The sequence below is a fragment of the Gouania willdenowi genome, chromosome 21 (assembly GCF_900634775.1).
Source record: "Gouania willdenowi chromosome 21, fGouWil2.1, whole genome shotgun sequence".
Lineage (NCBI taxonomy): Eukaryota > Metazoa > Chordata > Actinopteri > Blenniiformes > Gobiesocidae > Gouania > Gouania willdenowi.
In genome coordinates, this window is record NC_041064.1 from 13180305 (window position 1) to 13324483 (window position 144179).

The window sequence follows — 144179 nt, forward strand, 5'->3', positions numbered from 1 at the left end:
AAATAATTATGGAAAGTGACCACATATTTTGTCCCAAACACCTGCATTTTTCATGTGCCCTTCCAAAATCAGCATCACTTAACTGCTTTAATTGTAATTGTCCCCATCAATGCTACAGTCAGTGTCAGCTGTGTCTTTTAATTCTCTAATCACTGTTCGGCAGGAACGCTATCGCCATCTCCATGCAGCTTCTCACTCAATACAGACATCCCAAAACACACACAGATTGGTTTTTTGTCAAATGTTTTATTGAGTGTAGACATCTGGGCTACTGTAAAACATGCATTATCTGCAGAAGGGGGAGAGGAGCAGGTGGCATTGTCCCTGCTGTCAGCTGTGTCAGTGCTGGCACCCGTGATGGAGATTAATGAAGTATCTGGAGAGTAATATGCTCCTTCAAATGCTGCTACATTTTTGGAGAGGGGGCCGATCCTGATCTTAAATAGCAAAGCTGTCAGAGTTTACTGAACCTGTGTTTTGGCACATGAGGTGGTTGAGGGTGTGTATCAGCTCAACAAAAACATACTGATATGGTCAGTTATGTAAGCAAAACACATTGTCATTTTTTCTTTGGTGCGTTTGGAGCGCTAAATTTGAAGAAAATGATGTCACCATCTTCGACGATGTAGTTTCTTCCCTGTTGTCTGTATTTTCCAGCTGCCTGTGAAAACACACACCCACACACACACACCCACACAAATTTATTGTGTGTTAACAATTGCTTGTAAAAAAAAAAAAAGGAAAAAAAGGCTTGAGTAAAATAAATTGAGGCAACATCGTGAAGTTTATTTTGTAGCCAATGATAATAAAAATCTGCTTAATTTGATTCACACATTTGCTAATGTGCACACGCACATTGGGGTAACTTTTTAAATTCACGGGGTGCCTGAATTCCCACTGAGTGATTAATCCTCTCCTGTGCCCATTTGAGTTTCATGCTCGTACTTATAAAATGTTAAGCGGTCTTTGATTATAGTTTCATGAAACTTCTCAAAGAAGTTCTAGCATTTCTTCTGTACACAGTGTTTGTTCTCCCCTCCGTACAAACTCAAAATAATTGACTTGAAGTGCTAATACAGACAGGTTTATACATTCTGGTTCTGCACAGTGCACAATTAATTAGAAGAATCAATGTCCCTTTAAAGGCTCAGGAGACCATTTAATCCAAGCTCAATACCAGCAGAAACACTGGATGGAGAAGGAGACAGGGGGGTGGGGGGGGTGGGGTGGGGGAATAAATCAATGGCTATTTGTGATTCCCGAGTATGTATTAAACCAGACACATCTAACTGGGTCATTTGCACTTGAAAGCAGCCATCTGGAGCAGCAAGCTTGGCTTAAGCAGATATGATTACTAATAATGTGATATCCCCATACACAGGCCCTATTCAGGCAGCCTATTCCCACAACTGGCATCAAATAGTACGGACCCTAATGCCACAGTCAGAAATGCTCCGTGTTCTTCTGAGGCTCAAAAAAGGGATTAGGGTGAGAGCAGTAAGGACCTGACACTCAGATCTCAACTGGGGATAACAATGGCAAAACCCCGAGAGACCAACACGTTTCACACTCTGTATCTGATGGAGGGTGTCACTGCATTAAAATCAAATATTTAAAAAGCCTTGAATAGTAAGCAGATTTTAACATTTTTACTGCTTCCTTTTCCAGACTACTCAGTTTACCATTATTAAATTAGTTACATTTGCATGTGTGTGGCAGCAGTTGATAGTGGAATTCTCAATTTAAATGACATTTCAATAAGAAAATCCTTAATTTCAGGAAGAAAAAAAAGTCTAAATAATAATAATAATAAAAAACTGGGAATGGAAACACCTGAATTCTGAAAAAACGCTCAAATATCACTCAGAAGTTTTCACGCTTTCATGAGGAGGTATTTAAGGCATTTTGATCTTGAAATGAGTCACAAAAGCACTATGGAAACACTTTTTTTTTGCAAATACACGTCACAGAACGTGACGTACCAGGTCACATGACCAATGCTCACTGAGAAACTAACGCACACCGCTGGTAAGTGTGGACAGAAGAGGAGACAGACATTTCATAGTATCATACTTATAACGCTCTGTATTCCTTTGTTGTTTATAAGGTTTGGAGCGTCGGTCTTTCTGCAGCAAAGTCTTGCGGGATGAGATTTCCTCCCCAAAACAATGTTAATTAGAAGCACGTTCAACGAAATATTGCTTTTATTTTTGCAAAAATCTGTAATGCAAAATGCAACTATTGATATTTTAAGCATCAAACTGTGTTGAATCATTTATAATAACATTTCTTCTCTTTTGCTGATAATCAGAAATAAAAAAACACAATGCCAAACATAGAGTTTGGTTAGGAAAAAAAAAGCATTTTGCTGCAGTTGGCGACCAGTTATTGTCGTTACAAATTCACCATGAAATCTGTTACTACTTTTCCCAGATGTGTGTATGTGCACAAACCACAGTGTACTTAAGAGGTCAAATGCTGGCCCTTTAAAAAAACAAGATGTAAGTCACAATTTCTGTGCTCTCCGCCCATGAAACAGAGCTGATTTGAGGGATTTCACACTTTATTTAACTTGCCATGTTGTATCACTGTCACATGAGCACAGTGACTTGGGGATTGGGAAACTGTGAGCACTTGGCTAACAGCGCACTCTACAGATCTGATAAATGCTTGGTGGGTGAAGAAGTGCTTCCTCTGTGCGACTGTGCTGAGCCGCCAGCAAAAAACTGCCATCAGCCAGTTAAGACACATTGTGATAAAGATATGCACAGCTGGAGCAGAATGGCAGTGTTTAGAGCCAAAATCAGTTGGCTTGTCAGGAGTGCTGCTGAAGTGTGTGCAGTAATTTCTTCCCCTGAGTAAAAGGTGAAGAGCAGTTTTCAGTAGGAGCTGGTGACTGTCAGCTCCACTGATCACAAGAGACTTCCCCTCATCTCCTCTGGCTCCCTGACTGCTCACCTTGACAGCGTTCTCACTGCCTTCTTCTTTAAAATCCTGGAATTTCATTACTTCCGCCATAATGAAGCCCTTCTCAAAGTCTGTGTGGATCTTCCCTGCAGCCTGTGGAGCCTTAGTTCCTTTCTGTCACGGGGAAGCAAAAGAGAGGACAAATGAATTGTTTTGGAGAAGATGGATTACAGCGTGCGAGCGACATGGTGTTTGATAGAGCGATAGTGTTGCGATCACTCTGGGGGTGTTTTTCAGTCTGGGGTGTTCTTGCTTAACTCCTGATTTCTGGATAGCTTTCCACTTGGCTGTGCCCTTCTAGGGCAGCCTGGACACAGATAAGGACCCAGCACTGCTATCGCTGTCTTCTGATTCCCATTCCCTGTTGCTATTGATTTCAGTCCAGGCAATTTTGTCTCATTGTGGGTCGTTGCTCTGCTCTCTGCTCATGACAGCAAGAAGACCCAGTGTTGCAGTAAGAGGCCAGCTCTATGTGAAGATCACTGACTATTGTGTCATTCAGATTCAAGTGAAACACAGAGATAAGTTTGACTTTGCTACAGCGGGAACTAAAATTCTGAGTATTTGTTTAAAAACGTATTATAATTATATAAATTATAAAATGAAAACCTTTGTAATTCACCTTTTGAGTTGCCCACTTGCACAATTCAATTTGTTTCAAACAATAGTCATCTCGAAGCGCTATCAAAATAGCAGGGGTGACAAGTACAAATACTGCGTTACTGTACCTCAGTAGTTTTTTCTGGTATCTGTACTTTTTATTTTTACTTCTTACTTTTTTTAAACATTTATCTGTACTTTCTACTCCTCACATTTTAAAAATGAGCTTGTTACTTTGAAGACGACTTCACGATGTAAATAGAGCTTTTTTCTGTTAGGCAGGTCCCTTAGTCTTGAAAAATGTTAAACTCAAAGGTGCGCTAACTTTAATTGAGCATTTAAAAAAAAATTCTCAACACATTTTATTTACAAATTATACTTATCATAAGAAAATTCACCAGGTGTCCATAAAGGGTAACAAATTTAATTTGTTTCCATGCACCAGTATTCTACAAGTTCTTGAAAAGATAAGACATGGAATTTTCTGGTTTAAAAACCCTGTCTTATTATTGAAAGTTTGTTTTACTTTTATACTCAAGTACATTTAGTAGCATGTACTTTTTTACTTTTACTCAAGTCAGAGAGCAACTTCGATACTTTTACCAGAGTCATTTTTGATTCAAGTATCTATACTTTTACTTGAATACTGGAGACTAGTACTTTTGCCACCTCTGCAAAATAGCAACCTGCAATCCTAAAAGTGTATTACTTCCCTCCCCTCAGGTAGGGATTGGGGAACAATGAAATGTGCAATTTATATGCGGTGAAATAATACTGGTGTATATGACAAATGACCTAAATAAGTGACGTGGGTGCCGTGTATCATTATGACTCCTGCCTGTCGCCTTGCTCGCTCGCTCGCTCCATGCACAGGAACTGTTGAGCACTTTTAATTATGTATATAATCAGGTTGGGGTCAACATATTTCATGCCAAAAGAATGATGTGTATTTAATGACTCTAATACATTACCATATATTCACAATCTCACTGACAGAGTGCTTGTGAGTTTAACTGCCATTAATCAGCATCAAGGTTTGTCTATCTGCAAGAAAATAGATTACGGGCAGGTTTTTTTTTTTTTTTTTTTCATATGGTGCACTACAAGAGATCCACATTGTCATAGTTAAGAGCTATGCAGAACAGGCTGATAGATAATGGTCACCTCGAGGCTGCCTAATAAAGCATGTTAAAGGACTCAGGAGCGTAGCATTACTGAGTGTAGTTTTTACAATGCAAGATGTATTGGCCTAATATAGTTACTCAGTGATGCTTACCTGACTAAAAACCCCTCACACACAATCAAGGCTGGCTGTAATCAGTTAGGTCGAGAAGGACAAGCGTGCTTTTGAGGATGCCTTTGAAGTGCTTTAAGACTTTGCGGTAAATAGCTAGGACACCAGTCACGCCGAGAGCAGCGTGTGTGCACCAAAACATGGTGATGTCATCTCCCTAAAATGTAAGGTGTTTATTTATTTATTTTTACAAATAACTGTTTTTTTAATGGATGTAGGAATGGACTGAGTGGCATTTCAGAGTCAAAGCTCTTTTTCCCACTATTTTTCATGAACATAACTTCAATTCTTCATACAGATCCTTTATTGGAAACTGTGGTGTGTCAATTTTAAGCTAAATTTTCAGTATTTCAGTAAAACTTTGATTATTGTTGGTATTAAAGCCAGTTTTAGCAAAAATAAATGTCAAGAATTTTACTTGATGTGTTAATGAATATAAACACGCCACCCCCTCCCCATAAGACAATGGGTCTACACTCAACAATATTATTTGCACTACTTGTATTTATGTTCATATTCATCCTTATATTTATTATTATTATACGGCTCCTGGTTTGTTTTTGGGTTGTTTTTTTCTTGCACCATCAAAGTAAAATTCCATTGCATTGTCAAAAAACTCTCCTTGGCAATAAAAATGATTCTGTATCGACGAATGTACATTGTAAAATAGAAAAAAGATACAATAGGCTCTGATAAGAGCAAAGGAAAAAAAAAACTATTTACCAACTTAAACAGCATCTGCATTCAGGTTTAAAACTGACACCTACGCATCTTCTCTCATTATAGCATCGAAATTAAATAAATTAAAGGCAGCCTATCTTAGGTATTGGAGTGAAGTGAGTTTGAAACAGTGAATAGTGTCACATCAATGGAAGAAAACTTAAATGATTGGTTTAGTGACAATTTCTTTGAATAGAGGTCTTTGAGGAAAATTGCATCGCTTTTATAAACAAGCCTCAATTTTAAATGTTATGTTTATAAGACGGAAAAATTCAACCAAGGAAAAAAAAAAGATTTTTGAAATTGCGATGCTTTGAAATATTTGATACAATGACTGAATGGATGTAATTTCATAGTGCAGAACGCTATCAAGTCTTTAGCTATAATATCTTTATATATATATACACTGGCTTCGGTTTGCGGACAAACACACAAACAGTAAAATGCAAATCTACATCTGTATTGATATCAATCCTACTGCACAAAGCAGTTGGCGGCCTGGGCTCAGTATACGGAGACACACAGGGAGGAGGAGCACCCAGCAAGGTCCACAAACACAGCAGTGAAAAGCAACATCAATTTTGGCACAGACAACCTCCGTCACACAGATTAGGCAGGCACAATGCAGCGGCTCCTTATCTCCAGTGGCAGGAGGAGGGCAGGCAGATCTGCACAGGATGGAAACATTCTCATGGACGTAATGGGTAAAATCAATTGTTGCCCTCCTCAATCAATGTGGCCCCCACTTTCACTGTTCAGCAGCTCACGAGTAATTGAAGTTATCCTCGGCCTGTAATGACGAGCTAAAGCACAACCATGACAAAGTTTAAAGTGTGGGATATCAGTGAGGCTGCCAGCAGCCTGGAACATACTGGAGCTATTGGTGCATGCACACACACACACTGCACCATCGTGCGCGCTCATACGTGCACATCAGTCAGCATGGCTCCTACCCGAATGGTCCATGCGCGGACCTCATTTGGTCCAGCAGTGAAGAAGTACTCCAGCTGCAGGACTGCATAACCCGCCTTGATGATCCGGCACAAGGAACTGGTGAGAGAGAAATGTCATTCTGGGCCTTAAAATTTGTGACTATTCTTCAATGACGCCTTCACTTCAGTGGCAAGGCCGCTTTCACTCCAGAATAAACTCATTAAGGGAATAAGATGGGTCACTTCATTTCGCATAAGACATTCAACTCTCCAATGGTTTCTTTGATTAATTAGAGAGCTTGTAGACTCATTTAACATTTTAAGGACATTTCAAACCGGTGCTGCCAGGAAAAAAAAAAGTCTGCTGTCACAATTTTTCTTTCCATAGAGGTTTTTCAGATGAGAACAATAAACTCAAAATGCCCAAGTTATAATTATACCTACAGATGACAGATGACAGTTAAAAACTTCATTTAGAGGAAAACCCTTTGACTAAGTTGTTCAGGAAGAAGAGGGATCCTTTGCTTTATAATGGTAATTACTCTGCCATTTATTATTCTATCAGCACATGCAATTAAAGGAGTGCATGGAGGACACAGCTGATAATACAGTGCAGGGAGACTGAATGCTAATTAACCTCTGCGTCTCGTGCTCCGCGCAGTACTTCTGCCTTTCCTCCTCACTGCAGTCCTGTAGCTGACTCTCCAGGCCGCCACTAAAGGGGAGGACCAAGGCTCCCGGGTCATGAGTGTCCACCCACTCCTTGATTTTGACCAACCTAAAGAGAAATTGCAGCTGAAAAAACTCTGCATTGACTCATGTAACTTGGAAGTATGCAGTATGTAATTATTTTTTACATTTATGGAATTGCTAATCATGTGTTTGAGGGAAACTTTATTTTTGATTCCTCTCTGTCAAACGTGGCAACAGCAACTCATAGAATTCCTGTATATACTTTCTTGAAGAACTTTTAAACTTTGACCAACACAATATTTAATCACCTACATCAGACATAGCCACTGGTGATTCTAGAATCAAATGTGTCCGTCCGTCTAACCATCTAAATTATGACAACAAAAAACACAAAATTACAGAAAAGCATACAAAACCACAACAAAATACACAAAAATTACTCCAAAAACACACAAAATCGCAACACAATTAAACAAAATGAAATGAAAACACAGAAAACATGAAAAATACACAAAATGAACCCAAAACACAAAACAATAACAAAGGCACACAAAATGAGAGCAAAATATTCAAAATAACAAAATAAGACAAACCCTTTGTTCTTTACTGTGTTTTGCTCTGACTAGTTATTATTCTAAATGATGACATTAATGTTGATAATGTTATTTTGTGACTTTTGTTGACTTCAGAGGCATATATATTTAGCGAGTGGTGGCCTAGTGGTTAAGGAAGCGTGTTCTAATCTCACCCGGGCCAACACTGTGGGATGTTGAGGAAGTCTCTTAACCCCCAACTGCTCCCCGGGCGCCACACTGTGGATGCCCACTGCTCCTCAGGGAAGGGTTAAATGCAGAGAACAAATTTCATATGTGTAAACATATATAACAATAAATAAAGGCGAAAGCCCCTGATTTTAATTTATAATCTAATGACAATATGAATCTGTCCACCTTTTAACCCTTTATGAGCAAAGGATAACCAAATGACAAAATCATCTCTTTAAAAAGTTTCAAACTAGTTATTGCCCATAATTAGTGCTGTTAATTTCTTTGTAAAATAATTATGTTAAAAATGTGCATCAATGGATGAACACTTGTCACAGTGCCATTTCAGGGGCACAACAAGAGTAACGTGAGAGTACTATTCAAGAAATGAAAATCTACAGTTACACATCTTTTCTATTAGATGAATTTGAATAGGTTTTGCTCTTTATTTTAACTATGTTTCTAATGCAAACTTATTTAAAGACTACTGACTCCTGTCAGTAATAAAGTAAAAGCTTCAAAACAGCCAAGTGAAAATAAATGTACCACAAATGTTACAACTTGTTAAAATCCGACAAACATTACCTATAATGGGTATAATGTTTGTCAGATTGTACTGAGAAAGTTTTAAATCACCTGCTGGGAGTCCAAATAAACATTTACCGTAAAAACCAGGAGGTGGTAGAACAACTACATAAAGTGCTTCCTTACTTATGAAGGCCTTTGTCACCTCTTAACTGCCTGATTTCCCCCCTTTTGTCTCCTAACGTCTTCCTGTCCAGCGGGACACCTGACATTGCAGGACAAAGATATCCTCTCACTTAATGGTAACTCTTGGGCAAAACAATACGAGGGGGTTAGGGCAATTATGAGATTAGCTCTACAAGCTCTGCGGCTGGGATTGGACAGAACTCAAAGAACAGCATCACACAAATCCATTTTCACACGGCAACTCTTGGGCTAGATTGATTCTAAGGGGTCCCTGTCATTATCTGTAATCCTAGTTTCCTGTTTAAAGCCTGTAAGAATCAAAGACTGGGAGGAAACCGACCACCTCAATACCACATCTATTCCAATAATAATGTCACAGTTTTATCACCTGCACCATCATATCGCTGCTACCAAATGATTATCAATATACAATACATGACCGGAAAGCAAACACAAAAAAAGCATTTTTTGATGCAATTGAATGTTTCTCACAAGTGGGAAAAACACACACAAGGTGAAAAGCATATCAAATGCTAGTTTGTCTCTCTTTTCAGATGCACATCTAATTGCAGCCGTAACCAAACATTTACCTTTCTGTTTGTATGCAGAAACAACATCTGACTCGAAAAGGGTGGAAACCAAAGTCTCACCAATAAAACACATTTAGTCAAAGCCCAAATCCTGAAAACATAGGAGATGGAGGGCACACCAAGAGTTGAAAAAAAAAAAAAAATCCAATCTGAGATAATAACAGCTGTAGTTTGTCACATTTAGCAGCACAGCTGTCTATTTGGTGGCACGTTATTTGCATTCCTCAGGTATTGCGTTCTCTACAGGAGCCTGAATAATGATTCACAAATCACTCTCTCCACACCAGTCAAGGGCTGTGATCCTTTGAATAGACCATTGTACCTGAGACTGTAATTGGTGAAGACTTGACAGAGCTGAGCCAAGCCAGCCAAGTAACAAAGAGGCTCTTGGTGGAAGGCTGAGGGATGATTTTAATAATGTGAAGCCGAGACGGAGAGCGTGAGCTGCAAATGAGCGCGGGGGTCTCTGGGTCCTTGCACTGAGTGACACAGGACCAGACAAACACCTTGGCATGAAACATGAAACACCCCCTTCCCTCAACTCCAGAAACAAAGCACTGTCAATTAAGAGCTTTGATGCTCAGTCAACACGACTCCCAAAACTCATTCTGTCACCCTCATCGCTGTCTGCTTCTGCCACTTTCCAATTTGTATTTATGCCTTTTCCAATTATTTGTGCCGAATTGTATGTGGATGTGTAAATTTGAAAAAATGTTTATGTAAAGCATGATTCTGATTTTTCTTGTTCAGTTTCCTACTATTCAGTAAAAAGCTATATCTGTAGATCATTTGTGTTGCACTCAGTTCTTTCAATGCTTGAAGCTTACACACTAATTTCTTGACTTTACTCCTATAACAGACACTGCAAAACTATTATGTGCATGGTATGGCGACACTTTGCCATCACAACTAGATTCAGAAATTTAAGCTCCAGTTGCTCTTTGGGTCCCTCACTGCCCCCATGGATTAATCCAGTTTCCAAGGGTGACCATAACAACTTTTTGCCTTGAATGTCCACTTTTGTACAAACAGAAAAACTACTTTTTTTTCCACAAAGAAACCAATATAAATCACGTTTATTTCATAATTTTTCGTGAGATGGCTCACTATGGGATGCACTCCCAACTGCAGCCCTCAGAAGCATTTTTTCAATCTGCCAATCCTGATTGGCTGGTGAAACACCAGCTGTTGTCTCAAGCCCAGGGCTGCCCTCGACGCCTCCGGAGGTCCGATGCACGTTGGTCCTCCTTGTGGATGTTCACACTCCAGTGGATGGCCAGTCTCCACGGTATTCGAGCTTCCAGAGGCCAGCACCCCAACTGTCGTATTGAGCCTAACGCTGTCCTTGACGTCCTTCGATGTACGTTGGCTCGCTTCTCGGCTAGAACACCTGCTAGCTGCCAAGTGGTAGCATTGAGCTATCCACCTGTTCTCCCTGCCTGCATCAGTGCAGAAATGAAGGCTAAGACCCTTCTCACCGACAGGCCGGAAGGCTCTGAGGCTTGCCTCTGCCAATGCGGAAATAAAATCTCCAGCAAGGACACACACCAGGTCTGCTCGAGTAGTCTGGGGCTGGAACATGCCCGGCTCACTGTTGACGTCCCAGGCTTATGTGCGGCGTTCAACACCAAAAGCCTCCGCAGGATGCTGGCGAGTCAGACGAGTCTGTCCGAGCAGGACCCCTTCCATCCTCCTCACGACGTCACCGCCGCAGAAAGAGAAGAGGTGGGCATCCTCATGGACACCACGGCAGCACTGTCCCAGCTGGGGCTCCCAGCTCAACCTGGCTGGAGATCTGGAGGAGGATGTCCTTGTGCTGGACTGCGTAGAGGATGACGGAGACTCCTCTGACCTCCTTATATCGGGAAAGAATGAGGAAGATGACACTTTCATCACTCCGGCCCGGGATGAGCTGCTTGCCGCCTCTGTGGCCTCTCCCCGTCTTCCCATAGCTGCTGGTTGAGGTGGCGGGCCCGCCCCTTCAGCAGCAGGACATCGGTTGCCGGTGCCTCATCCCTCGACTGCGAGGCAATGGAGAGCTTCGGACTACTCTGGATGCCCTTGGTAGAGCCACTCGTCGTGGCACACCTGCTTCCACGGCAGCCTGCGGTGTCTACCCAGAGGCCAACGTTGCTGACTAGAGCAGACCTACTCCAGTCGGACCTGTCTGGTAGAGCTTACATAGCCTACCAAGCTGAGCTGTGTGAGGATTTTGGACAGACTCAGGACCCAGCAAAGTGGGAAGAGATATCGGTCGTTACCGATGTGTGTCTCCGTGCCCAGCGCTGCGCGGTCCAGGCCACGGGGAAAGTGATGGGCACTGTGGTTATCCAGGAGCGAGCGATATTCCCCTATCGTGGATTTACGTGCTCTAAACGGATATCTCAGGAAATTTTACATTTGATATCAATATTTGTTCAGCGCTTTGAGATGACTTTGTTGTATTTTGTTTTCTATATAAACAAAAGTTGAATTGAATTGAATATCAACCTAACCACTAGGAACGTGTGTATCATAGTATATCATGCTTTTCCTGCAGTCTGTGCCTTCTCCTTGCCCTCCTCTCTCTTTTCTGTTTCAGGTGTCGTGATACTGGAGCTGGCAGTTTCTGGTCGATGGATCTTGGCTCACTGGATCTCGATGGATCTATCCCTCCATCCTGTTCTGATCGTCCTTATGTTCACTAAACACCAACCAGTCAAGGCAGATGTCTGCCACCTCTGAAACTGGTTCTGCCGAAGATTTCTTTTTGTTATATAAACAAAAAACGGGATTTTTTTCTTCCCACTGTCACTAAATGCTTGTTCATGTGGATCTTCTTTTTTACTATGAATTTTATATTTTTAAGTGCTTTAAGATGACTGTTGTTTTCTGCGCTGTATAAATAAATTTGAATTGAATTGAATTGTGGCGATAGCCCTGCTGAGATGGCGGGTATCCTGTTTGTCACCTATCCAATTTAAGTTTCGTGATAAACGCGGAAAGGAGCATGTTGTCCCCTGCACAGGAAATAGTTTTCCTGGGACTATCCCTGCACTCTGTGCCTTATACCGCGCACCTCTCGGCAGAGCGGGTGAAAAAGTTCAGGGCGAATCTGTTCAGTTCAGATTATGTCTTTGATTACTCGGGGCGATGGCTTCGGCCATGATCCACCTCGGACACCTCCACATGACGGAATTCCAGTAGTGGGTGGCCTCACATGGGCTGAGTCCTGTGCGTCATAGTGTATGTATGGAAAGTGTTGGTAAGTGCGCCACTGGCGGGCCTCGGGTTTCCTGATGCACGGTGTACCCATGGGCTCTGTTACGTCCAGGAATGTGGTCTCCACAGATGCCGGGCTGTGGTGGGGTTCATGAGGGCCAGTCTGTGAGAGGCTGCTGAAATGCGGACCTCCGGCGCTCTCACATAAATTATTTGGAGCTTGCAGCGGTGTTTCTCTCGCTGAGGCGCTTCCTTCTATCTCTCATGGGACATCATGTCCTGGTGAGGACGGAAAATCCCGGGGGTACTGAACAATGGGGCGACCTGTTGTCCAGGGGCGCGCGGGTATTTGGGGAATGGATGTTACATGCGGAGGTGGTGCAACAGTTGTGGGCCCGTTACAAACTGGCTGGGGTGGACCAGTTCGACGTGGGGGAAAAACGCACAGCACGGATGCTCCCTTCGGCATAGACACACTAGCACACAGTAAGCCGCAGGTGGTGCTTTACGCATTCCCCCTGTTGGTCCTGATACCCTCCACTCTGTCTAGGGTGAGGGAGCACGGCCATGCTCTGATTCTGGTGGCTCCACATTGGCCCGCCATGCAATGGTTGGCGGAGATTTACTAGTTGCTGTGTGCTCGTCCCTGGCAGCACTCGCTGTGCAGGGACCTGCTGTCGCAGGCGGGGGGCTAGGTTTTCCACCCGCACCCAGAGCCCCTGGTGCTATGGGCTTGGCCCCTGAGTGGCTTAATCTGTCAGTCAGCCATGGGACACTCACTGAGTGTGATTTTGACTATACAGAATGCTCGAGCCCCCTCAACTAGGTCGCTTTATGGTTGCAAGTGGAGGGTTTTTGAGGGATGGGGCCTCCAGAGGAGACACGTCCCCTTTCAGTGCCCGGTGGGATTTGGCGGCGATCACCGCCTGTCATGTAGGCTTTGGGGAAAAACCGGTGAGCCAACACCCACTGCGGTGCGCACTTACACGGACATGACAAGGAGCCTCAGGAGGAGTGATCAGCTGTTCGTCTCCTGGGCTAATATCCATAAGGGGAAGCCTGTTACTAAGCAACGCCTGTCGCACTGGGTTGTGGAGGCTATTACTTTGACTTATACGAGTCAGGGTCTGCGGCCACCTGAGGGACTACGCGCACACTCTTGGGGTGTGCAGCGGCGAGTTGGACTTTGCTATTCATGTTTGCTCGCATTTACATGCTGGATGTCTCTGCTCCGTGCGTGGGATGGGTGGTTTTACTGTCCTAAAGGGTACAGATCTCTGTAGCATGTCTGCAATACGGAGCTACCACATCCCACGAAATATGAAATAAAACTTTAGGTTATTTACATAACCCCAGTTCTATGAGTATTATGAGTGAGATGTCTCACCAGAGAACCCTTCTTGCTTGGGCGAGTGAGAAGAGGTGCTTATTTTGAATGAGGTGCGCCTGTCCGCCTCCTCCTCTTATAGGAGATGGGAGTGTCCCTGGCGGACGGACATGTTTCACCAGCCAATCAGGATTGGCAGATTGAGAAAAATGTTTCTGAGGGCTGCAGATGGGAGTGCATCCCATAGTGAGACATCTCACTCATAGAACCGGGGTTATGTAAACAACCTAAAGTTATAAAGAACATTAATTGAGCAATATCATACAAGAGGGCATGCTGAAATATCAGCACTGGTGTAATTTGGTTGTGTAGCCTTGTGCCGTAGATACTCGGCCTGCTACTTGAAGGCGCATCTTTGAATGGGTGACTTTGGTTAAAGAGAGCAAATTTTTTTGCTATAGCAAATTTATGTTAAGAGGAGGCATACTACAAATACATTATTAAAATGTAGTTATAACACTTTTACCAGTTACTGCTTTTATATAATACTAGTTTATGGAAAGACCGAGGTGCAACAGATTTTTCTTTTATAACCTCCACCAAGGAAGTAATATTTTTACCTGTTTGTTTATTTGTTTGTTTGTCTGTTGGCAGGATTACGTCAAAGATAGCTCTTAGGCCACTGGTCTGCAACTTGCGGCTCTGGAGCCTCATGTGGCTTTTTGACTCTTTTACAATGGCTCCCTATAGCTTTAAAAAAACTATCGAAATAAATATATATATATTTTATTACAGAGGCTATTAAGGATTAATGACAAATAAAATCAAGATATAACAATTTCTTAACCTAAAATAAATCACGTTGTGCAATGACTCGGCCACCTTCCTACTTCACCTCCTGCAACATCTACAGACCATCAACTTTCCTGCACCTGTGGCTAACCTTAAGTTTTAAATCCTTGGTAAGATAATTAAACTAACAAAAACACTATTCTAGAAGAAAATAAAGATTTTAATTGTGTGGAGACAGATTAATTTAACCGCCAATGTGCCGGTTAAATATGCATGCTTTATGTATGGCAAGAAATTAGCAATAAGCATGTGTTGATCAGATGATCATGCGTTATCAAATTCAAGTAATTTTTGCAGCCTTTCAAATACATAAACTAAAAAAAAAAATTCTCTATTTAACATTGTGTTCATGTGAACAATGATACTGTTTTATTTCTTGATGTCAATTTATTGTATTTTATTTTAAACTGTTTTTAGGTTTCCATTTACATGATCAATATAAATCAAATAAAAAATTATTCTATATAATTTTAACTGTATAGAATTTAATACACTGTATTGTCTTCATTGAGAAGGTATTTTGCCGGCTCCAGGAGAACTTTAATCCAGGTGAGATAAGACAAAAACGGCTCCTTGTAGAGTAAAGGTTGCAGACCCCTGCCTTGGGCCGAGGGAGATTACAATACATTTTGGCGGTGCCCTGGATCAATATACTGATTCTGCATTGTTATAAAGAATCCTCTTACATTGGCAAAAAATCAAAAATTAATATCTCAAAGAAATTTGACTCATCTTGGTTCCTCAATTACCCCAGATTGCTAATTTCATTGAGATTTTTCCTCCACAAAAATGGAGGTGCCCATGCATTTGGACCTACTTAATCGTTATTAATGGGGATAGACATTTCTTCGAAGCCTTTAAGGTGTGAATGATCATGATACCAGGTTCAGGATCACTGATCCAGATAACTGCCAATATCTGGCAAAGAGGAGATGTTGTGCTTGGTGGAGGTTTGCAATCTCAGAGTGCTCTTGTTTGGCATGAATTTGATTAACTCATTCGCAGCTTTAATGCATCATCCACTGTTCAATAAACAATTATTAACTCTTACTTTAAGATTATGGCAGATATTTGTACTTACTACATTATTATCCAGCATGACTGTACTGGTGATTTCTGGACCACAATTTTATGTATGCATAACTCAATATAAACAAACAACTGAAAATAAACAAAAAGCCAACACAGGCGGTTGAATGTACAGAACTATATGAATACAATTCCCATATCTTGTGAATAATTTTTTTCTGACAAAACTTACTGACAAAAGTTGTGCATGTGTGTGAGTATGTGTGTCCTGTCAGTCTCCTATTGTGTCTCAGCACTGAGTGTCATCCCTTACCGCACGGTTAATAGAAAGATTCAGCACTTTCTGCTACTGATATCCTTCTCTGAACAAATGACGCCTGAAATTTTTATTCTTTTTATAATGGAGTTCCAATGGCCTTTGCTGCAAATCAAGTGGAAATTTTTGCATACCAAGTGGGAAAAAATTAAATGTTAACCACGTTTTAATGTGATTAAGGGTGACAAGAACATTATTTCTGCTAATCATTCACCAGCTTGAAGGCTCAAGCTAGAGAACAGGCCATGTTTATGCCCTTCTTCCTAATTGTAATTCAAAAATTGCATCACAGTTTCCACATATAAACTTAACACAATCTCAACACACTAATAATATAATTAAAATAAATAAAAAAGAAATTGATAAAAAAAAATATATATATATATATATATATATTTCTGGTCATATTACTAAAAGACAGTTGTACTGGTTGTTCAAAGCTTCAGATTTGATGCATGTTGTGCTTAAACTACATCTAATTTAAAGCACAGTATATAGCAAAATGACAAGACAGAGAAAAAAAAAAAGACAATTGAACCTGCCACAACAGAGAGCCTCTGAAAAGAGATGTCCCACAGGGGGCCGCCCAATGGAGCGATTCTATTTGTCTTTTTGTGTGGGGATCCTATGGGGGGATAATTCCAGTGTTCCAGCTTGCCTGAGGCTTCTCTGGACTTTGTCAAAGCTTTGATCTGCTTAAACGGCTCAGGAGGAGAAGACAATGGAAGTCTCCAAAGTACAGGGACATCTACCTGAGAAACTGACCTGAGCGGCTCTCTAACAAAGACTTTACATACAGTCTGGCCTCATTATGAGTGCTTCAGCAGTTAAGGCTCGAAAAAGTGAGCCAGCATCTCCAATTCGAGGGCTCCATTCAGGTGCAATTTAATGCTGACAAAGTCTGCAAAAACAAATCCTGCTCTGTGGGAACCAGCATGTACTGTATATCTGGTCATATCAACTCAGTGTGTTCCTAGCAATGTGAACATGTAGCAATTGCAGAGAATGCCAGCCCATCATTAAAGGGTACCTGAAGTCAATTCTAATTATCAAAAGATCATATATAATACTAGGGGTTAAGTCCAGTTACTTTCTTTTAAAGGGGACATATCATGCTAAATTCACTTTTTTAGCCCTTTAATGCATTTTGTCGTATATTTAGAGTGCTTAGAAGTACAGAAAAGTTCAAATTAGTCTCTTCAGGTGCTCCGTAGATATCTTTATATTCTGTTTTGGTCATATTTTTTCAATCTGTTTCAATTTTTCTATTCTCTATTACGTTTTTTTGAACAATAACGTCACAGTATTTGCAGCGGAACTGCCAAATTAGTACATCGACTCCAGGCCCAACACTTCGAGCAATCCGCCATTTTTATTTCTCGCTTTTATTTTGTAGTCCAAGCTGAAAGATGCCGAAGTTACGAGAGGATAAGTCAAAATGTTCAGTTGTTGGATGTAGTAACCAACACGCTTCATTACACCGTCTCCCAGCATCAGAACCTTTTCGAAGTGCCTGGTTGAGTTTTATTTTTCACGGAAATGTACCCACATCTGTGGGTAAGGTTTATTTATTTTTTTTATTCAGTTCATTTTATTCAAAGGTCATTTTTGTGTGCGCGCAGCACTTCAAGGATGACTGCTTCAGCAACCTCCGCCAGTATAAAGAAGGATTTGCCGAAAGACTTTGTCTGATTGAGGGTTCAATTCCTTCTATCTTTGGAGACGACGAACAGAGCACTTCGGTAAGCTGTAAATAACGCTATAAAGTGTGATGACAAGACGTCCCTGTCATTGTTTTGTTAGCATTAACATTTGAACCGTCTTCATATGTTAGCACTGTGTGCTCGTTTTAGATCCTTGATGATATGGCCTACGTGATTTAATTTAAGTCTAAAGTTTTCATTAGTCATTTCATTTTGCTGTTTTTGTCTCCGAAAAGACTGTATTAAAATGCATTTCGTGAAGTTAGCTTGGCGCTAGCGTTAGCTCGGCGCTAGCGTAAGCTCGGCGCTAGCGTAAGCTCGGCGCTAGCGTAAGCTCGGCGCTAGCGTAAGCTCACTTGTTAGGGTTCTGCAGGTTCATCATCTTCATTTTCATCTCGCTCCGCTGGGTCCGACTCTGGCTCGAACATGTAAGGCTGGATGGACAAGTCTTCCGTTGTTGACATTTTGTAAATAACGTGTGAATAAACATTTTCTGCACCGCTAAATAATCGTATCTCTTCTATCAAACTACAAAAATGGCCGAACAGGGTGGAGTTGAACGGAGTGTCACCTCTGCAACCTGGAGAGGGGGCGGGGTATAAAGTGTCTCATTTGCATTTAAAGAGACCGCACCAAAACAAGTTGCTCTCAGAAGCACATCAGAAAAGGGGTAGAAAAGGGGTCTGTGGAGCTATAATAATGAGGAATTCAGACCCAAGCATTGCAGTTCCGCTTTACATAGACCACAACTGTATGATTTATATGTAAAAAAAGGAAGGACTTAAATGCATGATATGTCTCCTTTAAAGTCCACGTCAAGTAGCCAGTAAGAGAAAAAAAATGGTCAGGTCTCCTGACTTTTTACTCACGTCAGACACCGGTAGTGCCATTGCATTAGCGCTGATGATTGCCACTTCTCTAGCGAATTTACCTCTGCAAAATTGCATCAGTGTCCCTCCAGACTCATCCCCATAAAGCCAACTCTCTCCTACTCACTCACGTCGCAAAACGCAATTTCTGTCTCATCATGTATTTAATAAATACTGCAACTGACTGTCAGCTGTGACTGCTCAGATTCACAATCCAGACATCCTTGTATTGTGCATAGTAATAAATAAAACAATATTAAAAGAAAATGTGGAAAAAAGCACCACAAAAATGTAAATAAAGAAAATCAGAGCAATAAGTGAAAGGAGCCAATGGGAACACTGGAAGACAAACATGGCTTTTCCCCATGGATTGTATTTTAAGGTACAAAAATATTTTGGATGTGTGTTTTCTTTTGATGAATGTGCACCTATTTTGTTTATTGGTAATATTAAGCACAGTTTGTTCTATAAATAACTAGTACAGGTATGTTTCAATGCACCCAGGTTACAGAGATGAACAGGAGAAGATGATAAGATGCTGTAGGACCCTTATTTTTCCTTCTTCTTTGAAGGAAAACAGAAGTAAGAAGCATTAGCTCATGGTGGGTTTTGAGACCAGGAAGCCAGGTATGCTGTTACAAACTTTTCATTCTCCCAGTGGTGAGCCAAGAGAGCAGACACTACTGTGCTCACTGTGATAATGGCTTTATGACACATGAGCCTCAGAAATGGGAGATCTGACACACAAACATGCACGCATGCACACTCACTACCATAAATAAACATCTTTCAGTCTTCAAAGCTGTCATCAGTTGAGTAACCGGAACATGGTGCCTGCACAATGGGAGCAGCTTTAATTAAGAGCATCATCTCACGTCGTATCTCAAACAAACCTTGAGGGTGTGCTAGTAACAAGCTTTTCATAAAAAACAACCCTTTCTTCGATAAATGCACCTATTAAATCTTGCAACTTTAAATGTTTGCACATGATAGGTTAAATAAAAAGAAAACAACCATTGGTTCCAGTTTTCTTTTAAAGATAGTTGTCAAAGCTGCAACCTTGTTTAGGCCTATTTGGGGGGAGTTGGGTGTAGAGAAAGAAAAAAAAACATCAGAAATTCAAACAAGGAGAGGGGCATTCTACATCGCCCAAAATAATTCTCTATATGAGGTATCCATGCTGTCATTCATGGCAGTTTACTGGGTGAGCGAAAATAAAGGGGCTGGGGATAGAGTGGAGGGAGTCATCAAGATGTGACAATTGTGACAAGAGCCGGCAAAGTGTAGCTCCGAAGAACACCACATGGAATTCTCCATCTCTTCTTTTTTCCAGGATGACAGCTTAATGTCTACCACATGCAATATTTATTCTCCTCGTGTGTCAGACTGTCTAGCTGTCCCAGGGAGTACAAAGAATGTCACTTATTAGAATAAAAGCAGTACGAAGGTAATCAAGGACATATGCAACATCAGCCAATCATGCCTCCTTCCAATACAACATCTTTTTAAGTCTGCCTTGTTCATAACAGCTCAACAATAATCCAAATAACAAGCGTTCTGAAGCTGTATGTGGCAACAATGAATTCATTTATTTGTCTCATTAGAGATAAGAGGCTGCAGGACACTCACCGTGCATGTGTTTGGTCTCAGCCATATCAGAAAGATCATAAAAAGTCCAGCACAATATTTTTGAAATGCATCATTACACGGATGTAAAACACAGACATTTCTTTTAATGTCTGTAAAATGCCAAAGGAGAGACTTTAAAGAAGGACAATTCTCAGCATGGCTTTGGAAGAAAGAAAGCAGATTTTTCTGCGGTGCAAAGGTGGGAGACTCTTTCATTCTGTATTAGGTTTGAACCCCATGAAGTGAAAATCTGAGCTAGATTTCAGAAAGCAAACCAACTTTTTACACAGAAATTTAAGATATAAAAAAAGGCCAGTTAGTTTCAAGTTCAGCCTTTAGTCTCATTAGTTTCAACAACGGTGCCGTGCTTTAGCCACAGAGCACATCAAAGACAATGGAGTGACATGCAACATGTCAACAGTGTCCTTTCATTACCTGAACTGGGGACAGTCAATAATTGGGTTAACTGAGGCGACAAGACTCTACATCTGTTTCAGTTTTACGATACAGCCTCTCCTGTTTTCTCTTGTTGAAAGCTGGCTGAAGGTCTCCATTAGGACTGAATGTGGGCCATGCAGAACACATCTTATAAGGGGAAAGTGTTCCTCAGGGTCCAACACGTCACAAGTTAGGAGCAGACAACTATGAGCCAAATCAAAAGGAACATGTGATCGTATGTCTCCCACGTGTTTTGAAAAGTGAACTCATTTCCCCAGAAACCAGTTCCTTCAATCTCGGAAGGAGCCAGTGGTTTTGCATTCAAAGTTTTAGTTGTGTTTATAGGATTTATGGTTTTGAGTAACTAAAGTGGGTTTGCAGACTGCTTTCATGGACATGCTTTCAGTGAATTATAATGGTCCCCATCACTATCAATTTCATTGAATCCAAGCATGGGAGCAGAAATGTCTGGCTCTGAAAAATAACGAGACCAAGAAGAAATTGCAAATGTAACTATTTACTTTCAATTTCATAATCAGATAAGTGGTAAATAGATAGAAGTCAACACTTTGGTGAAAGGGTTTCTGATATTATTTGGTCGGAGTGACACATCAAGAGGCGATGCAACTGTCGGGGCAGGTGCTTTGCTCCTCCTACAGGCAGACAAAAGAATCGGACACAGTCTAAAAAAAATCCAGAGTTTTTCCCCCAGTCTGCACCAACTAATTAAAAGCAACCTGGTGTCAAGATTTTAACGTCATGTGCCATTTTTCTCCTCAATATTCCTACTCATAAGTGTGACTGTGTGTTAAGTAGCAGCAATATAAAACTTAGTCAAGTAAAATCCATTTATCGTGACATTTCATCTAATTGTGTAAAACATGACTATACAAATATTTTGGATGTAATCCTAACTTGATTGGACTGGAGGAGGTCGTGATCTGAAATGATGAACCACAACACTGAACAAAAATACGATCTAATATCAACACCATATTAGCCTGAAAGGATGTTTAGAGGCAAATGTGAGCGTTGGGGAGGAAAAGGATGTAATACATAATACTACCATTAGCAGGTATGCATGCTGGCCCAACTAGCCTAAAAAATATTACCTCTTTTTTAGGAAAGAGTGTTTCTCTCTGTTTGGTGCCAGTCTGACGCTACATCGGTTGGTTTACTGGGAACTTAACTGTATTATCTGCTATCTCAGGCCACACTGACAGGGAACATGATGGACTAAAACTGAAAGCTAGTTAGGCTCCAAATGTAGCAACTAAATCCTTCTCAGTAAATTAAAAACTTGGTGCCTTTTTGGTGGATATAAAAATCCAACTCATTCTCACCATTAAAGATAAAGAGCATTAAGACAGATTAGTGCACACTGAGAAACAAATACTTCAACATGAAAAATGGTGATGAAATAAGTTTCGAAAGAGAGCTGCAACAATACTATACAGACTCACGAGAGCTGTGCATGTGCCTATACAATTCACACACACAGGCACACACGATTATTAAAAGCTCCAAGCAACGGTACCCTGCAGTTCTTCCACTCACTGGGAAAACCTGCACAGCAGAGGCACTCAACGACAGGTCACACTTGCTGGTTTCCTTAAAGGTCAACTCATCTACTTAAGAGGCACCAATTTACTTTAATGCACATTGTCCAAAAGAAGAAAAATAGGAAGAAAAAGCATGAAGAAAAAGAAATGACAAGGTTGGATATCAGAGTATATAGCTGGAACAAACTCTTCTGGGTTTTTATCAATCACAAATGACAGCCTTTTAGATACCCGAGAAATATTAAATAAATATTTGATACCAAAGAAATTAAAAGCAATAAAGGTCAAAAAACAACAAGGCTATAATCTAGTTTAAAGCACAATATTTTGGGTTAAATGTAAAACAAAGAAGATTCCAAAAGTCATATAATCAACACTGAAGACCTTCCCTAACAAACAAACTCCAGTCTGTAGAACAGTAGAGAAACAGCTTACTAATGACGAGGAAAGTGGAGACAGCCTCTTGATAGACTCTTGTAGATGCCATTCCCTATCACGCAATGCCTCTCAGTCATAAACACATGACAAATGCAGCCTTAATCATTTTTTACGAGCGCGGATGTGCAGGGGGCAGTCCATGGCTGGAGGGGAGAGGGGAGCGGTGAGCAGCAGGCAGCCAGCTCTGCACAGAGGAGAGGGGTGTGTGGTAAAGTCTTCTCTGGAACATCACTCGGCCTGTGAGCCTTTGATCTCTACACCGCAATTACACCAGCATCCAAATGAGCATGGAGTCGCCTCTGAAACAGACTTCAAACATGCACATGTACGCATTCTCATACACAAACACATACACCGTATAGGATTGGAGCCATGTGCTCCTCTCCACAGTAAATGATGTACTGTCTCCAGCAGTGAACCTGGGATGAAAGGAGGCCTTGCTCCTCGTCTGATCCCTCCATTAATGATGGCTTGCTAAAGCTAATGCTGTGGATTCTTGTCTAAACAAGAGCAGTTAGGTATGCGACTCCCAAACTCCAAACAGGGTAATCTTAGTTAACAATGAAATATGTTCCGGAGGCTAACAATGTGGAACTAAACTCTCATCACCTCATGGGTGGTAAGAGAGGGTGTAATAGCATCCTTACAGGCATCTCCGTAACCTTCCAATCCTGGTATGAATTTTAAATGCTAACGCTAATGTATTTGGTAGCATGACACAAATATTACAGTAAACAGGGAGTACTGAACTCTGAAAAAGGCCTGAATGTGTGTCTAGCGAGGCACACATAAATAATGGCTTATTTGCCTTATTCAGCGACTCGCCTTCCTATGCTCAACACATTAACGCTGAGATTGCAATTTGTCCTGCTGTTTGCTTTGAATAGTCCTTAACCGTATCATCATCTCAACTGTGGTGGAAAAACACGGAAGCATGGCGACAGCCAAATGGCAGTCTGGCGTCTCTGCAGCAGACTAGCTACCATTAAGGTTGAGAGCAGCATTTATTGTACAATTAGGGCCAGCTCAATCTACCTGTAATCATCTCCATACAGGTGTGAGCTCTTCTCTGGACAAGGGAAGTGACTCATCACTTGTCAAACATCAACACTTTGATGTCGGCATTGTTCACTGAGAAGCCCCCAGGAAACCTCAGCACTACCTTTGCCTGTTTAAAACACAGCGAGATTTATGGACAGACAAACACACGCAGACACACACGCACACAAAATGACAGATGTTCCTAATGCCATGAATCATTTGATTTATGAGCCATCTTGCTCCACCCTACGTCTGACTGTCATACTTTCAGTCAGTGACATTTTAACAAACAAGTTTCCTTCAAATACAGTGCCGCCAAGTGAAGCAGGAAAAACAAATACCATAGGTAACAAACATCACATTGTGCAATCCTTTTTTTTTAATTCATTATTATAATTTTTTTTTACAATAATAAGTACAAATAAAGAGAATAATAATAAATTATTTTGTTTTATTGTTATCAATAATAAAATGATGTTCAATATTAGCTTTTTGTTGATATTGTCCATCACTAAATTTTCAATTTCCAATACTTGCCGATGCCAATCAATACACAGATTCCCTTACGCAAACCTAATTTTAGGTCACATAATATAAATCTCTATAGAAATGACAGGATAAGCCTACTTTTAATGTGATGTCCCACTTGGTTTATTTAACATAAAAAGTAATGAAAAAGTGCCATATATGGTTTTAATGTTGTCTAAACAACAAAATCTGTTTTTCAATATTGGTGGAAAAACCAATATCAACTGATTTCACAATTTATGACTAATATCGCCCGATAAAATCTGTGGGCCCATTATATCACCCATCTATAATAATAATAATGTTCTACTACTTCAGAAAAAAGCATTATGGGAAGAAACCATTGTAATTAACACCCGCTATGTTATAGTGGTAAGCTAAATACAGTATGTAGCCAAAGCTAACTGTTAAAAGTGTGATAGCCAAAATGAGCATTTTTTTTTAAAACAATAATCACTATAAACAAAATGTGTGAATTTAGTGTTAAACACAACGACATGTAGATTATAATTAAATGCCACTGTAATGATTAAAATACACGTATATCATTAAATTCTTAAGGTATATTAAAAACAGAATAATTTTTTTAACAAGAAACAAAACATTCCGTTTAATCAAAGCCATACAAAGTCTTTGTTTCAAGAAAAGTGACAACATAACTGGGTGTCTTCTGTCTACACGTAGTAAAAATCTTTATCTCCCATGTTAGCTGTGAATGCTAATAATTTTTAAAGTCACTGTAAAGTATTTTCAAGAGGAAAATCAGCCCCGACTGTGGCCATTTATGAATATCACAATAAAAATGTGCACGAGACAACAGAGCACATGTAGCTCCGTACTGTAGTGCTGTATCTGCTAATGTAATTAGACAAGTATATTAGCTTGTAGTGAGAAACAAACATCATTGTACATCATGCAAAGCTCCAGCTGTCATTTTAAACCGTGGGAATTTTACGGTGGTAAAGAGGCGCTTGTAAAAGATGAGCAACAACATGTCAGAACAAAACCAAATATTAGAAGCAAAACAGTTTTACATAATATTTAAGAAGTCTCTCCGTGATTTATTAAGGGCCTGCAGATGATGCCTCAGATGCTTGTTTTTTAAACATTTCAAGCCTTCTCTTTGATATTGTATGGAAATGAGAATTTTTTTAAGCAAAATAAGGACCATATGTTGGTATGTGCTTAATGAAGTACAGAGTCTGGAGGCTGGTTGGGGTTTGCAGTGAATGTTGTGTCAGAGCCTATTTAGTGCCACCTCCAGGCAGATCCTCTCTCAAAGATATGACTGTCCCTGTCAGCAGGAGACTGCAGTCTAGCTCACCCGGTTTTTTGTAGCTGCACAATTAGACAAAGTTGAATGTAAAGTAAAAAGGAGGGTTTTTGTTGGTGAATCTACTCTAGTCACTCTTTCAAAGTGCTTACCATTTGTTCTTTCTCCTGACGTAGTCTTTCTCTGAGAGATTAACGAGGTATATCATTGGTTTGGATGTCAAAAACAAGTATTTGTTTAGCACGTCAATCTGGGGAAAAAAGACAGACAAAACAAGCCATGAGAATTTACAACTTTTCAAAGGAACCTTTGAGAACAACAGACTAAAGTCAAATCATATCAGGGTCTGGTCTATGGAAGCTTTAAAGAGCAACTATTAAGTGTCTAAATCAAAATAAGTACGGACAGATGTCATTGGGTTTCACAAAATTAAAGTAAAAATTTTGTGAAACCCACAAATGAAGTAGAAATCTGATGGGCATAGGAGACATGTTGCTCGAAAACAAAAGAACAGCAGGAAAAATTTTAGGTCAGATGAAAAGATTAGGGAGATAAATGACACTAATAACGACAAGGACTTACCTCCTTGTCATTCCAGTCTTGATAGTAGCGGACGTGTTTCCTTTCATCCACTACCCAGCTCTTTATTTTGCACATAATGTCCTGTTTTAAAGTTAAAATAAAATGAACAAGAAGCCATTAAAGAAGATGAAAAAGAGTATAAACCCAGCAGGATATGAGGTAATTATTTCCTAAACTCATGGCATCCTGATGCTATGTTGAACAATGGCTTTAGCTCACATTTAAGCAGGAGTGGCCTGGCTTTGACAGGGATGACACGTACAAGACCCTCTCTCCGCCTTTAAATCATGACAAAATGCCTTCTGGGGCGATTCTCTCTGAGTCCCAGCTCCATACATCTATATTCCATTGGGAACTTTTGATAAAAAAGATGGAAAGATGAGACAAAATTGGAAAGAGGGGAGAACTAATTGGAATTTGGTTAGAAAGGTGTAAATTATTGGTTCTTCCTCAGGCACTTTGCGGAATGTACTATACTGATTCAGCACTAGTGTGGTACGAGCCAATTATTCACTGTTTCTTCAGGAGAAAATATTGAGCATTTCCAGTTATGCATGCCATATTCATTACTGAGGTACTTGTGGGTTGAGACCACAGGCATGACTGGGTCTTGACAGGATCTGGAAGCGGAAAAGGGTGGGAAGATGGGAGGGAGGCGGTTATAAAATTTGTAATAAAGAAATTGAGCCTATTATTGTTGATCCAGCCCCGCAGAAATTAGCAGAACACATTCTTTTTGTTCCTGTCAACTTGACCTCCCCCTTCATATAAAAACTCCCCCACCCCCTGCAACACTCCCCAACCTCCGTTTCCCTCCCCAAACCCTTGCAGCACTTCACAATCACACTCTCTTCTGAAAGAACTGAGGAAAAAAAATCCTGCCAGAGCCTCAATTACACAATGGCAGAAAAAGCTCCACACACTGACCCCCATCCAGCTGCATTCACTCTCTGCACATCTCTCTCCACAGGAATTCTAAAGGCCTTTTAGTCAGGCAGCCAGAGTGCAGCCAGCGGGAGAGGGCGCAGGAAGAGCTGCATACACTCCGCCCGCGCCGGCCCAAGTCTTCACAGAGAGATTAATCATCTGTGAAATGGAAACAGCAAACGGCCAGTGACACAGGCTGAACCCGCTCCAGGTTTCCCTCATCAGCTCGCAGCCATCGTGCGGCGCTCCTCTAACAGGCAGGTGTTAATAAAAGGCATATAGGTCCCACAGGGGTCAAACACATACGCTTGCCACCATGAAGCTCCACTGGTGGGCCGGTTTCTTATTATTGCTTTGTAAGAATGGGGATTTGGAGGATTCATATGGACAAGAGCAATGAAACATTGTTCTTGTAAACATGGCACTGACAAAACAGAGCCAATAATGCATAAAATATGAGGTCTACACTGCTGGATGCACATGAATCACTTCAATAATTGAGTGACTTTTTCTTTTTGACAGCACATTTTACGATTATAAAACACATAGAATATATATATTTTTGAAGAACATTTTTTCTAGTTAACAATGCCCATAATTTCTGTGTGTTTAATTGTGCCAATATTTTCAGTTTGAATAGCATTAAAAGAAGCAAGAGGCTCTCAAAGCACTTAATTTGACCATCTCCGCATTACTCCTTAAATGCATGAACAAGGTTCACTGAAGCATTACATTTTACTTCATGGTATTTATGTTTTATGTTATTATTGGTTATAGTAACATTTCTGTTTTATTTTTTTTAAACCACCAGAGCAAGTGTAGCTGTCCGTAATCTCTTTTCACTGGTCCATAAATTTTAATCAAGGATAGATTAATGAGAGAAGTATAGAAAGATTTATACGAGAGTGTGACTTATATAGTTTCACTAAAGTGAGTTACAACAATACAATAAAGTGACATTTTTAAAGAAGGACAAAAAGGACAATAATTTTGCTAAAGAATAAATACCGTATATGAACCTAATTGCATATGTATGAATTACAAAATAAAGTATAGTATGCTCATTATGCACAGACATCTAGTAAATACAAGCGTCTGTGTGTGTGTGCTTACACACAACTGAGCATGTCAAACGTTCCCCTCAGCCTGTGAGACAATCACACAGTTCCTCCCCTCTAAAAGCTTAGTGCAGCCTTTGATAACCACCATTCTTTGCCATCTAAAGAGGTCTTCTATAGATTCTCACTTGGCGGCGCGTGCACAACCTTTGACGAGAAATGTAGATCATTTTTATTCATTGCCTAAAATTGTTAGCAATTATGTGCGTAAGCGGCCACCTGCCTAGCCTGAATGGCTCCTGTCTGTGGGGCTACAGGGGTGTTGGGAAGTGCTGGTGGCAGTAAGGAGAAGGAAAGGGGGGGGTCGTCTGAGGGGAATCAACCAGTGAGTGGGCCTCTGCAGCAGGTGAAATAGCCCCTCTCGTTAGTGTAATGAGTGGTCAGACCCTCAGTGTGCTGGGGCCTGAAATTGGGCCTGCCGCTCCCAGTAACAGTCCTGATCTCCTCACTGGCCTACCCCGTCTCTGCTCCATAATGGAAGGGCATCGTGTGACATTTGCAACAATTTCTTTTTTTTGCTGAAGTCCACTGCTCGGCCTCATTACCGTAACAACATCCTACTGGATGTGTGTGCATGCACTAACGTTTTGATCCCACAATCAGGATGTACAAACTTTTAAATCACCTGATTCCTCATTGTGTCCACCATGTCTGAGAGCCGAGCTTCCTCTGTCATGGACTATTCTAAACATTTACTGTATTTATAGACAGGCATGGGCATATGTGTCAACCATTGTGTAGCCTCACATAATTTCCAGCGCTGCTGTCGGAGTGTACGCTTAAGCAGCTGCCATGATTTGAGTATTACTTTAGATGAAAAGAGCTGTGTGGAAACACTTTCATTAGCCCTGTGCTGCGACCCAGGGTCAGCAGCTGAATAAGTAACTCTCTATTAATGATTTCTACAGCAGAAAACCTCTGACCCCTGATCACTTTCAATCTGAGAAAAGAAAAAACGGAGCAGGGGGAGGGGTGAGACCTATTGGAGGGAGATTAAAAAACATACTTTTTTTTCATGACCATGTGTGGGAGGCTTATTATTTGTCCCTTGCTGTGAGGGAGAGCATTGGCCTGCTGGGACATTGACTCACATATTCTGGTTTGAGTTTCTTGTCACCGCCTCTAATGGCCATCTTCTCCAGCTTGTCAACGATAGGACAGATCATCTCCTCATCCTTCAGCCGTAGCTCCTCGTGAATGATCTCCATATCTCTCACAGGGTCTACTGTCCCCTCAACATGGATGATATCCTCATCCTCGAAAGCACCTGCAGTGACAGGACACAAACACACATGAGGAAGGCATGAGTAAACCAGATATTATCAGTACTGTTGTATTTTGAGAACACTACCGAATCAGAGAAACAAAATCGATGGCATTGATGTTTTGAAATGTGAAACAAGGATCATAGTAAGCACGGGAAAATCATTAGCTTTTCCAGAAAATATGGGACAAAATAAACATCCCCATGAAATAGGCACAGTGGGGCTACCACTGAAAGTCATAACAAACACAATCAAATATTCAGGAAAACATTTAATCTTTTCTTTTACCATTTGCATTCGTCAGAACTGCAAAAAAACCAAAACAAAAAACAGTTTAGAGTGTCAAGGAAAGTTTCACCAAAATTGGCTTTAAGTGCAATAAAACAGGCTTGTCTGTCAATCGGCACCCAGCAAAAGGCATCAGCGTGTGAATTTTCTACCTCTCTGCTTTAAAACTACCATCCAGACAGATTTAAGAGAAAATGTCAACATTTGTAAAGGAAAGAAGACAGCCATCCGCTAATTATTTGCATCTTAGCTGAGGCCGTGCTGCTGATTAGGTAATGAGGCACTGAAGCAGAGCGTTTAGCTACCAGCGGCTCTCTCGGGACTCCTGATTTCTTCAGCACAGCCCAGGGGTGGGAGAGGGGTGGAGGGGGCAGCAGAATTGTACATCTGTCAGGAAGGTGGCAGCCTTTAATAATAGTAGTGGAAAATGTAGTGGACTCTCCTCTGCAATGTTATTCCAATACATTCATTGATTCACAAATCACATGAGCACTACGCTTTATAAGAGCTTTGTTATAGCTTCACTCCTAAACCCAAAACAAACATTATACAGCAACAATTCAAAACCCTCAATTTCAGTTTTAAATGCACTCACACAACAAGGAGAGAACCTCAGGAATAGTCAAGTTAAAGCACTTACTGATGCACATTTTTGGAAGTCATAAATCAGTGGAGGACGTACACAGCAGCGTAAAGAGAATGCCATTTCAATCAATCACCCACGGAAGTGAGCGTCAGGCGACTGATGGCTTGGCCTTAAGCATCGAGGTGTTGAGGGACATGGTTTGGAATTCACAAGGTAGAATCAGCAAGCGTTGTCCACTATCCATATTCATGTGTTCACACCTGAGCGTGTGCAGCAGGAGTGATAGGTGAGATGCCCTGCCAAATACAAAACTCAGCAAGTTTCAACAGTGACACAGATGCATTGTGTAGTTGACTGTAGCTGGATTTCCATTACCCTTGGAAATGGGCAAAATCTACATAGCGCAATAAAAACTGATAATGGAAACAAGAATTTTGAAAAAAACACACTCAAATATCGCAAAAAAAGTTATGACGCTTTAATGAGGAGCTATTTCAGACATTTCAATACTCAAATGTGTCGCAAAAGCGCCATGGTAACTTTTTTTTTCCGCAAATATGCGTCACAATAGGTGACTTACATGGTCACATGACAACTTCTCTCCGAAAAAACATGACGCGGTACGTGTAAACAGAAGAGGAGACCGAGACATTTCTTAGCATTATACTTTAAAATTATTAGTGCCACAATAGACGTGAAACAACAAAGGAATGCGGAATGTTATAAGGAGGTTTTGAGCGTCCACCTCTCTGCAGTCTCGCGGGATGATATTTAACGGGAGTTTCAAGGCTCCTCCCCAAAACAACCTTCAATGGAAACACATTCAAAGCAAAATTATACTTTGTCGTCATTTAGAAATAACGCATTTATTTTGCAAAAATCTGTAATGAAAACCCTGCCAGTGCACAATGTGGTAAAGGGTCTCTCTGAGAAAAATCCAAATGTTGCTTTTTGATTAACCTAGCCTATTGCATTGCATTCATTGTGTTCAGCAACAGAAATGTTGGCTTTTAATGGTCATCTTCACTGTCAAACAGTACATTACTGTCACATGTTATCAGAGGACCAATGGGCAATTATTTTAATATATCATATTTCATAATATAAGTATTCCCTTCCTTCTACCGTCCAGTCATCCATCCATCCATCTATCTTCAAAGGTAAAAAAAAAAACTAAATTTTGACTTGATCAATTTAATTAACCAAAAAAATAATCAATCAGATTAATTTCTAAGAAGAAATATATCAGCGATTCTCAACTGGTGGGTCACGGACCTGTACTAGGTGGGTCGCGGACAGCTGGTCAAAAATAAATAATGTCTCTCATGTTGGACTTGTCTTTTATTTTGAAAGAAATGTTATGTTTTAAAAAAGATTATATATGTGTGTTTTCATGAGTTACTTTTTGAAAATCTAAAGTTGGTTGGTTGAATTTTTAAAAAAGAGTGGGACGCGATTTAATTACTGTGGCAAAGTGTAGGTCCCAGGGTGAGACCAGTTGAGAACCTCTGTATAATAGTGAACATGGGTTTTCAGTCTTAACAAAAATAAACAAAATGAATGTATAAAATATTAAAGTTGTGTACTTAATTAGTGTAACATCAATGATTTGATGTCTATACATGAGTCAAAAAGCTGTGAGCCAGGATGAAATAGTACTGTAACACATTTTGCACTTGAGGCCTCTTTGAGTATCTTCACATTTTTTTGCATGTTGACAACTGAACATCATCTTGATTTTCAAATATCTGGTTTTCTTTCCAATGTAATTCTTTTCATTTACCTCCCCTCTACATCATGATGATGAGAAATGATACACATTAGTACTTGTGCAAGTCAACAAAAGCTGCAGACTGCAGTGCAAGCTGTCATCGTGTGCATTGTCCTCATGGTAAAATGAACTTATTCAATTACTCTTTGCCTAATCAGGCTGTTTTGGTTCCTCTCCTCTTGCAGAGGTACTCCACAGTATAAACAGTTCACTTACGCCACACAGAAAGGGGCTAATCAGTGGAATTATTGTTTTGCTGCTCCAATTTACCAGCTCCCTGTTCAGCACTGATTGGAATGAAAATTTGCTATTGTGTCTACATGTACCCAGAAAACACAACGCATTGTAATCATTTTGTTAGCTGCAGGAATATACATACATTACGAGCAATTATGTTAAAGCATCCATATACCGAGTTTTAAATAGAAATGTTTGATTAAATCTTACAATATGAAGCACAGTTTAAAAAAAGCTTCAGATAGTCAATAAACCATCATATTCATGGTTGGTTTATTGATAAAGCATTTAAAAATCATTGTTATGCATTTTATGGAAAAAAAAACAAGAATAAATTTTGATCTCAAAGAGGCTTTCAAATAAAAGCAGCTGATCGCACACTATTTAGTCATCAACTGTCACTCTCCTCAACGCCACACATTTAAAAGCAATTTGCTTTAATTAATATCGCCTAATTTAACATTCACATCTACTTTACTGCTTTCCCATTGAAAGCTTAGAGCTGGACTACAAATGCATGAGGCAAAAAGAGGGGGAGAGATCTCTGATGGGGCAATCTTTGCTTTAACAACCGGGTTGGGGAAGGGCTTTGCAGAGACAGTTCTGTAGAAAACGCTGCTCCACACAAAGACGAGAAAAACACGTTCAAAAAGAAAGGTCACAAAGGCCCATGTCTGTCTTAAATTACTTTTTTACTGCTTCATTTTGAATGTAAAGATGCTGTTTAAAGGTGCCGCCTTAATGGCTGAACAAAGGGATTAGTTTGCACAGGGCGAGTGCTGTTCAATGGCTTGGTAAAACCTTCCAGAATTACAGAAGGTCTGCAGGCAGGTGTAAGTGTGACAAATGTTTCTTAAGAGTGTTCTCATAGAAGAAAAAACAACAACATAGCCAGCTAAAATAAGTATCAACCACAAAATGTTATATATCATTGTGACTCAAAATATCAGTTTTCTGATATCATTTCTTTGTCAGGTACCCAGACAAGGCATTTATCTGAGTCAAGTCAAGATCAATGCTGAATGAGCTGCTTCCTCTGATGTTGCTACCCGGGAGGATATGTGGTCAACATAATTCAGGTAAATTACAGTATTCATTGACTTCTCGCTTCCTGTGCATGTTTTCACCTGCAAGAAGGGTAAGAGCACATCTAAAGATACTGCATTCCTCGCTCCACTTTTAAAATGTCCATGCAAACTCCGTGCTGCAATTCTCTAGGTATTCAGAGCAGTAAAAGCCAATTTATGAGTCTGTCAGGACAAAGACGTTATAGGTGTTTTCAGAGCATATATAAAAAAAAAAAAAAAAAACAACCTTGCAATGTCCACATGGGAGCTGTGCGTATGTGCAAGAAATATCCTCTGGACATTCTATTCAGGATACATGAAATTGAAGGCAATTTCTGGTTCACTGTCCCCATAACAGAGTTTATGAAAGATCCAGCCTTTTCTGTGTATGTCACTCATGGCAATATTTGGGTGCAAATATTCCTCTTTAATCCACTGACAGTTGTCCAATTTCACTTAAGGCTGAGTTAAAAGGTGCATCTTTTCAACATTTTCGATATCCCTGACAAGTCATTAAAGTGGACATCTGAAGACTGATCAGTTTTACTGAACTGACAACAGAAAAGAACAGAATTAATCCTCCTGTTATTATCCTAACCCTAGTCTTTTCATTCATTGTGTTAAAATCATTGAGCAATAAAGGCATCTTGATTGAAAGGAACTGTCATATGCAGACGATTGTTGTCCCACATCATTCAGAGAACAAACCTTTTTTGATCCCTAACTGCTATAGTGCTGCTGATTGCACAGACACTAGCAATTTCCTAACCAACCGCCACCTGAACAATGATGTGTTCGGCTTTCAGGCCCTCTAGCCTTCGAAATGGGAATCATTTCACAGTTTGGAACGAAATCTCCATAGCAACTCCCTTCTTGAAGGGTTTAGAATCACCATCCAATAATTCTATGATCGTCAGGCCTCACCATTCCCAGAGAGTCTTTTCACAGCGGACAGCCAAAGGGGGGCATGAGGAGGAAGCAGGAAGAGTCCACAATCTATTTCAGGCAATTCATCCTGCAGGCCCATTAGAATTCATAATATTGCGACCTTCAATCACTGAGCATGTTATGTAGAGCCGCAGCGATCTCCAGTCAAGATGGATAGACATTTTTCTCTAATCATCTACGATGAGTGGAGGCTGACAAAAAAACTCTTCATTCTCGCTGAAGCAAAATACTTATTTAAATGCTATGACAGCACCTGACAAAGCCCCTCCAAAAACACACTACACAACAAAGATCCATCACAACTAAAAACATGGAGATTTTACAGTGGGAGTATTTGTTTAGCCCTGTGATCGATAGAAGATCAACAAATGGATAAAGATTATGTTTCGGCAGTGCCAGGTTTTTGCTTATTATGTTCATCTGCTCTTATACAGTATTTCTTTATAAAATGATTTTATTCAATGCCCCTTATTCACTTCCCTGTGTTCATAGCTTACCATCAAAATGACAATTGTATATTCCAAAATGTAGCTTTTGAAAACAGCCTGGTGTAGAGTAGCACAAAAATATACTAGGCTACTGAGTTTAAATATTGACAGTAGACCAATAAAAACATGGCTCAATTAAGATAAATATGTGTTCAATACTTCATATGTCCAACATGAGCACTGCTAATGTGAGGTATAACTTAACCGTACAAGTTACCTATTTAGTTAACATTGCTGGAATCTTGGTAACAAGAAGTCAAAATTGACGTAATCAAGGGCTGGGATGATGTGCTTATGTCCTGATTAGATTTTATCACAATACTTGGGTGCCAATTCAATATATATTGCTATTCTGATCAATTGTGATTATACCAGTATCCCAATTTAACTTTTAGAAACAACATATGAGCCATAGTTCCAAGAAACCATGCACATAAGTCATTCGGTCTGAAATTTACTTTAACTGCACATATATGTAGTGTTAACCTATATGACGACATATGCAGACATGGTAAAATAAGTAAATGCAATTTAAAAATAATGTGATTTTCAAAACATCCATTTTTAACATCACCAAAAATCACATGTAGGCAAACTAATATCTTCAGAAGATAAGGGCATATTCAAGACAACCAACTGAAGTTCAAACTTATTATCTGAATGGGAAAGAAAAGTGTTTTAAATGCTCTAAAAAATGCTAGGTTCGTTTGTGTCAGTCAAGTCACAGCATTTTAGACAATGCTGATGTTTAAAAAAAAATAAAAGTTTAAACAATTGTTCAAACGTGATGAGAGATTACTAACCAAAAAACGTCTGCTGCAATTTTCAGATTGTATTGTCTAAATTTGGTTCAAGTCTTTAGTCTTGTATAAAAGTTCCAGGCTGCTGGATGCATAACACTAACAGCTAATTATTTATTCAGACACTTCCTGGTACATACACTGTAATGACAGATGTGACTTTAGTTAATGGGTTTGGATTAAATGTGTAGAATTTTCATCTTTTCCATAGGGCCGTTAACATTACCGTGTTACCGCAAGTGATTAATAAGGACATCTTAACGCTTACAAAGAACCCCGCAGATTAATCATGTGACTAAGTTTGACCACAAATTCCTACTGTAGTCCTTCTGCGTGGATGTTTACATTCTTTGAGTGAAATGTTGAAAGGCAGGGCAAATGCAGCCAGCAAATTTCTATTCAAATTTTGCGGTAATTAATTGCGTTTTCCAGCAAAATCAAAAGTCTAAAGTACCACCTTTGGGCAAAGCATATGCTAACATTAGTAAAGACGCTAACAACAATGTGGAATGAAGCCACAGTCATCAAGCTACAGTGGCAGAGTGCTACAGACCCAGACCTGTCAACTAAAACACAATAACAAGGTGGAATAATGCAATTGCTGAATGGGTTGCCAGATACTGCAGGCCTATCAACATTGTTGAAGACGAGGGGCTTCAGGATAAAGCTAGCCACAGTTGACCCATTTTATAGAACACCTTAAAGCGAACTGTTGTCACAACAATTGACAAACTCTATGGAAATGAAAATCCAACAAAGGTGGAGCACCACTGACAGGAGACCAGCCTTAAGCCTTATTAATGTGACATTAAGATGGGTGAAATGTCATTACAACATACAAGTAAGCAGTTTAAAATCAGTTATTTTGTAATTGATGGTTGTCTGCTACTCAGCAAATAAAGGCATTGTGTTTTACAAATCAATACAAGGCGAGTTGTTAAAGTTTTAAAACTTTCTGTATTTCTTTATTCAAATACCATACATGTATTTATTTTATCCCAAAACAACATTAATTTCAATAGATAGATTATGTCTATAAATAGACTTTATTAAGCCCAAGGGAAATGTGCGATTAATCATGATTACCCACTGTAGACGTGATTGACTAATAATTTTTCTGTCAATTCACAGCACTTGTTTTCATGCTTTCATCCTTTAACTTCAGATCACTAGAATATTTTAAATAGCTTTCATAAAAACACTACAGGATTTTAGAGAAAAATATTACCCATTTAATTAAGACCAAACATATCAATTAAAGTAGTCATCACCACATTCAAATTTATGAATGTCGTGTATAAGTATATAGAGCAACTAGATTTAGATGCTTGGCAAGTTTGAAGAATTGTGACTTGTGAGATTCGAAGCAATAAGGAGAGATAAGGCTGACTTTTTGGCGAGCAGCCAATACTGGTGTCAGCAGGAAACCAGGTCAGCCATAAATTATCACACCCGGAATCGTCAATCCAGTTTACTTGTAGTGCCTGAAGGTAGAAAATCTTAGACTTGTCTCTTGCTTAGAATGACAAAATCTATGATACTATTGTTAACAAATCATTGACTCATTCAGTCTTCGTCAATATCATGGACAATATTAGATTTAACTATTTAATGTTGGGGTTATATTCTGAAGGTGCAAAAGTGTTGCCAATTTCTTCTTAAAGGGCTGACATCATCACAATCATACACTGTGTTAACTTAAATAGTAGACAAGAAGACACATGTCTCAAAATATGTCTGCCAATATTTCTTAAAAAGCCACTGCAACTTGTGGACGGGTTGTCATTCAAGACATTTTAACCATCCATGAATGATCTTCCATGTGAGAGTAACAAAAGCATCAAATTCTTCAACACAACAGCAATAAAAATGTGCAATATCATTGCAATATGTCAGCTGTGTTGCATATCAATAGGAAGCGAATATGGTAACCGTTTGGCGCTCCATGCCAAAAAGAGCATCGAGAGGCCTATGTGTTAATAAGGGATGGATGACAACACATACAATGGTCTTGTTTGTATGTGTTAATACTAGTTTTGTAGTACTTGAGACCGGTCTTTGTCTCGAGATCACATTTTGAAGGTCTTGGTCAGGCTCTGAATTTGACCCGCTATTCGTCAACGTCATTAATGTGATAATAAGGAGAAGCACATGCAAGTGTTCCTGATTAATTAATGCTGTAATTTGACCAAAAACATTTACCTTTAATGATTGTTCTGCCTCCTTGACACCTACAAAAGCTCAGACATTGGTCTATCTTATTTTTTAGTCAGATATATTGTATCTTTGAACGCTTACTTTAGGCCTCATTCAAGTGACAAATATACATCTTATTTTTTTAGATATTTCTAAATAATTGTTGGCTTTGAAATACATACAAGGATTTATTCACTGAATTTAGTTTATGTCTGTCAAATGTATTTAAAAGAAAACTGGAATACTTTTTACCTGTTCAAAATTGTCATGGTTTGTAAAATTGATTTTCATGGTCTTGGATTGTCTCCGTCTTGGTCTTGACTTTGTCTCAACACCCAGAAGTCTTGGTCTATTCTTAGTCTCTATGCAATCTAGTCTTGGTTTCGGATATTGTGGTCATGAACACACCAGTTAATACTCATATCATCAAATACAAATAGGAGATGCACGGGCCTTGTGCAAAGTAAGAAGTAAAAATGTCACATTGATTTAATTTCTTTATCACTTTTGCAATAAAGGACAAAAGAGAACAACCTAAACTTAACCAGGTGTTCAAGTGCCGTAGGCGAGAATATCAAAGGAAGAGAGAGGCCATGGCCAAAAATAACAGCTACTTTCCAGCTGGCTAGCTGCAACCACAAAAAATCCCTTCAGATTAGCAGTGCTATACTGCAGTATCTTAAGGCTACATTCTTACTGAGTGTCATGCAACCGTAAATAAGTCTTCATTAGGAGTGAACTAGAAGTGTCCTGTGGTGAACATCTAATTGCTGTAAACCAAACATCTGGGAATAAAGCCAGGTGAGCAGGCAGAATTGCTGGCGGGGGACAGAAGAGCAGATGAAGTAGAACATGCCTGCATTTTGTCTCAGACACTGAGGATGCAGCAGCTTTCCAGACACTGCAAAAAAACGGAGGACATTAAGCCTGTAGAACGTTTTGTTTTTAGCCTAGGAAACACCGATCATTTAACCGAATCAGCTTTCGGAAAGTTATCATATACTTTAATAGGTTTTAAATGGGAAAATCGAAAGCAAATCCTCTGTTTACACAGGCTACTCAAAGTCTTCAAGGAATAAAAAGTATTCATAACATGGAGACGAGGTGCTGAGAGAAAAACCCACTTCAACTTCTCCTTGGGAAAAGTAATCTGGGATGGAAAATACAAAGAATTCATCTGAAAGGGCATTGGCTGATAGATAAAGCTTAACCAGACTCCAGGCCCTAATTCAAGCAGAAACGGCTCAATGTTTTCAATTCCTTATATCTTGTAGCTTCTATAGAAACTCTAATTTCAAGACAAACACACACCACTCCAGACACACAGAAGAGTGTTTCCATATAATCTAAGCTATATAAAAGCATCAGCATTGTAGTCTGGTTACCATCAAATGGAATTACAATTACAAAACAACAGCAGCTACCTGTAATGGTTAACTGGTGAAACAAACCACATTGTTATCAAATACTTCACAAGAGAGAAAACAATGACATGCCTTGGTAGACAGCTTTTGACAGGAACATTGCAGCAGCTTTCGATTTCTATTTCCAATTGCTGTGAACATTTCTTTTCTTTGTGCTACCAGAACCATAAGGGTTGGTTTAGGTATGGATTCAAGGGATACGATTCATCACGCAGAAAGGCTGTGGGTTATTTTTTTTGGTTTTTTTTTTTACTAGAAAAAAAATCAGCTTGACAGAAATACACACAACACAGGTAAGTAGTACAAATATTTGGATCACATAGCATATTTTATATTTTGTTTTTTTTTTTTAAAAAAAAAGGTGTACATGTCATGAAAAAAAGCAGTTTTCTGTGTAAAAACATTTTCATTTAAACCAAATTTAAATAAAGTTCTCAGTCTCCCTGTGAAGGAGGATGGAGGAGGCACAGGAGAGAAAGATGATGAAGAATACGTCCCATCTTGATCAACACTGGTGGCGTCACCTGGCTGAGGCTGTGTCTGAACACCCCAAAACAGCTGATGACGCCACCTAATAACTATTTTAAGGTTTTCAAATGACTTACATCACCGGCATATCAAAACTAACTTCTAGGCATGCAGACTAACTTAGGCTTAGAAAGAGTATTTGGAAAATGTAATGCAAACATTGCAGTAATAGTTTAAAGATTAGCCTTTTCAGCCCTGACCTCCAGAGAAAACATCTTTGTAATCACTTTGAAATCAAAGGATCCGAAATAGATTCTGCAACTGTGCAAAATGTCTTTATTTAGCTCAGCAGCAAAGAAACCCTAAATGTCAAAAAAAAATCTAGTTATGTAGTGTATCTATAATCTTTCGTTTAAATATTCATCAGCGAAACATGAGAACATATTTGTATCTAATGAGGTATCTAATGAACATGTGAAACCTCATCTTAGTCATCTTTTAGCATTTCTCAAAGACAAGGACTCCCAAAGTAAACATTTAGAATCAGAATTACTTTAATAATCCCAGGGGGAATTTACTGAAAAGAAAACTGCAATAATTACATTCACAATCCTTCATTTGGTGTTAATCCCAGTCCTGAACGGCCACTAATCCAGAAGGTTTTAGATCCAACACAGCTGGAAAGCTTGTTAGCAGACTTTCTGCTGAGCAGTACGATGATCATTAGAAACAGGAGTTTTGGAGCAGGGATACATCAAAACTCTTATGGATTAGTGGACCTTGAGGAGCGTCTTTTGATGCTTCTAATACAGAGTTTAAAGCAAAAAACAAAAAAAATAATAATTGACAAAAAATTTTTTAGCCAAAATAATTCACATGTAATTTGTGTAATGATGATATGGACATTTTTGTTATTCCATCATAACAAGTCCGCTTTATAGGTCTGTTTTTAAGGAAAAATGTCAGTGCAAAAGCAGGAAATGTAATTCAAAAAAATGTATGTGAGACATGTGTGAGGGTTTTTTTTTTCACACATTTAAGTAGAAGTTATCAAAGGAAACCGGTGTATTTTGGCGTGACTTATTTCCACTAAAATGACAATTACATCTTCTTGTGAATTTTTTATTGAACAAATTTAATAAAAACAAACATTTACGTAAACAAACAAAAGTCCCATGTGTGGTGCATTAAAGGCACCGTATGTAGTTTGCACTATTACTGGTTTAACAAAGCCATTACAATTACGATCCAACTTTTGTTGCCAGAATCTTACCTGCCTGTGACACATATAGCTCCTAAGCAGTGATTACTCATGCAACCCACCTGCTGGGGTTTAGGTAGATATATTTGTATTATGTATGTAATGACTTTAATTCAAACAAATGTGTGGTGCTATTATTTTGTTTGTGAATTTTGTTATTTAAAAAAAAAGATTAAAAAAAAGATAGGGGCCAAATAGGCTGGATTTCACCTAAGAAACTGGCAACCCAAATGACAGACTCATTCTGCTCTCTGATTGGAAAATCTGCTTGAGAAATATAAAGCAATGTGGAAATCATGTCCATTGTATTTTTAATTAGGAATAAATCTCCACTTATTTTTTACTCCGTCATCGACACTTTCCACTTGTCCCCCTTCTTCCAAAAACAGCGAGTCCATGGTAGCATTGTAGCAAATGATGAAGAAGCAAACAAGGATGTTGGGTACTGAATATACAAAGCAACAAGTATAATCAAGATGACTAGCAATGTATGGAAATCCAGCAATGCATTAACAAGACCAAAGAGGAGTTATATCAGAGCTGTTATCTCTACCTCATCATAAAACTGGAATGCTAGATCAGATTTAGTATCTACCTTCCAATCACAGAGCTCAAAGAATCTGCTAAATGTTTGAGTCAAATAAGATCTCATATTAAAAGCTACTAGTAAGATCCACTCAAGAGGGCATTCAAACCATCCTGTTGAGAAGGTAGAAGTTGATAGGACACAATAACAAGAGCTAACAAGAGAAAAAGAGCTAGATCAAAAAGACCACGTGGGGTACCATCCAAAAACTTGTCCAAAATAGACAGAATCAGAAGACTTTTGTCGCTGCCCAACATGTCAGGAGGCGTAATGAGCAATCGGTAAAAGCTTTGTGAAGTGATTGGCTTTGGATACACAGATCATAATTACCTCTGCCAAGGAGGTAATATTTGTTTGTCTGTAAACAGGATTACATAAAAAGTACTTACCGATTTTGACAAAATTGTTTCCAATCAAAGATAGACCTTACTCTATGGAAGATACAGATCAATATACTGATTTTAGATCAGTTTTAAAAATCGAAAAAAAAAATCCCCTCTCTCATCACTGGCAAAATCTTGGTTTGTAATTGACCGATCTTTATGAAATTTGACTCAGTTATGTCAGGTTGGTTCCTCAGTCACCCCATTGAGTTTAACCGAGATAGGGTCGGCTTCGAATCGTGCAAAAGAGGATATTTGGGGGTTGGTGGAGGTTTGCACTTCGTCCTTTGTCTAACACTTTATTTGTCAAAGACTGGGACGATGTCCGAGACACAGTGAAAGAAAAAGGCAGAAGAGGGAGTTATTTAAATACTCTGTGAATTTACAGATGTAATGATTCAGGCAAACAACCTCAGTTTATCATTCAAAATGCAAAAAAAACATGATTTTAGCAAATGATAGAACTGACTCAAGCATTTAAAAATGAGATACCTAATGAAGATGGGAAAGTGTCTACTTTAATACTTATCTTCCAGCTTTAATTTACCATGGTTTTTAATATTTGTTACTAACGTTTATGCTGTCAGACACAATGAGAAGTGACATTAGAAATGATAATTTAATCCAAAGATGTGCTCTTTCCAAACTGCATGGATACCATTTCCTCAACATGCTTCTGTTCAAATGAGGTTTGAACTTGGCACAGAGAATTTCACACTCCTGTCCTGTGATATCCACTCAGGGAGCCTCATGCAGAATGTCAGGTTTAGTCTGAATTCATATTTCCTGACTCCTGTGTTGATCTTGGCTGCACACTAAACTTCAGAAACACTACAGTACTTATAGCTGTCCAAGGTCTTGAGACCTAACTAAATGTTGTTGATCAATTACAATATTTACTTACGTGCCATGTGGAAGATGCCGTCGCAGGAGCTGATGTGGGACAGGAAGGCGTTTCCCAGGCCTTGGCCAGCCTGAGCACCTTTTACCAGACCAGCAATGTCAACAACATTAAGGAATGCTGGGATTTTGCTGAAATCAAAAAAAAAAGAGGAATATCACAAAAAGAACGATTAAAAAGTAACTATATTTGAATGTAGATGACAAATGTTTAGCATGTGACTGACATAGTATATAAAATGCAGAGTCTAGGCAACCTGCTTAAAACAGAGTCTCTCACTGTGTGTGATATAACCAGGTCCTGGAGGTTCACGTTTCCTCCTTTTCTTTGACAGAACCAGAGTAGAGGCGCAATCTCACATCACAGCACAGATTAGACTCCAACATGTTTCCCCATACCTATAGATGGGGAAACATGGGGAGGGGGGAGGGAGCAATGGAGAACGCGGTTCTGAAGTGTGAATAATGCGTGAGTGATGAGACCCCATACCTGGCAGGTTTGTGGAATTGGCAGAGGAAATCATAGCGTTCATCTGGAATGGGCACTCTGCTTTCATTTGGGTCAATGGTGCAGAAGGGGAAATTTTCAGCTGTGGCCTGACTCTTTGTCAGCACGTTGAAAAAGGTTGACTTCCTGAAAATAAAAACAGCAGAGGGGTCAAAAGCATTCAAAGCTGCTGGTGTGTCAGGCCCATGCTACAAACAAATTCCAACAAACTTCAGATAAATTATGTAAGACTGACTCATTTTCCAAAAGACAAAGAGGATCTCTTTAATTTCTAACAGAATTGGAGTTTTTTTGGTCAGGGGTTGTTTTTTTGTCTCAATTTAAAAACAGAGAAATTTGAAGCATACATACATATTTCATTAGAAAAGGTAACTTGGTACAGTTTCACTTCCTGAAAGAATTGCAGCTTTTCAAAAGTCTAAAGCCAATGGTGAACGTCTCAGAGTAGTGATGGTTTGGCAAAGATAACATCTTTGTGTCCCAGCTCAGCAATGACTACAGATGTTAAAATCACCTGTGATTGCTAAAGGGTGTGTAATACTTCTTTAAATAAAGCTGGACTGATTTCCAACAGGTTTGAAGGTTGTTCCGAGGTGACCTTGTGTGATCACTGCAGGACAACACAGCAGCCACGCTTGGGTGTTTTTTTCTATTTTCACTTCAGAGACGAACATATTTGCATAGACGTATGTATACATACTGTATATTGCTTTTGTTGAATTTGTATATGTGAATGGTGAGTGGTTTTTGACTTTGTGCACTGTCCAAATAGCTGATACACTGGCAAACACACACCTTAACTTAAGCACTTTAACTGTAACTCTTATATTCATGCACTTTGTGTTGATGATTGACTGATTGTATTGTATTTACAGTGGTGTGAAAAAGTGTTTACACCCTTAATGATTTATTGCTTTTTTGCATGTTTTCCACAGGTAAATGTTTCAGATCAAACTAATTTAAACATTAGTAAAAGATAACACAAGTAAACATAAAATGCAGTTTTTAAGTGAAGGGTTTTATTAATGAAGGGAAAGAAACTAAAGCTACATGGCCCTCTGCAAAAAAGTGTTTGCCTCCCGGCTCCTGTTAAAACATGACTGTGGATGATCACACATGAGTTCAATTTCTGTAGCCACACCCAGGCCTGATTACTGCACACTTATTCTTTTGTTTGATGATCTGAAACATTTAAGTGTGTAAAACATGCATCAGAAAGGGGGGCAACACTTTTTAACACCACTGTATGTACTTTAAGCCTTGTGAGTAATGTTTGTTTTGTGACCTGTAAAGGGACAACATATGCAAACTAGCATTTTTGCTAACTCTGGCGTATGTACAATGTCATTTTTTTACATTTGTTCATTAATGTGCACTGTCCCTTTCAAATAAAAGTAATTAATATAATTATTTAATACTCTGATTGTGGCATGTATTGTATTAAATCAATTGTGTGTGCGCGAGTATGTGGCTTGACTAGGAATCAGGATGCATTGTGGGGAAAAAGGCAGGTTGATCTAACCAGCTCCAAGAAGATATTGGTCAATTAATCACTTTTACAATGTTTCATGGGCTAAAAGATATTTAATTATTTATCTTTGTTGTTCTGATGACAGCTTTCTTGGTATTTTACTTTGCCTGTTTGTTTACATGTTGCTTCCAGCACATGCCAATTTCACACCTTTTATGGCAACAAAGCATAAACAGACGTAATCATAACTTAATTCATTATTATTGAAAAATGCACCAACCATTATTTCATACTCATGCGTTGCATTGATAAGAATAAATGTTTCCCATCTATGAGCAGCTAAAAATGGAATTAAACATTCAGGTCATGCTCTGACTCCAGTGACGAAGGAGCTGAGATGTTGGATGAATCACTCTGTGAAGTCACAAAATGTGATGTATGGCCAGTTATGCCCAACTAACAGCTGGTTCATATCTGAAAATGGACCATTCATTAATAAATACCCTTAGATGGGTTGAGGACTGGTGCATTAACACAACCTCAGCCTATTTAACTTCTAGTGGCAGCAAATGCAAACGTTAAATGTTGGAGACCTAGATATTTGTAAAATGTCGTTTAAAACCTGATAAAATAGTGACAAACATGCATGTTTAGGATTCTTGATTCCTGAAACCAGAATGCATCCCCACATCAAGAATCCACATAAATACAGACTGATTTTTATCTTCATATCATTTACACAGAATTGATGCATACTAGGTGGAAAATTGATATCAGCTTAAGACTGAGCAAAACTTTCTGTCCTTCTCAGATCGTAGAAAACTTTGTGGATCTCTCTAAAAAAAAAGTGTTTAATAGATAGGCTGCTGCTAATCACCATACAAACTCAAGATGCACCATCTCTTTAAAACCAAAGGGAGTCACTGTTACTGAGGTGGACCAAGAGAGGAACTGGATAACACAGAAGTAGCAGCTTGAATTTGCTGTTGAATGCCTCAAAATGAAAAATCAAATAAGATTAGTTAAAACCACCGAACCAAATGTTCAATTTGAAAACAAAAAACTGAATGACAATACAGCAGACACGCAAAAACCATCATCTTATACACAGTGAAAAACATATTCAAAATGTGGACTCTACTTCATACTCAACACTGCCATTCAGGATGGAGGCTGAAATGCACCATTACTTGACAAAGTGAAAAAGGCTGCATGCATGTCTGGGTGGAGTAAAATGCACACAGTGCCGGGGGCGGGGGTGTCAGGTTTCCCAAAATACTGTCAAGAAAGTGCCCGAACCTTTGACACCTGTAACTTTAACAATTAAAATACTCGTAACACAAAAGTTGATAGAGAATACAACAATATCAGAAAGATGTTTAGACAAAAATCCCAAACTACAATACATCTCAAATGTGCACCTAACAACCATTTTTATGCTGGTTTTTAATGAGTTTCCAGTCTGTGATGTCACAGGTTTTCCACAATCTTAAAACAAATTGGCTGCAATAATCAGAAAAATGTACCCGGTAGCTTCTGCAACATCATCATTTGACTGGAGTCCAAGTCAGAATGGGTGTGAAAATTGGCAATATTGGAAAAACTAATGTGGGAGTTGTTCTGGTGACGTGTGCTTGATCTTCAGTCAGTAGTAAAAATAGACAGACCATGTGTTTGCAAACATCCAATGAAGACTATGGTATTTGTTAAACCAAATGTTAAAAGAAGAAATAAAAAACACTTACCCAACATTAGGTAACCCAACAACTCCTATTTTGAGTGATGTGCCAAATCTTCCAATCAGCGGTGGTGGCTTGGGTGCATCTTCTTTCTTTCCCTGTGTGGGAATGCATCCACAAAGAGCACTTGCCATTACACAACATCTAATACTTGCTAAAGTTTAAATGGATCTATTGCATTGAAGAAGAAGAGGAAGAAGTAAAGCACACCTTTTTTGGAGCCATTTCCCCCCACACTCAAGGTATACTGACTTTCCCTGCAGCAAACAAATATACAAATCACAGATTCATTGACAGAAAATGAGCTAAGCTAAGATCAAGTCCTCATAAGCAGACAGTTGACTGCACTTCATACAGCCCAACTCCCTGAGCTCAAAATAAACCATACACTGCTTAGTGGAGATGTAAGTTGACACTGCTAGTTGGTAAATTGACCCATACCTGCAAATTTAGCTGTCAATATATTTTATGCATGCTGATAATTACTCATTAAATTAACCCGTTTATTTGAATGTACAACAATGAAGATTTAGTTCTCGATAGAAACTGAACTCTGAAGCCTCACTTTAATCAATATCTGAGTCGTTGATAATCATTTATCTAAAAACTTGCTCATAGTTTTTTTTTTTTTTTACCTGTCTGAAAATTAAGAATAACAGTTTGTCTATTGTAATCACTAATTTCATTATAAGTCACATATTTTTTTTCTTTTTTACACTACATGACAACCTTACGACCTTGTAATTTCTTTTTTCAGACAATAACAGTATATAGACCCAACTTTATTTTTTAAAACTTATTTTTGCGACCGTGGCTCAGGTGGTGGGGTCGTCTCCTGTCTATGCCTCGAAGTGTCCTTGGGCAAGACACTAAACACTAAGTTGCTGCCAGTAGTCGACTAGCTTCTTGCATGGCAGCTCAGTCCCAATGGTGTGTGAATGGGTGAACAAGCCGATGTTGTAAAGCACTTTGAAACTACTTTAGTGTTGGGATGAAGCTCAATATAAATCAAGTCCATTTTTACCATAATTCATTCATCTTATAGTGTGAAAACTATTTTAGCATCCTCATGCAATCTGCAGGGTTATCCTTCCTATCTAATACTTTATTTCCTGAGCTTATACTGAGTAAAATTTGACTCACTCTTTAAACGTACATTCACAGCGACACATAAAATGAAGTAACTACAGAGAAGCAGGTATAAAATCCTCACAATTAGTTAAACATCTTCAAATAAAGTTCCCCCTGCAGAAACACAAATGAAAGCACACACTCGTCCCAGCAGCCTCTCTGGTTTAACATGCAGAAAATGAGGCCCTAATAATCTAGATTTGAAGCAAAGTGATGCCAGCTTTGTAAAAATGAATTCAAATGAATAGCTCTGAATTAATCATTTATCTTTTATTGACGGATGCACCCCCACTTAGACTCATCACAATAGATGCAGAACGTTTTGTTCGACCAAATAAATCATTCCCATTGTTTAAGGTACATTGATCAATCTAATGGCTTGTAATAGGCTCCTAATTGCCACAGAGAAGTGCTCATGAATAGAGTCCGGATTACAGATTCAACAGAGAATTTTCACTTGAATGACAAGCCAAGATCGAGTTCTCCATTGCTGTCCAAAAATACACACTGAATATAACTCATTATTTCAGGATAATGCAAAATAATCAATGTTTGAACAAAATAAAATCATGGCGAGACAATGTTTAACAGAGCACATGCACACATTTTGTGATTTAGGTGAACATTTTAGTTAGAAAAGCATTTGAAGTCAGCAGACGTGCTTTTAATAACAGAACGCATTTTAAGAAATCAATAACTCAAAATTCCCTAATGAAAAACACAAAAGACACGAGATCTTTATATTTTTCACAACAGAAAAATGTGTTCGACTTTATTACAGTATTATAAAATTGTCTCAATCTTCATCAAAGGCTGAATCTTTTTTGTGTGTGTGTGTGTGTTACAAAGAAATTAAATACAGATTAAGTGCTCGCATTCTGCATTACATTTCATTTGGTGCTAAATTAATTTATCTTCTTTCAACGTTGCTCGTGTCGAATAGAGATTTAATATTGTGAGCAGCTCGCGCTGTCAAATGGTCATAATTGCACTGATGAAAGCCTTTTTTTTCCTTTTTTGTTGGATGAGACTGATTTCTATTCACTCTCCCTAAGGTGGGATTTTACAGCTAAAAAAAAACCGAGGGCATTCAAACAAATTGCGCCTATGTTTCCCGGCAACATTCACACTATAATAATAGAGCATTATTTCTCCGTTTTGAACACTGTAATGCACATCTTTCGGTCAAGCCTTTCTCAGGAAAATTGCTTTAACTTTTATAGGGATGGTGATTCACATCCAGAGCAGGTCAATTTTACATTGTGCCATTTATCCATCAGCGCTTTGCTTTATTAAACTGTTGTGTTCATATTGAAGAAATACAGAAAAATGCTACATTCAACGGGAAAAATAATAAATGATCGTCTTTTCATTTGTCCACATAGTCTTTCAGTGATTAAACAAATGATACATTTTATTTCTCAGCTATACAAAGGCATCCTGTTAAATCTGTTTAATGGACACGACTGGCGGCCTTACAGCAGATTACTCAAACTTTAAGCTTCTATAAAACAGGCTGTCTGATCATTAAGGCTGTCGTTTGACTTAACCCTTCTCACGCACGCCCACCAATAAAATATACGGGGGCGCGCGTCTTGCACGCACAACAAGCTGTCACGTAAAAATAAAACATTAGCAATACAACAATTTGTCTCTAATGATGCCCTAATATATTGCAAAGTGTTTCCAATGCGTCGACAGGCCTAATTTTCTCACTCGGTCCCTAAGCCTGACCCGTCCATGATGTCAACATAATTAGCTAAACATGAAACACCTGCTGATCCTCACTGACTGTACCTGAACGCACCGCCAACAATCAACAACGCCGTCTCCATTCACGTAGTCACCCACACTGACATTTAAATCCACTATCTTCCACGAACGTGTTGGGCACAAATTTGAACAATGAAACTCATTAAAGTGAACCAAGAAAAAGGTGCGATTTTTTTTTTTTTTTTTTTTTTTTTCAAAGCGGTAAAATTAGTATAAAAAAAAAAATCTTACCCCTTGGAGATTTTGACGTGTGAGCGCTATTCTGCAATGGCATGACACATTGAGCATCAGTGTGAGAATACACATAAAATAAGTGAATGCGTTCACCCCCCCCACAAAAAAAATCCCTGCAAATCGTGTCTCGTGTGTGTGACATTCCGAACAGAGGTAGCACACAAACACATGATTGACGGCGGGGCTTCTGTCTGTAAGCAGCGCTCCCATTGGTCGACTTCAAAACCCGGGTCATGAACACAGCCGCGTGATTGGCTGCCACCCCTCGCCAGCTGTACTTCAAAGAAGACGCCAACTATACATCTAGGTAGTGTTGTGAGGCGCGAGCCAGGAGGAAACCGTGTGACACGAGTCCACACGCACGGTGAGGCTGGAGCACATTGAAGCCACTGCAGTAAAGCTCTCATCACAGAACACACCCTGGATATGGCTACGTCGATACTTGGGGTAAGTCCGATTTCAATTTCATACCTAACAGTTGAAACTAAAGTTGCTTGTTTGCCAACTTGTTTTTAAACTAAAGGGAATCTCTGCATGAATTTAGTTAGTTTTCTCTCAACTTGTAATGATTTTATTTTGCAGTAAAATGTTCATATATATATATATTTCCATATGATCAAAATATTATTATTATTATTTAGTTTATTATATTGTGCGGTTTTATTTATTTATTTATTTTAGCATTATTACCAATAGCCATTTTTTTTAAATTATTGCTCACAAATGCTCTACCTTTACCTGATTCCTGCAATTTTAGTATTGGGCTCTAAATATTTCAATTTTTATTAAATCCTTGTTATCAGTTGAATTACTATGAACACATCACCTTTCTAAAAACTTTCTATAATAAGTTTATACTAGTGGAATAAAATTCCATCTAGAGGTATTTGGTGTTTTAGTCCAAGTGTGACATTTCTTTTCTTGTGTGCACACTCACAACCATGTCTTATGTCCAACTTTGTTTGTTTGTTTTTTATTCAGGAAGAGCCACGGTTTGGGACAACACCTCTAGCTATGCTGGCTGCAACCTGCAACAAAATCGGTAACACCAGTCCTCTGACCACCCTACCAGACTCCAGCGCGTTCTCCAAAGGCGGATTTCACCCGTGGAAGAGATCCTCCTCCAGCTGTAACCTGGGCTCCAGTCTGCCGGGCTTCACGGTGGCAACAAGCCGAGGCTCCACCGGACTAACCCCGAACAACGGCACTGGAAACAGCGCCTTCTGCTTAGCCTCCACCTCTCCAACATCCTCCGCCTTTTCCACAGACTACAGCGGGCTGTTTACCAACTCTGCCAGCGTCAGCTCGCAGGATTCCGGACAGTCTGCCTTTATCTCCAAAGTCCACACGTCTGCTGAGACTTTATACCCGCGGGTGGGCATGGCGCATCCGTACGAGTCGTGGTACAAGTCGGGTTTCCACTCCACCATCTCCGGGGAGGTGGCCAACGGTGCGTCCTCGTGGTGGGACGTCCACACGAACCCCGGGTCGTGGCTCGACGTCCAGAACCCCGCTGGTTCGTTGCAGACGTCGCTCCACTCCGGGACCCCGCAGGCCATTCACTCCCAGCTGAGTGGCTACAACCCGGACTTCTCCTCTCTCACCCACTCGGCGTTCAGCTCCACCGGGATCAGCCCCTCTGCGTCCCACCTACTGTCCACCAGTCAGCACCTGTTAACGCAGGACGGCTTCAAAACTGTCATCCCCTCCTACACAGACGCTTCTGCAGCCAACGCCATGATTTCCGGGGGCAGCTCGGGGATTAGCAGCTCCTCCAGGTCCTCCCGGCGCTACTCCGGCAGAGCCACATGTGACTGTCCCAACTGTCAGGAGGCCGAGCGGCTGGGGCCCGCCGGGGCCAGCCTGCGGAGGAAGGGACTGCACAGCTGCCACATCCCGGGCTGCGGTAAGGTGTACGGGAAGACGTCCCATCTGAAGGCGCACCTGAGGTGGCACACCGGGGAGCGGCCTTTCGTCTGCAACTGGCTTTTCTGTGGCAAGCGCTTCACCCGCTCCGATGAGCTGCAGAGACACCTCCGCACTCACACCGGGGAGAAACGCTTCGCCTGCCCGGTGTGCAACAAGCGCTTCATGCGCAGTGACCATTTGAGCAAGCACATCAAAACGCACACGGCGGGCGGAGGAAGCAAAAAGGGCAGCGACAGTGACACCGACACCAGTAACCTGGAGACCCCCAGGTCCGAGTCCCCAGAACTTATTTTGGAGGGAGTGAACCCCAGAATCAGTGTAAAGGACCAGAGTCCCCACGACGAGCCCTGAGGCTTCTCCCCCCCCCCCCCCCCCCAAAAAAAAAACCCACTGAGCCTCTCAAAAGTCAAACTGCACAGCAAATGAAAAACGGGTCCTGACTGACAAAATTAAAGTATATAAATGCATATATTCTCCGAGCGTGTCGAAAAGACAGATTTCCAGCAGGCCTTCGGAAGAATCATGAACCATGGCAGAGAAAAAAAGCCAAACCTGTTGACTTTTAACGCGACAGTGTGTGTGAGTCGTTCTGCCATCTTTGTAAATGGACTTTAAAAAACAAAACAAACAAACAAAAACAAAAAAACCTACGTGTTTTATTTTTAATGTAAATGTTAGGCTCTGATTGTTTTATTCGTGTTGGTAATCCTGGAGATCAGGGAGTTTACTTTCGACGCACTTTGTGGATATGTATGTACACAGCTTTTTAAAAACTTTGGTTATCCGTTTTTATTTTCTTTGCTAAAAAGTATCTATATATATAAATGTTTACCTGTATAAGGTCACGCGTATAAGACTTTCATTTTAACGTAATTAAACATCTTAAAAAGGCATTGGATTTGTGAATGTTATAATTTGTTTTTATATTATTGTATTTTATGTAAGAATAATTTATTTATTTTATTTGGTATCTTATCTCAGAAATTAACAACACTTAGTATTTTTCCCCCTATGGAATAAATTAATGTTTAATGTCCCGGAAACGACATTTCATGCCCAAATGAAAATCTTGTTAAATGGTATTAATTATGACTTGGAGCACATCACAGCCCCATGTGTCTTGTATTTGCGATTAGGGATTCATGTCTTATCAAATATCTAATTAATCTCCGAGACATCTTTTGTTCAGTTTCACTTTATCGGGGGGGTTTCCAAGGGGCTGCGCTCACAAAGGTCCCCGAATATTTATTCTAATTGTCCAAATTAACTGCTTTCATTTGCATACCAATCGGAGGAGCCAGAATAAGGATGTGGCCTGTTTTTTTTTTTTTTTTTTTTTTTTCCTTCAGCAGATTCATACATGTGATGGGAACATTTTTTTTTTAAGACATGAAAAAAAGGGCCAAGAAGTCACATGCAAATGTTGCATTATAAAAGCACTGAACAGCGCAGTCAAATGGTGGCTGAGTTTTATTTGAATATCATTGGCCAGGCATTGAAAGGGTTCAAGGATGCTTTCTGGTTTCTTTGTGCTGAGCCAGTGCAGCGTCCGATTCTCAGAGAAAAAGCAGAGGAATAATTACAGCCCGGATTCAGAACCAGGGAAAACATCATGGAAGAGAGGAACCAAAAAAAAAAAAAAACTGATCCCGATTTATTCCCCACTTATTTTTGGAAGATGTTAAATTGGCCAGAAAGCAATCGAGGAAAAATTATTTCCACTTCCTTTTGTCAAACAGACGCATGAAAAGAGCGGACAGGATAACCATTGTAATCAAACGCAAAACACTTTAGATTTATATTCTTTTAAATAATACAACCAGAGCAACAAAAACAATATTTTGTAAAACGGAACACATGCTATTACATTTTGAAAATATAATATGGACCATGTACATTTAGTTTAATTTTTTTTTCAAAAAAATTTAAATAAATATTTTAATATTTACTTAACTTTTGTAATTGTTCAATTCAATTGTTAGTAACCGTTTTTATGGTGAGAAAAAACCCAACATAAATGTGGTTCATTTAAAGAAAATAACAGGGAAATACATTAATCTAATTTGTTAGACTGGATTTTTTTTTTGTTTTTATGGAGGAAAAACCCCCAACATAAATTTAGGTTTTATTTAAAATATATAATAAAATTTGTTGTAACCGTTTTGTATTTATGAAAAAAAACAAAACAAATATGGATTTCATTAAAATAAAAATGAAAAAACAAAACAACTTTATAATTTTTCCGTTTTTATTCTGAAATTGTTTTTACAGTCACGATGCATAGGGTGATATATTCCCCTCAAAAACAATGTTTTTGAGGGGAATATACACACAATGATAAAATCATACACACATCACTGTTGTTCAAATAACGATTACACTTCACAGGGAACTGATAAGCAAGGATATCTAATTTAATTCCAATCTCCAGCATGAACAGCTTCAGGGAGCGCTGAGCAGCTTCTAGTTATTTTCTGTCCATTGCTTCCCTCTGCTGGACAAACATGGGATCACTGCACAGATTTGTGTTCAAAAGGTATTTAAACACAGACTTAGTAGCACCTTTTTTCTCTGTCGTGACTTCTCCTCCTCTCTTCCCTTTCTCTACTTCTGCTCCTTCGTCCACTTTTGCTCCTCTCTCCATCTCTGCTGTGGTGTTCGTCTATTTTTTGTCCACTTCTGTATTTCTCACGGCTTCTACTCCTGTCTAAAGCAGACCTGGAGCTGCGGGGCCTGTGGCCGTCCCTGCTGTTGTGCCTCTGTCTCTTTGGGCTGTGATTGGGACTCCTGCTCCTCCCTCTCTTTGTCCGTGTTTGTCTGTAATCACCAGACTCCTCTTTAGGCCTCTGTGCGGCGTGAGGGCTGGCTGACCTGCGCCTGTGTGAAGAAGCCTTTTTCTGACTCTTGACTCGCTGCTCTCTCTCCGAACTGTTATCACGATGGGAATCTTTCTTCTTTTTGTTCTTTTTCTTTTGGCATTTGGACCTGCTCTGACTGTCCGAGTCTGAATCACTATCAGAGCTGCTGCTGCTGGAGGACGATTCACTTGAGCTCTCGCTACTTTCACGCTTTTTCTTGTGGTTCTTTTTGTTTTTCTTCTTTGCTTTTTTACTCTTCTTCTTTTTGTCTTTCTGCTTCTCTAAACGGTCTAGTTTTCTGGAAAAGAAAAAAATATTCAGTTAAGTTTGTACAAAAAATTCCACTACACTTCCTTTAAAATGTTTAGGAAGAAAGGGAAACATTATCAAAATGAACTAAAATACCATCATATAATGTATATTATTGTTTGTAAAAAGCACCAAAGTTTTTTTGTGATTAAATATGCATCATAATTTCTTTCTCAGTATCATAAATTGAAGGCAGTCTTTGTACTGAAAGGATTTATTATATTTTCCACATATATATATAAATACACATAGAACAATAAACAGCAAGCATGGCATCAGGTTTTAGTATACACAGGGGTTTACATTTGTTTTCTTCACTATACAAGAAAAGAAAAAAGTTGACATCCTTTAAATGCTGGTGTCTTTGTAAATCTAATCCATTTGTTCCATTTTCTATCAAAATCCTGATTTCTTTTAAGTTTTAAACAGTAAGAATTGTTTTATTACCTGAGAAGTTTCTGTTTTTGCTTCGTCGTCAATGACTTCAGAAATTCTACCTCGGGATCTTCTTCTTCTTCACTTGATACATAATTCTGTTTAAAGCACACAATATTGATTTATTTCCATCATGTAAAGTTTAAAATAAAACAAATTAACATCAAGAAATAACAACAAAACAGTATCGGGCATCTTAACATTTTTACACATCTCAGTTTACATGAACAAAAAAACGTAGGAATAACTATAAACTTATCTAATCCTACCCCTTTACTTTTTTCTAACTTAAATGTTAAAGTTTCAATTTACTAAGAATTTGAAAACTATAATGTGAATAAACAATCAATGCAATATAATACTCACATTAGAAACCATGCAATCATTGTTTTTTGTTTTTTACATTAATCATACCTCCTTTTCAAATAATGTACCATATCCCGCAACTTTTTTATTCCAAATATAAAGCAATTTAGAAAACGATCAAAACAACAAAGTATAAAAATGTACAGCAGCAGCCCAGGACGTACACGAGCTATAGTTTGTGTTCTCCGTCTCAAGGGTATAACATACACGTGTGTGATGACAGTGTGAGGCAGACAATTACCTGCGATAGATCGCAAACAGTAGAATTCCTCCCAAGGACACATCTTTTCAGGGCAAACCCACTGTTTCGCATCTCCGCCATTAACTCCGAGGGGTGCATTGACGGACCTGTTGGCACAAATCATAGCTTCAGAGTCCCATTGACGCCCGGGACCCAGAGCGTCCACTATCTCCACAGCGAGAATTTCACAGGCGGCTTTGTTAACAGAATGGGACATCAAATCAACTCACTCCACTTCTGGCTGAGCAAATCACACAATATCATTCTCTGCCAAAGCAGCAGTTAGAGGAATCAGAATACACAATAATTACACTTTTTTCCCTCCCTGCACCAGAGGGGGACCATTATGGCACTCCACCATCAACACTGCTGACTGGACTCTTCTGGGGTAAACATTATTACTTTAACACTCAACTCCCTGATGACATGAGTCAAAAATCAGCTCAAGGCTCAGGAAATAAACTGTCGGTGACCCAGCTGTGATATATGGAGAGAACAAAAAATTGGAAACTAATACTGAGCACCCTAAGGTTCTGGCTTATTTCCTGTAATGAATAACAGCCGCATAGTTAAATGCACATTTAGATACTCGTTTCCAATTAAAAAACTCAGATTACGTACATAAAATCAGCACATACAATAGAAATGCATTCAATAGGGGTGTCCCGATAAAATTTTTCCCCTTCTGATACAATATGAATAATACAGCCTTCTTGTGGGTCAATACCAACATTAATCTGATATCAGTGTGGATCATACATACTTTCATGACTTTTTTTTTCCTTATTCCATTTATTCCATATGGACATCACAATTACATTGGTGAGTGTTTAGTGCATGTGCTAATTTACACCACCTGTCCACAGGAGGCTTTTAAAAAGGTTAAAAGTAACACAAAAAACATGAAAGTTAGGAGGAAATGTGCACTGCACAAAACATTGCAAAAAAAAAGCAATATTCAAAGTTAAATACAGCAGTCAGTTCATTTTTTAGCATGGAATGTTGGAAAAGTGATATTACACCAAGGACAACAGTTATCAACTATAATGAGAAAATCTGACCCATTAATTATTAACCAATGGGTTACATACATTTTAACCTTAAACATACAAATATTCTACAATTGAATTAAATTAATAAAAAATACATCGATACATACACTATGTATAATATTGGAGCTGTTGGATGCAGCCTTGATATAATCAGATATTTTTGGTATTTGACCGATATCAGTATTTAATCAGGACACCCTTAACGCTTTAATTTATATACGCAAAATCCTCTTGTGTACCTGCTGCCTCCTCAGAAGCGACGGCGCTGGCATTGATGCCTGACAGTCCAAAGAGAGGACACTCTCTGTCCGTGTTCACGTGGCCCCATTTGTGACATTTGATGCATCTCACGTTGCGCACCTAGAATGTTTGAACAAAGAACTAGTCAATACTGAGAACGAGCGCTGTTCCTCATCATAGAGAACAGAAAACAACAGAAAGGGCACGGAACAAGGATTTATTTTTACTTGTTAGAAATGTGTGTGTGTGTGTGCTCCAATCTGTCAGCTTTTTTATATCTGTCTTTTCTTTTTAAAGAGTAAAGAAAACATTGCATTTTACTTTAAAAAAAAAGAGAAAAAAAGAAAAAAATCTCTCCAGTTTAGTTTATTCTCCTAGTTTTGATTCTCTCATGTTTACACACAAGGTTATCAATAATCGGGCTAGCTTGTTGCTTTCCACCAGTCACCCACCTGAATTCCAAATGGCTGATCTCTGATGTTCATGTCATCCTTGGCGTACCTACAGGGTAATTATGAAAAAGTTCAAAGAGGATTGGAATAACACTGGGAAACAAAAATGTACATAAGAAGAAAAAACAAACAAACAAACATTACTTTTCTCGAGGAGCCCCCTTCTGCCACTCAAATTTGCATTCTTCCTCTCCCTCCTGAAAAGTAAACAGATTTGAAAGACTTTGGGTTCATAAAAATATTGCTTTAGACTCATAAGAACAATAATTTAATGAATTGCATTTGTTTTCCAGGGTGACATTACAATGATTCTCGGCCTACAGCATACATCATTAAATTTAATAAGGCACACATTTAGCGCATACTTAGATCCCTAACAGAGGCAGTTTCAAAGGTTTTCAAACCAGGAAACATTAAGCTTTATACAAATTTCACAGTTATGTTTAATGCATGTTCTAGGTTGACGCACGCCAGGTGTTGGAGATAAACACTAATTTGAGTGTAAGGTTTGTAATTTTCTTTACCTCTTTCTTCTCCTCTTCATGACAGCAGGAAGTTACAAAAGGGAACAAAAGAAAGAGCATTAAAATATGATACTTAATTTCTTGAAGATTAATCATTCACACGTGTTCTTTGCCGAGTTTTATTTACCTTTGGACGCTCCAGGTGGGGCCTCGTACATGAAATTAAGGCCATTCTTGACACGATCATCTCCCATTAACACCCTACATATAAATAATAAAAAAAGGTTGCTTTTGTGTGTGTATGGATTCATCAATATATAATAATAAATACAAGATAATGTATTCAGCGGTTTGCTAATGTATTAATAAGATGTGATTTAATTTGATAAATGTTTCATGAATTAAATGAAAGTCTCTCATTTCTAACAAAACCAGCTCACAAACTTTAAATATGGGTATGAAAATTGACAAAATGATACCACTTTTTCCCAATGATAAAAAGCCTATTTGTTAGGTGATAATCAAACCTGTTGTTGTAGGTGTCCTGTTCCTTCAGATAAGCCTGCATGAGATCCTCTTGCTTCCTTTTGTCGAACGTTAGTTTCTGTTCTGCGATCCATACCTATGGAATAAAGTGAATAGTCACACTCAAACAAAGCAGCACATGAATCAGTTTAAGTCACAAAAAAGCAAGACATGCAACTTCATTTATTGAAACATTACCAGAAACAAGATGTTGGAACATTCTTTATAAAAATAAGAAATAGAAATGTAAATGTTAAGATGAATTATACAAACATGATATTGGTAAATAGACATTTGGAAATTAATTCTCATTATTAATTCACAAGTGGTTCGAAATCAGAGGCAGATAAACATGCACAATACTTGATACAAATTCCAAAAACAGACTGTAATAATAAATGTATTAAAAAGGAACAAGAAAAAGAAACACGCAGTGTGTACACTACATTGTCTATCATTTACTTAATTCAACAATGTAATATACAAAATGAGGCAAATAATGCCTTTATATCTTCCTAAAACAATGTTTTTTTTTCATCCCTTAACTCATCTGTTTATTCACTTTTTAGACATGATAAAATCTAAGCAACTAAATACTAAAAACCCAGTTAACATCTAAACATATTAGTGATCAGTTAGAGTAGATCTACAATGAGCTTTATTGTCAATAAGTGCTGTAATTTATATTTGTAGCTACGTACTGAGCTGGGCTAACAGATCATGAGCTATTAGGTTGCATGCTAGGCTCGTCAGAAATCATAGAATGAAGCTAACAATTCGCCCCTACCTTCTTTATATTTGACTTTGACGCAGGATGAAAATCCTTTTTACACATGAAGTTTGCGAATGACTTCCCCATGGTTGCTTACGGGTAAAGCTAACTGACTGAGTAACACAGCACAGCCGATAGAAGCCGTGTCTGCTAGCTTAGCTTAGCTTAGCTTTAACAGCAGGTAAACAACTCAGAGAGGAAGTTGCTTTCAGGTTGGTGTAATGGACATGCGCTGTGCTCACGAGCGGGAGAGAGAACTATAAACACACTTTCTTCTGTTGATTATTGTTTATTATTGGATTATTGGTTGTTATTTTGCTATTGAAAGAGACCATTATGTCTCAAAATAACTTCACTAATCAATCAATCTTAATTTGTATAGCGTCAATTCACAAGACACTTCACATAAAGCAGGTAAAAAACCTTATTGTTTGTTATCTAATAATAATAATAATATCTTATATAATAAATTATTATTTTTAAATATTAGAATATTTAATTAAAAGACTGTCATGTGGGGTGGAATTGCTAGCTAAAAAATTGAACCCTGCTCCTTTATCCGTGCTTGGGACTCTGAGAACCTATGATATCATCATCAGCAAAGGAACTTGCTTTATTCAAGAGAACCTGACATCATCAACAATTTATTAACATTGAGCTGTTCTGCCAAGCTGCATTTAAGAAATAATTTATTAACGGTATCATTGCATTCCAAACAAATCCACGGTTGCACACCCTTGAACCAAGCAGCAGCCATGTTGAAAGTCTCAGTTCTGTCTGATCCTGAACCGCAGAGATATTTGAGCCACAGACCGACAGACAGACAGACAGACAGACAGACAGACATAGATTCCTTGCTTTATAAATAGATTGAGTCAGCATCACATAAGGAAAAATAATAACAAAACATAAATTAGAGAAAATGTAAATGGTTTGATAATTTCACTTGAATAAATAAGCATTCCGAGCATCGGCTGCTGAATATATGTTGGATTATCAAGCTAAAAAAAAAAAAAGAAATAAAAAATACACAAAAAAGTGATATTCACGGAGTTCTATTTTCTAAAAAATATTGCAATTTTTGTTGTTGTCTATTGATAGGGTAGCTAGTTAAAATGGTCAAGTCAAGTCAAGCTTTTAATTTATTTATTTTTTTAAGTTAATTTTTAATCCAAGCACAACCTGTAACAGTAATTCTTTAGATGGGTAATTATTTTATTCTATTTATTGGGTATATGGAAAATGAATATACTTAATTTAGTTATGGATATGTAAAGTCAAATTCAAAATATAATATCTATCTATCTATCTATCTATAAAGCAAGGAATCTCTGTCTGTGCGTCTGTAGCTTTACTAATAAAGTGGGAGGGGCTTGCAATCTTCCAATTCTATTGTGTACTGTATATTGAATCTCCAGCTGTTCACACATTGACTGCAATATGATGTATGTTAAATAAAGTTTAAACTTGAACCGTCAGAAAAAAAAAAAGAATTATATTTGCACTAGGAATATATAGTGGAAGGATAATCATTGAGTCAGGCGCATTTACGTATCAATAGACACTTCCTAATAATAAAGGCTTTAGGTAGAAATGACGGTTACGAAGCGAACTTCACTCCGTGACGTCATGTGTCGTTTGTGTTTCCGTGTCGCGGGTCAACAACCAGTCCAGAAATGAAACTAACGAGAAACAACTACTGAGTGAATTAGGCAGCGCTGTTCGGTCACCACAGAGGTATTGGTAACATATAGTACTATTAATATTTCTATAGTTAGTCATTATTTAATTAGTATTGCTGTGTATACACTTTGGTTTTAGAGACCACCATGGCCTCCATGCAGCCACAGTCCTGTGACACATTCGTGGTTTGCCTCCATCAATCCACCAAATGGCTCAAAGCTGCCACTGAATAATTGTTGACAAAGTGCCTGATTTCATATGCAGTCGAGCCCACATTTTAAACGTAAATATTGTTGACGATCAGGTTCATTTAATCGTGGCATCCAAAATTGTGATCACAATTAAAATTTGATTAATTGTGCAGGCCTACTTAGAGGAAAACAATACAAAAGTGGCACATATTGTGCAGCTGCTTGTTAATACATGTGTCTTTGTGGCTTTTTTCAATTTATTTTGAAATAACATTATCAAGATTTATATCGTACATAGCCATTTTGGGAGAAAATTTGGTGATGTGAGTTTTGGTCCATGTCGCCCAGCCCTAACGTGATGTGATTCTGCTTCCAAAGGCTTGGACTGGAGAGGGCTGCTACAGCTGATAAAGCTGTGGAGGTGATCACTGAGCTGCTGGGGAAACACGGACAGGGAGGATCCTGCATGGAGGACGACAGTGGCTTCACATACCACAACAGCTTTCTCATTTCAGACAGGACGGAGGCATGGCTGCTGGAAACATCAGGGAAATACTGGGCTGCAGAGAGAATAGAAGGTAATCACAAAAATTGATCCACTGTTATATTGTGACATTCCAACATGTCAGATTACAGCAGTGATTCCCAACCCTTTTCAGGCCGTGACCCCATTTTGATATCATACATTTCTGGCGACCCCAGGACTATCTTTTTTCTTTCTAGAATTAGTTTTTGATCATGTTGGTAAAGTGTGTTACAAATAGAGAGTAGTCAGGATTAAAGCACAAAGTGACAAGATATTTTTATTCGAACTGGATTTATATTTGAGAAAGTTTAAGTATAGAATACAGTTATTGGATATTTATTGTGTGTGATGTGTTGATTTCAAAAAGAATAATAATTAAAAAAAAAAAAAATAGAATTATAATCAATAGATGTTTTTTTTCTTTTTACCAATTACGAGACATTCCAGGTGACCCCAAGGTTGAAAAACACTGGAAAAACTTGTTATAATGGGAGACAAAAAGGGGGACAATCAGAGTCCCATGAGTGTGAAATTATAGTCAAAGTTAATCTCTTATTTCTAATCATTTAAAAATAATAGACATAATACCATTTAAAACAAGAGCACTCAGAGTTAAGTGATCCAGAGTCAATATATTGATCCATATACCCTCCAAAATTTAATGGATTCATCAGTGGCGTAAGGTCGGTCTTGGATTAGTTACAATTTTGTAGTACTTTTGAAATAAAATTGCAAACAGACAAACAAACCAATAAATGCCTGTGAAAAACTATGTCATTAAATTTCAGTCCATTAACTATAAACTTAATCTGTCCAAAAATGAAGAAAAGAAAATGCCTTAAAGGACCATTTTAGTATAAAGATGCATCAAGAATTTAACTTAACACAACATTAAAGTTGTGATGCATCAGTCGTTTTAGTAATTGAACGTTTGCGGAACATTTTAAGCAGATTGTTCTTTGGACTTGATGAATCATTCATAAAAACAAGCAGTGTATAAAAGCACTTTCAATAATCGTCCAACAGAGGGCGCCACCTGTTTGTCAAATCAGCATTTTCAGCAGCCATTAGGATTTGCTGCTTTGGAATCAGTCTTCATGAAAAAGATTCCATATTCATTAATATTAACAATATTGATCCTTTCCTAGGTGGATATCGCAACATCTCTAACCAGTACGGCATAACAACCACGATTGACAAAGAGCATCCAGGAATGAGGGCGTACGCTCAGAGCAAAGGCTGGTGGGATGCAATAAAGTTCAACTTCGCCACCGTCTACTCTTTCACCACGACAGCCAGAATAGAAGCTTCTGGAAGCTGATACTGTGAGGGAAAGAGGCTGTTGGAAGCAAAAAAAGGTTAGTTAATAATAATAATAATGAGGGCTGAACAATTTTAGAAAATAGTGTAATTGCAATTTTTTCCCCCTCCTCAAATGTTCTCCTTGCAATTAATCCATCTGTATTCTGAGAAATAACATCAGACTCGGGGGCATGAGGCTCTGGGAAACTGGTTCTGCACGGTTTAATTTTGCAGTCCCTCCACTCACATAATGTTGGAGTTGCTGCTGTCCTCTGTAGGTCACATTAATGCTGAGGCAATGATGGAGATCCTGAGAGACAAGGACAGCGGCATCAACATGGAAGGCATGTTCATGACAACAGGAAGTATGGTGTCAGTGGTACCCACAGAACCCACCCTGCCAGGTGTCCATTATTTTACAGCAACTCCAGATCCTGAAAAGTGAGACTCAGACTTTCACAGTCTTTAAAAGTAGCATTCAGAATACATTAAACACTGGTAATATGTTACGAATAGACCTTTTTTTCTTCTTCTAAAAACAGGTCAGTGTTCAAACCCTTCATTTTTGTCCAAAATGCTCTGCCTCTCAAGGAGACGTCCTCCCCAAGCTACGGTTCAGACGACCCCGTGAAGAAGAAACCTCGCTTTCAGAGCAAACCTGACCGTAAACACCAGCTATTTGTCAAACACAAAGTAGTGGCGGCCATCATCGACTCCTATAAGGTCTGCATTTCTATCTGAAAACTTTCATTTGTTTATTTAAAGTTACCCACGCTCATTTTTTAAATGATAATCAAACAGATTTTGCTCCAATAAAAGTGGAAAAAAGGTTGAAATTGCTGCTTGAAAGTTTGTTTTCATTTCCACTGTAAATCCTCCATTTGTTGACATTTTCTTGCATTGCATTGTGGAATGGGAAGTCCTGTAAATTGATTCATTAAGTGCCTTTACTTCTTTCATTTTTTTTTGAGCAAATAATCTTAAATGTATTGATCAATGAGGCCTACACTACGTCTCTATCTGATTAAAGAGTGATTGTGGGGAGCAGCTTTAAGCTTCATTTTGACACTTTGTTTTTTGGTGTAGGACAGAGGACAGAAGATTACAGAAAACATGAGGAAGCTTGAGAAGAACACAATGGAAACAATGGAGGAATTTCTTTCACATGGTGTTATGGAGCAGGAATGTTTGGTGAACCAGTTCTCTACTTCAGTTCAGGAGGAAGTGGCCGTCTACAACACCCACTAAAGCAACCAGCACACAGGCAGAAACAGTAAACAAGCACTGAATGGTAGTGACCTTTGAGTTTGGTACAAACCTGTTTCTATGATTAACACTAGAAGATTATTTTAACAAAAGCGTCAAAGTCACACGTCCAACGTTGGAAAGACCTGAAGCAGAAATGTGTAAAATTCAAAAAGAGTTTTATTTCACACAAAAATCCAGTGTACAATGAGCAAAGTTGAATGTTGTATTCAAACAAATTCACTACATTTTTGTCTGCAAATTTTACACCTTGTAGCAATTTAAGCCTCGGGATTTAATATTGTGTGTAAGAAAATGACTTTTTCTGAAATAAAAACATTATAACCAGATTAGTGCCACTGGAACTACATCCTGCATTTTTTTTTTATGTTAACACCTTTTCAGTTAAAACAGTTTAAAAATAAATAAAAATAATAAATGGTATTTAATGGTATAAATGTTATTCTAATTAAATACCACTTTTTTTTTTAAAGTGCAAATGCTGCATAGCAAGTTAAGTAGGTTTAGCTTTGCCCTTTACTCCTTTATTGAAATGTTTGTACAACACTGTACTTCACTCACTTAAATTGTAATAAAACAAAGCGGAAAAAAACTTTTTAAAAAGCCTGAGAAAACAAACAAAGTTTGTTTAATCACCTGACATTTATATCCCTCTTAGTCCAAGAGATACTGGCACATGTTCAGATGTCATTACAAACTATGGATTGACAATGATTTCACTCTACTGGCATAAATGGACACACCATTTCCAAGTGACACTGTAACAAATCAACAGTTCCCACTTTATAATGCCCAGGGGCATTTTAGTGATTCTGAACACTTTAAACAACACAATCTGGTATGGCTTATTATTCCATGTCATTCCCCCTGTGTAGGGACGAATTTCATCCTTGGGAAGAAATAGTTTCAAGTGATGAAGTGGTAATGAAGGCAGCTGTCTTTGAAGTCGTATTCCTGCTTCAGGTGCTCTAACACCCCCCCCTTCTGTAAACGAATCCCGTACAGCACGGCCTCATCGCGGTCCTGAGAAAGACCCGCCTTCTGTAGCCAGTCCACCAATTCACATCCAAAAAAACAGTCCACAGCAGTAGTTATCTCACATCTGAAAGTACAAAGATACAACCAAAATGTCTATTTACCAACTACTATTGTAGACACAAGATTAAATGAGGAACCGACGTTTACACACAGCTAAACTGCTGTGTCATCACTTATAATCAAGATTCTAATTTTTGTGAGTGGCTGCCACAAGACTTTGCTTTGCATGCCTTTCCTTTAAAATGCAACGAGTCACACACAGCAAGAACCAAGACCAGCGAAGTTGGTCTTTATAGTTTGCGACCTTGCACAACTTTCCACTGTGCATACATAAACTAGCATATGGAAGTGTCCTTATGATAAAATTAGGGCAGGCTAATTTCTTTGTGCCAGAAAAGAATTCATTGAGACAGATCTGCTCCGACTGAACAAAGGCTGTTTACCTTTAACGACTACAAGGCTGGTTCTGTCAACAAAACCACACGACAAAAGACTCAACACATTGTGCTCACCCTCTTCTCTTCACAATGTCACGAACACATTGCTGTTTGTGGTAAATGCTGAACTGGATGCAGGTCAACCTGACGTCGTCGGGTAGATCCGTCTGTGACTGCTGATTTAGTTTCTTCCGACAGCACAGACTGTATAACCTAATAAACAAAGAAAGGAAAGAATAATAAAACAGTCTTCCATACAACATTGTCCTGATACCACTTTTTTTTTTTACTTACAATACAAAACCAATTTAACAGTCATACATACTTTTATTACTTGTTTATTACTTGTTTTAGTGATACAGAACAAGAGTCATCAACAGTAGGGAGGGGAAAAACAGGCATTTATTATCAACCAGTGGGTTACATCCATTTTAACCTTAAGCCAGGGTTTAAAGCAAAAAAAAAAAAAAAAATTTAATTTTTGTTTTTCTATCATAACAAGTCTGATTTATAGGTCTGTTTTTAAGGACAAATGTCAGCGCAAAAGGAGGAAATAAAATGTATGTGAGACGTGTGAGGTTTTTTTTCTTCATACATTTAAGTAGAAGCTATCAAAGGACACTGGTGTACTTTGATGTGGCTCATCTACACTGAAATGACAAACAATTACGTACATCTTCTTGTGAACTGAGACTCATTCTGTTCTCTGATTGGATAATCTGCTTGAGAAATATAAACATATATAATGTGGACATCATGTCCATTGTATTTTTAATTAAGAATAAATCTACTTTAAACTTTTGATTAGAAAATTATCTGGAGACACAGATAAAAGATGTATAGAGGCCTTCTCCCAAAAACCGCGAGTCCATGCTGACATGCTAGGTTAGCTCGAATAAACTGTTTATTAAAATTAGACCCACTCCACTCCAGACCCCATCTCTCAGATCAACTTGTGTGCGTCAATGGGCTGTTAATAGTCACGCTGATACCTGCTGAATATGGGCATGTGGAAGCCTGATAACATCGGTTTGGTGCCGAACAAGACCCGCGTGTCACAGAGTTATTACCTTCAACGTTTTAGTCGCCTATTAAGCCTGATAATAAAATGTATGTTTAGTTTAGTGTTAAATAGCATACCCTTAGTCCGCCAGCTTGTTAGAGGCATAATTTATTATATATATCTATATATATATAATAAATTATGCTATATATATATATATATATATATATATATATATATCTATATATACAGATGTTGTGGTTTCCCATGGCCGTAAAGGCAGCTTTCTCTGCCAATGTTTGTCTTTGTTTACATGTGTTCTGCGTGTTGATTGGCTGGGAGGCTGGTGAAGGGCGGGCGGGTATTAAGCAAGGTAAATGTCAGAATAAGACCATTGTGTTTGTGTCTTTATTTTGGCGTTGACCAAGTCCTACAGTAGTCGGGTTGTAACAACTTCCATTAAAGGCTGATGAACCTTTGATGCGGCTCGAGTCACATCATTACAGTATTTTATTCATTTTTTGTGTATGAATTGACGGAAATCCGTCATAGAGACGGAAAATTTTAAACCCTGCCTTAAATTCTACAATGGAATAAAATACATTAAAAGAAAAATAGCCTCGTCAAAGCCAATAAAAACAATATATATTATATCACAGATTTTAGATGCAGGCCGATATAATCCGATACGAATTTCCTTCACTTATACACAGATTGTATATTTGATTTATGCACCAAACGGCAGAAAACACGATGATTGTACATTTTCAACAAGATGAAAGTCAAGCAGCCAACAAGGTAAGACAAAATCATTAAAGGTCCCATATCATGCTATTTTTCACCCATATCCATTTGTTCCAAGCTCCCCAAAAACATAGTATTTGAGGTTTATTTTCCTAAATCTCGCCCGTTTTCCAGAGTTTTAGCCTCTGAAAAGTCACTTTCTGAGCAACTCTACACAAACAGGCTGATTTGTGGCCTATATTGCATATTCATGAGTGGGTGTGTCTATAGTCAGGACACTGACTTCCAGAGGATGTCTGTCCTCCTTCCACCCACTGCAGCTCATGCTGCTTTATAAACGTGGGGGCGGGGCATTCGCCGGTACATATGTAGAAAATACATGCATAGCACTGCGCAAAGGATGCTGAAATGCTCACCTTCGTGGAAGTGTCTGTTTACATGTCAATCACGACAGAGAGCTTCCTGGAGGCGCGGCTTCTCCAGCTTCTCCGTGTCAAATTCGTCATCAAAGTAAGAACACGTCATCAAATTGGAGCGAGGTATTTGTGCTTGCCTTACAGTAAGAAAGGAGCAAATCACCCTCTAACTAATGATTGATGAATCAATGAAAAAAACACTTTGGGCATGTGTATGAAGCCCATATAGCACTTTTATCATGTTTAAAGCATAGAAAAGTTGACTTGGCTTAACATGAGCTCTTTAACTAATCTTTTAAAAACATTATATATTAAAATACTTGATGTGTATTACTGAGTTTTGGAGCAACTGTAGTTAAAGTAGGTAATCCCACATAGGTGTATCAATGCTCCCCAGCTTTAGTGTTCCACAAATTAAAAGAAACTAAAGGTTTTTACCTTCTCTTGAAAGGCTGTATGATCAAATGCTTGTCCAGCCCAAAAATAGCAAAGGAAAGAATTCCCTGTTAAAAGAAAGGATAAAATATGACACCTGCAAAATCAGGTTAGAGGAAAGGAAAGCTGTTGCATTTCTAACACTAACCTGACCGTAGTTTGTCACAGCACAGAAAAACAACAGCTCTAAGGACAGTCGACCAGGAGAAGTGCTCAACAGTAACCACAGGCAGCTGGACACATTCTAGAAATATAGGAAAGATACGGCTTTTACTCTGCTCGCCATCAAATTCATATCGGCCCTTTCTGTGGTGAGGAACATTTTTGCAATGTACTGTATACGTTTTATAACTTTTGAATATAATCATATTTCAATGACAGTAGTTCCATCTCTGTGCTTAAATGTGGTAGAAGCACAATGGACACAATGGAAATGTGAGGTCATATATTGATAATATATTATCTTTACCCCAAAGCACAAAAACAAATTATATTTTAGTCTTTTTTTTCATTTACATTAAGTTAAAAAAACAACAACAACAACAACAAAAAAACTACTGGCCTTTTAATTAATCTTTTGTGTTATTTTGGTATGCAGAAAAAAAAGTTTATACACACAAAGTTATACACACAAAGTTTATACATGCCTCACTTTTGAGAAATATCTCAAAAGTGAGGCATCTACTGTCCAAACCTGATCTGGAACTGGTCATCCATGCTTTTATTTCGTCCCGCATTGACTACTGTAACTCAGTTTTTACCTGTTTTAATAAGTCGACCCTGTGTAAACTCCAAATGGTTCAAAATGCTGCTGCCAGACTTTTGACCGGTACGCCCAGAACATCACACATTACCCCGATACTTTCCTCCCTGCACTGGCTCCCTGTCAATTTCCGGATTGAATATAAAATACTGGTTCTAACATTCCGGGCTTTGCATGGCCAGGCTCCTCTATACATTTCAGACATGTTGTGTCCCTACACTTCAGGACGCAGCCTTCGATCCTCAGGTCAGGGTCTACTAAGGTTCCCAAAAACCAAATTTAAAACCAGAGGAGACCTGGCGTTCCAGGCTGCAGCCCCCAGACTCTGGAATGGTCTGCCCCAGTCTCTCCGGGAGATGAACTGCGTGGACACTTTTAAAAAACATTTGAAGACTTCGCTTTTCAAAAAAGCTTTTAGTTAACAAGATTTTATTTTTAATTTTTACTGCCCTTTTATGATGCTACACATGTGATGTAAATGTATGTTTATTGTTTCTGTGTACAGCACTTTGTGATTTTATCTGCGAAAAGCGCTTTATAAATAAATACTTACTTACTTACTTACTTACACATATCTTTATATTTCAGGATTCAAAAATAATTCACATTCTTTAACGCAATGTTGTACATTCAGATTCATCACAAAAAACAGTCATTGTAAAGAAAGCACTGGTGTCAATTTTGCATCTCAGAGCAGGAAATAACACAGCTCAGTCATTTGTCTCTGTATTGGTTGGCGAAGCAATAAATATAATGTGCAGGCAAATGAAGGCTTGGCTTGCTGTCACTGCAGAGCTGAAAGGTAGTGTTTTACTCACAGCGAGGTTGCTGACAGTCAGAAGCAGACACAACAGCACATGACGGGCCACTTGTCTGTCTCCGACCTGTTGGAGCTCCACGTCTTCCACTAGGAGACAGTCTGTGGATCCACAGCTGATCTCACAATGACCTGAAGGTAACACCACAGACCAAATAAAACAGTTAATCCAAACACTTACATCTTTACTAACCTCAAAGATGAGTTACATTTTAACAGTAAAAATAAAGTAAATCAATACAAACAAAAATATTTTTCTATTTGATCAAACGCTATTATTTCAAGATAACTGAAATAAAACTATTTTTTAAGCTCAGCTCCATAGTTACTTCCCATTTTACTTTTTTCCACTGTAGTGCCACAATATCTTTTGAAAAGTGTCACCTTTTTAAGTTTGTCCACTTTCAAAAAACAAAGACAATTAACACTTTTTTTAGACATGGTATCTTTCAGCCACAGTTGAGCTGCTGTAGACCTGCGTCTGGATCCAGTGCAGGGAGTTCCTGGATATTCAAGTAATGAATGGCCACGTTTACATGGGAGCTTTATTTCCTTGTTAAAGCAGAATAAAACTTAATTCCTCTTTAACCTGACCTTGTATACACTTAATTCCTAATGCTAATTTAACTCCGAATTAAACTTAATTCCGAATTAGGTGGCTGGTTTATTCCACTTTTAATTCTGAATTTAATAATTCCTCTTTCTTGTAAACAGCTAAAAACACCTAATTCCGCTTTAAGTTAATTCCGGTTGTTCTGCGCATGTGCAACTTGCGGCAATGACATAATCCAACATGGGGGCCCAGAATAAAGCCGACACTAATGAATAAGAGCCTTAAAGACATGGATATAATGAAAAAAGGGGATGGACGGAGGGATAAACATGCGGACATTAACACAGACACAAGGACTTATCACACACATGGAGATCAGCAAACGGAACAGGCTTCATTGGATGGGTAATACTAAGACCTGGAGACGGAATAAATGCGCCCTCATACTGCTACACAGGCTGTAATATCACCAAATTTATCATTGTAACAGTTGTTAGAGCTACTATCTTTACCAGGGAGCAACTATTTATTCCTGGTTATTGTTTTCCAGAGTTTTACTGGGCTTTATTTACTGGTGATTAAGTCCCATCTCTCTTCCGCTCCGTGAACCAAAGCGTGTTAATGTCCAGCTGTTGATTCAAAACTACATTCAAAATGGGGTGGTGTGTAGCTCAGTGGGTTGAGCGCCCGCCCCATGTACGGAGGCTATAGTTCCTCACCTGCAGCCGGTCCAGGTTCGATTCCCGGCCTGGGACCCCTTGCTGCGTGTCATTCCCTGCTCTCTCTGATCCCTTTCCTGTCAAGCAACTGTCATATAAAGGCCACTAGAGCCCAAAAAATCCTTTTAAAAAAAAAAATAAAAAATAAAAAAAACTACATTCAAAATAAAAGTGAAAACAGTTCTCATGTGTGGTCTTCTGTGTTACAGCCGACAATAAAAAGGTTTGTTGTGTGTTTCTCCCAATAGACGTGATCGACGTGATACGTCATGTTCTCCCCCTGTCCAATCAGAGCCTTCCCAACCCCCAGACCTAAAGCGGAATTAACTAAAGCCGAATAAACCGGTTTTCCATGTAAACCTCAGTTTGGAATTACTATTTCCATTTAAACACAAAGCAGAACACTTTATTTCCGAATTATTTAATTTGAAATAACTAATTACGAATTTAATTCGGAATAACTAACTATGAATTTAATTCGGAATAACTAATTCCGAATTAAAAAAACATCATGTAATCGTGGCCAGTGTCGCTATGAATCACAAACTATGTCAAATGCGTATGTGTGCGACACTCCGATCATTACAATACCTGCTAATGTGGGGTGTGTGTTGCCAACATTTATGGGGATGATCATGTCTGGCATGCGCTGGTCCGATGTGCAGCCACATGTGAGGCCTGTTAAGGAGGCAACAGTGAAGAGTTAACAGATTTAGTAAAAAAAAAAGAATAAAATGCAAACTATTCAATTAAAAGAGTATGAAACCAAAAAAGTGAATGTACAATCAGAATATGGCGTGTCAGTTTTTTGTTTTTTTTGTTTGTTTTACAAGAAATTTATTTATTCTAAATTGTATTTTCCGAAGCACCTATTAGGCTAACCTGTTTGTGGAGATAAAGCTTTTGTTTGCTTCGTTTGAAGAGTAACTAAACCCTAGGCAGCAAATATCAACATCCCCCACCAAAAAAACCCAGAACAAGGGCAATAACTCCAGAAAAAATTATTGCATGCTTCTCATTTTCGAACTCCAACAAGGTAACCCATGCTCATGCAAACATTTACCGTGATCGGCAGTGATTTATATAACAACATTCATACTTAACTTTAACAAACACAGTCTTAGGAGTGCTATAGTTACTTAAACATACTCACATGCATATGTTTTTTCAAGCCGAAAATACGAGAACTTAGTTAGTAGAGACCAGTAGGCCATGGGCTTTCAAGATGGCGACTTCCAACTACTATGGCAACAATGATAAGTCAAAACACACAAACTCACCCAGAATGAAAAAAACAAAACAAGGGCAATAACTCCGAAAATGAGAAGTGGGCACTTCTTGTTTTTAAACTCCATCAAGGTATTGGTTATCCTATCTTAAACAGTTTCTGAGAAAAGCTGTCCCCTTTAACTCAGACGGATGGAGCCCAAACCAATGACCCCCTTTCACTTTGTGGCGGGGAATAAAAAATACCTTGATTATGGGCAGAGGTCATGGAGCAGTTGAGAGACACACCCAGTTTATACTAGAAAATCTCCAAAGAACAATCTATGCAATGCTAACTCGCTACTCGCTTGTAGTTGGTTACATGCCTCATGAACAGAGTTTTGTGACAAAGTGGGGGCTTGTCCAGGATCGTTTCTGACTCACCCATTCACCTAATACAACACAGGAGCAGGGCATGTATACGGGTTTCTTTAAAATAGAGCTACATAACGATAGATTAGATGAGGGTTTTTAAAATCACTGATAGTCAGGTGTGCCGTGGGAAATTATTCAATTTCATCTGATTTGTCTAAAAAACATTTTTGAAAACTGTGCCGCTCCCTGTCCCCGTCTGTGTGCAAATAAAGCTACCTTAACTTGTGATATTCATAAAACTCTCTAAAAATACACATTAAATAACATGCAGTATTTTATAATTATAACAATATATGTATATATTATATAAATAACATTATATAAAAATACATTATATAAAACAAAACAATATTTAACAGACTAAAGATCAATTGTAGTTTTTGTTTGATTTGTATTTAAGACACTTTGAATGACTGTATATTGTTAATATAAGCTACAAAGTTTCATCTTTTTTTTTACATTTTCAATTGGTGGTGTCTATTGGGATTTTTTTTTCAATAAGAATATGTACCTTGGTTTAGATTACATAATGACATATATATATATTTTAATTATTTAAAAAATGTGTAAAGCATTTCTAGAGGTAGCAACAGCCTATGAACTTTCTCAATTTCTTGATGTGTTTTACAGTTCGAAGTTAAACAACACACTTTTGTTGTTTTGGCCTCTGGTACATGAAACTATGTGTTTAATAATATAAAAAACAGAACTGTTGAAGTCAATGCAACAAATATGAACATCAGTACCTCCATTTGGATCTTCAAATTGGCCGACAGGCTCGTACTGAGGCTGGTTTTTTGTATCCCTGTCCCTTGTCGGCTCCTCCTCTGGGACAAACAAAGTGTTTCCTTCTTCACTTCTCTTTTTTTCAGTCCAGCTTTCTCTACTGAGGCAAATCAATGAACCTCCGGTCAGGAGGACACTGAGTGAAAGTACAACCAAGGTGCAGATAATCTGTAAGACAAGCATGCAGAGAGAACGCAGACATCTGTGAGACTAATCCTCAAACAGGCAACATGGAACATGTCTGCCTTGCTCACCTGTAGTCTGCCATAGAAGAAGAACACATCCGTCTCACCATAGACTCTTTGACCCGCCAAGAGCAAAACAGCAGTTACCGACACGGGTACCCTGCAACAACATACAGCCTTTAAAATAGATAACAGCAACAGTTGATACTTTACACCAACAAGAGCGCAGAAAGCCTTTCAGTGCATTTTCTGTAAATGTCAATTTATCATTAAAACTTTAAAACACTTTATTTCATATGCCAAACTTTAAGGTTGTACAAATCATAACTAACTTAACTGTAATCTGTGAGTAGGTCAGCTCTGTGTAAAGTGCTCTTTGTACTTCTGATAAGATAATATTAGTCATGCAGTGTTGAATCCCAACCATTACAGCAGCACTGAACATACAGTAATAAGACATGAAGAAACTTGAAACAAGTCAGTAACTGAGCCAAATTAAATAAACCATTCAAACTAGTGCATTGTGAAGGCAGGTACTGTTGGTTCCCTGCTGCACACGAGTCTGGTTGCATTTCTATGTACCTTAATAAAATGACTCACCCCCAGCCTGCAATTACCAACATGCCCAGTGAAACCTTCAGATCATCAAATTTCTTCAACAGCACGACAGAGAGAGCGATTAAACCTAAAACACAAAGATATGCATCATCAGCAATACATAAATAATGGTTAAAGAAAAACACATTTCCGTGTTTTAGAAGAAAGTGTTGTTTATTCACGCAACTGGCACTGTATTCTCTTTATATTACCATGAAACATTGAGATTAGCTTCAAATTGCATAATAAGCTCTAATGGCACCAAAACCTCAACAAACAGTAACTGCAACCAAGTGCAAGATGTCGCAATCATTAGTTTGCTTTCATTACAAAACCCCTCTAACTTGTTGTCCACATAGTTTAAACTGAACTATTTTCTCACCATTACAAACACAAATTCAACTTAACACCTTTGTTATGACAGGGTTCCTACAGCTTCAGTCAAATTAAATTCAAGACTTTTTAGGACTTTTTATTGCCATTTGAAATTCAATTTAAGACCAACTGCACAGTAAACACAAGTGAGGAAGGAAAAAACGCCACATTCATTACATAGGGTTAAGTTACATTTTTTCCAGTGTCTAGTGCAGACGTGCAACTGGCAGCCTCCAAAGTCAACACACAAAAATACACAAACTGACAGTAAAATACACAAAAAACCACGAAGAAAATTCTTTGTTGGAAAAATAATTTTTGTTAAATTTACATTTCCCCATGTTGTTGAAGGTCCTGTTGCAACCATTTCACTGTTTTGTAGTTGGTTCCGCTGTTGTGATTGCGCAATGTTACGGTAAATTATAAAAACATTTTTAAACAAATGTTACCATTTATTTTGAAATGTGAGACCAATTACAATCATAAAAATGTGTTAAAATTTAAATAAAGACTTTTCAAACATTAATTTAAGACATTTTAATGACATTTAAGGCCTTATTTTTAGATTTGTGAATTCAATGCTTTTTAAGACTTTTTAAAAATCTGTGGGAACCCTGTACAATGAAGGAGCAACAAGCTTAAATTGATTACAATTGAATGTTTTTATTTTACTAGATTCTGATTAAATCATGTATTATTCATAGTTTGGTGTCATTTGATCACAGTTGGACCAACCAAGTCAATCAAAGACCAAATACACCAATAAAACTGTAAAAATTGTGTCATGGTGATAAACAACATTTCTTTGTGTGGTAACAATGACTGCATGGAGGGTTCGTACCTGGCCATAAGTAGGTACTGTAGAGCGAGATGCATAATATTGTGAAAATCAGGACCTGCCCAATGAAGTTGTCTCCTTTCACCACAAAGTTCCACACAATCAATGCAATGCAAGTTAGACACTGTTGACCATAACAAACAAACAAAAAAGCATTTACTCCAGCAGAAATGAAATAAATCTCATTTTCACCATCTGGACATAAACGTACCTGTGCAAAGAAGAGGTTCACAGAGAATATATGGGGCAACCTCCTTATTTTCTTACTTAAAAACATGACGACTATTGTCCACACCTGTTTGAGAAATGTTATTCAGTGCATTGATATGATAACACGATGCAACTTTAACTACACATACTGGTTTTCTCACTTCCTATGGTAGGTTAACTAAACTAAAAATGATACAAAGAACCAGACAAGAACACGTGAAGCACTATTCTAACGCTGAGGCTTTTACTTTCACGATCCTCAGAAAGGGGAACTGGGAAATTTGGTTTCGAAACTCGTGAAATGACTCAAAACACAGATTCTCTAAATACCAGTGAATTTTATCCTCAGCACGCAGGAACATTTTAACACTTTAAATGAGGTTGTCATTCCTTAAATGTGACTTTAGTTTAACAGATTAAAGAATATAAAAGAAAAGACAGATACAAGCCCATTTTTATACCAATGGCATGTCAGGCTGTGACTCACCAGTGCAACTAAACTCAATATACTGATGTTAAATCTGACGCTCTGCAAAGAATCCAATAAAAGCTGGGGATCCATTGACCTGATGGTGATCAACCAGGCTGTAACGTACATAATCGGTGCTGCAAGAAAAGTGCTGATTACCATCCCAGCGGTCACCTGTTGATAAAACACACAAACAGTGATTCACGAGGGGGAAAAATCTTATTATTACAATTTAAAAACATGGCCTTTGGAAGAAACTCACAACTTCTAGCTCTGTGTTGTAATAAATGGCGTAAAGAGCCACACTGGGTGCAGTGGGGAACACCCCGTAAATGAAAGCATAGTCAGAGAGACTGGATTGGTTCAAAGTGCTGTTGTGGCTGTTATCTAACAGGTCCACCATGTCCTTGCATATTAACGGCATCAGCAATCTGGAAAAGAAAATCAACAGACTAAGGTCATGTGCATGTAGCATTCCTGATCACTGAGAGGAACAGAACAGAATTCAGTCTGAGATAATTATTGTAAAAGAAATATTAGGATAGACACTAGGGCTGCACAATTAATTGAATTTTAATTGTGGTCACGATTTTGGTTGCAACGATAAAATTAACTTGATCATGGGTAAAATATTTACATTTAAAATGTGGATCTCTGGATCTGATGCATATTAAATTAGGCACTTTCTCAACCATTAGTCAGCGGCAGCTTTGAGTCATTTTGTGAATTGATGAGAGCTGTAAAGGCTCCCAATGAGTTGCATTTCGTGAAAGCGCTCTGTAATAGTGTATTTATTCAGTTAACCTTTTGTACATTTTAAATTCTTGGGTTAACTGATCTTTTTTGGTATAATTGTTATTTAAAGTTTTATTTTGCACTGTAAACTGTTCATATATTGTTTTTTTGAAAATGAGTGCAAAAGAAATACAGATTTTTCCCTAACATAATAAACTGTGATTATAATAGTGATTACAATATTGATAAAAAAATAATCGTGATTATCATTTTGGCCATAATTGTTCAGCCCAAATAAACACATTCTAAAATAATAATAATAATAATAATAGTTTTGATCCAAGTTCACTATCATTTAAAAAATATGTCCTGATTTTGTAGAAGTCCTTTAAAGCCATGTCTACACCATTAAGCACCTGTGTATTATGTTTATGGTTGATGAGTCATTTCACTGAGAACAATTACAGGTCTGAGAAATGAATGAGTCATGAAACCATTAACAGCAAACAGCATGTGGGGAAACTGGTTGCCTCCACAGAACAAAAGGAGACCTTATTATAGCAACGCAATGATTTCTAAACATATTTCAAATGTATCTTAATGACTTCTACTCACAGTTTAGCTGTGATGAGTAATATCAGCGTCCCAACTGTGGATTTGGTTAACTTCCCCAGCTGGCCTACCATGGAAAGGCCCAGATAGAACAAAGCAGCTCCTCCAAAAGAGTTGGCCAGACCATCAACAAACTCCACCATGAAGGGGGGAATGGTCTGATGCAGGGCGAAGTGAGCAATGATGCCAATGACGACCATAAATACGATGGGGTTCTTGATGACCTGGAAAATGACTCCTCCCACTATCAGGAGTTTATTCTGCTGGCGGTCTCCCTCATTCTTCCACTTCTGGATCTCACAGAGAGCAAAGCCAATGGGATTCAGCAGCATCAGCGACACGGGTGCAACCAGGTAGATATACTGCAGGTACTCTGGGTGAGTGCTCTTATAGAGGGCTTCCACTGTGGAGGAAATAAATAACCACAGCTGGATGGAACAGTAATCAAGCTGACACACCTGACTTATTCATGCTAGAATTCTGCTGCAGAATCATAGACAATAACAACTTGTAGATTTTACTGCTGGATAATGCACCGTCATGTACATTTCCCCTATTTAAATGTACTTCTATGAACACGAATGCACAAAAGAAAGGACACTACAAACTTATATTTCAATACTCGTTGAATCGGGCTGTAAATTCACATTAATATTCTATGTATGAGCGGATGTCAACACCCTCTAGGGGACCTTCTCAAAAGACCACCCCCTTTTCTAATAATTTCTAAATTTATTGGAACATAGTCATGTGATATATCGCTTTAAAAGGCAATTCAATGCAAATTACGTTGCACAATTTCATTTGTTTTCCACCGAGTCATTTCACTGAATTCTCGAGAACGTGGTACGTGCTATTCGGCGTGGGCCACGGGCCAGGTCGTAGTTCAGAACTAGTTTTTACTCTGTTCGAGATTATCTTCAAAGAGGACAGCTTTTCTTAGAAACCATTTAAGATAGTTAGTAATTTCATATTATGATGTGATAATATTTTCTTATGTATACATCTAAGTTGTTAGATTTAGGACATTTAGGAAAAGTTTGTGAGTTATAATGAGAACCAATTGGGCGGGGGATGATGATGACTATGTCTTCTTGTTTATCAATAGCATTACAATACAGCACACTAATTTGTACTAGTTAGCAAAGCATTAGATTCTATTTTTATACATTACAGACTATAATTATTGTTCTACTGTTTCTGTGTTTTGTACCATCCACCAAGTCAAATTCCTTGTATTGTTAAAAACTCCACTTGGCAATAAAACTTTTCTGATTCTGATTAAATACACATTAAACATGCATAACCCTGTATAATAGGGATGTACCGATACAACTTTTTCACTTCCGATATGATACCAATACCATTGCAGCCTTGCGTATCGGCCGATACCGATAATGATCCGATATGATATCAGCACAAATCATACATACATTTATTGCTTATTTTGTAGTGTGGAATGTTAGAAAAGGCTTGATTAAGTGATGTTACTCAAACAGAGAACAATAGTCAGCAACAGTAGGTTACTTTGTTGGAGTGTGAACCACAGTCACCTATGGATAGAAGGAAAATTTTATCGGTGATTTTAGATGCAGGCCGATAAAATCCGATATTCGTTTTCCGGCTGATATCGGACTGATATCGGATATCAATATCGGATCGGGACACCTCTACGGTATATAAACATTTAAATACCACAGCACCCAACACAAAACACCACTCAATACTAATTCAAAATAGTTTTCATTATAATTACACTTTTGGACAAATGTTATGAAAACATGAAAGCATATGATTAGATGAGCAGCATAACATTAAAGAAGGCTGAGGTGGGATAGAGAGCTTACCTATTGGATATCCCAAAGCAAAGTCATTGCTTTGTGTAGCAAATATGGAAAAGATCCCAGCTTTGCTGTAGCGGCTGTCAGGGCTGGCAACCATCAGTGTGAGGACACACACAATGCCAAACACTGACACTTTGGCAGTGAGGATGCTCCAAAGAAAAGACCAGGTGACATTGCTGAAGTCCAACAGCACCATGTTCTTGAAGAGCAGAGCAGGAAGAGCAAACCTGGAGACAAAATTCCCTAAACCTTTGGCCTGAGTGGAGGTGATAATGTTGGTCCTGCCTGCGATGTATCCGCACAGGATGATCCCAAAGCACTCCAAGAGAGCTGGGATGAGTTTATCAATGGACATGGTGGAGGTGAGGGATGGAGATGGCTGGTTCCCTGAGCTGTTGAAGCTAGAGGTTGTTGTAGTTTGGACCTCCATCATCACTCTGAGGCTCTATCGGCTGCTGTCACACCTGTTTTCTTCTCGCATTAACTCATGGTCCACAACTGCACAAAAAGAGGAACAACTTACAGCTTAAAATAACACTCTGTGAGTAGAACTACTCATTCGTAGACTTTGAATGGGCTAGTGCTCAAATATTAACTTTCACACTCGCCTCTGACGGTGCTTGTGTCCTCTTGACGTCCATTTCTGTCATGATACGGCAAAGTTACCGACAGAGAGCAAACGTTTAGCCGCCGGGCTCAGGGTCACATCCTGACACCCATGACCACAGTTTTCAGACCACCCTCCGACCCAAACAAACCGTAAGCCTGTCGTGTCGTGTCGTGTCGTGTTTATCAGTCAGACCTCATGGATGTTGTGTTCAGGGAACACTCTGCAACTTTCATAACCCCAGAATATTTTCACCAATCAGGTCTTTAGAAATAGAAATGGGCGGGGACTATCAGTAAACGGCTCTCCGCCACTAATAGAAGTTTAGGGACAAAGTGAGTCTGTTATTAAAGTAGAAATGTGCTAGCTCCAACAATAAGTTATAAATATAGATGTTGACTTCAAACAATATAGAAATTAATTTTAAAATTGCCCGATTCAATAGAACACTGTGTGTTTTTATTACGCTTCTAATAATTTCACCCCCCCCCCCCTTTTCTATCTAGTGGTACGGTCTAAACCCCCACACCCTTTATGGTACAACTTGCGCAATGATGACGTCTCCGTTATTTTAATCTTTATTTTCATTTTAACAATACAAACAGGCCAATATACAACCAAACGTTATTATAGTACATGAAAAGTATATAATAATAATACTATTAATAATATTGACAGAAGAGACAGAAGACACTGAAACAAAAGCCAATAATGAAACATTGAATTTAAATTAAAAAAAAAAAAAAAAAAAAACTATAAAGGCTATTTTATTGTATCACATGAATTAATTTCTTAAAATTCAGCAGCTAATTCATCTGAAATATTGTATGAATTATTTGTCCATTATAATTAAACTGTTATGACCTCTCTAAGAGTACAGGCATCAAAGAATAACATACAGTACACAGAATTAGTGCAACAATTATTATGTTCTATAGCGGTTTGTTTTCATCTCAAACCCCAAGATTGAAGTCATTCCAGTCTATTTAAAGGGTTTAATTAAAAATCACACTAGCTTGTTGAAATGAATGCAACTTCCATGGTCACAAAGTTGTAGCAAAACCAAAATAAATCCAAAATATGTGTACATTGTACCATACACTTACTTTTCTTATGCACAACATATTAATCAGAAGTCTATACAAGGGTATAACAATATCTTTTCTCATTCAAAATATGAGAACAGTCCAGTTTATATGTACAAATTATCCCCTGAACAAACATAATTACCGTCAGCCACTAATTTAAATCTATTTAAGAATCAGAATCAGAATTCCTTTATTAATCCCAGGGGGAAATTGCTTTTGTTACAGCCACTCAAGAAAGTATCACGAATAAAAGAATAAACGTTAAACGAAGACGAAAGAAAGAATAAATGTTAAATAAGTGTATAATTAAGTAAAAGACTGTTAATAATAATAGTAATAATAATAATAATAATAATGATAATTTACAGCTAAAACAAGTTTACAGGGAATTTACTTTATGTTCATCTCAAAGATTAACATAATACATTGATTTCTCTTTGTTAATATGTGTTAAAAGTTTGATTTAATGGTACAAAAGTGTTGTACAACAGGTTTTCCTGAGAGAAAGTGGCAAAGATACTGTAGTATTTCGTTAAAAGTTTATCAATGTTTTGGTGCATTTATTTACAATTTCTTCATTTTGTGCAAAGTGTAGCAAATTACAATGCAACTATTTGCATATTTGGAAATAAGTTTGGAACTAAAAAAGCATTTAAGACCTGTTGTAACAACCATCAGTGATTTTAGATCAAATAACACAAAGGAGTGATAAATGAGTGAGTAAAGTACTCTGGGACAACCTTTTGCCTCACAGCACAAAAAAAGTAACTGATAGGATGTTCCTAAGGAGACCTTTGACCGTGTTATGTTTAATGTTATAGGTTTTCTTTGTGTCATTTGAGGTTTCTACCCTGACCGTGTAACAGTATAAAGCAGGTACAGAAGATTAATGAGTGAACAAAACCATATGCTCATTCTGCTTTATTATGGATGGTTTATGACTGACAAGGCTTTGTTTTCATCATTTTTTTTTTTTTGTCAGTTCAGTTTTTTTTAATTTCTAATTATAAATAAGCTAAATAACAATGATGTGAAATGGACAATATAGGTCAGTTTTGTTATTATGTGCCAGCTTTTTGATTACAATTAGATTCTTTAGGCAATGATCAATCAAGCCGTGCATGTCATATCATTAAAATCTCTAAAGTCTACAATTCCCTCATAAAATTATTATTTTTTTTTTAAGAAAAACGTTTTGCCTTGCATTGGTGAACTATTAGTAATACAATACATTCTTAGCCTATCTCTCATATCATAACCATTACATAAATTGTGAAATATGGTCAAATTAACCAACAAATACAACACTATTGTTTTTTCCTGGTATTATTGAAACAGATCAAATATAAACTAATCCTTATTGTGTGTTTAAAAAGACGGGTTGACCTGAAAGGGTACATGGGGGACTTTACAATAAAAAACTAAGGATCATACTTACTAAGGTGTTTGCAACTTTAACATTTTTATGGCTATTATTAAATCTAATGCAGTATTACATCGGCCTATTGCCTGAGCTGGAATTTTGATACTAATAAATGAATTGTAGAAGTTTGCAGAGATATGAGAGTAGACACACGCTTGCATTTGTATCCAACTGTCAACATGATTGTAGATTAAATTATAATCAGTAAACAGTAAACATGCAGTAAGCTGACAAAGTCGTTTATTTGGCTTCAACAGTTCAAATAAAAAGTGGATCATATACAAAGAGGGCATTTTTTTTTTTAACTTTAGCTGACTCAAGTCACTAGAAAAGTTCAGGTCACTCAAACCAAACCACCACAACTTTTTTTCCATTTAAAAAGAAAACCATTGATACAAATTCAAACAGCAAACAAAATAAAGTAACTGAAATGCTCCACAATACCTTCAGCATATTTAGAAACTGGCCAAACCAGTAAAACACAAAGAATGTTCCCTTAAAGCATGCTCAGCTCAATGAGGCGGCCAGCAAACACTCCTAATGTACCCATTAGACACACAGCCATGAACACACACAGCAGAATGTGATCCAGCACCATGGCCACAAACTTCCACTCCTCAGCAGCCTGAAAAACACAAAATAAGATCCAATAAATAGTACATTATCATATAAAACCCAACAAAGAACCCACTTTCTTTGGCTCAAAACATTTACATTGTTTGATTCCTCATCTGATTTCATTGTTTCTGCGATATACTTGACCCCCTCAATGGCACTGCGAACATCTGGGTTCTTGGTGATGGGTGACTGGTAGGTGATGGCAGTAGTCTGGTTACCAGAGATGTCCGATATATCAAAATCGGCACCGTAGATGGTTTTGACTTGCTTTTCTTTCCCTGGACGTTTCATTGTCGAGAAGAACATGATGTTGGGGATGGTTTCTATGAAAACCTTTAATAAATCACAAGATAAAGGCATTTGCACTGTGTGAAAGTGTATTAAATATACATGACAAAACATAAAGCTGTTAGAATAGGTTTCTACCACTAGATGGCAGTGTAGCGCAGGACTAAAAAAGATGAACAGTTACCCAGAGCATGTCAGACTGAATATTTAACTTCTCACTCATCCAGAGCTGGGGTCAATTACATTGTTTCAGTTACAATTACGTTTTCAATTAGCCATGTTCAATTACAATTCAATTATGATTGCACTGACCAGCATTTTTTTCAATTACAATTAAATTCTAATTATTTTCTATCCTCAGAAAGTTTATTACAATTATGTTCTCAATTACAATTACAATTAATCATAATAACAGCCTGAAATAATTAACCTAATAAAAGTGAACCTTCCTTCGTAGCTTTCTGTTAGCATCTCTTATGATAACGGGTCCTAAATAAGCTGTAAAATACACTAAAAACAAATATCTATCATTTTACGTCTATCCTATCTATTGCTTACCTTGTTAGGTTTCCTAATCAATGAAAATATAGGTTTTAATATTTTTGGTGAAGACATCTGAGCCTTTTTTTGTGTCAGTATACCCCTCGATTTCATTTTTTTTAAATGGTAAAATGTGGGAAAGCTTGATACGAAACATATTTTAATAATTCTTACCTACATACAGTATGTGTAGAACTGTACATGGAACTGTAACATGGTTCCCCAGTTTTGCGTTAAATTATAGTTGATAATTTCCTTAGAATTTTCCCGGCAATTACAATTACAAAGTCAATTATCTAAACTCAATTACAATTAAATAACGATTACGACAGCAACGGATTTTCAAAATAACAATTACAAGTATAATTACGCCATAATTGACCCCAACCCTGCACTCATCAGATTAAAAACTAAAAAGCCTTCTTCTCACTTTGCGAACCCAAGCTGGCATCGTGTGGGTGCTTGGTGAGCGGTGGTGGGTGTTGATGACAATGACTGTGATGATGATGGAAGCAATAACGAACACCATGGTGAACAGCATGTACTTCCCAATGAGTGGTACAGCACTGGAGGTGGAAGGGATCAGCTCCACGATGACCAGCAGGAACACAGTCAGCGAGAGCAGGACAGAGATGCTGAGAGTCATCTTCTCACCTAGAGGACATGATGAGTGCATCACCAAAACTGTTAGTTTCAAACACAGCCTCTATTGGATAGATCAGTGTCTCTTCAACTTTATAGGCCCACGTACGTTTATAGGCCCTTTGTTTCTTATTGCAAGTACCACTTAGCTCATGTTATACATTATTTATTTGTGTCCGCAGGCTTGTCTAAACTCTTTCCCGTGTCTCATCCAACATTAACCTTGAATTTAGGCCTTTTTATTCATTTATTCCTGATGTTTTGCTCATTTTAGAATTTAAAATTCACCTTTTGGTGTATTTTAAAGAGTTATGCCACAAATTATTGATGATGGATGAGCAAAAAAAGTCTGTGTCCATGTTAAAAAAAAAATCTATAATATTAAAAAAAAAAAAAAAACTGACAAATGTTTCCATGTACCACCTGAGAGGTGTTCAAGTCCCCCTAGGGCAGGGGTACGCAACTGCAGTCCCCAAGGGCCGAATTCCTGAGACTTTTAGATGTCTCCCTGCTCCAACACACCTGGTTGAAACCAATGTGCTGTCATCAAGGGCTGCATCAGAATAGACCCTCCTATCTCCTTTCCTATCCACTGTTCTTTAACCCCTGGAAGTGTTTAAGTGGTGGCCATGATAAAGGAGCGTCCAAATTTTCTTTAAGTTGAGGAAAGGAGACGCGGCTGTCGGATTATTACGTCAGCTCGTGGAAGTGCGTCTGATCGTCATAACAAACGTGATCACTTATTTTTTTTTTTCACTCCTCTCCTAACACCTTCCCTTAACCACATGACGTCATCTAAGGAGTTATGTAAAAGTGGATAGGAAAAGAGATAGGAGGGACTATTCGTACGCAGCCAAGCTCTGCAGAAGAATGGTAACAAGGTGTGTCGGAGCAGGGACTAGTCTCAGGAATTAGGCTCTTGAGGACTAGAGCTGCGTACCCCTGCCCTAGGGGTAAACGTACCCCAGTCTGGGAACCACTGATGTAAAGCATCAAAATTAAAACACTGTCACATTTATCCAGTAAAAAACCCACAGCTCCAGAAAAAGTCCTTTACAACTAACCAAAATGCTCATTCAACCTTTAAACTTGTAAAATATTGTATAAAATGCAAAGAAGACACGACACCAGTTTTTAATGACTGTATTTTTTGGGGTATAAGTCGAAACTTTTTTGGTTAAAATCAAGGATGCGACTTTTACAAAACAACCTACTGTACCAGTGTATTTTTCTCCCAGTCGTCTGCACCATCTAGTGGGTAAAAATGTGAACTGCAACTCGCTTTGTATGCGTATTACTTAGTGTGGAAGTGACAGCACATTCATTTCTCACTTAGATAAAAAACCCTATAAAAAACGTTCTTAAATTACATTTGACATATTAGCCTCTTTTATTAGCAATGATAAAATGTCTATCATAACTGTGCAATAAAGATGTACATATACTCTCTTGGTGTTTTTATTCATTAATTGTTACTTTATTCTTTTAATGTGCATGTCTCGCTTAACTGTTTTACGTTGTTTTAAACATTGGCAATAATAATCCAATCTAAATAATAACGTAAACAAGTATAAAGTATTCAAACCACCACGTTAAGTTTATTTACATCTGATTGACTGCACGCTGAGGCAGAATGAAGAAGCCGACTGTTATTTCTAATTTTCTACCCGGTAACAGTTAGTTTGCATAACAGGCCAGTAGCAGTACGATTACTGTAAAAAATAAAATAAAAATAAAAAATGACAATATAAGGTTGTGAATGGACTAATATGCAGACATTGAGCAGCTAGGATGCAAACAAAGCCCGCCCCAAACCCAGGGATTCTCTGATTGGCTCTGAAGTTAATTGATGATTGGCATACCATCAGAAAAGAGGCACGCTATTGGTTAACAGCATTGTATTGTGCAGTTTAGCATCTATGCATGCAATTTACAGCCCTGAGCAACTTCTGTGTGGATTTTTCAATGAAAATTACACATTTCCTGAAAAGCATCGTAATTCTGGAAACTTAGGACATAAAAAAAAACACATTTATTTTAATAGACCTGATAAGATAATGATCACATATCTAATAATATGGTATTACTTGTGTTTAATGTCTCTTCCTGTGTGCGTGTTTCCTTTTATTTATGTTAATTTAAGATTCAGCAGCTTACAACTACAGGCTGGGAAAGTCATTAAAGAAGAAAGTCAGATGGAAAATAATTTAAAATATCAGCATATTATCTAAAACAAACAATACAGTTAAACTACTGCTGTGTAATCACATTTTTTAATTAAAATGAATTGACGTCCTATTCCTTACTCAGGAACACAAGCATGGGCTGTTTCTTTAGGCTTAGGTTTTTCTATTTCACACATCTAAAACTACATTCTACGTTACAGTCAGCCATTAATAATTTATGATTAACATTTACATTTTCAAAGTGCGCGGGAGCTCTTTTCTCAAATTAAAATACACAACACTGAAATAAAAAGGTGCCTCGCACTGTTTGACGCTGTTTGTGCGATGGTGTATTTATGTTGTGGTTGCTCGGTAGAGGACAGTTCTCCCACTGAGAGCATCTTTAACATCGACTTCTCTTCCACAGCCTCCCTGTCAGCAGCCACATCAGAAACAGGGATCAAGTGATGTATTATACATTAAAGCGAAGGCATGCTTTCAGACATGACAGCACAGAGGGACCCTGGGTAATGAGGCAAACGTTCACACTGGGAACACATCCAGATGTGCACATAAGCCGTGTAGTTTTTCAAGCATCAAGTGCAGGAACATTTTGGACGGAAAGGCAGCAACATCACGACAGAGATTATATGAAAAACTTTTATGTGCTCGAACAAAACGGTCAAAATGTTTGTGAAGGTGTTGGAGGACCAAATGAATTCATTTTTAAGTACGTAACCCTTTTGGGGTAAAATTTATTTTTCAATTGGCATACTGTACATTTTTAGTTTGATCAGATGAATACTTTTTGAGATATGGACAATTTAATGAGGGAAGTATGTGTTATCCTTGTTTTTCTTCCATTTTCAGCTTCCAATAAGTCAGAAACTACATCACATAGGAAACTGAAATATGTTCTTACTCTCCCAGTAAGAGTTCTTTTCTTCCCACTGTCGCTAAATGCTTGTTCATGTGGATCTTGTTGGGTCTTTTCTTTTATACTATGAATTTTATATTGTTAAGCGCTTTGACATTACTTTGTTGTCTTCTGCGCTATATAAATAAAGTTGAATTGAATTGAATTCAAAATTAACAAACAATAAATGATTATAAGACACAGAGGCAAGCAACAATGGCCTAATATAAAGGATTTTTAATATTCGCGAGTGGTGAAATAGCCCCAAAGTTGGAGTCAGAAAAAAAAAATGAAGAAGTCACATAAAGAAAAATTATTTTATACTTTATATCCCAAGAAAGAGTAAACTTTATACTATAAATAAAAACAGAGATCTGATATTATCTCACATGCCTACATGTAGTTATGGGCCAATGAATATAGGAAAAAATAAGAAAAAAAAAATATTTTTTCAAATTTCAAGATACTGTCACCCAAGAACCAATGCATATATCTGACTAATCAATATTGATTTATACAGTCTATGTACATAGCTCAAAGCTGATCAACTTACAGGTAGCTGAGACATATGTAAAGTAGTTTACTGGATCCCCAAACACGTTCCAGCTCTTTTTTCTGATTTTGAGATGCTGGCATGTCCACCAGATAGAATGTAGCTGATCTTTTTGTATATATTCTCAGGGAGTAGGTGGAGCTGTATTACTATACCAAATTTCAGTTTTCTATGTGATGTAGAAGCAGAAAATGGTTGAAAAATAATGACGAGCGAAAATCAATTCATACCTCACTCACTAAATTATCCATATCTCAAAAAGTATGAATCCGATCACACTAGAAATGTACAGTGTGCCTATAGAATAATCACAGAACAATTGGTAGATATTTCAGAAAGTAGGTGGGCCATGTGTGTGTGTGTGTGTGTGTGTATCACCATACCTGAGTCTGTAGGAAGGTAGAAGACGAGGCCGGTCAGGAAAGAGAAAAGCATGCACGGGATGATCACGTTGACGATGAAGTAAAGCGGAAGCCGCAGCAGCAGGAAGTGGTAGGTGATGTCCAGGTAGGGCGTATCAGGGCAGCAGGCATAGAACACCCAGTGCTTCCAGCTACGGAAGTCCTTCATCACCCACTCCCCACTTTCCATGAAGTGGCTCAGATCTGGACGGTCACTGTCCTGTGAGGAGAGGCAACACACCTGGTCATTCCTTTATCTTTCTCCAATAAATCACTGGATTAAAAAAAAACACATTATTTTCTTATTGATGGTCAACTTCTTTCCTATAAAAAATAATCACAGTAGTTTTTTGTTGTTCACATAAAATCCAAACCTGTTCTCTTTGGTGTCTGTTGTCCATTATTACTGATAATCTATATCAGTCTCAAACTTAAGGCCCGGGGGCCAAATCTGGCCCTTTAAAGCTCCCAATTTGACCCGCAGAAGAAAGTTAAAAATAATAGCAAAAACATGACTTATCGTGTGAAACGCCAACTAATTGAGTGGTAAATATCTCAGTACCTCCAAATACACAAATTCAATGACTCACAGTTTTCCCATGCCTATATCACACGATGGCAGTCAAATTGTTGTAAGTGCTCTCAATTAATCCAAAATCCTACAATTCTCCTTAAATTTTCCCCCTAAATTTCATTTCATTTATTTATTTATTTGAATTACATAGTAACCCATGTGTCAGCAAACAGCGTCAACATAAATATGCCAGAGTTAGCACAATATCTAAATTCCATCTGTTGCCCTAAGGCAGGTAAACGTGATATAACATACAGTTGAACAATAACATTTAGCATAGAGTTAAGCAACATAACACAATGACACAAACATCAAACCTGACTGACAACAAAAAAACATTATCACAATAAAAAAGAAAAAAAAAAAAACAAGTCAGGAGTTAAAAAAGTACAATATTATCTATGGGTACATTAATGGTTTGTTTTCAACCAATTTCCACAAATGAAATAAATATTGGTCACCAGATCAACTTAATTTAAGATGCTGCAGGGACTGATATCTGTCACTTATTGCTTAGTGCCTTACATATTTTAAATACTTTAATAGGTGGAAGTGGAACCTAAGGCACATGAATAATGAATATTGCTTTTTTTACTGCCTGTAATTTGTGGCCCATTTGAGGTTAAACTGGTCCGTATTTGGCCCCTGAATTAAAATGAGTTTGACACCCCTGATCTATATGCTGTCTCATCATGCCCCTAGTGCAGACATGGGCAACTGGCGGCCCCCTGTATAAGGCTTCCAAATGAATGACAGAAAAATAGACAACACAAAAGCAAAAAAATACAAATAATTACAACAGAAAGACAAGAAAAACAGAATAAAACACTCAAAAATAATACAAAAATGAACAAAACGACAACATACATAGACAAAATTATGCCAAATAACACAAAACTACAAAATACACAAAATGGCTCAAAAAAAAATATACAAAATTACAGAAAATTACAACAAAAGTATACAAAAACACAAGAAAAACACAAAAAAATGACTCAGCAAACCCACAGTACTAACAAACAAGCAAAACGACAACAGAAATAAACAAAAATTACTCAAAAAACCCTGCAAAATGCACAAAATGCAATCATAACAAGCAAGACAACCAACATACACAGAAAGAGAGAAAAACACACAAAATGTCTTTGTTCTTTCCTGTGTTAACACTCAGATTGGTCCTTATCTTTTAAGTGCTGACATGAATGTTGATAATGTGGCCCTTTCATTAGACAAACACATTTTTGTGGCCCCCCCTTGTTGTGACAGAAGATGCCCACCTCTGCCCTAGCCTCTGTCTTTGTGATAGATTGGCATCCTTATGAGGTGGTATAAGCTTTAGCTCCCCTATGAATTTACATGATGTGCAGGCATAAAATAATAAGATGGATGAATAGATGAAGGCTTGTCTCGTAAACTACCAAAATACCACCCTGATGTGTGTTTACATGCATCTGTGGGGCAATGTGCTGTTGCTAATGCTCTCACTATAAACACTTTAACTAAATAATGACTACATTTAGATGAAGTAGAATTACAGGATTGACGACGACTAGGTTTCCGTCGTACGTCCAGGTGCCCAGCTTCATGCTGCAGTTCTGGAGGTCGAAGGGGAAATGAAGCACAATGATTTCACAGTAGCTTTTGAAAATGGCCGGTGGATTCCATGTAATCATTCCCGTGTGTTCCAGCAACACTTTGGTCTCATGAACGATGGCGAAGTCCCCATCAGCGCTGTGGGGGTAGAAGGACACAGGGGGCATTCATTAATACCACCGACGAGTTAAACATTAATGAGGGGGGACACCAGTGCCTGAGGATGGCACGAGTTGTGTTGGTGACAGCAAAGCTGGTTGTCAGGGAAAAACAGCAGAGTGTGTCAGATGCAGCATATGGTGTGAGGAGGCAGAGGAGGAGGCCGGATTTAGCCTGATGAAATTTGAGCTTTTGCACGCTACATGCTGCAAGGGCTGGAAAGAGTAATTCAGAACATCACTGACAGGTGTGCTGATTGTTCCGAGAGATCAGGATTTTCTGCTTATTGCAATCATAGAAAAAGAGGCTCAGACATCACGGCTCAAATATAGTCTGATGGCATACTTGTTGTAGAGGACCAGATCAGGACGCCAAATGTCAGTGGAGGGAACTCTGATCTTTTTGATGCCACCATAATCCTCTGGATTCCACTGCAAGTTCACATCTTTCCATTGCTGTGGTAAAAGACAGGGACAGCAAGAGGAAAGGAAGCACAGCGTTTCAAACAAAGACCACATACATTATAACAGATAGAAAATATAAGATAAGATAAAACTTTATTGATCCCCTAATGGGGGAAATTTAGATGTTGCAGCATCTCCAAAAAAAAAAAACCAAAAAACAGGGAAACAGGAAATATAACAGCATCAAAAATAGAATTAAATAAGGGAAGAAAAAAATACAATAGAATTCAATAATACAACTTAGGTACTAACATACAAACACTATGTACACTTTATACACTTAGACAAATCAGAAAGAAACACACAAAGTGAGCAGCATTAATGAGATTGGTCATTATTTAGCGGTGATGCAGTTGAACAGTCTGACTGTGGATAGAAGTATATTAATTGTACAATTATAATCTATTTTTCTCAACATTTCAGATCAAACTGGAGCTCTAAAACACCCAAACTTCACCCTAAAATACCAGATGGATACAAGTTTAATGGTAGTTTAGTTTTTTTTTAAATTTGTGTTGTGTATACATATGAAAATTAGATGTCCAATCAGAATAAGGGCCAATTTTTGGGAATTAATTAAAAATGTTGAGAATAGAGTTGAGATGTCAAGATTAAAGTCAAAAAGATGAGATTAAAATCAACTTTTCTAAAATAAACACAAAATACCATATTGGGATAAATGTTGAAGGTTTAGTAACAGATGAAGTTTTTTGGACATATCTCTACAAAGTCCTTAAAGAGCTGAAAGAGAAATAACGTCTTTGTTATAAAACCCAACTTTCAAGTAAATTTCAACGGCGTTTCGTAGACGGCCACGGTCTGCGGTTTGTTGTCAAATGGTGAAATGAACCTTGTCAGCCTCCATAGATTTGACTTTATGAGGAAACCTTGGACTTTTCTCACAATATTGTATTTTGAGTTCATTTTTCCAAATTTTGACTTAAATCTCGACATTACATTTCAACTTTACTCATGACATTTCGACTTTATTATTGATTTGCCCAACATTATTTTCTCCCTCAAAATTGTCCCTAATCCGCTTCCGTACAATCCCGTCTATGACATCGCATCAATACAAATCCGCATAATTCCAACCTGTTTCAATCGCACGTTGCTGTTGACGATCTGGTTGACCTCATCCTGTGAACCCAGACAGATGTAGACACTTAATGACCAATGGCCAATCTTATTACAGATGATGTCATTTCCAGTGTTGCGATGTGTGACCTCACCACACTGATAAGCTGGATGAGCTGAAGACCTACAGTAACAACCACTTGGTCCTTGAAATGATTGACAGGACGTACGACCTTATTGTAGCCAGTGAACAGGGTTTTTACCAGACGGGTTTCATCCAAGGAGGCCAAGGCGACTCCTGAAATGAACAAAATACTGGGATGAATAACGCATCATTACTAAATGATTGATTTTTAGCTCCATTGGGAACATAAGTTGGTGTTTGGGTCGTGTTTGTGTATAAGGCAAGCTTTTAAAAGACCTGTAATGTGTCTGTTTAATAATATGTCACCATGTTTTTCATGTTATTCAAAGATAAATCAGGGAATGCCCTAAAGCAGCAATTCTCAACTGGTGGGTCGGAACCAAAACGGGGGTCGCGAACCTGTACTGGGTGGGTCGCGGACAGCTGGTCAAAAATGAATAAATACTTAAAGCTGCTATCCAGAGCTTCTGAGAGGACGTCTCGATATCCCGTCCTCAACAACTCCACTTCCTCCCACTGCCTCTGCCAATTGACCAGAAGCCACGCCTCTACTTTTGTGTACGCGCGTCAATATAACAAGGTGGCATTGATATAGGTCTATGGGTCAGGTAAAAGCCAAAACCATATTTACCCGTCAGCTGATGTGACACGCGGCCTTGTTTCCGTGCACAGTACCGTATTCACTTTGATTGACAGTCTCAAAAACAGGAAGTCGAAGCCTATTGGCTGGGCGCACTTGGCGATTGTTTCCATTTGTATAGGGGTCTATAGGATGAAGGAGGGACTTATATACATTAATGTATATGAATGTCCACCGGCAGTAGACCATAGTAAAATACTAGTTAGGTATTTCTATGAATTTCAAAAGAATCATACATAAACATAGATTTCTCAAAAACCCCGGATATCAGCTTTAATGTCTCTCATGTTGGACATGTCTTTTATTTTGAAACTTTTCTTTTGACAGGCATGCAGTGAAATCCATGTTGCACAGGAAAATATATAGATTTGTTTCTTTAAAAAAAAAAAAAAAGATTAAACGTGTGTTTTTGAGAGATATTTTTGAAAAACTAAATTTGGTTGGTTGAATAAAAAACAAAAAAACGTGGGTTGCGATTTAATGACCGTGGCAAAATGTGGGTCCCAGGATGAGACCAGTTGAGAACCTCTGCCCTAAAGAACTGCATTCAAAGACATATTTGTAAATTTAAGCACCTTACAAATTGAAATGTTCTCACTATAAGTTTTTGAGTCTAACCTGCATTAAAACATACACCATCCTTTGCTATTTCTGCCACATATTATCACCTCTCCAAGCAGAATCCCCGGTTATTTTTACAACCTTTCAATGATTATTATGATCATTTATCGGTAATTCTGGACACTGAGCACAGGATTAAGATGCAGTCTTTTAAATAAAATTATTGAAACAAAAATGTGAATGTGAAATTAGACTGACTGCTTACTGTATATTTGAAAAAACATAAGCAGAAACAAGAGGTTATCAAAATAAGACTTTAAGATAAGATAGTTTCTGGTTCTATTAAAAGTTATTGACTCTGATTTAAGAATAAGCTTTGAATGGGTTTATGTTTACATCTTTTTACATCACAAAATGTAATCTGTCTTAATATTTCACTAATTTAAAAAATGTATTTAACTACTGGTACTAAAATACTGCTTTAAACTTTCTAGAATATGTAGCAAAAGAAAAAAGAAACTGCAAAAAAGATGAAAGAGTTGTAGTAAAAGTTTCTTACCTGCATATTGGATTAGACAAAAAGTCAAGAGTACAGTTTTCATTGTTGACAGTGAACCTCGGCATCCAAAAACAAGATCCACCTTCAACTCGTTCCACGTTGACAATAGAAGTTTGAAGGTTTGACCCTAAAACATTCTTTCAGCGCTGGAAAATGACTTATTGTCCACACGTCACGCTCTCCACTGCCAGCCTTGTTGTTGTTGTCTGACAGCAGATATGAGTGAATGGCCACCAACGTTACTTGAGAGGGACACATTCTTAGCCATCCGTTATAAGAGCAACATGCCAGAGTAATCCACCATTGAAATATCCTATTGCAAACTTGACCAACACAACACAGAGGTGTGAAAAGACGTCACTTGTTCCCCTTGGCAGCTACGATTGATGGCTCATAATCTGACTTCACTTTCCAATGAATATTGTTTGCATATTGATTTATTCTTGGTAAATTCTCGTTATTTAAACTTCCAAGTGTCACTAATAAAGGTTCTCGATAATCGTTTTTGCTCATTTCTCTGGAGGCCATGCGTTAGTTTCGTGTGTGTCCTTTGTGTGTGACACACTTTCTCCCCAACCAGGGGTCAAGAAACTCAATTTCCCAACATTCGCCATCTGTCAAATCACCCCCGCCACTTCACCACCGTCCTCATTCATCTCACTTACACACAAATGAGCATTTTGCCACTATGTGAATTAAGAGACGCTTGTCTTTCCCCGGACAATTCCTTCCTCAAAATCCTCTTTGAGTCCTGATGTTTGCTTGATTCCTTTCTTCTCGACAGAACATGTAACATTTTTGTATTGTACGCACACGCAATCATCTCAGCTGGCACTTCTTCTACTCTGTCTAGTGTCGATAATGTTATTTGAAATCTTCACACTGTGATTATCTGCTCTCAGGAGGACCGTTCAGTTGTGTGTTTACATGTGTTCAGTAAGTGATTAAATGTTCAATGGACGTGAATAAAAGTGGGAAGGGGTTTGGATGGCAATTGGACAACCTATAGGGTGCTTTTGCCCCAAAGAGGACAAAGAAGATTAAGGTTTTCAAAGGAGAGATTATTGTGCACTCTGATCCAAATTGTATCTTATTAAAAAAAAAATTAAAAAAAGGTACTGATATTGTGATGGAAAAGTACATACAGTATGTGATTCTGGGCTCCAGAAGAGTGTATAAAAGGGAGCAGTAAAGTGTATTTTTAAATTTTATTCTTTTTTTTTTTCCCCTCTGAAACAGTATTCTGTATGTCAGTATCAATCATATGTATGCATGTATTTTTGCTTTGATTATTACTAAAATATTGTATTTTGTAATATAGACCAAATCAATATGTATGCCTACAGCTAAATAGTTTATTTACTATATTTTAATTATTTTTATGGATATTTTACTGATTGTTTGCATATTATCAACGAATGGATGATGAACACTTTTCTTGTTTCAAATGATTTTTATAAATTATGAGCTTCAGTCTTAAAACTGCTATCCATGATAAATAGGTAAAATAATAGTGCAGGCCTCATAGCTCAACAAATCAACATCATGTACCTCAAAAAGAAAAGAAAAAGGATGAAATTGTCACTTTCATTACAACCCTCAATAATCCTTTTGACATTTTTCATGCATTGCATTGTGGGTTGTGGTGTTGCAAAGACTGATATAGAAGTGTTTTTGTTTCATTTTGATATAATGTAGGAATACTGTGAACAAACTAGTACAAAAATGGTTTAAAACGAATAACTGTCCTTGTCGGGCAAAGAAACACAAGAAATCACAAAAAGAATGGAGTAAAATTTGTTTGTGGGACTCCACATCCCACAATGCAATGTAAAAAATGAGAAAATGTTTTCTAGCAACAATTTTGACCTTTTTCTTTGCTTTGATGTAAATTGTTAGATTCATTGATCTATGAGACATAAACTATGATTTTATTAATAAAAAAGACTTTATGGATAGCAGCCTTAAATAAAACAAGCTCATTTAGTCAAAGCATCATTATTCAAAAATGTTTTATTTATAAGCTGAAGAACAGGCCCATCTTATAAAGAGGGGAGCAATATGATGCAGTTAACAGAAAGAGGTAGGTTATCTCAAGGATCGGGGCCTTTCAAATTGAGTCTGATTGCTGTGAATAATGCACATCCAGCACACAATACCTCCGCCAGACACGACGGCAGCATGGTGAAATAGAAAACATGATAAATTTAATGGATGGGTTTACTTCGAGGTAATAGCTATGAGCTTCGCCTTTTTCCCCCCCATGAAATGACTCAAAGTAGCAGAGTAGCAGTAAACATTTGGATGAAATCCAATTTTTTCACCCAATCATTGGAAAGCAAAGAGACTTCAGCCTGCATTAACTCACCGTGATGTGGCCACAACACCAGAGTGATTAGATGTCACACAGTGACTGCTTTTTAAATGCTTCAGGGGGGGAAAGAACAACATCCATTCAAATAGAGAGGTGAGGATAAAATAAGCCTCAAACAACCAGAAAAAAATCATAAACTACAAATGCACATTTGGATTTTAAATAGCACAATGTTTATAAATGCTACCATTGATGATGAGCACGACCAGTTATATGAAACGTCCTTGCAAAGAGATGACCTATGGGTATTTACTCTTAGAATGAATCAACCTTGGGACATTGTTTGCACTTATATTCAGTAATTGTCAGTGGTTATTAGCCGCAGGTATTGTTGGCTTACTTTTCATTTCCCTGCGAGTCTTTGTTTGCCTGATCATTTTGTTGTTTGCTTTGGGCAGAAGCTGTCATTTTGAATATGCAAAGAGAAGGGCCGCCATTGTCACTTTGCATAGATCAGTTTCACTACAATGTGTAGTACTTCATAAGTCAGTGCTTTCTAACAATCCAATCAAACCATTTTTGCATTCTTGACACACCGAATTTCAGTCAGTGTCCCGTCTATAGACACGCCCACTCATGAATATGCATAAGTAGGCCGCAAATCAGCCTGTTTGTGTAGAGTTGCTCAGAAAGTAACTTTTCAGAGGCTAAAACTCTGGAAAACAGGCGAGTTTAAGAAAATAAACCTCAAATACGATGTTTTTGAGGTTCTTAGAACAAATGGAGATGGGTGTAAAATAGCATGATATGGGACCTTTACACAATAATTGTACTATAATGATTCCTGTGGCCATTGGCGTTTCTGGCTATAGGCAGATATTTGAATGATATTCAAATTAGTGAATAAAACCTTCTTTGTGTATCTCCATTTGGGCAACCAGTAAGTGTCAAGAGCTGCAGTGTTGTGACCCGAAAAACCATTTGTTTTGTATGTTTAATGTGAAAATTCACAAAGTATACATTTTTTTGGTTTGTGTTCAAGATGAAACTATATTTGGAGCCATCATTAAAAACTACCACACCAACCTAAAACAGCACCATCAACAGTTTGCTATAGAATTTAATTGTTTGAGTTTTTAATTGTTTTTCAAAATGACGTGTCTGATTTGAATCCAGAGACTGACCAATCATTGATGACTGAATTCAATGATTTAAACCCTATCTATCTATCTATCTATCTATCTATCTATCGTTCAAGTGTCTCCAGAGATCAGACTCTCACTGTAACCTTTGTGCATCTTGAAGCTCAAAGATTAATTTCCATTGGTGGCATGTTCAAAGCTACCCTTGTAAGGCAAAAATACACGAGCTACCCAAACAAGATTGTGAGGCAAGAACAAGAGGAGAAATTGGACGATAAATGAGATGTATTTTCATCAACACTGAAAGCTTGAGTGGAATATAGCTCACTCTGCACAGAAGTCTTTCTATAACGTTTCTCTGGTGCAATGGAACAATACCTTTTATTTTGATTGTTTTTAGTGGTGGTGAACGTTACCTAAAGGCCATAGAATGTTTACTACCCAATCTCTGGGCTTGTTTGTGGTTGGATTTTTATCTGTCTTTATTGTGACAGTTACTTATTGTCTGAAATAGCCTTGCCATTGCTTTTCCGCTTCATGGTGGCAGTGTTTCTCTACTGAACTTGCCAAGTGGATATAGTGAAATGTGACGGAGGAGGCTTTTGGTCTCTCTTTGAAAGTGACAAAGCTATAGCCAGAGATAAACTCACAAAGCCCAAAATTGTTTCTGTACTGTAACTGTAATTACTGTTAGCCAATAATTTTGCTTCATCACCTTAAGACATTTTTGAAAAACAGTTTCTTGCTTCCCCCTAAAAAGACAGCATATATATATATATATATATATATTCAATGTAGATCCAAATGCACTCTAATGTTAATATTTTTACTGTAACTTTCATGACTCTTCAACACTCAGTCTCTTAGTGTATGGTTTAATAAATTAAAGAGATCATGCACAAAAAAATGTACAAAATCATTACAGTTTAAATGTAAATCAATGTTTTTTTAAAAATGCGCAACAGTTTTGAAATCCAAACACACATAGGAAAGGCTCACTCAACTGCTTGTGACCTACAAATATTAGAGAAGATAGATAAAAAAATACAGCATCAGTGAAAGAAAAAATTAATAGCTTATTTTTTTTTTTTTTTTACATCCAAATCTTCACAGAGATAACTGCCCAGCAGGAAGCCTGGGAATATGGAGAACAACTACTACAGAATAAGACATAAAGCAAATTCACAGCGCTACATAATTCAAACACATGCTGGGTTACGATTCAAATGTAACAAAGACCATGCACGTTGGTCAGCTCCGGAAAAATCCCCCGACAAAAATGGGGAGACATTAAAAGTCTGACATTAATCAGTGTATTACAAACAAGTCATTTAAGTCTTTAGACAAAAGGTTGACTTTCCTATGATAATCCTGATCCATGCTCAGAAGAGTGCGTCTTCGTTTTTAATCAGCACCTCCACCACCTGTCTCTGGTAGCGGATATCATTCAGCGCTGTTATGGCATTATTGTCGGGCGCTCGCATGAGGGTGGGCCCGAAGACAATGGCGAGGTTCTCAGCATTCATGAGGTTGAACTTCTCATTCTGAGTCACCCTGAAAAACACAAGATAGTCTAGATCATCACCAGCAGAATGCTGGGCAAAACAGGAAGTACAACAGCAAACTTGGATTTTGAAGAAGAATAAATACTGCAACTTAAAGTAATGAGAATAACATTCAAAAAAATTAGTTCATTAAAATTTAAGAAAAAGGATCAAATAGAAACAAACGTGTTTAAAATATTTTACAAAGTCAGTCCAATTTTGGAAAATTTACTAAAACCAAACAAAAAAAAAAGTTTTTTTTTTTTTTTTTTAAATCAGATTTTATATAAATTGCTGACCTTTTTAGGTGAGCCATGAGGTACTTGAGAGTTTCATTGTGCGATTGTGGCAAAAGAGCAAGAGCTTCCCGGAAAGCTTTCAGCTTCTTCTCTGGGTCTGTGAGTTCTGGGAATCAGGAGGAAACCAGCAGTTAAAACCATCACACTACACACTATACACACACATCATGTGATGACGCCTATCCTGAATGTAAATATATAGTGTGGCTTCACTGCTCCATAAACATCATTTAGTATGCAGTGTTCTCTGCACACGAGTTAAAAAGATACGTTTCATATTAAGCAGTGTTGACATACTTGCAGCCTCGATGAATCTTGGGTAAGCGTCGTATGAGATGACAGGAACAGGCAAGTCCCTGAGGTACAGTTTGAGTGCACCCGTGATGATATTGATGTCTTCATATGCGTTCACTGAGATGTCTGTCTTCTCGCCGTCTGTGATGATGTGATGGAAGAAAGATGCATGTTTTTAAAAACAGGGTTTGACCAGCACTGTCAGGTCTTGTAGGGAATTGGTGGACGGGGAGATCAGAACACTCTCACTTTAAATGGGACCCTGTATCTATCTTTGCAAAGTAGATGTTCTGTTTTCTTCTCACTTTTCCTCAGTTATGCATGCTTTTGAGACCGTGGCCTACTTGTGCTTGTGCTGGCAGACTGAACATCACTGTGCTCTGAGCTGGAATGACACTCTGTCATGGATGATCTCCCACAAGTGGGTCTGGTTAGGAGTGCAGCTCACTGCTCTATGCTTTTTTTTCCTGGAGTTAAAATTCACACTGCATTGGGCCAAGGCAGGTTTATTCTTACTAAGTCGGCTACTGAATCCCAACACGACAAAGAGGTTTTTCAGGCTGGGAGACTTCGCTACCCCTGAGGATCGCCCCCTGTCTGTCCACACTGTGAAATCCTGCATGAGAGTGACATGTCAGCATCGAATCCGCTCTCCCAGAAGGACGCTAATCCTTCATAAATGTCACTTTTGCCATTTATCTGAAGTGCCCTGTGAGTTTTATTCAAACATGTGCAAGCCAAGATTCATGTTATGTTCTGACAGCTGTCCTTAAAACAAACCTTTGTCAAAGCCCGTCTTCACTTCTTCCACTGAATCGGTGAATCCAGATATTCTGTAGAGGCCTTCTGACTTCAGTCCTTAAAAGAAAGAAGGAGACAAACAACCTTTTCAGATAACGTATAATCTGTCAGGATAATGTAGAAAAATTCACCTGCCTAAGATCACCTTGGGTAATCGAGGAAAATGCCATTAAACACTCTTAAATATGCATAAGAAATTAAGAGGAAAATGTCCACAATGTCACACAATGGGAACAAAACAGGGCAGAGGCAAATGATTTTTCTGCATCACTGGGTGAAATAATAAAGACATAAATCAAAGTTAGCTGCCGACACATATCAGAGGACAGACAATGTGAGAGCGCTGGGTTTTCCTACACAGTTGAATGAATTAACTGAAGTGCAATCAACTAAGGCAGCAGGAAACAATGTAATGTATTCCTCATTAGACATTTACAATTACCAGCAATAGCATCATTCCTCTCAGTCATACCCCCGACAACAAAACATTAACTCAGTCTGTAATCGAATCAGGCACTACGAGCTTTAACCTGAATATGATCCATTACAGATTGTTAAATTCAAAAATCAAGTGTTGTTTAGCAAGAAAAAGTGTTTTAATCCTAATTCTAATAGCATTTTAGATTACATTTTGTGTCTTGAAGCAAATTCAAACTGTAGAAACAATAATATAGCAGCACATGGTGATGATTGGCAAAAAGGCAGCAGAAAACACTGATCAAGACATACAGTATCCTCCTGCACTAACCTCTGGACTCGATCTCCCGTATGCACATGTCCACCACCATGGGCCGAGCTGTGTTACACGCCTGGACCAGAGTGGTCAGGTCACAGCTGTAGACTTTACGGATGTGTCTCAGACTTGGTTTGCAGTCGTTGGGAACCAGAGCTGAGCAATGCTTGTGGGCGTTCATACCACAGTCTGTGGACAGAAAATTCAAATGTTTTATGTCCTCTTTAACATATATTGGCAGTTATCTGGATCAGTGATTCTGATCATGGTACCATGATCGTTCACATTTTAAAGGCTTGGAAGAAAAAAATCTATTCTCATTATTATTAACAATACAGTAGGTCCAAATGTGTGGGAACCCGCATTTTTTTTTTTGAAAAATCCCAATTAATGTGCCATCTGGGTTCAATCTGGATGAAACTCGGCGTAACTGAGTCAAATTACATAAAGATCGGTGAATTAAGAACCGAGATATACATTTTTGAAATTTTGCCAATGAAGAGAGTTAGGGATTTTTCCAACGTTACAGAAACAGTATATTGATATGAATATCATCCAAACTTTTATTGAATTTTCCATGCCGTAAGCCAGTGGTTCCCAACCTTTGTTGGGTCGTGACAAGGGCTGAATGACTTTTGAAAAAAACCTAATTACAATTTTTTTTCTCCTCAATATTGCGATTTAATATGCAACTATTTTTTCCACGGCCTATGTATTTGACACAAGCAATAAATCAATCTGTTTCATAAAAGTACAATTTCAGATTTATTTAAACTTTAAATAAATATAAAATGTACATTTTAAAGCACAGATTACAACTATAAATCTGTGGCTTTACCTCTTTAACATATCTAACTTCACATTTCATGAAACATGTGGACTGCACTACTTAAACACTCTGAACTTAACAGGACAGTACAAGACAGGAAGAGAATTTTTTATTTTTTTTAAATTAAAAATTGCAGCCTTTGGAATTAGAAAATCGCGTTTTATGATATTGCGATAATATCGTAAATACAATGAATCGTTCAGCGTTAGTCGTGACCTGATATTTTTTTATGTCACAAATTTCTGGTGACCCCAGAGACATTTTTTCTCCAGATATTAGATTTTGACCATGTTTGTTTTTATATTTGAGAAATTGAAAGTTTAGAATACTTTTGCTAATATTGTAGGAGGTAAAGAAAAACAATAATAATAATAAATAACATTTTTATCAGTAATTTTTTTTTTAAAATCAATTACTAGACATTTCAGGCAATTCCTGGGGACCCCACATGGGATCACGACCCCCGGGTTAAAAAGCACTGCTGTGAGGTCTATCTTTGGTTAAAAATTTGAAAAAAGTACACAAACAAATAAACAAACAAACAAACAAATTTGTTTTTGATCATGTTGCTGGTAGCCAGCTGAGATATTTCAATACTGCATTTTATTTGAACTAGATTTATATTTAAGAAAGTGAAAGTTTAGAATACCTTTGTTTGACAATGTATGTGGTAAAGAATAATATTTTAATGATAATTTAAATACAAATTAAATTCTAATCAGTATTTTTTTTTTTTTTTATCAATTATTAGATTATTAGACATTTCAAGAGAATCCATATGAATTCCTGGGGACCCCATATGGGATCACGACCCCAAGGTTAAAGCGCTGTCATAAGGCCTATCTTTGACGCAACCCTGCTACAAAAAAAACAAACAAACAAATGAATAATTGAAATTGATAATTGAAAATATGAGCTCTTTGTTGGAAGTAATAAAATAATCCTGTGGTTCCCTGCTTCTAAATATTTGAGGATCAGATAAGGAATGATTATATGAATAAATCCACAAGGACCTTTTGATTCAAGCTGATATGCCACAAATCTACTGGAAAGATGTGGCTCCAGTAAACAGTGCATGGAAATTAGCTCAAGCATTGGATGAATGAGGTGCAACTCCTACAATGCAACCTGTACAAACAGTAATAAATGCTCATCATTAGAACAAATCCAATGACTTTAATAAAGCATCAAACAGGATTTTTTGTTGTAGTATTGGTTCTCCAGTTTGTGCCTTGGTGCCGTCACCATGGATGGAGCCGGAGGCGCTGTGGTTTCAGGGCAGGATTTACCTGGTGGGGAACCATGGGAGCAGCTGCACATTCAGAAGGACACTGTAGCTCTGCTTCACAACATGTAGAGAATTATAGAAACAGTGAAGACTGTGGCCTGGAGGAGGGACGAGCAGTGCTGCTATGTGCGCTTTTCTTTTCCAAATCCAAAGCTCGCGCACAAAAGCAGCGGAAGCTACCATTCAGGCGCTGCGGGCTACACCAGACCTAGTTTCCCCCAGACTAAAATGGGGCAGCTCTTCCAGCTTTTAGATCTACCATGAAATGTCTAAATCCTTCAAGTTTTTTTCTCTCTCGTGAGATATATATATATATATATATAATAATTTATAATTAAAGTATTAAAAAATACTCCCAGAACTGTTACTAATCTTTTTCTCCACATTCAATTCGGAGTCTGAAGGACCTCAGTCAGTGTCTTGATTAATATGGGTCTCTGGAGAAATCCACGCCGCCTGAATTTATATGCATTGATGCAGAAATGTAATTACCTTAAGAGATGATTCTCTTAAGAACATGAGACAGGCAGGGTAATCGTATCGCGTCTGTCATCGCACACAGGACTGCTGCTGAGGCCCTGATGTTGATGTGAGCACACCGACGACCTTGGGTCCCAGGTGGGTGACCGAGGGTGAGCGTGCACACCAGGGAATATAGGGGGGAAGTTAATGCTAATCGTACCGCATCGTCACTTCTGGGTTTACATTACTCAAAACGTCAGCTTTGACGGTTTCTGGTTGCTGATTTCTATTGAGCGGTAGATTCCTTTTTGAAAAGTGTGTTATTTATCAGCAGATCTGAAACGTAGATGTGTTTGTTTGGATGGCTTTGTTATTTTCCTACCAAGTGTTTGTGACCCAGCTCTTTGCGTGAAGCTGGATGAATTTTAATGTGTAAAGAAAGAGAGATCCTTCCCCACACTCCCAGCTCTGCTTCTCATTAAAGAGACATGCCAGCTTTGTTTTCCTTCATGGGCATGACGGGATGAGGATGGGGGGGGGGCGCGTTTTCAAATACAGAAATGTGGCACAACAAGCTAAAGCAGGGGCTGGCTCCCTGGCACTGTGCCAAAAACCCAGTTCACACTCACAAAAAGAAAGTGGGTGGGTAGTAGAACATTTTTGGGTATGCAAATCAGAACATCATGTGACACTGATGTCCCAGATTCTGGGAACTGTGGTTGAGTAAAGGAATGGTAACACATAATAGACTGGTTTCCACCATGTGCTTTAAAAAAAACTCAATTATGGTCAGGTTTCAAAATCAACAGATTAAATATTAATAGTGCAGGTCCACAGATGTGTGTGCGTGTGTGACACACTTTGTTTCATAAATAAAACATGAAAAAACACTGAACTGCATTACAGCGCTGTTCTGGGATTGGAAAGTGAGAAACATAAGAAATAATTGCAGCTACAGACAGCCATTAACATGGCTCTGCTTTTATTGTTTTGGTGACAAATTATACCCTGAATGGATCCTTATAATTTAAGTGGAGTATAGGCTTAAAATGACAATATATCAGTATTGTTCACTGGAACGTCAATAAAAATATTTATCCTCCAGCAATGTGTTTGAATTGTTATTGTTATAAGATTGTTATTCTTATTGTTATAATCCTTTATGTAACTCAGACCCATTTTTTTTGTGGGCAATTATTTCGTCAGGTTTTTAAGGGTTCAAGGATTTTTAATTGTTATTTGTGAAATAATGTTACTATGTTATGAGTCCACCTTTTACAAATATATAAATAAAATAGAAAAACACACATCAAGTTTTAGATGACCTTTCTGCACAAACACACCCAAGTCTAAAATTATGCTTTTTTAAATCCATAGTTTTTTTTAAATTTTTAGTTTGCAGATTAATCAATAATTTTTGATTCAGAATTTTAGAAAACCAGAACTAGCTTATTGTATACAGCAAGCTGGTTTTTGTAATGCGGTGCAAACATAGCTGTTAGGACCAGCGTTGGTAACCACCGTTTAATGATAAGTAGCTATTAATATCTCATTTGTTTTCAGTAAAATCCATAAAAACGCTTTTTGGTGTTCCCTACCATTAGTTACATCATGGCCATCAAGCTCTGTTTCATTCTGTTATACAACCATAATCCACAAACTACTGTTGAGATTCCTGATTAAGAACCTGTTAATCCTGATGCTTAAAAAGCTAAGTAACCCACATTCAGAAAAGCACACTTTGTCCACCAGCCCGAGATTGACATAAAGCCCTTTATATAAGGCTGCATGTTTTTTTTTTTAATTATTATTATTGTTGCTGAGATCAAGCCGTACCTGCACATTTGACCCCCTGAGCCATCAGACCCCACATGAAGCTGGCACAGTGTTCACACCAGTGAGGCCCCCGAAAGGTGTGGACCTACAACAGAGAGAAGGACAGCGGTGAAAATTAGTGATGAAGTTCAATGTCAAGACAGAGAGAGATCAGTGGGGGATACGGGGGGGGGGCATCCTTTCCTTTGCCCTTTTAATATATGAGCGGAGGAGGTTTGTTGTCGATATACATCCCTGAACTGACAAAAGCAGAGTAGACTCGTGGCATTTGAGCAGATCGAGGCGGTCCATGAGAGCAGGAGGCCACTGAGCCCATGGAGGAAAAAGGAAACCTCAGCTTCCAGCAGGCAACAACAGCACAGCCAATCAGAGAGAAGTTGGAGGACACCAGCAAACCACGAGTCCCTCTGTATTTATGCTGTAGATGTTTATGTCTTATGTTGCTCCTCACATTAAATAAGATAAACTAATAGCATCCTTACAAGTTGGTACCAAGGCTTTCCCAAATCTCAGTGATTTCTGACCATTTGTTCCTTATATATCTAAATCACCTCAGAATTTGATACACACTGATTTGTACTTGTATCCTGATTACATTACTCTTTTCTTCCCTCTCTACTTTTATACAGATTTTCCAGCCATTTTATTTATCTATTCAAATATTTTTGGTATTAAATCTTTAATACAAATATAGTTGTCTCTAGGTAATCAGGAGAAATGATGGTGAGTTAGCTTTCCTTGCATTATCTCCAGTTCTATGAACTAGAAAGCAATATGTATTTGGTTTAACTCCTTAAACAGCAGCCTGTGCCAAGCTAGAAAATGTAAATGTTTGAAGATTAAATGCCACAATTGTGATTTCATAAAGCTATACAGCGGGTTTACTCATTTTAACAGAAGTTTCTGAGTTTGGATGTTTTACTGTTTTTTCTAAATTTATTTTATTTTGCTAATTTTGTTCCCTGTCAAGTTGATTCATGGAACTTTTATTTTTGGAATGATGGGTAGTCGTCACTCAGCTACACTCATCATAATGTAGCATGTAGCAACCATTTCCTCCCATTGCTTGATTTCAAATTGTTCAACAACATTCCTCTGTGGAGGCAGATGTTTGTGAAATATATATGGTTACGTTGCAACACTCGGCAAAAAATAGGGAAACAAATAAGCAGTTCAATGCCATTTAGTGTAATGGTTTTCCTTCTGCCCATGCTTCATCCCATTATTCCCCCAAACTAAGAGCGTGCTAGAGCCTAAAGGGACGTTTCCCTTCTCCATCACACTAATCTCCCATCTGGTTCTGAAACCAGCAGCAGTGGTCCACAGACCACCCAACAGATTTTCTCTTGATAACGGATCTCTGGACAGACCAAAAGAGCTCTGTTTTTATCCCCCCCAGTTACCAACACCCCCCCTCCACTCAGGAAGCAGCAGAAGCAGCCCTGTGGCCACACATGATGAAATAAACCAGTGATGTCAGCAATAGCAGGTGGGCTCACCTTAAAGTTATGGACTTTCTCTGAATTGGGTGTCCTTTCGCTCTCCCTCAGCGTAGCTCTGCGAACCAGTGAGGTGAGCTGGGAATAGGCAAACAGTTTGATGGGCTGCCAAAAAGTGGCCAAAGGTTTCTGTGGGCCAATTCTCATGCCCAGCGCCGCCACCAGAATCTCCTCCTGATTGGCCTCTCTCTTGGCCTTTTGCACCAACGGTTTCTCCTCTTCCTCGTTGACCTCACACGACTCTCTGGATGGCATTTTTTCGAAGCTTGTAGTCTCTCAATCCAGATAAAGAAATGTATCCAGGTGGGAAAAGTTTCTCCAAGAAATAAATTCCTCAATATTTAGAGCAAGTCAATGAAACAGTACTTACATTGTGCATCACAAACAACCGATTTCAATTCTATGAAAGAGTCCCAAAGGAAGAAAAAACCAAAACAACAACAGCCGACTGAATCCCCTCACAGCAGTGAAAGAAGATGAAGTGGAATCTCAGTGGTGGGAGTGCCAGGTTTTATACAAAAGAGATGCAGCCCTGGGTGCTCATGTGGCTCTCTGGGAAGGTACATGCAAATGAGCTGAGCAGCAGTCGTAATCCTCTCCTCCCTGTGCAGGGCTGATAGTCTCCCTGGAACAGAGAGTGCACACTGTTGTGTACGGATGCTGTCAGAGCAGGCAGGAAGAGGGGGAGGAGTACGAGGGCGGACCGTGGAGTAGTCACAACAGATTAAATGGAAGCCACCAGCCAATCGTTGCAGTGATACAGCTTTATAGTACCTACTACCCCGCCCCCCACACGACCGTCAGATACCCACACAGGGGGAACCCGGCTGGGATAAAATAAGTGTGGGATGATAATGAGCAATGAATGAATCATGCGTCACCAGTGGGATGATGCACGGAGAGGAAGAGACAGCAGTGGGCCGTTACAGGGAAGCTATTTTCAAAAATCTCGTTGCTACAGAAACGGATCAAAAGGGGGGACTCCAAGGCTCCGAAAAACAAAGGATGCACACACACACACCAAAAGAGGACTTCCCTGCTTTTAGTCAATGATGTAAGGCAGAGTTGATCTAACAGGGGTACTAAATCGAAAAAATGAAATTAAAAAAGAATGTATGAACTACAAATTTATTTAAAAACCTTTAAACCAGACATGGGCAATTAATTATTTTGAGTGGCCACCAAAGAAAACTAACAAAATTACAAAAAAATACACAAAATTACTTGAAAAAACATAAAATTACAATAAAAACAGACAAGTCTACAACAAAAATACTAAAAAAATATGCAAAATGACAAAAAGAACACAGAAAAATGACTAATAATAATGACTAATAACACAAACTGAAATCAACAATCAACAAAATCTCTCAAAAAACACACACAAAAAAGAAAAATAAGACAAAATTATTCCAAAAGCTTACAAAACGACAACGCGCACACACAATCCCTTTGTTGTTTCCTGTATTAATGCTCAGATTGGTCTTTATTCTAAATACTGACATGAATATTGATAATGTATCTCTCAGATCAGACAATCACATTTTTGTTGCCCCCGCTGTGATAAAAGTTGCCCACCTCTGATTTAGACGCATCAAATAACAGTTTATCACATATATGGAACTAAACATAACAACCCTGGATAAACCTGTCACTGTGAATGTTCATGGACATAATATTTTCATTTAAATGTTCACCTGCACTACTCATCAATGCACTACTGCACTATTATCTTAGTATTATTGTATTTTTATTTTATTTCGTTATTATTATTATTATTATTATTACTATATCTTGCTATTTTATTTAGTTTGCACATATTCGTCTAACTACTCTTATATTTATGTTTATACTTATTTTTTTTAATTTATTTTTCTTTATTCTAGTTGATTGTTATTATTTAATGTTACACTATCTGAGGGAGCACAGGTCACCAAGACAAATTCCTCGTGTGTATTCATACACTCTTGGTCAATAAAGTTGATTCTGATTCTGACATATTACTAAAGCATTGTATATAGTGCACTATGATACACTGTGAGGCAAGAATCAGATTAGGAAGAGTTAACATTTATAAAATGTACAACATGATTATAGATGCAAGCGTACATATGATTTAAAAGGTGTATGATACGGTGGCTAGGAAGTGTCAGGTGAATGCATTTACAGAAACGAACACAAATGCAAGCAGGTCACAACACGAATGCAAATCGGCCACAACGGAAGTGTTTCCGACGGACCGGTATTACAGTCGGACGGGTATTATGATATGATGGCCTGATATGAAAAATATAAGAGTATCCTAATCAACTTTCTTTTACTTTCATACGTGTTTCGATGTCTTCTTCTTGTTCTTCTCTGTTCTGGTGGGTTAAAAACATCCGCCAGAAACGTGTCCGTCTGTAATACCGGTCCGTTGGAAACACTTCCGTTGTGGCCATTTTGCATTCGTGTTGTGACCTTTTTGCATTTGTGTTCATTTCTTTAAATGCATTCACCTGACACTTCCCGGCCACCGGGTTTCCGCAACGGAAGTGTTTCCGACGGACCGGTATTACAGACGGACACGTTTCTGGCAGATGTTTTTAACCCACCAGAACAGTTAAGAACAAGAAGAAGACATCGAAACGCGTATGGAAGTAAGTGAAAGTTGATTAGGATACTCTTATATTTTTCATATCAGGCCATCACATCATAATACCCGTCCGACTGTAATACCGGTCCGTCGGAAACACTTCCGTTGTGGCCGGTTTGCATTTGTGTTGTGACCTGTTTGCATTTGTGTTCGTTTCTGTAAATGCATTCACCTGACACTTCCCAGCCACCGTAGTATGAGCTTGTGTCTGCGATATGTGCAGCAATGCAACAATGGTGCATCTGCCCTCACTGAAATGCCACTTAATTAGTTAATTAGGCACACCTGCTCATCATCTGTTAATTAATCAAGCAATTACAATGCAGCAGCTCAGAGTATTCGACCAGGCGTAAGACGACCTTGTGAAGTTCACACTAATCATGTAGATACTGAGGAAAGGCGACTTAACTGTTATTAAGACGCGTTTTACTGAAGAAATGTAGGGGTGGGACGATACACTAGGTTCACGATACGATAAATGATAGACGATAATGGGCTCATTATAATTATATGGTAAAATATTCTGTAAAAGAAATAGTAAAAAAATAAATGAAATATTGCAGTTGGAAAAAGAACCATGCTTTTAATTGACTTTTAATCTCAGCCCCCACCCCCCACACGGCAACATGTACCCCTGACGATACATCTTGTGACATTTGACAAACGCGATATCTTGTCCCATGAGACATCGTTCAACCTTTAGAAATTGAATATCATTAGCTGGGTTTCTGTTACAGATTTTTGCAAAATAAAAGCAATATTTCTAAATGTTGACAAAGTATAATAACGCATTGAACGTTGCAATGTTTTGGGGAGGAGCCTCGTAACTGCCGTGAAATCTCATCCCGCAACACTGTATTCCTTTGTTGTTTCACGTCTAATGTATGCTAAGAAATGTCCCGGTCTTCTCTTCTGTTTACACGTGCCGCGTCATGTTTTCTCGGAGAGCAGTGGTCATGTGACCAGGTACCTCATGTCATGTGACCATGTATGTCACATTCTGTGACGTGTATTTGCTGTAAAAGTGTTTCCATAGTGCTGCTTTTGCGACACATTTCAATATCGAAACGCCTGAAATACCTCCTCATGAAAGCGTAAAAACTTGAACGATACGTGGGTGTTTTTTCCAAATTCAGGTGTTTCCATTACCAGTTTTTATTGCGCTATTCAGATTTTTTCAAGGGTAATGAAAACGCGGCTAGTGAGATTTTTACGCACAACCAGAATCAGAATCAGAATTCCTTTATTAATCCCAGGGGGAAATTGCCTTTGTTACAGCCATTTAAGAAGAAAATCACAAACAAAAGAATAAAAACGTTTAACAAAGACAAAAGAAAGAATAAATGTTAAATAAGTGTATGATTAAGTAAATGACTGTTAAAAATAAAGTAAGATAGATAATACTACTACTAATAATAATGATAATGCAAATATACAAATATGATAAATATTTACAACAATCAAGCTGTGAGGTTACAGTGATGCATTACACAGTTTAATTGCCACAGAAGCAGTTTTCTTAGAACATGTGACATGAATTACATAAAATATAAGAAAAGAGCTGTAACCCCGTACATTAACTACTCATTAGACCCACAACCAAAGAATTAAAAATATGAAAGTACATTTTTAAACCAAACTAAAGCAAGTGTGACGTCTATACCCCAATGAGGTAGCAAATATAGACTGCTGATAGAAATGTGACAGAAAGCTCTACACCGTACCCCTGTAAGTCACACCACGTGTAAAACGTGCATGCTTTCATGTCTCTTAATCGAATTCAGCCTCAGCTGTTAAAGTGCAGCGCTCTGACTTTGGCCCCACAGAGGTCAGCTGTAGAGGAAAGGGACGAAACACATTGTCAGCTCTGCCTCAGAAATCAATGAGCGCCTGTGGCTCCTGCTGATCCCATCATATTGGAGATTTATTATTAAGGACCGTGAGAGGCAAAGGAGAATTTATGTAAAATGAAATTCTAAACAAGCTGATAAACAGTGGTCTGCTGGTGCTGCCATCCTTTCATGCTCAGTGTAAGTCCCCCACATGAGGGTACCTGTGAGTGGTCGAGATAAAAGACCGCAAAAGCCTTTAATATGCATTGCTCCAGCCTCTCAGACCCTGAGCCCTTGGAGGGGTTTGCAGCATAATTGAATTTCCTGCTGTTAAATGCAAAATGAGTGCCTGACTCCCAGGAAGTGGTTTACTTTGAAAGCAGCTAAAATTGCTTTCACAGCAAAAATTGATTTTCTTGTTTCCAAAACATGTCCAGAAACAAAATCTGAAGAATGGATAATGTGCATGATGGGATATCTGTACATCTCTGTACTCCATATGTGTACTGCCAGGAGAAGTCATTGCATTAGCACATAAAGCAGATTTAGCATTTTAAACTGAATCTCCAACCACATTTGTTCCGATTTATTCTAGAAATCTGCTAAATCATTGCAATTTCTCAACTTCTCTTTAAATCTTTGCCCCGCTCCCTCCCACTCTTTTTGATCCATTAAGCCTGTGATGATGGTTGTTGCATAAGGAAATGTGCTTCTAATGCACTGCTGACCTCTGCAAGACATTAAGACCCGTTTAGAGAACTGCAGTCTTTCCTCTCAGGAGTCTGAACGTGAAGTTTCTGGATGCATCAGTGACATAACACTTCTTCCCTGAGATAAATAGGTGAAATGTGAAGTACAAGAACAAGTTTTAAATGGATGTAGCAACCTTATTCTAAAGAAAGGCTGTACTTTAAAAAGTTATATAATGTTACATAACTAGATTATATAGCTTGATGATGAGAATGAGAGTCTTGACATCATGTTAATCCAAAGATGTAGAGAGTTGATGAAAAAACAGGATTTCTCCACTTTTTTTTGATCGAGCAGTGGTACAAAATTACGTCTAAAAGAAAAGACTTAGGGCTAGATTTACTAAGATCCTAAATAAAAAGCACTAACATGTTGTGTGAATTGTACAAAGTTTTCCAGTGCAAATGTCAAGAGTCACAAAAAAACGCCCTGTTTAAATGAAGATTTGCATGAATTTCAACAGGGAGAATGTGGGGGAGCTAATTTTAAATTACTGAGGGGTGGATTCACTAAGATCTGAAATAAAGGGTGGTAAACCATCCTTTGGTGACGCAGTTTCCTCACCGTCTGCGAGGAATTCACTAAGATTGCAGCAATGATTAGAGTGCGTGCAGAAGTGGTGGAGACCGCCTTATTTAAATGAGCGTTTTGCTCGTTCAATGTGGAGACGTGAGTGCACAGAAGCACACAGTGACGTTTGAGGAAGTTAAATTGGAAGCTGATGGACTTCTCTGTCTGCTGCACAAACATTTAATAAATAAACAGCCAACATAATCAGTTCCGTGTTTGGTAAATCACATTGTGTTTACCAAATTGATCTATTTACATATCCTCCTCCCAAATGTATTTCCCATTCTTGCAAATGCGCCCACATTACGTTTTCATTAGAGGCTAACGTGCTAAATATATTGCTAATGTTATTTTTGCATGTTTAACAGACGCAAAATGCATTGAACGAAGTTAGTAGATAAACTGCACAATATGTTTAGCACATATTTTTACACATTCAAACGTTTAGTAGATCAGGCCCCTGGAGTTATTAGAGAAGGGAATTACTACTACTACTACTACAAAATAAATATTCAAATTTCCCATTGCTGTGGGCTAATACTGTATATAGGTCAACATAAATTCTAGTTTGTTCATCATGATACAGTACACATGGCTTATAACCGAGAGCTTCTGAATAAGTCATGTATTATCCAAAGAAAGGAGCCTGCTGTAAATCCGAGGTGCATAAAGAAAGAATACACACACTGTATACACACACACACACTGTACACACAATGCGGCACAAATGGCGGCTTATTTCTGCTGGATGTGCAGAAAAGCTGGATCCAATTACACCATATTTTACCAGGAAAAATAGATTACCTGCATGTGGCTGGAACAGTCTGTGCTCTGACAGTGATGTATGGGAGTCTGCTATCACATTTTGCTATTCACGCTGCAAGGTCAGACCATTGATAGGACACATTCTTCTTTACCGTGCATTGGCTCCATAGAGTGAGACACCACTGTCTCTGCTCGATTGTTTTCTCTGCCAGTTTCTGGACTATTGACACATAGAAGCAAAGCATAAATATAACGTCATGAAGAAAATTTACACCTAAAAACAACAACACAACAGAAGGTCCCACACTATAAAAGATTCAGTCATAACAAAATGTAAGCACGCATCATTAGTTACATTACTAACTGTATGTAAATTCATACACATTTTAAGCCATTTGAGGTTTGAAAGAGCAGATTTTTTTTCTTCTCCCCAGAGATTTTGGTCCATGATATATATGATAAAATTATGCAGTAGCTGCAGATTTATTGGTTGCACTTCTATCACCAAAAGACGCTCCATTTAGCAAGCTGTTCATTTTCAATAACTATGTTCTAAAGCACAAGTGTCAAACTCAAGGCCCGGGGGCCAAATCGGGCCAGCAGGAGAACGTGAAAAGGACCGAGAAAACATGAATCAATATGTAAATCACAACTAATTCAGTTGTAAATATCTCAGAACCTTAAAATACACAAATACAATCAAACTCATCAATATTTGCAGGGGTCCCCATCCTTATATCACACGATGGCAGTCATTTTTAATCACAAATTGTTGAAGGAACTCTACACTTTTCCAAAATACTGCAATTTTCTCAAAATTATTACACCAAACTTCCCTAAATTAAATAAAAATGTATCTCAAAATCAAAGACATTTAAGTGAAGATCCTGCAGGAACTGATATATGTCACTTGTTGCTTAGATACGGTGTTGTTGTTGTTGTTGTTGTTTTTCCTTGGATATTGTTAGTGCCTTGAATACTTATATATATATATTATATACAGTATATTAAACTAGGGCACATTAATGTTAAAATTTCTAATTTTCGCACCCATAATCTGCGGCCCACTTGCGATCAACCATGTTCCACAATTGGCCTCTGAATAATATGAGCTTGACACACGTGTTCTAAAGTGTTTTAATAATAAAAGTAGTTGTTCTGCTTTATGATTTTAACTGTTCCTTTTCCTTCTAGGTTTAAAATAACAGTGTGGGATGGATGGATCAGTGTGTTGCGTTTCCTGTTAGCAGAAGCCCTAGTTTACACAAAACAAAGGGAAATACTGTCATTAATCCTGTCACGAGAAAACATTTGGTTAAACCTACAATACAAAGCCATCTTCTCCTGAAATCCCTGATTTATAGAATGAGAGAATGAGAATTCCGAGGAATGACAAATGATTGTAGGGCGTAATTAGAGAGCGTTATTTCTCCTTATCTCTTGGCGTCGCTCCACTGAGAGCAGGTTTCCCCATCAGCGGTGTGAGTGTGAGCTTAGAGCATGATGAATGACTCATTGTGCACCAGCTATTTTGGCAACAGAGAGATGATAACAGGGAAAGGGTGATTTGGGTAATGTTGAAAATATTTTCCTGATCTTCTGTTTTTTTTTTTTTTGTTTTTGTTTTTTTTCTTGAAGACAGTTTAATCACCAAAAACCTCTCAAACAATTGTGTTTACGTCAACAACGGATTAGATGATTTGTGGGATGACTGCTTTAAAAGCCACACTGAGAAGGTATAATTGTGCAGTGTGTCTTTGTTTGAATTCTATTAAATTTGGGGATTTTGTCATGAAAGAAACATTTTCTGTGGCTTTAAAACAGTTAACACTGCCCTCTCTTTTTATGTCCTCCCTCTAATAAAGTGTTCCTTACCCTTCCTTAGGGAGGACTGGTGATGGTCACAATTATGGGCAACCGTGGCTCAGTGGTAGAGTGGGTCGTCCAGTAACCGGGGGTTCGAATCCCGCACTATGTCAGTCATTGTCGTTGTGTCCTTGGGCAAGGGACTTAACCCACATTGCCTCTTATGAATGCATATGAAATGTGCATAAATGTTGGTGGTGGTCAGAGGGGCCATAGGCGCGAAATGGCAGCCACACCTCTGTCAGCATGGCTGTGATTACATTGTAGCTTACCACCACCAGTATGACTGTGTGAGTGACTGGTGTGAATGAATAATGGTTTCTGTACGTGCTTTGAGTCTCCTTGAAAAAAGCACTACATAATTCCAAGCTATTATTATTATTATCATTATTATTATTATTATTGATTATGCAATAAAATAATTTCTTTTATTTAATTGCAATAACAAAACATGCAATGCTGTCTTAAAAAATTGCCCTTGTTGTAGTGTTGACCTTTGACAGCATGTGCAGACAAAGAAGAAAAAAAAAGACAGTTAACAGCTAAAGAAAGAAAGTTAGTTGGTATGAAGTAATTGAAAGTGAGTCTGCTTGAGTCTCACATCATGTTCTGAACATCACTCACTCACTACTCACCAATGTGTGGAGTAGTGAGCGCTGAATGATGCGTTTTCACTCTTATGTAACCGTACCAAACGCCTCCTCTGCCTCTTTGGAAGGAGTTTCCGTCACTTCACAAAGGATGGAGAACTTTGTGTGATGGAGTGGGTTTGCTTTCTCACCTCGTAAATGAAAAAGTGAAAAACACGCAGAGGTCGGATACATCTATGCTTCCTAGAAACATTTACAGTACATGAGCAGATGGAGATAAATGTGTCACGTGACTCCTTGTAGCATTTGTAAAAACGTTTCTTGCCCTTTACAAAACGCCCTGCGGTTATGAACTCTACTGTTAGCTTCATGGTTCACTAAACAGTGCAGTGATGTTCAGATACAGCAGGGCTACAAGTCACTATTGACAGAGAGAAAAGATTAATGTTGTAGAGATGAGTGGATGAAACTTAGCAATATATTGCTTGTATTTATCCTACAGTAATTATATTTAAGTTGCTTCAAAGCTCATGTGGACAATATTTATTTTATATATTTAAAGAACATTTTATGGCATTAACAAATGGAATGTATTTAGACACGACAAACCATTAGATTTATAAACCATTTGTATGATTTCTTAATTTTCACCTTACCTTAAAAACAAAAAAGGTATAAAAAAAACAAGGTAAATCCTCCATTTTTCTTTACTATTATTATATAGAACACAAAAGTGGAACTCCCTTCCCCAGACACCTTTCAACACAAAATAGTGATCATAAATAAATTGGTTTTAATTTACATGTTATTCAAGGTTTTGTAAAAAAAAAAAAAAATGTTTTAGCAAAGTTATTATAGCTACACATCTGGAGGAGGTTATCAGCAAACATTTGTGGAATGTTTATAGAGCATGTTCTTTCTGAAACATTCTGGGAAACTTAAAAAAAAAACATTGAAGCATAATATCCTAACAATGATAAAACTAAACGTCTACAGAACGTTATTTTCAAACAGTCTGGGAACTTAAAAAAGAACTACCCACAAAGAATGTATAAAAAGGCATTATATTCAAACAATGTTATAAATTAATTAAACACCTACAGAACATTATTACTAAACATTTATAGAATGTTTTTCGAGAATGTTCTTCTGAAACAGTCTGGCAACTTAATTAAAAAAACCAAACAAACCAACATTGAAGCATAATATTCTAATGTTATAGCTAAACCCTCTATAAACATTTGTGGAATGTATATAGAGAATGTTCTTTTAAAAAATTACGGGAACATAAAAAAAAAACTACCTGCAAAACATGTTTATAACACTTTAGTGCATAATAATATAACAATGTTTGAACTAAACATCTACAGAACGTTATTACCAAACATTTTTAAAATGTTTGGCGAGAATGTTCTCTTGGAACATTACCATGACATGAAATGTAACATTCTGAGAACCTTTATAGAACCAAAAATGTCTAGTTGGGTAATAAGCTAATAGCTAACTGGTGTGGTTCTCGAAATTGTGCATTGTGTCACTGAACTCAATTAAAATCGTCACTTTAAAATCTCTTTATTTTTTGCATTATTTAAAGTAGGGATGTCCCGATGCAACTTTTTTTTATACTTCTGATACGATACTGATATTGCAGCCTTGAGTATTGTCCAACACCGATATCGATCCGATGCGATACCAGCAAGAATCATACATACTCGTATAACTTATTTTGTAGTGTAGAATGTTAGAAAAGGCTTGATCAAGTGATGTTACTCAGAGAACAATAGTCAGCAACAGTAGGTATGAGAAAAACTGACCCATTTATTATTAAAAAATTGGTTACATACATTTTAACCATCAACATAATATCTACAGTATTCTACAATTGAATAAATATATCATAAATCAGAGATTTTAGATGCAGTCCGATAAAATCCGATATTTGTTTTCTGGCTGATATCGGACCGATATCAATATCGGTTCGTGACACCCCTAATTTAAAGTTTGATAACTAATCACTGCCTTAAAAATATTCAATCTAAAACTGATTTATACAAATCCCTAATTGATAGTAGTTAAAAATTGCAAAATGTAGGCACAAAAAGTGAAAAAGTTGGGCTCCTGCTGCCTTTTCTCATCTTTTTTTTTTTTTTAAAAAGACAGATGGTCCAGAGTCACTGTTTGGCAGCAGGTCCCGACTCTGTGATCAGTAATCTACTCACATGTCGGCTCTGGCTGGAGGACACAGACCTGTGGAGTGTTGGACACATTGCTTCTCATTAGATTTCACTTCCTGTAGAAGAGCAGCATCTGTTTGGTGTGTCGAGTTCCCCTGAGAGCAATGTTTGGGAGCTGGTGGACTCCTTTTACCCACCAACTGATTGTTGCACCAGCTGAAATGAACAGACTGGTCTCATGAGTCAACAATAGATATTTCAGAGGTGCTGAAGTGTTAAACAATTTGTATGCTGTCCTTTTTGGTGCTACAGTGAAAACATATTGCTGGCAGCTACAGATTGTTAGTGGAGTTAATTTGACCCGTTGATGATGTCAAACTAAAAAAAAAAAAAAAAAAAAAAAAAAAACACAGCCTGGCTTTGGGAAGGTTAAAATTAAACAACATATTTTTGTTGTCAGGTTTATTTTGTTTACAATTGTCACAACCTGGGGCTTATTATAGAGTATTTTGGCTTTATTTAGGAACTTTTGTCTCATGTTTTGTGGTTCATTTTATTTTGTTGGGGCTTTGTTTGGCTTTGGGAGAATATTTTGTTAATTTATGTTTATATATATCGAGATTCAAGATATATCGAATTTTCTATCTTGGCAATATAGAAAATTATAATATCGATATATATATTTTTATAGCTTATTTTGTCTATCACTAAACAAGCCACACTACAGAACTCACTCACACGTGCTGTCTTATATGTGAGAAAAAGCCAAAAGTGGAACATACTGTGCAACTGTTGTTAATAAATGTGTCAGTGTGGCATGTTGCATCAGCAAATTTAACACTGAATTGTCTTTCAGGTCATACTTTATATCATATATCACTATTTTGAGAAAAAAAAATTGAGATATGAGTTTTGGTCAACGTTGCCCAGCCCTATTTATGTTTGGTTTCTTTTGGCCACTCCTTTGTCCGCCTTCTAATGTCACTTCCACATTTACGCTGAGGTTGTCATTTAACCTATTTTTTAACCAATCTCAACTCAACTTTGGTTCATGTAGGTACATCAAATGGACTTTGGGGTTTGACTCCACTCTTCACACCTGCCTGATCTTTTTTTTTTTAATTATTATTGCTGCCTCTGCATCAAACCCCAACTTCCCACCACCTCTAAAATATCTTGCCAACACCCACTACCACACTGGGCTTCAATTTAACACTATAATACCTCACCACACGGAGTTAGTTAGAATTAGAGCTGAAGATGTTTGCCCGACCCCGACAGGACCTGACAGGCCGGGGTGGGTTCGGTCCTAATTTCTGTAATTTTACACAGGCTATGGCTCTGCGCGGTAAATAAACATTCAGACGATATGTTTATGCAGAGAAGGTGAATCAAATGCTGGCTTCTGGCAAATGAATAAATGATGCAAAAAATGAATAAATGTATTAACGACTCATTTTTTACAAAAGGCAAAAGAGCTGTGTGCGTGCACAGATTTAAATAATGTCAGGGTGTAAAATCTACTTTATTCGGGTTCGAACAGATTCAGGCCACATTGTGTCGTGCTCAGGCCTTGTCGGAGTGTACGTTTAAGGCTCGATTACAGCTATAGTTAGAAGTCATTTCTAGTTTGTCCTTTGTAATGTATTTACTGTATTTATGAACTTTGATCATATAAAAAAAAGTGTCACTTGTTATTGTAAACAGCTTTGTGGTGGTGTGGTTTAAAATGATAGTGTTGCGCTCAAGACCACATTATCTGAGACCAGAATGCACCAAGACCAAGACAAGACCAAAACTTTTGGGAGTCGAGACCGAGTCGAAACCGAGACGAGACTGAGACAAGACCGAGGCCATAAAAATCAATGTCAAAAACCATGACACGGTTGAATAGTTTAAGAACATTCTCTTTAGCTTCTGTTTCTCTAAAATACATTCGAAAGACAAAAATAAAAAAAGGAATGCATGAATCAAAGATATTTATCATTTTACCAAGTTTTACTCTTCATTATCACATTAGTAAAGTTGAAAAAAAGCAGAATAAAGTGGTCTTGACCGGTTTTGACAAAAAAAAATCCCGAGATCTGGCAGTACGAGACTGAGTAAAGCCTTTAAAATCTGGTCTTGACACCGGCCTCTACAAAATCAGAATTTAGCATTGTACTTTCACAGTTTGTCACTTGATGTTTGTTTATTACTTGCATGTAAATGTTATGAGGCAAATGAAAGTATTTCTATTTTCCAGAAAACAGAAATATCCAGCATAAATTAATAATATAAAAGTAAATAATGTTCCTGTACCTATACAAATTTACATGTATATACATTCTACGTAGTTTTATCCATCTGGATATCCTGTGTTGCTACATTTTAGCAGAAAGAATGGAGAAGTGATAGAGATGCTTTAAGTGGGTCAGAATGGATTTTACATCATATTTAGTCGACATTGTGCAAGCAGTGAGCTAATGGGTGTAATCTGCCAAGCATTTCCAACTGAGTTGTTCTTTGTTTCAAACCAGTGAAGTTGAATGGATGCCCAGTCTTACCCAACCCTGTTTATATGTTCCCTGCACTGGGAGAACACATAACACACAGCAGGGGGGAGTTCACCATGAACACCTCTCTATTATCCAAGTCCAGAGATTTTGTCATTGGCTACGTCACCTCTTCCTGTGCTGTTACGCAAAGGATATTTTGCACGTTGTTGAGTTGTCCGCTGCCTCGCTCGCCTCTGGCTGGAGATAGCGTTTTCTTCCTCACCCTCTGCGTTTATCCAGCCTTTGTTTCAGCTCAATGAGTCAACACTTTGAACTCAAACTCATGATGAGTCGATGCAAAGGTTGAATGTATACTAGGGATGTAACCATTCACTCAACTCCCGATACAATTCGATTCACGATACGATTCTTTCACAATTTATTTTACAAATTTTTCCCAAAAAAAAAAATTCAAAATACTGTACTATTTTCTATCTTTCATTGTCAAAAGAATCCCTTGATAAACTATGCAAAACAATGCAATTTAATTAAAAATAAATCCTGAATGAAATAAATAAAGAAATAGTACAAATGAAGAAGAAGCCTGCTCATTTCAATTAATAGCATAATAGTTCCTTTTCTTTTTACAAGTGCAACCGAAACTGTTTTTTTAGCCTTAACAATTGGACTTTAAATCAAATCCCATATCAAAGAAATATTGTAAATAAACAAATTAGAGCTTTCATTCTCTCTCTCCTGTTTCTCCCTTTCCTCTCTGTGCCCCTCTTACCTTGGATTTCACATGTTTTTTTCTTTCTCACCTCTTTCATTTTATCTTGGGGAAGCCAAAATGCTTCCTCACTTCTGATTTAAAACACGGTGGTGCGTCCTGAATTTCAAATTCTAAACAGAAAACACCCTCTGCTGTTAAAAAAAATTCAATTTCAGAGCATCGATGTGAACCGTGTCACCTTTGAATCGATTTTTAACTGCCTCACGATTAATCAATACATCCCTAATGTATACGATCAAATGTTTCTTTTGTTTTAATTACCATAACTCTGTGTGACACCAGAACGTTCCACTAAACGTTCAACGATTCTCACCGTTCAACAATGTTTTCTGTGAATGTTGCATCATCATCATCATGTGTGGTCACTTCAATTGTCCATGACTGTGTTCCTTGAAGTCATTTTTGATGTCCTGCTACTCTTTATTTCACAGATTCCTTATATGAAGATCTAAACAATGTGTTCTGCCCTCAGTGCTCCAATGGAATGTGTTTTCACCTGAATTAGTTCTTAAACTGTTGTTGGCAGAACAGCATCTGTTTGATCAGATGGTTTTTTTTGCATGGTAGTGCTATTACTAACAAGGACAACAATCTCCCTTCAAAAATGGTATTAAGAGTATGAATAAAGGTTAGAAAAGCTTGTCTTATCAATACATGCTTGCTATTTTACAGTAAAAGAACATTTGCATAATATATTTATATCCGATCAGAGCCCATCACCGTTAAAATCTGTTTTTTTCTGATACTATTGACACGTTTACATTTGTGTGTGGAAAGCCTGCTGTTATTTAAACAACTGTAGGATGTTCTGTATACATTTCTGAATGCTTCCTATGAGGAAGGCAACTGATGTTGGCATCAGCAGCAGCTGAATATAAAAAGGCTAATTACTGTTGGCATTGACAACGATGTAGAAACACTTCCACAGTGTAGACTGTCCTTTGTTTTCAGACATGCCAATGCCAACTTCATTTTAAAGTCTTCCATTATTGCACCGCCAACCACATGTAGCCTGCCTCATAATAAATGCAGTGTTTCACTTTCGCTATCACACGTCACGTACATGAACAAATTCCTCACACAGGAAGATGGATGTTAGGGTAATATTTTACATTTATTTTAATCATAAAAACAAACCTATTTGCATCAAGTGAAACAGGCCCAAAATCTAAATATCTGTCCAAACCCGGCTAGGCCTGGGCAATATATCGTGATTCAAGATATATTGATATTTCTATTTTGGCAATATAGTAAATTACAATATCGCCTATATCAATATATATTTTTTTTATTTTGTATTAAAATACTCATTTTAGGATTTTCTGCTTTCACTACCTCTCAGAACAGCATGAAAAGCACAGTTTGATTGTTTTCTGAGTGTGTTCTAACCCACCTTTCTCTAAACAAGCCACAATACAGAACTCACTCACACATGCTGTCCCTTATTGGAGAAAAATACAAAAGTGGCAGATTTTGAGGAGCTGTTTGTTAATAAATGCGTCTGTGTGTCATTTTTGCATCAGCAAATTTAACATGGAATCCTTCTGGTAAGACTTTATCGAGTTAAAAATATTGTATATTATCGTTTTGATCATCTTGAATTTTTCATGTAAAACAGTAAACTTCTCCCTTCATCCTCACGTGGTGGTAAATAACACATCTACAATCAAAATTTCATTTATTTCTGTGTAAAAATGTTTTTTTTGGTACAAAATCAGGAATCCCAATGAGATAATTTTTTTCAAAAATGCAAAAAATAAATCATAACATTTCATCCACATTAAGAAATGACAGCTTCACATAGTGAAAAAGATGCTAAACATGGCTTTTCTGTAACGTATTTTCCCCTGACACACACGACTGCTGCACACAATGCACAGCTCAGTAAGCGGACACCAATAGCAGGATCTGTCAAAAGCGGCAGATGATTATGGAATAAAACACTCATTCTCTTTTATTGCTTCTCCCACCAAGGAATTCAAAGGTGGGATTTGAGAATGGATCAACTTCAAGACGACACGTTTTTTTGCAATATGAAAGAAATGTAATGAAAAAAGGGGGGAAAATATCAGCATGTCTGAGCAGATCAATATGTGTCTGACAGAGCTGTACGTTACAGGGTGATCAAACATGAGTTACAGGACAAAAGCTGACATTGTAGTCAAGAAAACCAGATTTATGAACTTCATTTAATTAATTTTGATGAACCACCACTATCACATCTGTGATAATGATAATTTCTTATTCAAGGTCAGTTGTAGAAAACAACAAGGTGCTCTTTCAGTATGTTTTACTTTTATCTAAAATGGGACGACTATAATTATTGTCATTTTTTATCACTGCCTTGATTGTTACAAACATTTGTGATTTCCTTCCATTTTGACGCATTTAGTGACCAAAGTTTTCTTCCTTGCCCTCATATCCTAATAAGTTAATGGTGAATCATACATTATTTTTTCTATAAAAGGAAATAAATGTTGCTGCAAATTACCATCTCTCTTTAAAATCTAAGATTATATTTGAGTTCAATGCCATTTTCCAGATTACCCCCTCCCCCAATAAAGTCTGCCTTGCAGCCCAAACAGTAATTATCTTTAATTTCCTTTAATGGGCCTAAAGATGAACCCGTGATTAGAGAGTCTTTGTTGTCTTGATTAAAATCATTTGCTAAAATGAAAGCTAGCAGCTGCAGGTCTGTTAATCAGACACAACAATCAACACTGAACTGCAATCTTCACAGAATCGTAGAGCGCCAACCAAGACGTCCCCATTCCTTGAAGATCAAGACTATCCATCCAAGGTAGTCCAATAATAATGAAACTAATGATGTCTTTTAAATATATTTTAACTTTAGACCTGATGTCATCAATTATTAAGCCTATGAAAAGGTTCAATCGAACAATTGATCAAGGTAAACAATAGTCATACTACGAGGCAACGTCACTTCACTTCACTTTCCTACTTTACACTACAAAATATCTCTAGCGTTAAATGTAGCTTAGAGGATATAAACTGGGTCAATGGCTGTGTTTGAAATGGCACACTCCGTAACAAACTCAATGACTATATACTGTCTATATACTATAAATATGATTAGGATGATGACCGTTCCCACTGAAGTACACTTCTGAATTTCCCAAGATGCATTTCGAACCTACAACACTTGAGAGTTGAGAGTTTGTTTTTATCTCCACCGTAAACACTCTGTTGACATCTTCACACAATGCATTGTGGGATGTGGAGTCCTGTAAACGGACGCACAGAAATTGCCAATAAATTGAGGCTATGTTTGAAATTGCATACTAACGTACCATACCCTAGTATACAATCAATGAGCATGATTAGTATGGTGACCGTTCCCACTGAAGTATACTTCCAAGTTTCCAAAGATGCATTTTGTTGTCATCATTGTGTAATTTTTATGATGTAAACTGAAGGAGAAAAAGTAGTATCGGCTCAAGAAAATCGGCAGCCCGTATGATGGAAAAAAAAATCGGTATCGGCATTGGCCCTAAAAAATCCATATCGGTCGATCACTAATTATGAACCTATAACAACAAAAACCTGAAGCACATTGAGGCTAAATATCTCCGTTGATTCGCCACCTTTGAAAGTTCTGATAACATTTTAAGCGAGAAAGCGATCCATAAAACTCACGGAAAAACACATTTTATGACAATTTTCAGAGACCTGCCATTGTGCTACTGACAAAACTTCTGGTTAACTTCAAAACAAGAGCCCTGTTTACAAAATGGTTAAAAACTAATGGAAGACATGAAGATATGCTTTTGTTTTGAAAAGGGAATGTTTGATTTTAAGCTCGAAGCTGGTCCAAGGACGATTTTACGTTCCACTTGCAATGCATCATGGGGTGGTTGAGTATGACTAGTGTGCCCACCGTGCACACAAAAATGTCCCGATATAGTATACATCCTGGTATTTTTCGCATACTCAATCTTTTCATACCATCTAATGTGAACGCACTACATACAAATTTCACGTCAGACTTAGTATGAGCGGTACATTAATATGCAATTTTGAATTCAGCCAATATCGTCCTAATGATGACACAGTCATACGTTTCCTACTAATACTTAGAAACGCTGTGACCTCATGGGGTTGGGGTGTTATCAGATAAACTGAAGTAATGACACGCCCCTCCACGTGTAATGAGGGGTATCCTCATTAGCTCAGCGCTGCTATTAGACATTAATGGTTAGATTCTGGGTACTATAGTTGTTCTGTTATTAGTATGGTGGAGTGAGGGAGAGGAGGAAGTGAGAGCATGTTAGAATTAAGGCTATTCTGTCAACTGTGTGCAACTGAAAGAAAAGGCATATATGTGGATTTCTGAAAATCAGACATTAGGACTCCAGATGAAGGAAAAAGCTCTAATGTACCTGTTTTGCACTAAAGTTAAAAAATAAAAGAGCAGAGGTTGTCCTGACTGACATAATGCAGATATTGGGCTCTTTGTAGACTGCGTTCATACAACAGGTGATTTTTTTTCCACCTATAATAACCTGCAAGGTCGTTTGAAAGCAGGCTGCACTCTTCATGCATGACAGACACCAGTCGAGAATGATTTCTATTAGAGGACATTACAGAGTAATCGACTGGAAGTCGGTGGAAATTGAAGTCCAGACCTCCCATCGGCATGATTTCCCTTTAAATGGATGAACCACTGTCATCTTTGTTACATTTATTCATAAAAAAAAAAAGAGTGACAGCAGGGGTTTTAACAGTACAGATGTTTTTAAAGCCGATTATTTTATTCATTATGTGCAGACTAAATCCACTGCCGTAAGTGACATTAGGCAAAAACTTTTACCCTAATTATAGTGGAGAGGAGATTGTTTGACAGTGTAGCTTGGACAAAAGGGTTTGAAAGAAGTGACACCTTTATGTGTGAGATGTTAACGTTACGTGTGAAGGAAATGAACATGAACTCACACGAGAATTCAGCAAAGAGATTTGGTCGATTTGAATTTATTTAGCATTTATTGGCAAAAAAATATGATTACAAATAACATAATTAGTTTAAAACACTATATTACAATACTATTTTTAGAGGGGAGCATTTTTTTTGTCTTTTTTTTTACGGCTATCTAAACTTCTATTACAGAAAACAACAAATGGGGATGATTGAACCCACTGGCGTTTCTAGCTAAAAGCAGATTATCCAAATGTATAAAGTCCCGTAGTCACTAGGAAACATCAAAACTGAGTTCTCACTACATCTGACATGAACCAGAGTCACCTGTCTATCGTTAATATACTTAAAAATAAATGTTGTACTGTATATATTAATAAAATCATAAACCCTTTTCTAAGGCGATTCCTTTTTTTTAAAGTCAAATTTGTTGGACCCCAAAGTTGCCCCTTGGGTGACGTCAGTAGACACATTGTCCCTATTAAAGGGATCCTTCACTGTTTTTACAAATCTGGCCTAAAATCTTTGAAATGTACTTACTATAAGATATATGTCTAACCAAACACATTATTATGAACCATACTCATTTAATTGCCTTTTAAACATAAGCTGTTTACAGGCATTGGGGCCGTGTGACATCATCAATCACATGAATTCAAGATGGCGGAACACAGGCTCTTATACTCTTATAAGGAGTCCTATTTTTAAAAGGCAATTAAATGAATATGGTGCATAACATTATGTTTTCTTAGGCATATATCTTCTAATAAGTACATTTTAAAGATTTTAGGACACATTTGTAAAAACAGTGGAGGATCCCTTTAAAGCGGATAGGCTACTCTCTGAAAACAACATAATCTCATTAAAAAGGAATTATCCATGGGGTGGAAAGATGCAAGTAAAAGAAAACTAAACTAAACTAAACTATCTAAAGATAAAGGTTTGGGGATTTAGGGCAGAGGTGTAATGCAGAGTTTTCCTGCTAGCTAGCTAGCTAAGCTAGCCTGCTATACTGTAAATGCTAATTAGCATGGATTTGCATGGTCATACACCCAGCTATAGTTTTTGCATCATGAAAGTTGTTTAAAACAGAATCAATATGAAACTTCATGCAAACAGAATCTTGCAGCTCTAATTAGGTCAGACACTTTGTTTAGCTACTTATCGTTTAAAATTTTAAAATCAATATTATTATTATTTTTATTATTATTATTACTTTTGATATATAATGTTCTCAAAGGGAATGTTGGAGAATTATTATATTTTTCCTAAACACCATAATAAAAATGTAGAGCTTGTAAACTCTTCTTAGTTGTTTATTTTTCAGGGGTGTCCCGATCCGATATCGGTCCGATATCAGCCTGAAAACAAATACCGAATTGAAATTTCTGAAATTTCGGTTTGTTTTTATTTTCTTAAATTATTTTCAATTAATTTTTTAGTTATTTAATTCAATTGTAGAATACAGTACTGTAGATATTATGTTGAAGGTTAAAATTCATGTAACCAACTGGTTAATAATAAATGGGTCAGTTTTTCTCATACCTACTGTTGCTGACTATTGTTCTCTGTTTGAGTAACATCACTTGATCAAGTCTTTTCTAACATTAACCACACTACAAAATGAGTAATTATTTTTTTTATAAAAGAAAAAAAAATTATAATAGAAGTATGTATGATTCATGTTGATATCGGATCAATATCAATGCAATATTGGTATCATATCGGAAAAGAAAAAGTTGTATCGGACATCCCTATTATTTTTCCCCCCCAAAATTTGAACAAAATGGTTGGAAAACACCTGATCATGTGAACTGTTTGGGTTGTTGAGGATATACTTTGAATGATGGAAACAGGTCCTGTTTTACCTTTGTTTCACATCATCACTGATCCTGTTTCTGATAATGTTCTATGTTTTGAAAAAAAAATCTAAATAAAAAAAAAAAAAATGTACAAAACTTTTCAGAACTTTTATAAAAAGTTATTGTGGTATTTATAATTTACAAATGCTTAAAAAAAAGAGACTTCTGTCTTAGAAAAAGAGATTTTTCCATTAACTTTTGATATTACATCATGGTTGTACACAGTGAGTCTCAAAAAATGTCTTTTTATTTCAGATAAAATTTCTAAACTACCTGAATTCCCAAAACCCTGTGACTTTAAATGAATTAAAAAATAAATAAAGGCAATCTATCAAATTACCACAGGCCACACGGACGCACTAGAAGAGGTAGCTCGATAAACGCTTTGAGTACAATATGGTCCGCCATAAAATGATCGACGGTGTAATGAAAGAGCTAATGAGGGGGATCAAGATTACCACAGGGCCGATAAATCAACACAACTGTGCCTACAATGATACAGAAGCAATCAGTAGAGCTGGTCAGTGTGCAGGAGAGCGAGGAGGGGGGAGGGGTAGACAACTGGGGACCAAACAGTCATTGGGGGGGGATACAAGTCAAGGTCAAAGAGACACCAAATATAGTTCAGGACTTTAAAGCAACAGATCACTAATCAAATCTGGATTATTTTCTGTAAAAAGCACAAAAAAAAGAAGAAGCTTGAAGAACATTCTCAATAAATAGCTTCAAAGAGTTGATCATTACAGCAGGTATAGGATGCCCTGCCAACGCCTTTCTTTGATCAATCCTCTGATCCTGTCTGACAAATCAATGTGGATTTACACGGATCAGCACACGGTGAAGGAGATTCCCCCGTGTTAGCATGTAGAAGCTAAAGGTCAGCAGCTCGTCAGCTCTGACACTTTACTTCCTGCAGCACAAACCTCAGCAGCTCATTTTAAAACCATTTACAGATAATGAGTCCTCACACTGACACCACAAGTTTGTTCCCCCAACGTTAATCAATATCAATCCATTATTAATTAGAAACATACTGGAACACAGTTTTGTCCTCAAAGAATCATTGAGTGTCTTTACAATATCCAATTAGAAAATAGTTCCTATCCAAATATGAATATGTACTGTATTATGATTCCTATTATTGTTGTTTTTTTCTTTTTATTATTCATTTATCTATGAAATTTTTGAATTTATTTATTGAAGATCACATGTCCGTCTCTACATGTGGCAGGTGGATGACTGGATAGACTCCATAGAACTGTATTTTGGATTCTAACTATTACATTTTGTGAAATCATTGTGCACAAACTGAAAGTCAGCCATGGCATTAAATAATCTCGTACCCATTCAAACAACATATGTAATACTTGCACACATTTGGAGATGAACTCTGAACATCTGCGAGCCTCTCAGCGCTAAATGTAACAAAAAAAAACAGTGATATTTGCAAATGTTGCCTATTTCAACACTGCTGCTTTTAATGGCTTGAATCATGTTTTCCCGTGTGTGTGTTTTTTATTTTGTTACCCATTTAAAGAATGTGAAAACATTCCAAATAAATACAAAATAAAAATAAATTGAACTAATAAAAAACCAAGAGAGCACACAGAGAGCGCAAACCTCCGCCTAGCACCAAATATCCTCTTTGGATTTTTTGATTTTCGAAAATGATTCAGAATCAGTATACTAGTCCAAATATCCTCCATAATGTTATTGAATCTTTCATGGTTTTAAGTTTAAAATGTTTGTAGATGAAACAAAACAACAAAAACACACATTTGGTTATCCATTTGTCATCATAAAAGGAAAAAAATGGATGGGTATTAATAATAATTTAGCGATTCTGATTCCATTATTGATTCTCATTGGGTGAGGGAATTAAAAAATACAAATGAATTTCTTTGCTTTAACTCTTTATTATATTATCTTTGTCTCTCTGAATTATTATTATTATTATTATTATAACAACATATGAAACAATTTGGCTACAAACATTTGAGAATATTTACAGTGCTCCTTTTGAACTTGAACAACTTGATCCAAAACTAATTTAGACATAAAACAAGTAATTCTTCTGTAAAAAGAACATATTAACCAAAAATACAGTTATACAGTTATTGTTATGTATTTAAACGGTAAAACTTTAGTTTAGTCTTTGTTTACATTTCTATAAATGGACCTTCAGAGACGCAGTCAGCGTTTTTACATGTGATGTCATCAGTTGTGTGTGTGTGTGAACCAGTGTGAAAGAGCAAACTAAAGACAACGATCAGTACCAGTCCGTCTCCCGTGTCTGATTACTTGTTATGAGGACATAAAATGGCGACGAGGTGTGTGTTCTCATGGAAGTTTGTTGTTTTCGGAAGAAAAGTCAGTGCAAGAAGCAACTTTAGCGCGAGTGTACAGAACCCGGAAGTGACTAGCGTAGCAACAGAGACGCTACAAACACAGCACAGAGGACAGCACAGCCACGGTGGAGGAGGTGGATTCTTCACGGTGGACAGCAAACAACTATATGTTGCAAGGAGCTTCACTTGGTGCTAGCATAAACACAATATACAGGACCTGGAGGAGTTTATCGTTACGTATTTGCGATGCAAAAGGAACCGATAGGCGGAGTTGAAATACAAGCAAACAAACAATTCCTAGGAATTGGATTACTGAGAGCTGGTTCTCAGAAAGAACCGGTTTTCGATTCCCATCCCTAATTACAAGTCAGTTCATACAAAAGTGGCTCAACAATTATTTTTTAGAGTTACATAAACAATCCATTTTTCCCAAATTTACATAAAATGTACTCATCTTCTGCTTCAAAAGTATCTCTATTTGGAGGATCAGGTTTCAACCACTTCCGAGTCACTACCTTGCCTTCTTAGTGGCACTGTTATATTTAGCAGGTATTTAATAAGGTATGGTCTATCTTTAGTTACACTTTTGTCAAAATCCATTGAGTACTTTAGAAGTAATCCTGCTAACAGAAAAACAAATTAATAAACAGGTGAAAATATGACCTCCATGGCGATGGTAACTATAATTGTAAGTAATTAATGCAGGCTATAATTTCAAAAACACACCCTTATTGCTGATGATCTCACTCAGTGTTATTGTCTTTATCTTTGATTTTGTGTTTGGGGGTCCACACTTCCATTAAAGGCATTGTTTTACTGGTGAGAAGCTGGTGGACACACAGGAGAACAAAGACAGAAGTGAAGAAGAAGCACATTGTCAGAATCTGGCTGTCATCACCACAGTCTGAGGCTCGCAGGGAAACAGTGATGGATTCATTTGGTTGAAGGATGAAGACAGACTGAGACAAAGGAGAAATATGATCAAAGGTGTAACTCTAACATCAGACCTGCCGTCACACTGACATTAAGGAAACAAAGCGTATGAGCATCAGTTAAAAAGCAGTTGCTAGTAGAGCTGCAACTCACGATTATTTTCATAATCGATTAATCTGTCAATAAATTAATCAATGAATCAGATTATTAAACACGCAGTTTATCTATAAAGCACATTTAAACCCTGCTTAAGCTGATTAAACTGAAATAAGAGTTGAGTCTCTCACACACGAACAAACGCTCGCGCAAGCAAGTCATACACAATTACTGGCGCACGCACACTAACGCTGAACAATTAATTGCATTTGCGATATTATCGCGATATCATAAAACGTGATTTTCTAATCGCAAAGGCTGCAATGTTTATTTTTTCTTGTCCTGTCTTGTACTGTCCTGTTAAGTTCAGAGTGTTTAAGAAGTGCAGTCCACATGTTTACATGTTACGTGAAGTTAGTTAGATATGTTGAAGATGTAAAGCTACAGATTTGTTTGTTTTATTGTTGTAATCTGTGCTTTAAAATGTATATTTTTTTAAAGTTTAAATAAATCTGAAATTGTTTATTATGAAACAGATTGATTTATTGCTTGTGTTCATTGAAAATACATGAGAAGAGTTGAGAAATAATTGTATATTAAATCGCAATATTGAGGAAAAAAATAAATAAATAATCGCAATTAGATTATTTTCCAAAATTGTTCAGCCCTAGTGCACACACAAACACTCGTGGTGCGCGCGCACACACATAAACACTCGTGGTGCGCGCGCGCACACTAACACTCGTGGTGAGCGCGCGCACACTAACACTCGTGGTGAGCGCGCGCACACAAACACTCGTGGTGAGCGCGCGCACACAAACACTCGTGGTGAGCGCGCACACACAAACACTCGTGGTGCGCGCACACACACAAACACTCGTGGTGTGCACACACACACACAAACACTCAAGGTGCGCGCACACAAACACTCGTGGTGTGCGCACACACAAACACTCAGGTGCGCACACACAAACACTCAGGTGCGCACACACAAACACTCAGGTGCGCACACACACAAACACTCGTGGTGCGCACACACAAACACTCGTGGTGCGTGCACACACAAACACAAACACTCAAGGTGCGCGCACACAAACACTCGTGGTGTGCGCACACACAAACACTCAGGTGCGCACACACACAAACACTCGTGGTGCGCACACACACACAAACACTCAAGGTGCGCACGCACACAAACACTCGAGGTGCGCACACACAAACATTCGTGGTGCATGCACACACAAACATTCGTGGTGCATGCGCACGCACACAAACACTCATTGTGCGTGCGCACACAAACACTCGTGCGCGCACACACAAAGCTCTGAAGGTGAATGAAATGCCTCTGCGTTACAGTCAGTGACACAAATCGCACGAGTAAATGAATCGATAATGAAATTCGTTGCAAATGCTTTTAATAGTCAATTTTTATTGATTTTTATCGATTTGTTGTTGCAGCTTTAACAAAGAGCAAAGGTTGGAGTGCTTCTTCTTCTTCTTCTTCTTCTAGCAAACATCGTCTACAGCTCTCTACCATCAGCACTGAGTGGACTAGAACACCATTAAATATTAATGATAAAACAAATACATTCACATGGGAAGCTGCTTTGAGTAATAAAAACAACCCACACACACACACACACACAGAATGGCAGTGAATAGACCGTCATGAATATTGATGGGAGCTCAGACTGGACACCCAACAGAGTGTTGGTGCCCAGAGGAGGGATTGGCAGATCTCAGCTTCACCCCGTGCACGTGCTCTCATGCCCGCTGGGGATTTGCTTCCACCAATGCACTTAGTGATAGTGGGGCTGATACCCCTTTCTAATGCTATTAAATGGTTGCAGGGCCCTGATGGCAGAGCCAGATGCTGTGCCCTCCATTCAAAAGTCACCATTAATCTGTGTGCATTTGAACAATTGTTATCAGGTTTGAAAGAGAAGATCATGTTTTTCATGCTAAGTTCGTTTAAATCAGTGGTTTCCAACTTTTTTTTGTCGTGACTCCATTTTTGTATCACAAATTTGTCTAAAATGTGTTTTTTGATCATGTTTTGTTGTACTGTGTTACAAATACAAAGTGACATAGGGATATGCGCCAGCTCAGATATTAAAAATATCTCTCTGGTATTATCGTCACTATTGTTTTGTTTAACATTGTGTATTTGTTTTATTTTGTATACATTCTATTCATATTACTGGTGTTTTTATATCTGTATTTGTTTTTATTTTTTTAACGCTATTATTCTATTCCTTTTATCTATTCTTTTAGGGCTTAGTGGGGGAAATTGGGGACGTTATTTTGTTACGTACATGTTCATGCACATAAAGACAAATAAAAACCCTTGAATCCTTGAATTACGTATTGTTTTTTAACTGTGCACAACGAATTTCATAAATAAACAAAAAAACTTGTAATGTAAAAAAATTGTAATTCTAATTCTAAATTCAAGACTTTTTATTGTCATTTGAACTTAAATTTAAGACCAACAACTTCACAGTAAACATAAATAAGATTGAAAAAAACATCACATCAATTACATATGGTTAGGGTACATTTTTTTCTAGTGTCTAGTGCAGACGTGTGACTGGCGGCCCCCAGTAAAGTAAACACACAAAAATACAAAAAAATGACAGTAAAATACACACAAAAAAACAGACTAAAATAATCAAAATCACTCCAAAAACACAAGATGACAACAAAAATAGCCATAGATCTATGCAACAACAACAAAAAATACAAAAAATACAAAAAACAATTAAGAAAAGGTGGACAGGCAATTTTTGTTAAATTTACATTTTCCCATGTTGTTTACACATTTTTTAAAAAACTAATGTTACCATTTATCTTGAAATATGAGACCAATTACAATCATAAAATCACACTTATTATGTGGTCAAATTTAAGATTTCTGAAACATTGACTTAAGACATTTATGACAATTAAAGCCTTATTTTTATATTCATGAGTTTATTACCTTTTAAGACTTTTTAAGGATCCACGGGAACCCTGATTGATTACTAAATATTTCAGACGACTCCATTTAATTTCCAGGGGGTCACGACCCCAAGGTTGAAAAACATTTAAATGCTCTGACCCTGTTGGAAAGAACCAGTTTGAATTCTTATATTTCATTGACACAGAGCTACTGTAGCTGCTGCTTTGCATTGTGTCCACTGTTTGGTTTGGTACTTGATCAGTGACTATTTACATAATCTGAATTAAATGTAAATCGAGCTATTTTATCTCAGTCTCTGTGAATCTGTGGGGTTACAGCGTGTGTGCAGCCTCAGCAGGAGGTAGGGGCTCCTATTGTACTGAAACATGGAGCCAAAGGCCCCCGAGCAGCTTTTTTTTTTTATAGCCACCTCAGCAATTTTCCACCCTTAGCCCAGATGCCCTATGAAGGAGACAGGGCACAATCGTTTGTTCTCATCATACAATCCACGTAAATGAGGCAGTTTGGCCTTAATCCGAGCCTAATTAAGTGCCAGACTAAGTGTAATACCTGTCGAATTACGGATCCATATTATCAATTTTGCTTGTTGGTGGAGAAACCTTTATCCATTAGTCCCAGACAGTCAATCTAAAGATGGCGAGGCAGATAAATGTGATGCATAAATTAAAAAATATATAAAGCCTTGGTAAATTAGCATTAAAATAATAATAGAATGATTAACACTGAGCTGTTTGCCAGGAGGGATTTCAATTAGTCAAACAATCCCAATTAAAATAGTCTGGGTCTGGGGGTGGAGTTTGCTGGAAAAATACAAGGATGCAGCTCAGTGCAGTGCCTCACTCCCACTTTGATTTTAACATCAAAGCAACACAAAGCAGCATAAATGTGTAAATATGAGCATTAGACAGAAAAAGGCTGTGACCTACATAGTAACATGCAATGATTTCCCCACAGTGATCAGCAGCTAATCGGGATGGCCCAGTTTATAGGCTGTGGGAGTGAAGAGCAACTGGGCTGAAACAGACTAAACCATCAAATCTATTTGGTGTATTTCTACACACAAAGACTTTTTTTTCCCTCCAACATTTACTTTAGCATCCTATTAATAAGTACAATGTGTTTCCTTTTGTTGATTTAAAAGCAAAAATATATTACATATTTAGTTTCATCTTATAATTAGCAATGTAAATGGAAAAAAAACAACAACATACTAACAGCTTTCTGACAATAAACCCCTGTTGACACGAATAATAATAAAAAATGCACTCATTTCCATTAAATTGAGTTCTTCCGCCACCTTCTGGCAACTCTGCACAAATGCAGGTTTTTGACTAAAAGTGTTAGCTTATAGCTTAGCATGAGAAGCAGGTGATGCTGCTTCAATGCAGCTCGGAGATTCGGGTTTTGAGACTCATACCAAAAAAATAATGTATTGAAAACCACCTAAACTAAAGTCAAAAGCTCCAAAGGGATGTATATAACTGTAGCAAAACCATTATAAAGTGATTTTTTTCATCATAACTCCCCTTTAATAAATAAATCTGCCTCAACTTTCTCGAGAATTAATGGTGTGACGTCACAATAATGGCAGCACCTGTTCACTACCACACCGTCAATAGTAAACGTTGATTAAAGCACATTTTAAATGTAAAAAAATAAATAATAATAATTAAGAAATACACGATATTTACCACGTTTACGGATTACTTACCGATATTGAAGAACACAGTAATTCAGGCTGTATTTATGGTATTTCCACAAGAAAATAGCTTTTCTCCGACAGACATCGATCCATCCATTTTCTGACTCGCTTGTTTCTTTTACTTCCAGGGTCGCGGGGTCTGCTGGTGCCTATCCAGCTGTCATTTGGGCATTAGGCAGGGGTACACCCTGGACAGGGCGCCAGTCCATGGCAGGGCCCAGCCAGACATGTTTTTGAGATATTCCAATTTCCGACGTGCTGCGTCTGGAACAAGTTTGGAAGACCGAGAGCGTGAATTTCCGAGTGGTCGGGAACGCATCATCAGATGACGATGTGACGACCAGTGAAGCGGGAGAATTTAATGTTGGTGTTTAACACGTTTACATGTCAATTAAAGCCAAATAATATACTGGTTTTACAGAATCAGTTTAAATCATTTGTAAAGATAATCATTTTAATTTACTATTTTCAATGTTTCTTCACTCAACCTTCACTCGAAATAAAAACAAGAAAACAGAAAATGTGCAAAAAATAAAATAATAAAAAAAAATATATATATGTATTTTTTTGTAAACTTTTCTTTGTCCAGCGTAAAGTAATGATATATATATATTGTGATCACTTTCCTTTTCTGTTTAAAAAGGTTTAGATTGGATTTACTTTGAGAGCTAAGACTTACATTAAGTTTACATGAAAACTAATAGAAGAATTCGACTTATTTTAACAGATGCTGTTTTAGTGGTAATAAGATTAGTATGCAATTAAAATACTTATTCTGCCACTGATTTTAGTCTGCTTAAAAATGTTTAAATGTTTTCAACTGTTTTGTAGCTTTCTCTTTATTTATATATGTATGTTTCTCTTAAAATGTTAGATCTATATATTCATATCTTATTTGGTAAACCAGTCTTACTTACAGCTGTGATTGGTAGAAAGTGAAATTATTTGTAATGTAAAGTTAAAAAGTGATAAAAGGTTAACCAGGTGCATAATTACTGTCCAGTCCTGCACAGCTGGCTATAAAAAAAAAAGTCAGAACAATCAAAATCTATCACTAAGGCAACTGAGTGTAGTTTGCATGTTCTCCATGAGTGCCTGTTGATTTCTTCAATCTGAAAAACATGTTTGATTGGTTTGTGTCCCTGAGACAGGACGTAGAGTTCATATACAAGCTTAGTTACAAATATTTAACACAAAAAATAAAATTATAAATATCCCAAAAAGTCAGATTTTTATGTTTTACTTATTGAAAAGTAAATTTTTAATGTTGAGCTGCCTGATAATTGTTTCACTAGTGTCCACATGGTGGCAGTCTGCACCATAATAAACACTGACCAGCAGAGTTCAATCAAAGCTTTCCCTGTTGGTCAGGTGCTGTATAGCCTAACTGGGCCTTTTTTTTTTTTTGCAGATAAAAAAAATAAAAGAAATTGAAAATTGGTGCAACCAAAAACTCCACAAAGTCCCCAGAGTTTCTTAAAGAGATATTAAAAGTTTTATTACAACTCATGAATTCAAATGTTCACGTTGCACAGACACTTTTCAACACAACATCACACCTCGCTTTAAGCAGCTCAGCTGAGGTCAAACAAAAATAACCAAAGCTTCCACAACTCAAGATGCAATCAGTTTTTTTTTAATTATTATTATCGAGACACTTTCAAACAAAAAGTTAAATTCTCGCAGAGAATTAAAATCTCATGCAGAAAGAAAGCACATTGCAGAACAAAACAAAAGACAAACAAACCCCATAATGTAAAGTAAACATGGTAACTTTTCATTGAACTACACAGTAGTAAAGCCTGTAAGGAAGGAGAGAAAAAGGCAAACTTGACTTCACGTCTTACAATTGAGTTTAAATGAGGAAAATGCTGTCGATTGTTACAGAGCTGAGCTAGTCTGACTCCATTTTGCAGGATTCCAGTTCACATCTGAAAGCTTTTAAAGTCTTTACGTGGCGACAAAATGAGTCAGAAGAGCCGAATCGTGACGACTGATTGTAAAAAAGACGACCTTTAACTGCTCACAGAGTTCATGATCAAAAGAGCTACATCCAGACAATCCTATCAAAACAAAGTACATCATACCAAGACAGATCACGTACAAGGTATCCATAAGGTTATTTACAGTGTTTTCTAAAAACTTCATCTAGAATTGCGATCATGACAGCCTACTGATCTTAAGTGACAGTAAAAGTGGCATACAGAGCAAGAAAAGACACTTGTTTTCTGACACTAATCTGCATTCAAACTGTACAGAAGTCTGATCTAGGAAAATCTGTAATGGCACTGAATGACGTCAACATCACCATGACCAAGTAATGAATAAAAAGTACTGCAAACCCTACAATCACTGCATCAGCAACAATCAGTCTACAGGTGGAATGTTCATGAAATACACAGATTTCTAAGCAGCCTCACCTCCTCGACTCCAATTTACAGGCAGAGGTGAGCCTAAACATTCAAACTGCACTACTGTCGTAGTATTTAAATCTACTTCTAATAAAAAAAAAAAACAGTAACAAAAAAAAAAAACAACTCCTGTTACTTCACGTGTGGACAGTCAGTCAGTCTTTAAATTAAAACCCGTCGTCTCTCGTATTTGTGCAAAATAGACACAAATTTCAGGATGAAAGAAAGTGTCTTTTAGTGATGTCATCGTGCTTACAAAACCTTGACAAGAAACTACAAAAAAGCCATGGCACACTTTGGTAAAGTCACTAACAATTCCTATACTGCAGATTGTTTAAATTAAAATAATTAACAACAAATAAATAAGTCACTTAAATACAAAAAACAAAACACCTAAAGTGCCTGTTCCTTAACCCTCCTATTATCTTCAAATATCACCAAAATATTTAACCCTTGGGGTCAATCTGACCGCAGGGATATTTGCCTCCAGAAAATGATTTTCAGAAAATTGTCGACCAAGTTTTTGCGTCAGGCACTTTGTTTATTTGTTGAATACATAAATAACCCTTTGATAATGAAACCATGACCTGTTCTCTAGCGCCACCATCAGGTCAAACCTTTTAAATTAGAATTAATTCATCTTGAATAGTTTTTATCTGAATCGTCTCTAATTGACTCACAACATTCATGTCAACAAGAGTATGATGTGACCTTTCCTGCAGCGACACCGTCAGATCAAACGTTTAGCTTTAGAGTTAGTTGCATCTTGAAAATCTTTCAATAAAAACTTTTCTAATTTGGGGAGCACATTCATGACCCTCACTGAACCATGTTGATTTAGTTCGTGACCCCCCCCTTCTCTCATAAACATACTCATTTACTTATTTTTTATCCATCAACTCAAAAGTAGGGTTCACGGTGGATTAGTGGTTAGCACATCTGCCTCACAGCAAGACAGCCCTGGGTTCAAACCCTGAAGTGGATGCTTGGGTCCTTTTTGTGTGTAGTTTGCATGTTCTCCCCGTGCTGTGTGGATTTCCTCCAGGTACGCTGGCTTCCTCCCACAATCTAAACACATGACTGTCAGGTTGTTGGGAGTCTCTAAACTGCCGTGCGAGTGCTTGTGTGTCTATCTGTGTGTTGCCCTACAATGGACTGGTGCCCTGCCCAGGGTGGACCCTTGCCACCCTGAAAACAGGAACAAGCGGGTCAGAAGATGAATGGATAAAACTCAAAAGTATCAACTCTGCACCTGTAGGTGTAGGAAAGTCAGGTAACAGGCAAGTTTTACACAGCTAAAAACAGCTTGGGGTCAAAGTGACCCCAGAGGGCCACAAATACATGCATTATGTATTCAGCACATTCAAAAAATATTATCATGAAAATTTTATGCTAAATCAATTGTAGCCATCATATTAGGAAAAGTCAAGAAATATGGTCGTCTGGCGATAAGTAAGGAAGTGCATATGGTGATGTTACCGTTTCTGCTCACTTCCTCAATTTAAAGGAATCTGTTTTAAAAAACCTGGATATATCGTTGAAACCACAGCAAGAAGAGGCTTTAAAACCGTAAGTTTGCACCGTACTACACGCCATTTTCCTCTGACGGCTCTGTTTACGATTCTGGCTTAGCTTTTCGCGCTATTCTAGTCATGTCCGCTTTTTGTTTGATTGGTTACTCTGCGTGTTTTTCCCACCCCCAGAACTCAAACGCCTTGTGAGCACTTCCAGGCTAATCACCTGTATTAAACATTGAATCATACAAGGATATTAAGACGGATTCCAGGATAGAAACCAAAGTCAACTATTATTTTTTGAATGATAAACATTGAATGGAGTCAAATTGACCCCAACGATAACAGGAGGGTTAACTTTAAAAGCACTGCCTATGAGGTACAAAATTGGCCCGACATAAAGGATGGATATAAAGTGTGCGGTCTGAACTGAAGCTGAGAGAAACTCCCTCCCTTTCTTCTGAGTGTCAGACGAGTTCTCCAGGCTCGTAGCCTCAGTGCGGGACGATCAGCTCCCTGTGGGCTGGGACTGGCTGCTGTCCTGCAGTGCCTGGCTCTCCTCTGTGCTCTGGTTGGCTGCGGTGGAGCTGGATGGGGCGGAGACAGCCTGGGGGGTGGTGGTGGAGGAGGAGGAGCTGACACCGTTGGAGGTGCTGATGGAGCTGTGCTGGATGGCCTCACTCTGAGGGCTGCTGGGGATGGACATGTCCTCACAGCTCTCATCTTTGTCTGAGACTGTGAAGGAATGAAAGCAGCTGTTAGAGAGGCAGATGTTTTCTGTTTCACGAGAGCTAAAAAGATTTGGATAGCTTGCTGTGCCGCATTAGCCTAAGCAGATCTAAAGGAGCTATTTGCATGTCGTATCGCGAGCTAACCAGTTCATTATTCCTCATAAGGACACTTATGCACCCCTTCCTTTAATTAAAGCTCTCGTGTCAATTTAAACCCACATCATGAAGGCGATGTTACATTCTGGGGCATGTGGCAGTGTTTCCCTTCCCTAACTGCATTCTCATCTGTTTTTGTTACCTTGCCAACTACTGCAGCGACAGATGATTACAGCACCTGATTTTAATGATGCTCACACTGGAGACTGGGGAAGACTTGGAGTCGAAATGCCACCAGCTGTTAAGCAGTTGCATTGAATTAATTGGATCCTGATGGGAGGAAAAAAAAAGACTCCACTCTTGCTCTTTTTCATAAAGGAATAAGGAGCATGTGATAATTAATATTGCTAATGATAAAAAAGGCATTTGGAAAAATGATGGCCAAGGCCTTGCGTGTTCGGATTTCGAAGCAATTAATATGCAAAACTAATGTCTTGAAATCAGAGGCTTCCCCGTTGTCCTGACTGGACGTTGACTCTGTGATTTAGAGCCAGTGAATGTCAAAGAGCTATAAACTCCTTTCGCTGTTTGGCGGCGCAGAAGGTCAGCCTCAGAATAAATCAGAGCGGTGGTTGTGTTTCATGATCAACTGAGCATTATTGCTCCTAACAACACTAAGTGGTGGCTGGCTGCTGCTGCTCCTCACCAACACTCAGGCTTTTCTGGCCCCTGTGCGGACACACAGAGACTGTTCTGAAAACAGGCCTTCGCTGCAAACAGATGGACAGCTTGGCGTGCCAATTGAAAGCATGTCTTGGCTTGTTTGTGAGGCAGTCTGGGTAATTTTCTTCCACCTGCCGTGGACACGCCTGGGCAGGACGATGAAGGGTATTACATGGTCTGGAGGGCAGCGGGAAGTGAGGGAACTCAGAGCTGGATCAGTTCTTTCTACAAACCTCATAACCACACAACCCACGTTAACCCCAAACCCAAAAGCAAGCACTTTTTAAGAGACCAATAATATTACGATTACATTTTTTAATAAAACAGTGACATAACAGAGATGAGGTATTTGTTGTTACACATTTCAAAGGTGTTTAACAGGTAGTTTAGTTCACCATATGTGAAGCCAAACATATAAATGTGATGGTTTCAACACAGTTTTATTACCTACTAAATATGTTGCAGAAGTTTTTCCTAAAGCTGATTAATAGTGTTGATTTTATCTTAATTAATCGGCCAAGCTTTTGATTCATTAGCAGGTATGGGTGCTTCGTTCTGTCTGAATTCAAACACGTAAAAGTGAATATGAAGAAGCAAACCAATGTAATTTAAAACATTTATTTGTTTTTGGGAGCCTTTCTGGGGTCATAAATTAAAATATAAGCTTTGTAAAGTTCTAGTTAAATCAAATACATATTTTGCATATATATTGGGTCGAGTCATACTTACTTTTATTACTTATTTTGTAGAGTGAAATGTTAGAAAAGGCTTAAAAAAAACCCCATTTATTATAAACCAATGGATTACATATAATTAATCTTTTAGAATAAGAATGTTCTATGACTGAATAAAAGAAATACAAAAATATCATAGAAGATATTGAAAAAATAAATCCAAAAAGCCAATATATATATATTATATTAGAGATTTTAGATGCAGTCCAATAAAATCCGATATTAGTTTTCTGGCTGATATCGGACCAATATCAACATGGGATCGGGACACCCCTAATTCTGAGCAGAGGCTCTTTATTAAATTCTATCATATATTCTAACATTTGTATTATATTTTACTGGAGCTGTGCACTTGTATTTAATCTCTATTAAATTAACAGTCTTGTTTAATTATGAACGTTTTCTTTTTCTCTTCTATGTTTTAGAGTTTCTTCTTTTCAATCGTAATATTTCTGTAAAAAAGCAATTTGCCCCCGGGATCAATGAAGTATTTGTGATTCTGAAACTGAAATGCTGCCCAAAGCTATCAGCAGCTACTCTGTTAATGCTTGATGGTCCAACCTCTCACTGAGTGTTTTTACCGTCGCTAGATTTGCATTTAAAGTTTTAAAAGCAGTGAATATATGTTATGGTTTGTATGTTTGAAAGAGATTTAGTTCATACACACAGCAACCACACTGATCAATCTGGTCATTTCAATAGGGCAACTTTTTTTCAATCAATGTGGGAGATAAAAGTGTTAAAATATCATCCTTTATAAAATTTCTTATTAAAAAACAAGAAAGAAAGAAACATTCTCAGCGTGTGAAGAAGTCGATCCCATTCCTCGTCTGATCCTCTTCAAACAAACAACACGCATCGCTCCAAATGAGCCCCTGCTTTGACAGCTCACACACCGTCAGTGACGTGTGTCTGTGGGATGATCTGCAATCAGGCAGCCATAATGAACAGGTGTGGAGAAGTGGACAACACACAAAGACAACCTTCTGCAGGCTTGTGAAGCTCCGTGCTTTAATGTACTTATTTCAGTGGCAATGATTGTCAACACAAGTCAGAGGATGTGTGGACACGTAGCTTCAGGCCACCATCCAAAGCTAAGTTATGACTAAAAAAAATTACACAAGACAGAAGCTCAGTGTGAGGACATGGAGAAAAATAGATTGGAAAATGAG

General features: G+C 37.9%; 8 protein-coding genes across 11 annotated transcripts in view; 2 read left to right on the plus strand and 6 right to left on the minus strand.

Annotated features, from left to right (window-relative positions):
- Window positions 1–240: 240 nt before the first annotated feature.
- Window positions 241–49743, minus strand: LOC114455019 (obg-like ATPase 1). The gene is made up of 12 exons (XM_028436013.1): window positions 49626–49743; window positions 46701–46747; window positions 46497–46588; window positions 43263–43406; window positions 42777–42904; window positions 29196–29371; window positions 26060–26140; window positions 25630–25727; window positions 7151–7291; window positions 6535–6631; window positions 2959–3081; window positions 241–661 (listed from the first exon to the last, which is right to left on the minus strand). Exons 2-12 carry the CDS (start codon window positions 46713–46715, stop codon window positions 560–562), a joined length of 1197 nt encoding a protein of 398 aa, XP_028291814.1. The 5' UTR covers window positions 46716–46747; window positions 49626–49743; the 3' UTR covers window positions 241–559.
- A 204-nt stretch (window positions 49744–49947) lies between these two features.
- Window positions 49948–52450, plus strand: sp9 (sp9 transcription factor). The gene is made up of 2 exons (XM_028436012.1): window positions 49948–50075; window positions 50610–52450. Exons 1-2 carry the CDS (start codon window positions 50055–50057, stop codon window positions 51906–51908), a joined length of 1320 nt encoding a protein of 439 aa, XP_028291813.1. The 5' UTR covers window positions 49948–50054; the 3' UTR covers window positions 51909–52450.
- Window positions 52451–53791: 1341 nt separating this feature from the next.
- On the minus strand, window positions 53792–59822 carry cirsr (corepressor of RBPJ and splicing regulator). The gene is made up of 10 exons (XM_028437037.1): window positions 59287–59822; window positions 58502–58596; window positions 58162–58235; window positions 58035–58048; window positions 57655–57707; window positions 57511–57559; window positions 57058–57178; window positions 55767–55873; window positions 55172–55257; window positions 53792–54713 (listed from the first exon to the last, which is right to left on the minus strand). The coding sequence occupies exons 1-10, from the start codon at window positions 59356–59358 to the stop codon at window positions 54110–54112; spliced, it is 1275 nt and encodes a 424-aa protein (XP_028292838.1). The 5' UTR covers window positions 59359–59822; the 3' UTR covers window positions 53792–54109.
- On the plus strand, window positions 59357–64588 carry scrn3 (secernin 3). Its single transcript, XM_028436160.1, is given in 7 exon segments — window positions 59357–59370; window positions 60880–61008; window positions 61524–61723; window positions 62820–63029; window positions 63252–63414; window positions 63516–63696; window positions 64060–64588. Coding segments are annotated over 7 exon segments (1059 nt in total). The 3' UTR covers window positions 64222–64588.
- Window positions 64381–80321, minus strand: gpr155a (G protein-coupled receptor 155a). 2 transcript variants are annotated; one of them, XM_028435962.1, is made up of 16 exons: window positions 80065–80319; window positions 79460–79954; window positions 77616–78015; window positions 76528–76696; window positions 76284–76439; window positions 75798–75881; window positions 75590–75710; window positions 74377–74461; window positions 73846–73936; window positions 73552–73759; window positions 71756–71842; window positions 69894–70024; window positions 68461–68556; window positions 68316–68380; window positions 65790–65927; window positions 64381–65341 (listed from the first exon to the last, which is right to left on the minus strand). In XM_028435962.1, exons 2-16 carry the CDS (start codon window positions 79887–79889, stop codon window positions 65146–65148), a joined length of 2457 nt encoding a protein of 818 aa, XP_028291763.1. In that variant the 5' UTR covers window positions 79890–79954; window positions 80065–80319; the 3' UTR covers window positions 64381–65145. The 2 variants fall into 2 exon arrangements, with proteins under 2 accessions (XP_028291763.1, XP_028291764.1); XM_028435963.1 differs by lacking the exons at window positions 68316–68380; window positions 68461–68556 and having other exon boundaries at window positions 65205–65341; window positions 80065–80321.
- Window positions 80322–82797: 2476 nt separating this feature from the next.
- chrna1 (cholinergic receptor, nicotinic, alpha 1 (muscle)) lies at window positions 82798–94696 on the minus strand. The gene is made up of 9 exons (XM_028435345.1): window positions 94470–94696; window positions 92720–92862; window positions 92583–92627; window positions 91369–91478; window positions 90807–91002; window positions 88680–88917; window positions 84451–84674; window positions 83289–83525; window positions 82798–83199 (listed from the first exon to the last, which is right to left on the minus strand). The coding sequence occupies exons 1-9, from the start codon at window positions 94510–94512 to the stop codon at window positions 83071–83073; spliced, it is 1365 nt and encodes a 454-aa protein (XP_028291146.1). The 5' UTR covers window positions 94513–94696; the 3' UTR covers window positions 82798–83070.
- A 3972-nt stretch (window positions 94697–98668) lies between these two features.
- Window positions 98669–137082, minus strand: chn1 (chimerin 1). Of its 2 annotated transcripts, none has more exons than XM_028435347.1 (8): window positions 136808–137082; window positions 118738–118908; window positions 106012–106096; window positions 101612–101785; window positions 100843–100920; window positions 100066–100203; window positions 99769–99874; window positions 98669–99479 (listed from the first exon to the last, which is right to left on the minus strand). In XM_028435347.1, the coding sequence occupies exons 2-8, from the start codon at window positions 118783–118785 to the stop codon at window positions 99308–99310; spliced, it is 801 nt and encodes a 266-aa protein (XP_028291148.1). In that variant the 5' UTR covers window positions 118786–118908; window positions 136808–137082; the 3' UTR covers window positions 98669–99307. The 2 variants fall into 2 exon arrangements, with proteins under 2 accessions (XP_028291148.1, XP_028291147.1); XM_028435346.1 differs by lacking the exons at window positions 118738–118908; window positions 136808–137082 and adding exons at window positions 107511–108135; window positions 114102–114282 and having other exon boundaries at window positions 98678–99479.
- Window positions 137083–140739: 3657 nt separating this feature from the next.
- atf2 (activating transcription factor 2) overlaps window positions 140740–144179 on the minus strand; it is a 22658-nt gene continuing 19218 nt past the window's right edge. For both annotated transcript variants that reach the window (XM_028436768.1, XM_028436767.1), the window contains exon 12: window positions 140740–141458. In XM_028436768.1, coding sequence (XP_028292569.1) covers window positions 141232–141458 — 227 coding nt within the window. In that variant the 3' untranslated portion in view covers window positions 140740–141231. The remainder of the gene's footprint in view (window positions 141459–144179) is intronic.

Coding starts and splice junctions, on each gene's coding strand:
- sp9 (XM_028436012.1), top strand. CDS start 50,055: ATGGCTACGTCGATACTTGGG. Junction 50,076..50,609: donor TGGCTACGTCGATACTTGGG/GTAAGTCCGATT, acceptor TTTTTTATTCAG/GAAGAGCCACGGTTTGGGAC.
- cirsr (XM_028437037.1), bottom strand. CDS start 59,358: ATGGGGAAGTCATTCGCAAACTTCATGTGTAAAAAGGATTTTCATCCT. Junction 58,597..59,286: donor CAAAGTCAAATATAAAGAAG/GTAGGGGCGAAT, acceptor TTTATTCCATAG/GTATGGATCGCAGAACAGAA. Junction 58,236..58,501: donor CAGGACACCTACAACAACAG/GTTTGATTATCA, acceptor ATTTATATGTAG/GGTGTTAATGGGAGATGATC.
- LOC114455019 (XM_028436013.1), bottom strand. Junction 25,728..26,059: donor AAGACTGGAATGACAAGGAG/GTAAGTCCTTGT, acceptor TTTTTTCCCCAG/ATTGACGTGCTAAACAAATA. Junction 662..2,958: donor GCAGTGAGAACGCTGTCAAG/GTGAGCAGTCAG, acceptor GTGTTTTCACAG/GCAGCTGGAAAATACAGACA.
- chrna1 (XM_028435345.1), bottom strand. CDS start 94,512: ATGAAAACTGTACTCTTGACTTTTTGTCTAATCCAATATGCAG. Junction 91,479..92,582: donor GCAACGTGCGATTGAAACAG/GTTGGAATTATG, acceptor CTTTTACCACAG/CAATGGAAAGATGTGAACTT. Junction 88,918..90,806: donor ACCTAGTCGTCGTCAATCCT/GTAATTCTACTT, acceptor CTCTCCTCACAG/GACAGTGACCGTCCAGATCT.
- gpr155a (XM_028435962.1), bottom strand. CDS start 79,889: ATGATGGAGGTCCAAACTACAACAACCTCTAGCTTCAACAGCTCAGGG. Junction 78,016..79,459: donor TGCTTTGGGATATCCAATAG/GTAAGCTCTCTA, acceptor TTTCCTCCACAG/TGGAAGCCCTCTATAAGAGC. Junction 68,381..68,460: donor CTGTGACAAACTACGGTCAG/GTTAGTGTTAGA, acceptor TTCTTTTAACAG/GGAATTCTTTCCTTTGCTAT.
- chn1 (XM_028435346.1), bottom strand. CDS start 107,765: ATGCCATCCAGAGAGTCGTGTGAGGTCAACGAGGAAGAGGAGAAACCG. Junction 106,097..107,510: donor AGAAAGTCCATAACTTTAAG/GTGAGCCCACCT, acceptor TCTCTGTTGTAG/GTCCACACCTTTCGGGGGCC. Junction 100,204..100,842: donor GAAGACGGGCTTTGACAAAG/GTTTGTTTTAAG, acceptor ACATCATCACAG/ACGGCGAGAAGACAGACATC.